Consider the following 144,179-nt stretch of genomic DNA (forward strand, 5'->3'; position numbering starts at 1 on the left):
TCAGGATATGCCCATCTTGGGCAAGGCCAAGGAGCTGTAAGAGTTTCTCCACGGATGTAAAGCGAGGGTGTCTACCCAGATGCAATCGCATACGTTCTACGTTGTTTTCAGTTGATGCAAAGAGAGGGCATCTTCCATGATGCATTGTTTTCTCAAGGGGCAATAGAATTTACAATGAAAATGTTAGACTATACTTCTCATTCCTGATTGCGGAATTGAGAGAGAGAGAGAGGGGCGGTCCCCCCCTCCATGCACGCTTCCAAATAAATGCAGAGTTTCTTTCTTAGTGTGGATCTGTGATGATGGTGGCGACCGGCGAGATAGTGTAGAGCTAATGTTCTAATTTCTTTGTGCCCTCTCTCTCTCTCTCTCTCTCTCTCTCTCTCTCTCGCTCTCTTTCATCGTTCGTCAGATATCCCACCTATCTTGCCAATCACTGACCGCCCACCACTTTCCCAAGTCACAACGTCGACCTGAAAGGTTGGAGCAGTGCTCGGATTGAGTATTCAGTAGCATGCATTTGAGGGAGATGCCCGATGGAGAGGTAAGGCATACAACAACAACAACTTCTGTCACAATAGACAAAGAATATTTGGGCTCGACCACATACAGGCAAATGGAACATGGCGGCCAACAGCACATGATATGCAGTCGAGGGCGAGTGTGGCGTTGCATGACAGTGGAAGAGATCCATGCATCAATCTCAGACTCAATCCGGCAATTCACGCCAACAGTTGAAGCGCTAGAAGCTGAGGAACCTTTCGCCTCCTCACCTTGCAAGGAAACATTAGGTTCGTGGACAGAAGAGTTGATCATGATTTGGGGTCGTATGTTCACCTCACCTTGAAAGTAAGCTTCCTATAACCCTTGATGCAATCGCATTAACTCTAGGTTGTTTTTAGCTGATGCAAAGAGAGGGTATCTGCCATGATATAATGTTTTCTCAAGGGGCAATATAATTTACAATGATATTATTAGTCAGTGGTTGTTGAAACAAAACGTCGTGCTTGACGCTACCTTGGTCGACATATATGCCGATTGTGGTGCATTTCATAAAGCACAAAAAGTACTTTAGGAGATTTCTGTCCACTCAAGATGTCGTCTCTTGATATGCAGTGATTGCAGAATATGTCCAACTTGGGCAGGACGAAGGAGCTTTGGGCTATTTTTCATAGCTACATGGGATAACGGGTCAGGGTCGAGGTCGCGAACGGGGACGGGGTCGGAACGGCAAAAAAAAAAAGTTTTTTGTCATTTTTTGACCTACACACATGCCACAGACATAGAGCATCACTTTGACCACAAATTTACACTAAATAGACCAAAGAGCATGAGTCATATAGGCACAAATGTGTTAATAAAACATCAATGGATACAAAATGAAAAGTGCATGTCTCAGGGGCTCAAAAAGGACAAGTCTCAAGGATAACAAGTACAAAGGGCTAGGTAGACTCTAGATTCTAGAGTGATCAATGATCATCAAACTCCGGAAGTGCTCGCCTGCTGAATCTCCTCATCATCGTCGTAGTCGAGGTCGTCAGTGATATATGAGGCCTCCCGAGGCTTGGAGTCCTCCTCTAGCTCCTCCAAAAGTGTCTCGGCTATAGATGGATTCTCTTGTGCCATCTCCCACTCAGTGCAGGGATCTGCCTTGTGTGTGACGCTCTTGGCAAGTTAGCACTCACAAACACCAAATCATTGGCCCTGTGGACCCCAAGGCGATTCCACTTCTTAAAGGCGATGTGGTTGTACACACTCCATAGTTGCTCCAAGTAACTAGTGGTACATGCTTGGCTAAGGACACAAACAGCCAAGTGTTGTAAATGTGGGCCATCTCCTCCATAGTCCTTCCACCATAAAATTGAGTCAATCTTGCTGCGATCAACCTGTGCATCTACACATCCATAGAAGCCCTTCTTTTGCATGTAGTTTGAGTAGCTCATCTCTAACCTTGCACCTAATTTCACTGCTAGGCTCAAGGTGCTCCAATGCAAGCCTCCATCCATTGCTCGCCTCCTTGTTGGCTTCTTGATGCCTTCTCTGAAACTCGGGGTCAAGCACATAAGCTACCGCATGAAGTGAAGAGTAGTATCCATTACACCTAGACTCACACAAGCCATGAATCTCCACATATTGAATAGGGTCAGGCACAAGCTTCTCAAGTGTCTCTATCATCTGATCCATGGCTTCGTAGAGTTTGCCGATGCATGGTTGCAAGCTATCCACAACTCAAAGTAGGTGTAGAATAGGCTTGACCATGGCGTCAAGAGTCTTCACCTTCTTCCACCAAGCGACGTCGTCGGTCCATTCTCGGCATTTCAACCGTGTTGTTGCTGATGTAGACTTTGGCATGACCTAGAACTCATCACTGAGAAAGAGGCCCCTTAAGGCTCCACCACATGTAGACAAGCTGCCTAGCATAAGCCAATTGAATACAAATCTTGTCTCTGAATATTTAAGCAAGGACAAGTGACTCCTCTTTGAGAAACTCATGGCGCACTTTTTTATGGTTGAGCACAAAGGACACAATTTGATTGGCGTCACTAATGGTGGGTGAAATCCATGACAAGATCCCTATGTCCTTGAGGAGGTTTTTGAGGCAATGCACCATGCAGAATGTGACATGGATAGTGGGATACATGCCCTCAATGATAGCCCTGGATGCCCTATTTGACGCCTCTCCATCTCCAACCATGCAAATGACATTCTTCGGGCCGATGATCTCTAGCATAAGCCAATTGAATACAAATCTTGTCTCTGAATATTTAAGCAAGGACAAGTGACTCTTCTTTGAGAAACTCATGGCGCACTTTTTTATGGTTGAGCACAAAGGACACAATTTGATTGGCGTCACTAATGGTGGGTGAAATCCATGACAAGATCCCTATGTCCTTGAGGAGGTTTTTGAGGCAATGCACCATGCAAAATGTGACATGGATAGTGGGATACATGCCCTCAATGATAGCCCTGGCTGCCCTATTTGACGCCTCTCCATCTCCAACCATGCAAATGACATTCTTCGGGCCGATGATCTCTATGGTGCTTGTCCACTCCGTAGCAAGCATCTTTGTGGCCTTGCCACTGTCGGATGCATCATGTGACTTCACAAAGTACACCTCCTCTCGAGAGTAGGCCACCAATCCGTGGATGGACCGCTTGCGGGTGTTGCTCCATCCATCTACAAGGAGAGAGACGCCATTGGTCTCCCACAAATCCTTTGTTGCTTGGGCCGCTTGCTCCACGGCAAGCTTCTCTTTGTCAAGGAGGGTGTTGCAACTTGCAAAGCCTCTCCAATGAAGGTGGCACATAAGAGGGGCCATATTCTCCTATTTTCATAACCATGGTTTGAAAGTATGGAGACCTATCCACACAAAAAAGAGCATGTTGTGCTAGTATAGAGAGTCCAGACCACATCATGAAATACAAAGTGAGAGATTGCAATGTGCATATGCCATAAGTCACAATGGAAACGCACCACGAAGCATGGAAGGCAATGTGGTCATGGAAGAAGAATCAGGCAACCGACCTATCCACCTCTTTCTTCAATTTAGGATCCCAATTTTCATTGAGGGTGCTTTGGTGATGTGCAATGGAAGCCCCTGATGTGGATGCATTTGTCTTGAACGCTTGAGAGGTGGAGCCAAGGTTGGCTTGCCTTTGCTCTCGTGGTGTCGCCGTGGCGGAGGGATGAACGGCAAAAAAAGGGTCCCTCTCGGCCGCTTCCACGACCTCATACACCGCGAGCTTCTCAAGAAGCTCCAACCTCTTCTCAGGAATAATGCGTGGGCAAAACTTCACCTCGTGACTGGGTTCATGAAGAAGATGGGCTCGCACTTGTTTGCACCACCCGTTCTCTTGTACGGGCATAGCTTGCATGTCCATGGTCTTGCACCGCCACCTTGACCATGCGTGGTAGAGTCAACTTCATCCCATCATGACCATGTTTGCACGGCGGGCCTCCTTCGAGAAGAGCCGGCTTGAGAAGTGGAGTTTGCTTGAGATGATGTCACAAAGTGAGGCTACGGACAGCAGAAACCCTAATTTCTGCCAAAAACCCTAAAATTCCTATAAACCCTAATTTTTGCCAGAAACCCTAATTTCCGAAAATCGCGAAGGTGGGAATTTTTTTTTTGGGTGTGTTTTTTTGAGCGACGCAAATTTGTTGGCTTTTTGCTATGCAAGAATTTGGAGATAGAGAGAGTTGAATTGCTTTAATTTGCCCTCTCTTGAGATAGAGAGAGAGAATCTGCTTTTGCTTTTAAGCTTTTGGGGTTCTTCTTTTGGGCATCCCTTGTAACCTTTAAATTGGTGGTGAGGGCCTCACTTCTCAGAGCATCTGGACGCAGAGTCTGAGAGTGAAACCCGAGCCACTCTTTTGTACTTTGAACTGATTAATACAAAAAGAAATACCGAAAGGAGTGCTAGTCTTTGGGGCCAATATCTCTAGGCACGGAACTCCGCCGGGCCAGTGCAAATCTATTGTGATCTGTGAATTGTTTTGAAGTGGTTATTTGGTGCTGTCGCGATTGATTCTTGACTTGGAGTGTCCAAGTTTGTTACAGTGGTATCAGAGCACGACCGATTTCTCTTCCACGGGAAATCCCATCCCCAAATTTTTTTTTCCGCGACACCTATGGCTTCACGCAAGGATTAGTCGACTCCCTCTGCATCTGGAGATGTGGGCAGGGATCACAACGAAGATTTTGACAGAGTAGGGCCTGCCTTGGCCTACTGAGGCGGAGCAAAGAGAGATGAAGCGTCGTCAATTGATCGGCTATGCAACAAAGATGATGCTCAGTTTTGCGAAGGATCTGAAATTGGCAAAATATATGAGCGAGACTTCTTTTTAGGAATTGTATGAATAGTGGCAGAAAACCACTACACCACCACTGAAACCCGCTCTCAAGAAACTTTCTGATCACAAACAGTATTCAGAGAAGGAATTACAAGAGGTGGTTGATGCACGGATTGCTCAGCTTTGTGACGCACAAAAGAAAGCCAAAAAGCACGACAAAAAGCAGAAGAAAAGCACTGACTTCCCGGGGTATTTGGGTCGTTAGTCGACATTTGAAAAAGGCAAAGAAACAGAAGAAGCGTGTTCGATTTGAAGGAGTACCCAGTTCTTCTTCTTCTTCTTCTGACACTTCTTCTAGCTCTTCAGATTCGAGCGAAGAAGACAGAAAAGGTAAAAAGCGAAGCAAGAAACAAAGCTTCGGAAAGGGCAAGAAAAAGGCAAAGAAGGCTAAAGCTCGCCCAGAGCTTGACAGTTCTACTGAGGACTCGTCTACAGACAGCTCAGATTTTGATGATGGGAACTTCTATGCGAACAAGAAGAACTTTTATAAAGCCAACCAGTATGACTTTCTCGAAGATAAAAGCATGAAAGTCCGAGAGTTTAAGGAAGGTGGCCACTCGATCAAGTTTGATACCTTTTCATGATACTCAGATGCTTCGAAGGCTTTGTCGTTTATACAGCAGTTTGACATTGCTTTCATGGGAGGACGCTATTCAGAGCACTTCAAGATTCGGAGAGCTACCTCTTACCTTAAGAGGAATGATCGTACTTGGTGGTCCACGCTTCTTTTAAACAAGACTGCGCAAGTTAAATGACTGAAATTTAAAAAGCTTTTTATTTCTTCTTGGTTGACGCAAGAATATGAACGAGATATACGAGCTGCTTGGAACCATCTTCGGATGATCAAGAAAGATACAATCAATGCTTAGTGTAAAAGATTCTGGAGCTCTTTTCTACCCGCCTCTTCATTCAAGAAGATCTTGTTCAGAGAATAGATTGAGCCGTTCACCTTGGGTCTACCTACAGAGATCCGAGATCACTGCTTGGAACAGAAGTCAGCTTCTATTCAGGAGTTGATGAGTCATGCGAAGCGGGGCTTTTCCATTCACTATGGCAGTCTGACCTACCCCACAGATGAGGCCATGACACAACGAGCCGAATAGACTTCTGGAAATGAAAGTAGAAAGAAAAAGAGCAACCCAGAGAAAAAGGATGCACGACCCAAGCTTACTCCTGAGAAGAGAGCTCACTTCATCAGAGAGGGGAGGTGCTTTGGATGCGGGGAACAGGGACATATCTCCACGAAGTGCCCTAAAAAGGCACAGAAAGAACAAAATGATAAAGACGACGACAGGCCTGAGAGTTCGAGAGCAGCTGAGGAACGTGGTAGAAAAGGCAGATAGAAAAGCAGAACTGGTACCACATGGCGTGAGAGCTGCACCGAATCTAATGAATGAAAGTACAAACTTTGCCGCTTTTGGGGCAAGGTGAAGGATCAGGAAGCTCTTTTCAGGGCACGTGAGTGACGTTCTACTCAGGATCCCTTGGTACCACAAGAACTACGCCGTGGTTGACTACCGAGCTGAGAAAGCGACTTTGATAAATGAAGGGCTTAGAGATTGTACTTGATGAACTTCAGTTTCTTACTTATTCTTTTGGGAGAGAACTGAATGATGGATAAAGGTTGAATATTTTTGACTTGATCAAAAGAACGCCAAGATTTTTCTCCACACTCATGCCGATTGCTTTTCAGAGGGCCTGAAGACACTACAACATAAAAAGCTGTCATCGACGCATATATCGACGTACCACGTTGATATCTGCGTCGATATAGGCGTCCCTGTGAACCTGTCGCTATTTACGTCGATATCTGCGTAGAAAGGCTTTATTTGCGACGCAGATATCGACGTATATAGCGATGCAGATATCGACGACCATAACAGAAAAAAAATTTCTTAGGCAGAGGGAAGGTAGTCTGGCCTGTGCCCAGTGAAAAGATGAACACAGCCACCACAGCCAGACTTCCTGCCCTCTGTCCAAGAAAGCGAGCAGCATCAAAATCAACCGTGCTTCCGCAGAAATTTCAGCAGAGTTCCCTTCGTTTTTACATAAACTTTTCAAAAAAAAAAAATCATGCATACGCCTCCTACATGCTATCCATGTAGGATCTCACATGAGATTTAAGGCCAATGACCATAACGAACCATAACCATAACTTAAAAGCATAACCATAACGAACCATAACCATAACTTAAAAGCATAACCATAACTTAAAACCATAACCGACCAATATAACCACTTTGATCATAACCAGAAACAAAATTAACAATAACCATAAGCATAACCAGAAAGTTAAACATAACCATAAACAAAACCTGAACCATAACTATATATGTCTATACAAGAATAGGAGAAATAACCATGTCTATACAATGACAATGACAATAACCATGAGGATCAGGAAAACAATAACTGTCTGAACAATAATCATAACCATATATATATGTCTATACAAAAGGAGACACAAAAGCGTGTCTGTGTCTCACAAAGCATATATATGAAATCTGGTCCACTGATGACTAGACGTCACAACCTGCACATAGGACAACTCACAAAATTAGTATTGATATTACTTCACATATGCTTAATTAAATCAACTCCCACATATTAACGTCTCACCTCAAGCGATCAACGAGACTGTAAGGCCGTCCAGTCTACGGGCTCTCTTGAAGCATCAAGATCATTCAATACTTCATAGATACCTCTGCGATATCCATCTGACTCCTCCTAACGTGTCGGGGCTCGATGCATCGCAAGATTCTGCGTTTATACAAAAATCAGAGTAATAAGAATACATGATTCATCGCGTTTTAAAAATCGCCATAGTTAAGATTGGATTAGAAACTCACAAACTCATAGCGAATGGTATCGAAGCCTCCGCTGCCAAGATGAGATGTCTCCCTGATCGTCTGTCGTATCTACGCGGCCTCACGCTGTTGTCTGAACCGCGTGGCGCTGTCCGCTCATCCTCCCTGATCTGTAGCCACGTCCCGTGTGGGATGCCCGAAGGCTTCGGCGAGCCGGTCCTGAAAGCCTTCCGAGTTGCATCTCGTCGACTCTATCCATGTCCCGACTCTATCCATGTCAACAGAACCATCTGGCCGTACAGTATAGAGCTTGGAGGCACTAGGATCATGTGCCCCCCAAGGTGTCCGAGGTGTGCCAAGAGGTGTGTCGAGAGGTGTGCCTGGGTAGGACGGGGGTCGTGAGCGAGGAGGGGTCGAAGCATCTGTGGACCCTCCTCCACAGCAACCACCACCTCCACCTGACGATCGTCGAGTGCGCTTGTGTTACGGAGATGAGGACGTACCCGCCTCTGCCCCACCCCAAGGTGTCGAAGCGGCCGTGATGGGAGAAGCAGGCGTCGTACCCATAGGCGTCTCCTCCCATAGGTGTCCCTCCCTTAGGCGTCAGGACTCAGACCCTCGGGTGTGAAGCTCGGAGGCGTAGTACCCGTGCCTCTGGCTACCTAGTACTGAGAAGCCTCTGCCATCTGAGCAGGCGTCATCCGTGTAATGAAGCCCATGAATGCATCTGCACTCGTAGAAGCGGGATTTGGAAACTGGTATGCCATACTAGTACTAAAGTCCTGCACAAAGAAAGTAAAATAAAGCGTCAGAACACAGTTGTTTAAATTAACTTTAAGCTTAATTTTAAATCAACGTCTTCTCCCAAACACTTACAGGCCCGAGTCTCGACGAGTGAGGCATCATCGATAAGATCTTGCACCGTTTCATCGTCTATCTCTAATTGCAAACATAACTCTGTCCCAACTCGTTCTGGCAGATTGTCTTCTTCATTGCATCTTCATCTACAAGTGTCAATTCTGGCTCGTCTGCGTCATCCCTCGTATATCTGTCATCTTCCTCTGCCATACCTTCGTCCATCTCATCTAATGGCACAGTAGTATGGACGTTGTCTGACTGACTTTCCTCCAGGAGATCTTGTCCTTCAAATACTTGTTTATTTCTTGGAGCAACCTGAACCACAAACCACCACTGTCGCTCTCAAGGGTCCGGTACAAAGACCACTTGCTCGCAATGTTCGGGGAGAGCAAATGTGTCGCTCGCATCTGTCCAAACCTTTGTAGAATCTATTTGCACAAGTTTGTTTCCATCTCTGCGTACCGTTGCATTGCGACCAGAAGTAATCACCTTGAACCACTTCACATCCAACAAAAACATCTGAAACCGCCTGAAGCTTACTTTCAAGATATCTGACACCAGACCACAGTAATCTACTCATTCGTGTCTCTGGCACTAGCCCTGCTCTTTTTCATGAAACTAACCATTACCCCACTGTCAAACGTGTTTCTTCTGCTGTCAATTTGTTGTGTTCTGAAATGCTTTCCATGCGACCACAGTGCCATGTATGTATGATACTTCCAGTCACATCCAATAGCCAGCTCTTCCTCTTCTGTAGATATGGGTTCTCCGATCTGTCGAGCTGCTCTCACTGTCTTGTCCAACCATGCCATTGTAGGGAATTCAGGTAGAGGAGCGAGATAGTCTGGCAAGGGTAAACCTCTAGTCGTTCGGCTTCGCCTGAAATCCTGTCGCTCCCTATTGTGTCTCTCTTTCTCTTCTTCGTACCTTTTAAGCCATTTTTGCATCGGCGCTGAATTTAGTATACAGAACTTCATGATCTTTTCTCGCATGGCGTCGTTCATTTTCTTCGGCACCCCTTGTCCTTGCGGCTCCTCTCCCACCAGTTTTGCATCCTCCTCATCGCTCCACAATCGAGTCATTTCTGGGTCAGAAACAGATAGAAATTCGGTCGTCAATACAAGAGACTCTTGCACCAGCCATCCTTCTGTCATGCTCCCCTCTGGACGCGCTTTTTGGCGAACAAAACCCTTAAGTGTTTTCATGAACCGCTCTAGAAAGAACATCCAACGGCTGCGGACTGTACCTGCTACTGCAACCTCATCTACTACATGGACGAGCAAGTGCATTTGGATAGTTAGGCAGCTCGTGGATAGATACTTCTCAATCATGCAAACTGCCTCAATGGAGTTAGCCCTTGCGACTGCAATAGATTCCTCCTGTATCTCCTTGGAAGAGATCCACCACACTAGCTCTGAAATCTTGTATATGCAGGTCCGCACTTCCTCCGTTAAGCACTCCTTGATCGCAATTGGAAGAATGAATTGCAAGAACTTATGCCAGCCGTGCGATTTCAGTCCTGACAGTTGGTCGTCACAGGTGAATGCTGTCTTGAGACATCGCATATATCCTGTTGGCGTCCTAAACTCTGAAATCACTCTTTTAACTTGTCGCTCTTCGTTTTTTAGCAATACCCATGGCGCTCTTGGAAGTTTTGTTTGGCCAGTTGCATTGGTGAAAGGCCATAGCTCTGGCATCTTTCCAACTGACTGCAAATTATCTCGTGAAGCTCGATTGTCTTTCATTCCCATGATTGTCTTCTAGAGGAGTTCTCCCACATTCTTGATTATATATGCATTGGATCCAGCAAATGGTTAATTAGTAGATCACCCCAGTACGGCAACGAATGGAGAATGGACAAACGTTTCATTCTTGGAACAGGTTGCCCCTCATGTTGCTCCCATCGGCGAAGCCACTCTTGTACATGCATAGGACGACATTCGATGCGACCAAGCTGACCTTCGCGCAAGTGATGGCCATCTGGAAGATAACGGTGGTGGCCTTGATAAATTGTCTTTCGAAGAGAGACAGAATAGCGCACATCCAAAGACTGCCCGCAAATTGGACATGCATTGTATCCCGAAGTTGTTAGCTTTGCATATATTAAAGCATGAATCAAGCCAAGGCAAAGTGCTGAATAGCGAGAATTTTGTAAATCAAGAACCATTACCAGAAGCTTCTCCGTATCCTGGCCAATCATGCATAGTCCACATAAGAAGTCCATGGATCCTTGCATGTTGTTGTCCTACTGGGTCAACCGCATCTGCTATGTCGATCCCATGCCATAACTCCTGGAGCTCGTCAACTAGTGGAGCCTTGAACTTACCAGGTACAATCAAGCTTAATATCAAATCATCCTTCTTGATGGCAAGCCACGGCGGAGGTTGTAATTGATGAGTCACACAGGCCAAGTGCTCCATGACGAGCTTCTCAAGCCAAATGGATTGACTCCATCCATTGCCATGCCCAAACGCAAATTGCGTGGTTCACTCTTAAAATGTGGCCAGGTATCTTCAATGTGCCTCCAGGCCTTTGAATCAGCAGGCACCCTAAATGTTGCGTCAGTGGATCTATTCGTAGAATGCCACCGCATCAACTTTGCAATGGAACCACAACGAAATATTCTTTTTATCCTAGGAATAATAGGGAAATGCCGCAACACTTTAGCTGGCACTGTCTCGCCAACTGCATCTTGTTTGTAGCGCATTGCTCCGCACTTAGGACACGATAGACAATCTGCGAATTCATTGTGAAAAAGAATGCAATCATTTGGACATGCATGAATCTTGTTGTAGTCCAAGCCAACTGAGGTCAATAGTTGCTTTGCGTCTGGCCTGGAGGGGGGCATTTCATTGCCAGCCGGGAGAAGTTGCTCCCGCAACAACCTGTTTAAGCCACATTAAATTAAAAAGCTCTCTAAGCACGTCACCGTTGCAATCGAAAAATCTCTTTTGTAAATTACGTACCTAAACAAAGCAGTGACTTACATCTGACCACCTGTACACTGACTGAAGATTCAAAAACGCCAGACAAGTACGAAGCGTTGATATTTTGGCGCCTTTATAAATTGGTTGACGTGCCAACTTCCTCAACATGTCTTCAGGAGATAAGCGCACGGCTTCTGGTGCTGCTTCGTTAGCGTTCTCCTCGCTTGTCTGGAAGAAGGCATCCAGCATTTCCTCCATGCCGTCGTCTTCTGTCTGTAAGTCCTTTTTTGCTTCCATCCTTGGATCTATATTGGTCGGACCTTCACGCATAATTCTTTTTCTCTCTCTCAGATATAGGTGCTATGTCGCGAAAATCAATGCCCGTTCCGTAGGAGTCGTATCGTAGATTCTGTACGGTTTCTTTAGCAAACTCTCCGTACTTGAGCACATGCTCATTACATATCCTACGCTTGCGCAGGATTTGATACTTGCAGAGCGTGCACGAGCATGCAATCTTTTCCTCCATGTTAGTTGATGACGTTGCCATCTACAATGATTATGAATGTTGTTTTAATATATATACTCCTCTCAATGTAAACTACCTCGCATTCTCTAGTCTTGCCCAATCTCCGTACACCTCGGTCTAGAGGTGTACGGAGATCTGGACCACCGGGTCAAAATCTCGTCTTTATTGGTCAAATCCTATATGGGTAGACACATACGTGCACTCCCAGGTGTACATGGCAATGCATGTAGCGAGCAAAACCCCTTTGCCTCTTTTAGTTCCATAGTTTCTTCAACATTCAACGGCTATCCGTTTGACCTACGGCTTGTCATACGCGCTCTTGACATTGCTTTAAGACTACCAAATGGACTACGGATAGTTTCGGCAGGCGTAGAATCAGTTTCCGAAGTCCGTCTGCGTTTTTACGTAGAAAAACGCAATCGGATTTGACCTACGGCTTGTGTATTTGGCGTTTCTTCTATCCGTTTGACCTACGGCTTGCCATATGTAACTAAGTTAGACTTTGTAAATAATTAATTTATTTACGAGAACAGAATCATCTAATTAGTTGTGTGTACACCAGAATAGACCTAGCAGTTCTAAGGCCTCAGGTGAGTCTAAATGCGTGCCACAACACCTCAGAGGGACCTTAGCAGAAATTACCCTGAAGCCCTAGTGATTGGGAAATCGGGTCTTCAGAAAGGGGTAAGCAGTAGCCTCAGATTTTAGGCTCATGAAAAATACGCGCGTCAGTACAAGCACATGAATGAGATGGGGTACTTAGAACAGTGACCCTAAGGCTAATAAAGCTAATAAAGCCTTAGGGTAAGTTTCGTTAAATTAAATTTAACGGTCCGTGCCCGAGCAGGCGGCCGGACAAGTGTGAACAGGTAAAGGCGGTGCAGTGCCAGTGCGGCATTGCGCCGGCAGACCTTTGGTGTTCTCATAAAAGAATCATTGGTAGCATTTGTTAGTTAGTTGCATATTTTTTATTAATGAGCTACAAGTTTTTAAAGTCAAAAGTTGAATGGTTTTTAAGTTTTTAAAGTAAGTGTGCCAAGTGGCACACTTACCAATGCAAACTAACTCTCTCTCTCACTCTCACTCTCACCCTCTCTCTCTTCCTAGCGCCCCCTCTCCCTGATGGCTATTTAGGAGCCCCCCCTCCCCCATTTTCAGGGCTGGCAATGCACCTACCTCCCCAAATGTGAGTGTGCTCTACGCGGTGGAGCCCTCCATTGAAGCTTGAGAGCAGCCCCTTGCGACATATGTGGTAGCCTTGTGCTCCCATTGTCAAGAACAAGGGATCTCACAGTCATAGACACCTTCTGGTGAAGTTTCATCGCGAGAAGCTGTCGTAGACGCTCTCTTAGCAGAGTGCGGCTGCTGTAATTCTCTGTTTTCAGCCCCTAATCACCTCGATTAGGGTTGTTTTCAGCAGATCAGCCATAGAAATTCTCTTCTCTCTCCTTATCCTAAGTCTACATCAAGTTTGGTGCGATTCCATCGCGAAGAAGACCTCTATTTCGGCGTAGGGGTGTGCACAGGTAAGAATTTCAGGTTATGTGCAGAAAATTACAGCAAGCATGTGCGTGTGCATTTTGCTTGTTTCTCTTTTGTGTTCGATGCATGAATGAATGAGCATGAAGGCAACACATAACGGAAGATGGACTCTCCTCTGTGAGAGCTTCCGATGAGCTGTTTTGGAAGATAGACTCTCTTTTCGAGAGCTTCCAACCAGTCTCGCAGAAGAGGGGAAATCCCCTAAGCAGAAAGAAAGTGGAAACACTTTCTCAGTCAGTAGTCAGAATAGAACAGAAGAAAGAATAGAGGACGGACGTATGCCCCGTTCCTGTGCTTGTAAAGATTCTCCCTTAGTAATAAAGATATTCTCTTTATGGGGGGGGACCAGCCCATCTTCTGGTCCCCAATGGAGTGTCAAGTTTTCTCTCTCCCTCTAATTCTCTTGAGTATTTGAAGTGCAATTAAACGTCAGTTTACGCTTCCGTATTTTTTTTGTGACACCATACGCGCTCTTGACATTGCCTAAAGACTACCTAATCGTCTACGGATGGTTTCAGTAGACATAGAAGCCATTTCCGAAGTCCGTTTGCGTTTTTTCGTAGAAAAACGCAACCGGATTTGACTTACGGCTTGTGTATTTGGCGTTTCTTCTATCCGTGTGACCTACGGCTTGCCATACGCGCTCTTGACATTGCCTAAAGACTACCTAATCGTCTACGGATGGTTTCAGTAGGCATAGGAGCCATTTTTGAAGTCCGTTTGCGTTTTTTCGTAGAAAAACGCAACCGGATTTGACCTATGGCTTGTGTATTTGGCGTTTCTTTTATCCGTTTGACCTACGGCTTGCCATACGTGCTCTTGACATTGCTTTAAGACTACATAATGGACTACGGATGGTTTCGGTAGGCGTAGAATCAGTTTCCGAAGTCTGTCTGTGTTTTTCCGTAGAAAAACGCAACCGGATTTGACCTATGGCTTGTGTATTCGGCGTTTCTTCTATTGGTTTGACCTACGGCTTTCCATACGCACTCTTGACATTGCCTAAAGACTACCTAATTATCTACGGATGGTTTCGGTAGGCATAGAAGCCATTTCCGAAGTCCGTTTGCGTTTTTTCGTAGAAAAACGCAACCGGATTTGACCTACGGCTTGTGTATTTGACATTTCTTCTGTCCGTTTCACCTACGGCTTGCCATACACGGTCTTGACATTGCCTTAAAACTACTTAATGGACTACGGATGGTTTTGGTAGGCATAGAATCAATTTCCGAAGTCCGTCCGCGTTTTTTCGTAGAAAAACGCAATCGGATTTGACTTACGGCTTGTGTATTTGGCGTTTCTTCTATCCGTTTGACCTACGGCTTGCCATACGCGCTCTTGACATTGCTCTAAGACTACCTAATGAACTACGGATGGTTTCGATAGGCGTAGAATTAGTTTTCGAAGTCCGTCTACGTTTTTCCGTAGAAAAACACAATCGGATTTGACCTACGACTTGTGTATTTGGCGTTAGTTCAAACCCATTGATCTACGGCTTGCCATACACGCTCTTGACATTGCTTTAAGATTACTAAATGAACTACGGATGGTTTCGGTAGGCATAGAAGCCAGTTTCGAAGTCCGTTTGCGTTTTTCTGTAGAAAAACGCAACCGGATTTGACCTACGGCTTGTGTATTTGGCGTTTCTTCTATCCGTTTGACCTACGGCTTGCCATATGCGCTCCTGACATTGCGTTAAGACTACTAAATGAACTACGGATGGTTTTGGTAGGCATAGAAGCCATTTCCGAAGTCCATTTGCGTTTTTCCGTAGAAAAACGCAACCGGATTTGACCTACGGCTTGTGTATTTGGCGTTTCTTCTATCCGTTTGACCTACGGCTTGCCATACGCACTCTCGACATTGCTTTAAGACTACTTAATGAACTACGGATGGTTTCGGTAGACATAGAAGCCATTTCCGAAGTCCGTTTGCGTTTTTCTGTAGAAAAACGCAACTGGATTTTACCTACGGCTTGTGTATTTGGCGTTTCTTCTATCCGTGTGACCTACGGCTTGCCATACGCGCTCTTGACATTGCCTAAAGAGTACCTAATCATCTATGGATGGTTTCAGTAGGCATAGAAGCCATTTTCGAAGTCCGTTTGCGTTTTTTCGTAGAAAAACGCACGGATTTGACCTACGGGTTGTGTATTTGACGTTTATTCTGTTCGTTTAACCTACGGCTTGCCATACACGGTCTTGAAATTGCCTTAAAACTACTTAATGGACTACGGATGGTTTTGGTAGGCATAGAATCAGTTTCCGAAGTCCGTTTGCGTTTTTCCGTAGAAAAACGCAATCGGATTTGACTTACGGCTTGTGTATTTGGCGTTTCTTCTATCCGTTTGACCTACGGCTTGCCATACGCGCTCTTGACATTGCCTAAAGACTACCTAATGGACTACGGATGGTTTCGGTAGGCATAGAATCAATTTTCGAAGACCGTTTGAGCTTTTCCGTAGAAAAACGCAACCGGATTTGACCTACAGCTTTTGTATTTGACGTTTCTTCTGTCCGTTTGACCTATGGCTTGCCATACATGCTCTTGACATTGTCTTAAGACTACCTAATGGACTACGGATGGTTTCGGTAGGCATAGAGCAACCGGATTTGACCTACGACGTAGAAGCCGCTGATGAAGTCCATTTGCGTTTTTCCGTAGAAAAACCCAATCGGACTTAAAAAACGGCTTTTATTTTGGGCGTTTCTTCTATCCGTTTGACCTACGGCTTGTTATATGCCCCCGCCCAACCTTTTTTGAGGAGGAAGCTTGTCTCTAAGAGCAAGGACGACGCTGTTGTTACTCCCTAGAGGACTTTCATGTGTAAAGGTGAGAGTTGAGCTTCGAATGTATTTTGAGCTGGTCAAATGAAGTCATAGGCTGCATCAGACGATCCAGGTCACTTTGGCTCGATTGATGAGATCCGCGAACGACAGATGTTGGATCTCCTATGATCTACCTTTCCCAGCTAGCTGTTTTAGCCGTTTAGTCCACACCAAGCAGTTTAGGATTCCATAATATTTTATTTTGTCATTTTGTCATCTTTTTACTCTGACTTTGTATCAGATCCACCACATTGTAACTTTCTTGTCTCATAGGTCACTTTGGCCTTTCGAAGACGTTAATATAACATTTCATTTCATTTATCTCTTTAATTTTTCTTTCTTTAATTTTAATTTCCTACGCACATACATTAATTCTCTCTCTCTCTCTCCCTCTCTCTCTCTTTGATTACCTACACACACATTTCTCTCTCTCTCTCTCTCTCTCTCTCTCTCTCTTTCCTACAAACACACACACCTCTCTCTCTCTCTTTCTTTATTTCCTACACACACACACCTCTCTCTCTCTCTCTCTCTCTCTCTCTCTCTCTCTCTTTCCTACACACACACACCGCTCTCTTTCTCTCTTTCCTACACACATGCACACACACACGATGGAGAGAGAGAGAGAGAGAGAGAGAGAGAGAGAGAGAGAGAGAGAGAGAGAGAGGTTGGGGGGGGGGGGGTAGAGTGACATAATATCTGCGCAGCAGGTTTCGGCCACGATTTGAGCATGCGAAAATTGCCTCTGCGCGCGCGGGTTTTCCTTTTTTCCCCCAAATTTTTTGGCGTCGCAATGAGCGTCGATATAACCGTAGGTGAGTGCGTCGATATAAGCGTGGCAAATAAAGCCTTCTCACGCGTATAGCGACGTTCATTGCGACGCGGATATCGACGCGTATATCAACGTCCTCTAATTCCGTCGATATATGCGTGGAAAGGCATGGCCGTCGATATATGATGCGTCGATATCTTCATGTTATGTTGTAGTGAGATCAAACCATTGATCTGATACCTAGAAGCAGGCCACCGAATCAGCCACCTTACCGTGTGAGCCGAGTACAGAATGAAAAGATTATGAACCCAGTGAAAGATCTCTTGGAAAAGGGTCTTGTCCAACATAATACTTCAACGTATTGCTCTTCACTGTTGTTGGTTTGAAGAAAGATGGATCTTGGAGAATGTGTATCGATTATAGCGCTCTCTACAAAATCACCATCAACAACAGATTTCCGATTCCTAGGATCGATGATATACTCGACAGGTTACAGGGATCCTCGTGCTTTAGCATGATTGACTTGAAGAGTGGATATCATTAGATCCGAATCACAATGGGAGACGTCTACAAGACAGCCTTTCGAATGACTTTTGGGTTATTTAAATTTTTGGTGATGCCTTTTGGCTTAATCAATGCTCCTGCGACATTTAACCGGATGATGGACAGGATTTTTCAAGAGTACAGGCTATTTGTTGGCACTTTCTTTGATGATATCATTGTTTTCTCCAAGAATGAAGTAGAACACAGAGATCATATGCTTCAAAGATACTTTTTTTTTTTGGGACACTTTGTCTCAGCAACAGGGGTGCAAATGGGTCCGGCCAAGGTAGACACTATCCGTGATTGGCCCGATTTGAAGAATGTCCATGAAGTTGAAAGCTTCTTGGAACTGTGTTCGTACTACAGACAGTTCATTCAGAAGTTTGCAGAGGTAGCTTCCCCTTTGCATATCTTGATACAGAAAGGAGTCCCTTTCTCGTGGGGATCCACAGAGGTGACTGCCTTTCAGACATTGAAAGAGAAATTGACTACAGGACCAGATTTGACTTTGCTGGACTTGCAAAAGTCATTTGAAGTATTTTGTGATGCTTATGGTCGTAGTCTGGGTGCAGTCTTGATGCAATAAGGCCATGTCATTGCTTAGGAGAGCCGATTGTTCTCTAGGCCGGAGATGACAGCACAGATTTATGAGAAAGAGCTTTTGGTGGTTATCCATGCTCTTACTCAGTGGCGGCATTACCTACTCGGAGGGGATTTTACTGTCTTTACAGACCATCAATTTTCTGCTACTTCTTGCCACAGAAGCAGCTTTCAGAAAAGCAGATGCGGTGGGCGTGCATCTTGTCACAGTTTCACTTCCAGATTGTCCATGTGCAAGGACAGAAGAATGTGGTGGCAGATGCTTTGTCTCGGAAGCCATTGGTTCTGGCTATTTCCGCGATACATCATAGGAGCTTTAAGGATATGGTCGATCGGTATTGCACAGATACAGACTTTGCAGATATTTTCACATGGATACGGGATGGGGAGACAGTAGCTAGATACTCCCTTCGGGAAGGCTACTTGATGAGAAAGACTATGTTGTGCATTACACAGCCGTTGCGGGAAAAGGTTATGACTGAATGCCACTGTCCACCTTTTACGGGTCATCGCGGCATTGCTACCACCATGAAGGGGTAGAGAGATACTTCTATTGGCCGAGACTCAAAAAGGATGTGGAAGAGTTTGTGCGTAGTATGCCAGAAGGTCAAGTTTGACAGGCATAAGGCACAGGCATTGTTACAGCCTTTACCCATACCCACCCGCCCCTGAGAAAATATTGAAATGGATTTCATTTTTGATCTCCCGAGAACATAGAATGATCACGAATGATTTTCCGATTACATGGCACGTCTGAGACGATTGTCTCTGACAGAGACCCCAGATTTATGAGTTTATTTTGGAAGGCAATTTGGGAGAACATTGGCACGCGGTTGCAGTTCTCGTCATCGTTCCACTTGCAGACTGACGGGCAATCTGAGATTGCCAATTCAGTGGTTTTAGATTTATTGAAGTCTTGTATCTCGGATCAGAAGACTCAATGGGAAAAGAACTTACCTTTGGTGGAATTTGCCTACAATAACAAGATACACTCTTCGACGGGGAAGACGCCATTGTTGAAAGTGCTGTGAAGGTTCTATCCTTCCTAAGCAAGAAAGATTAGATATTTGAAACGAATGAATATTCGCGAGATTTGGATACGGAATTTTCCAAGGTTCGCGAGACTTTGCAGAAGTCTCAAGAACGACAAAAAAAGGCAGCGGAGCGCCATCGTTGCGACGTGAAATTGAAGGAGGATGATTGGGTGCTCTCATGTTTTGAGAAGGCACGCCTACGAAAGAAAAAGGGAAAGGAGAGGCTTTTTCCAAAGCTTAGTATGAGATACTATGGACCTTTCCAGATTACTGAAAAGATAAATGATGTCTCCTTCCGATTGAAACTGCCAGATACTTGGAGGATTCACAATGCATTCCATGTGAGTCTCTTGAAACCTTTTAAAGGTGATGTGTCTGATGATGGGGAGCCTGATGAGCAACCCGAAGTGGAAGAAAACGAGGAGATCCTTGTTCTTGAACAGATTTTGGCACATAAGGATACGTAGACTAAAGGTAAAGTCCGAAGGCGGTTCTTGGTTAAGTTCAAGAACTTTCTTGCATTTGATGCGAAGTGGATGGAGGAGGAGGACCTAGCAGATACTCCTCAGATCGTGAAACTTTACCTCGATGTTTTGGTTTAGCATAGTCTACTCCAAACGGAACTCAGAAATTCAGCTTGGCCGAAGATCTGGTGCAGTGGGATGCAGAAGAGGAGAGTTACTCCGCTCCTTTGTCAACATATGCCTTGATTTTGATACTAAAGTCACTGATGTCTCCTTGAGCTTCAAGGATACTGACTATTTTTTAGTGCAGGAACTGATAGACGAAATGACTGCAGCATTTTGGTCTGATTGATCTCGAATATTAGACATGGTTGCAATAGGGGTTAGTCAATCGGACATTGATGAGGTCCTGATTGGACCTAGATGTGATTGCTAGCTACATTGCCGATAAATCATGGTCTAAGATCCGAATGAATGTTGAATGTCATGTGATGTCTTGTGATGTGACTGTCGATTTTGTACATGTGCTAGATGTGCGTTCCTATTACGTAGGTACTAACATTCAGTGTCTGCTAAGACGGTTTATGGCTTTTGTCAGTTTTGTAGGCGTAATCGCGGTCGATTACAATGCTTTCAAGAGGGGGGTATGTCACAAAGTGATGACGTGGCTATGGATAGCAGAAACCCTAATTTCTGCCAAAAACCCTAAAATTCCTGCAAACCCTAATTTTTGCCAAAAACCCTAATTTTCAAAAATCGCGGAGGTGGGATTTTTTGTTTTGTTTTGTGTTTTTTTTGAGCGACGCAAATTTGCTGGCTTTTTGCTACGCAAGGATTTGGAGATAGAGAGAGAATCTGCTTTTGCTTTTAAAGCTTTTTGGGCTCTACTTTGGGCATGCCTTGTAACCTTTAAATTGGTGGTGAGGGTCTCACTTCTCAGAGCATTTGGACGCAGAGTCTGAGAGTGAAACCCGAGCCACTCTTTTGTACTTTGAACTGATTAATACAAAAAGAAATACCGAAAGGAGTGCCAGTCTTTGGGGCCAATATCTGTAGGCACGGAACTCCGCCGGGCCAGTGCAAATCTCTTGTGATCTGTGAATTGTTTTGAAGTGGTTATTTGGTGCTGTCGCAACTGATTCTTGACTTGGAGTGTCCAAGTTTGTTACAGATGACATGATGGTGGAGAGAGAGTAGAGGAGAGCTTGTGTGAAGAGAGAGTAGAGGAGATCTTCAAAGTTGAGAGGGTAGAGGAGGGAGAGAGTGCCAAGTGGGTAGAGAGGATACTCAAAGGTAGAGCTCCGAGCCTTGAGGAGAGGGTAGATTGTAGAGGCGAAGTTGCGAAGCGCCGAAGGTTAGACCGTAGAGAGGAGAGGCTTGAGCAATGAGAGCTTGAGCCTTGAGAGACCCAAAGGGTGGCTTTTATAGCCACCTCCGAAATAGAGTTGTTGGGTTGCCAGCTGACCATTTGAAACGGCTCAAAATTTGATTTTTAAAACGGTTGACTACAAGCCGTTTTCCGTCCGTCCCCGGCCGTCCCCGGGACGCCTGTGTGCATTCCGAGCTGGCATGAACCGCTTCATGTGTTCCCAAACATCCCAACCCTTCCCCGTCCCGGTTTCAACCGTCCCCCGTCCCTAGGGTCCGTCCCCTTCGTCCCCTGTAACTATGCTATTTTAAGCAGATCCAAGGCCAATAAACTATGGAGTTCTCACTGCTACATTTCAACGTTTTTTGTTGTCCCTTTCAAATTTGGTGGTTGCACTTGAGGATCTCTGCTTCTCATGCCTGATTGCGGGATATGCCCACCTTGGGCATGACCAAGGAGATCTGGGTGTTTTTCAGCAGATGCGAAGCAAGTATGTCTATCCAAATGCAATTGCATATGCTCTAGGCTATTTTGAGCTGATGCAAAGAAAGGGCATGTCTCATGATGCAACGTTGTCTCAAGGAGTGCATTAATTGCAAGATATGCCCAACTTGGGCAAGGCCAAGGAGCTCTGGACATTTTTCAGCGGATGCGAAGCGAGGGTGTCTACCCAGATACAGTCGCATATGCTCTAGGCTGTTTTCAGCTGATGCAAAGAGAGGGCATTTGCCATGATGCAATGTTTTCTCAAGGGGAAATAGAATTTACAATGATATTGTTAGTGTGTGTTTCTCATGCCTGATTGTGGTATATGCCCAACTTGAGCAGGGCCAAGGAGCTTTGGGCATTTTTTAGCGGATGCTAAGCGAGGGTGTCTACCTAGATACAATTGCATATGCTCTAGGCTATTTTCAGCTGATGCAAAGAGAGGGCATCTGCCATGATGGAATGATTCCTCAAGGGGCAATAGAATTTACAATGATATTGTTAGTTTCTGCTTCTCATGCCTGATTGCGGGATATGCCCAACTAGAGCAGGGCCAAGGAGCTTTGGGCATTTTTCAGCAGATGCGAAGCAAGGGTGTCCATCCAAATGCAATCGCATATGCTCTAGGCTGTTTTCAACTGATGCAAAGAGAGGGCATCTCTCATGATGAAATGTTGACTCAAGGAGTGCATTGATTGAAGGATATGCCCAACTTGGGCAAGGCCAAGGAGCTCTAAGCGTTTCTCAACGAATGCAAAGGGAGGGTGTCTACCCAAATGAAATTGCATACGCTCTAGGCTGTTTTCAGCTGATGCAAAGAGATGGCATCTTGCATGATGCATTGTTTTCTCAAGGGGCAATGGAATTTACAATGATAGTGCTAGTCTCTACTTCTCATTCTCGATTGCGGAATTGAGAGAGAGAGAGAGAGAGAGAGAGAGAGAGAGAGAGAGAGAGAGAGAGAGAGAGAGAGAGAGAGAGAGAGAATTTTAACGTCGTAGAAATTATCCCAAGAGACCTTAAAGATTTATCGACGAGGAGAGTTAAACTCAAGACCTATTATGAGAGAGAGAGAGAGAGAGAGAGAGAGAGAGAGAGAGAGAGAGAGAGAGAGAGAGAGAGAGAGAGAGAGAGAGAGAGAGAGAGCTGTTGCCCCCTCCATGTGTGCTTCTAAAAACTTGCAGAATTTCTTTCTGATGTGTGGATCCATAATGATCGTGGTGACCGGCAAGATAGTGTAGAGCTAATGTTCTCTGTCCCCTCCCTCTCTCTCATCGTTCGTCTGATACACCACCTATCTTGCACTATCTTGCCAACCACCGACCACCCACCACTCTCCCAAGTCACAACGTCAACCTGAACGGTTGGAGCAGTGCCTTGACTGAGTATTCAGTAGCATGCAATTGTGGGAGATGCTCGATGGAGAGGTCAGGCCTGCAACAACAACTTCTGCCACAACAGATAGAGATTATTTGGGCTCGAACCACATACAGGAAAATGGAGCATGGCGCCCAACAGCACAGGATATGTTGTCGAGGGCGATTGTTGTGTTGCATGACAATGGAAGCGATCCATGCGTCAACCTCAGACTCAATCCGGCAATTCATGGAAGCCCCTCACCTTGCGAGGAAACATCAGGTTCGTGGATTGAAGAGTTTATCATGATTTGGGGTCGTACCTTCACCTCACCTTGAAAGAAAGCTTCCTATAACCCTTAATGCACCTCATACACTCTAGGGTGTTTTTAGGTGATGCAAAGAGAGGGCATCCCCATGATACAATGTTTTCTCAAGGGGCAATAGAATTTACAATGATATTGTTAGTAAGTGGTTGTTGAAACAAAACGTCGTGCTTGACACTACCTTGGTCGACATGTATGCCTAATGTGGTGCATTTCATAAAGCACAAAAAGTACTTCAGGAGATTTCTCTCCGGGATGTCGTCTCTTGATATGCACTGATTGCGGGATATGCCCAACGTGGGCAAGGCGAAGGAGCTCTAGGCTATTTTTAGCAGATCCAAGACCAATAAACTTTGGAGTTCCCACTGCTACATTTTAGTGTCTTTTGTTGTCCCATTTGAATTTAGTGATTGCATTTGAGGATCTTTGCTTCTCATGCCTGATTGCGAGATATGCCCAACTTGAGCAAGGCCAAGGAGATTTGGGCGTTTTTCAGTGAATGCAAAGCAAGGGTGTCCATCCAAATGCAATTGCATACGCTCTAGGCTGTTTTGAGTTGATGCAAAGAAAGGGCATCTCTCATGATGCGATGTCTTCTCAAGGAGTGCATTGATTGCAGGATATGCCCAACTTGTGCAAATCCAAGGAGCTCTAGGCGTTTTTCAGTGGATGCGAAGCGAGGGTGTCTACCCAGATATAATCGCATACGCTCTAGGCTGTTTTCAACTGATGCAAAGAGAGGGCATCTGCCATGATACAATGCTTTCTCAAGGGGCAATATAATTTACAATGATATTGTTAGTCTCTGTTTCTGTAACAAACTTGGACACTCCAAGTCAAGATTCTACTGCAACACAACAGAGATTCACTTCAAAACAGTTCACAGTTCACAATTGATTCAACACGGCTTGGCGGAGTTCCGTGCCTAGAGATATTGGCCCCAAGGACTGGCGCCTCTTTCGGTATTTCTTTTTGTATTAGATCTGCGTTGAAAGTACAAGGGAGTCAGCACATAAGCGCGTTTCTGGGACTGCTTGCCAGAGACGGTGTGTGTGTATCTGCTGGCTGCCACGTCACTGATTTGTGACATACCCCCCTCTTGAAAGCATTGTAATCTCCCTTGATTACGCCTACAAAACAAATAGAGGCCATGAACTTGTCTTAGCAGACACTTACTGTTAGTACCGACGCACTAGGAACACACATCTAGCACATGTACCAATCGACAGGACATCACTTGACATCACATTCAAAAATTCATTTGGATCTCAGACCATGATTAATTGGCAACATATTTAGCAATTGCATCTAGATCTAGTCGGGACCTAATAGATGCTTGATTAACTAATCCTTATTGCAATCACATCTATCGAGATCTTTTAGATTGAAATGTTGCAATCATTTTGTCTATCAGTTCCTGCACTTAGACAAGTCAAGAACAAATAAATATCATATTATTGGGAATTCTAGTTCATAAGGTCATGCAGCAGAAGACTGTCAAGCTCACAGTATCCCTAAAACTCAAAAGAGACATCAGTGACTTTAATATCAAAATCGGGGCAATTTGTTGACAAAGGAGTGGAGCGACTCCCCTTTTGTGGATACCCACTGCACCAAATTCCGCCCAGCTCAATTCGGGATTCAATTTTGGAATAGACTATGCTAAACTAAATGCTTCAAGGTAAAGTGTCACAATCTGAGGAGTATCTGCCAGGTCCTCCTGCTCCATCCACTTCACATCCAATGCGGGATAGTTCTTAAATTTAACCAAGAACCGTCTTATCATTTTACCTTTTACCTTTCTTTCTTTATGTGCCAAAACCTATTTTGGAACGAGTATCTCCTCATTTTCTTCCACTTCGGGTTGCTCATCAGGCTCCCCATCATCGGGCACATCGCCTTTAAAAGGCTTCAGGAGACTCACATAAAAAGCATTGTGAATCCTCCAAGTATCGGGCAGCTTCAGTCTAAAGGAGACATCATTTATCTTTTCGGGAATCTAGTAAGGTCCATAGTATCTCATGCTGAGCTTTGGAAAAAGCCGTTTCTTTCCCTTTTTCTTTCTCAGGCGTGCCTTCTCAAAACTAAGAGCACCCAATCGTTCTCCTTTAATTTCAAATCGTGATGATATCGATCTGCTGCCGGTTTGTGGCTTTCTTGAGATTTCTGCAAAGCCTCCCGGACTTTGGCAAAAGCCGTGTCCAAGTCCCGTGTGTACTCGTCGGCTTCAAAATCTTTTCTTTTGTGCTTAGGAAGGGTGGAACCTTCGTAGCACCTTCAATAATCTCAAATGGTGCCTTCCCCGTCGAAGAGTGAATCGTGTTATTGTAGGAAAATTCTACCAAAGGTAAATACTTTTTCCATTGAGTCTTCTGATCCGAGATATAAGACTTCAATAAATCCAATGTCACTGAATTAGCAATCTCTGATTGCCAGTCAGTCTGCGGGTGGAATGATGACGAGAACTGCAATCGCGTGCCGTTCTCCTAAATAGCCTACCAAAACAAATTCGTGAATCTGGGGTCTCTGTCAAAGACAATCGTCTCAGGCATGCCATGTAATCTGAAAATCTGGGCCACAAACAGCCTCGCTAAGTGATCCGGCTTGACTGCTTTCTTCATTGGAATGAAATGAGATTGCTTGCTAAATCTGTCAATAACAGTCCAGATACCATCGTGCCCACTGTGTGTTCTCGAGAGATCAAAAATTAAATCCATTGCAATACTTTCCCAGGGGCGGGTGGTATGGGTAAAGGCTGTAACAATCCCTGTGCTTTATGCCTGTCAAACTTGACCTTCTAGCATACCAAGCAACTGCGTACAAAATCTTCCACGTCTTTCTTGAGTCTCGGCCAAAAGAAGTCTCTCTCCACACCTTTCAAGGTGGTAGCAATGCCGCGGTGACTCGTAAAAGGTGGACAGTGACATTCGATTAGAACCTTTTTTCTTAACGGCTGTGTAATGCACAACATGGTTTTCTTCATCAAGTAGCCATCCCGAATGGAATATCCCGCTACTACCTCCCCATTCCGTATTCGAGTGAGAATATCTGCAAAATCTGTATCTGTGGCATACTGATCGACCATATCCTCGAAGCTCCTATGATGTATCGCAAAAACAGCCAGAACCAACGGCTTCCGAGACAAAGCATCTGCCACCAAGTTCTTCTGTCCCTGCACAATCTGGAAGTGAAACTGTGACAAGATGTTCGCCCACGGCATCTGCTTTTCTGATAGTTGCTTCTGTGACAAGTAGCATAAACGCTGGTGATTTGTGAAGAACGTAAAATCCGCTCCGAGTAGGTAATGTCGCCACTGAGTAAGAGCATGGATAACTGCCAAAAGCTCTTTCTCATATATCTGTGCTATCAATTTTGGCCTTGAGAACAATCGGCTCTCGCAGGCAATAACCTGGCCTTCTTGCATTAAGACTGCACCCAGACTATGATCACAAGCATCACAATGTACTTCAAATGACTTTTGCAAATCCGGCAAAGTCAAAACTGGTCTTGTAGTCAATTTCTCTTTCAATGTCCAAAAGGCAGTCACCTGTGTGGGTCCCCACGAGAAAGGGACTCCTTTCTGAGTCAAGATATGGGGAAGCAACTCTGCAAACTTTCTAATGAACCGTCGTAGTAAGAACATAAGCCTTTAAATCGAGCCAATCACGGATAGTCTCTATCTTGGCCGGGTCCATGTGCACTGTTACTGCTGAGACAATGTGTCCCAAAAAGTGTATCTTGGGTAGGAAAAATTCACTTTTCTTTGCATTAATTACCAACTTGTGATCTTGCAATGCTTGAAAGACTTGTAATAGATGTTCTCTATGTTCTACCTCATCCTTGGAGAAAACAATGATGTCGTCAAAGAAAGTGCCAACAAATAGTCTGTACTCTCAAGAAATCTTGTCCATCATACGGTTAAATGTCACTGGAGCATTGGTTAGGCCAAAAGGCATCACCAAAAACTCAAATAACCCAAAAAAATCGTCCGACAAGCTATCTTGTAGATATCTCCCGGCGCGATTCAGATCTGATGATATCTGCCCTTCAAATCGATCCTGCTGACATGAGGATCCATGTAGTCGGTCAATAATATCAAAATCTAGGAATCAAAAATCTGTTCTTGATGGTGATTTTGTTGAGAGCTGTATAATCTATGCACATTCTCAAAGATCCGTCTTTCTTTAGAACCAACAACACTGGAGAGTAGTACGGTGAAGTACTCGGCTGGACAAGACCCTTTCCCAAGAGGTCTTTCACTTGGTTCATAATCTCTTCATTCGGGTCTCGGCTCACACGGTAAGGTGGCCAGTTCGGTGGTGTTCTTCCAAGTATCAAATCAATGGTATGATCCTCAGGATGAGCTGGTGGCAACTCGCCTGGCAGGCCCTCAAAAAAGAAATCGGCATGAGTGTGGAGAAAATCTTGGCATTTTTTTTCTAGATCTGACATATTTGAATTGACATACTGGTGGCTTTGGTATTATATTGTACACGAATCTTTTGAGATCCTTCATTTCTTGGCTTGGCGCACACAGAGCAACAAAATTCAGAGTTGGTTTCCAGAATTGAACTTTGACGGGCCGTCCAGCAAATCGCGAAGCTAACTAGCTCAGCCAGCCGCTTTCGGTGATACCAAAATACACCTTTTATTTTCTAAAAAATGTATTTCAACCTCTTCCTAGACCCTCGTCCACTTGCGCCTGCTGCTCCACTTCATGCCATGTGTGTTGACCTCTCTCCCTCCCTCTTGCGCTTCCATTTCCTTTGCCTAGCTTGCTGGTGTTGATGATTGCGCCATCCCCGCTGTTACCCACGCGTCGATAGTAGCACTTTCAATTAATAGGGCATCCTCTCAGATTCGATATAATAACGATTTTTTTTACATCGTAGGGACATACTTGTCCTGTGATCATCATTCAGCTCTTTCAAAAAATATCGAGTAAACAAACAGACTGGGTTTCATTAATTTTGAATCGGCCGAAGCCGATATAATAGGGACAGACTCACCCTTAAGTTTGAGTTCAAGGTATTTTTACCCATTGGAAGTCTGTAATCCTCAAGAAAGCTTCTTTGAAATTAGCATCTTGCTCTCGGAACGTTTCTTCAAGAAGGAACAACTTTTCTTCTTCTGATCGTGATGCTCTTAGGAAATTTCATCGTGATTTTGTAATCTCTTATGTAGATAAGTGCTCTAATAACTTTGTTGTTACGTGCAAAAAGTTCTATTTAGAATGCTTGTTAGGTGAAGTGAATTCTCAGACTTACAGTGATTGTGATCTTTCAATGCAAGAGGTTATCTTGAAACATCAAGACTTTTGTAAGTCTTTTGGGTTCAAGTGTCAGCCTAAATTACCTTTTTTATATACCGTTTGGAAGTTCCACAAGAACCCTATAAAGCCTAGATTTATAGCTGCTTCTTGTAACACCTCTTTGACCGAGGTTTCCAAATGGCTTAGTTATTGTTTCAAAGCCATTTTACCTAGCGTAAATGAATTGTGGAATAATATGCTAAAGGAAGCAGACGTACCTACCGATTCAAGTTGGATTTTAAATGATTCAGTAGGTGTGATTCTTGTTTTAAAGTTTTTGAACTCTTCAAGAAGCCTTAAGGAGAAATCTTCTCCTTTATGTCTCCAAACTTTTGACTTTACAACGCTATACACGAAGCTAAATTTGGAGGACCTTAAATTTAGAGTCAAGTCTCTTATTTCAAAAGTTTTTACGTACAAGCTTGAGAAGGATAGGTACAAGGCATTGCTAGTAGAAAAGTCAGCCTTGAACTTTGACTTCTTATGGCTGAAAAATAAGAATGTAGATGTAGACAAAGGAAGAAAGAGATTCACCAGGATTGTAGATGACATTGACATCATATCTTGGTTAGATTTTCTTTTGGACAATTTATATATAACCATCGGCGACTCTCTTTTCAAGCAAACAATTGGTATCCCTATGGGTACCAATTGTGCTGTTTTTCTTGCCAATTTCTATCTTTTTACTTATGAGTTTGATTTTATGGAGCGTATTGTCCTTGCTAACACTTGCCCAATATTTTTGCACAAGTTATGCAATGTAAGACGCTTTGTAGATGATCTTTTTGTCCCTGACGTTCCTTCTTTTCAAGATTTTATGTACTTGAATTCGAGTTCTGTAGGCGGAGGGATTTATCCCAAGGAGTTTTGTGAACTTAACTGTACCACAAATAGTGATTGTTGTGCCTTTTTAGACCTTAAGATTTTTCAGACTCCTTTGGGATTAGAAGTAGATATCTATGATAAGCGCCTTGAACCAGAATATGCCAATCTAAAAATCATCCGCATGCCTCACATTTCTTCGAACATTTCTCTTTTAGCTAAGTACGGTGTCATTTGCTCTCAACTATTTAGATTTTCTCGTCTTTGTTCTAGTAAATCTACTTTTGTTGTTCAATCTTGCCATCTTATTTCTTTACTAGTTGAAAAAGGATACTCATTCAAAAGAATCATGAAAAAAGTTCGTTCATTTTTGCATCGTAGTAAGTTCATTTTTAGTGTTTCTTCCTTTGGAATGTTCAAGATAATCAGTAGTAAATTCAATAGAAGTGGGGAGCTAAAAAGCCCACTTATTGTTTGACTTAATAACACCTTATGTTGTTGTTTTGATCTTTAGCGCTTCTAGTATTTTCACTATAGCTTGACAATTGCTAGCCTTTATCATGGCTGAGTATGCCCATCACCTCTGGAGGGTGATAGAAACTCAGCTCGTTGGTTTTGTAGAGTACGTTCAAAGCATGAATGACCTCTATATAAACCTGCACCTACTCTTGAGCACTGACGATGTGAGTAGGGATGTCATAGCTGTTGTCCAAGCTATGCATGATAAAGGTGATAATCTTATTCTTCCTGTTTGGACAAGCAGTGAAGTTGAGATCACATATTGTCAAGTTTGGTTCTTTGCTCTTCGTAGGTTTGTAGTAGTATTCATTTTTCGATTTCATATTTAGCTTACCTGAGGACTTAAGAATGTGTTCCGTTATTGGTTGTTGTGTGAAGTTTGATTTCTAGGATTAAGTTTTTAAGATGTCTTATCTTTTTTTTTTTTTTTTGCTTAAAGTTGAGTACTTGTTTTAAGCCAAGTAAGTTGCGTCAACTTATTTTACACATGCCTTTTCTGAAAACATTTTTAAGTTAATAATGTTTTGTTTTATCTAGTTTTGTTTCGAAGCAATCAAAGTGATTTAGTTACTTAGTTTGTTTGTTTTTGTTTTTCTTTTCTTTTCGTGTGTCCCTTGCTTTTATAGTTTTATGAGTGCTTTATTCCCTCTTATAATTCGTGAGTTCAGACTATTCTGAACCTATGAAGGTATATCAAGTACAATGGTTCGGCCCTTTTCTGTAGTCAAAGTCGCTTTTCTCGCGCGATAGCTCTATGGTACCCTGGAATTCTGAGGAGGACATCACAACCTTCCAAGGGCATTATGTAGAAGTCCTCGTGCCCCAAATACCCCTGACAATGCAACCAAAGTTTGCCAATGACAGGTGTAATTGCTACGTCCCTACCGGGTGCCGCTAGAACTGCCTCTGCTACTGGTCCCATCTGATTGGGTGTAATCTTGAGCCGCGCCGCCAATTCACGTGAAATGAAGTTGGCCTTGGCTCCTCCATCAAAGAAAATCAAGGCTTCTTGATCCTTCACTTTTCCCCAAGCTCGGCAAAGTTATGTACTCTCATCAATCGTGCTTGGGTCAGTACCCATGCAATATGGAATCAGTTGTGCTTTCATCTTGCCTTTTCGTCCACGTTCCTCAGATGCTCTTGAATTCTTTGGCCTTTCTTCATCTTGTTCTTTTTTTGCCTTTTTATGGCACCTCGCGGAGATGTGTCCTTGCTCCCCGCACCCAAAACACTTCCCCTCTTTGATGTAGTTGGCTCTCGCCCGAGGAGTGAGCCGGGGTCGTGCATCCTTATCTTTCTGATCTTGGGGGCTCTTCCACTTTCTACTTTCATTTTTAGAAGTCTGTTATGTTTTCTACATCGTGATCTCATTTCTGAGTCAAATTGCCTGAGTGTATGGCAAAGCCCCGTTTTGCATGACTCATCAGTTTTTGAATAGAATCTGACGTTTTCTCTAAGCAATGATCTCGGATCTCCGTAGGAAATCCCAAGGTAAACTGCTCAATCTGTTCTTTAAAAAGGATCTTCTTAAATGAAGAAGCAGGTAGAAAAGAGCTCCAAAATCTCTCGCAATATGCGTCCAAGGTATCTTTCTTGGTCATCCGAAGATGGTTCCAAGCAGTTCATATGTCGTGTTCGTACTCCCAATTCAACCAAGAAGAACTAAAAAGCCTTTTAAATTACAGCCATTTAACTGGCACTTTCTTGTTCAATAGAAGAGTGAACCACCATGTTCGAGCATTTTTCTTAAAGTAAGAGATAGCCCTCCGAATCTTGGAGTGCTCTGAGTAATGTCCTATAGAGAAAGCTATGTCAAACTGCTGTATGAAGGCCAAAGCCCTCGAAGCATCTCGCAATTCAATTTAATGGACTGTCCATCTTCTTTAAATTCTCGAACTTTCTTGCTTTTATCCTCTAGAAAGTCATACTGGTTGGTTTATAGAAAATTTTCTTCTTTGCATAAATTTCTATGATCTTTGGAGTCCGAACTATCTAAAGAGGATTCCTCTGTAGGACTGTCAGTAACTGGGCAAGACTTAGACTTCTTTGCCTTTTTCTTGCCCTTTCCGAAGCTTTGATTTTTGCTTCGCTTTTTCCCTTTCCTGTCTTCTTTGCTCGAGTCAAAAGAGCTAGAAGAACTGTCAAAAGAAGAAGAAGAAGAAGAAGAAGAATTGGATACTCCTTCAAATGTGACATGCTTTTTATGCTTTCTAGCCGAGGCAAAAGTAGATTGACGACCCAAATAGCCTGAGAAGTGAGTTCCTTTCTTTTGCTTTTTGCCATGCTTTTTGGCTTTGTTGTTCGCGTCAAAAAGATGGGTAATTCGTGTATCAACCACCTCTTCCAATTCTTGCTCTGTAAACATCCTCGGAGTAAGAGGGTGTTTGGGTGCTGGTTTGAGGGGTGGCTCCGTGGTTTGCCGCCACTGTGAGTGCACCTCGTTGAAGGAGGTCTTGGTCAAAAATTTGCAAATTTCGGGTCCTTCGCAAAATTTGTCATCATCTTTGTTGCATCGTCAACCAATTGTCGACGCTCCATCTCTTCAATCTCCGCCTGAGTAGGCCGATGCGAGCCGTACTCCTCATGAGAATCTTCTTCGTGATCTGTTCTTGCATCCCCAGATGCATAGGAAGTTGACTGATCTCTGTTTGAATCCATAAGTGTTGCGAGAAAAGGATCGGATTTCCGAGTAGAAGAGAAATCGGCTGCGCTTTGATACCACTGTAGCAAACTTGGACACTCCAAGTCAAGACTCTACCGCAACACAACAGAGATTCACTTCAAAACAGTTCACACCGGCCCGACAGAGTTCTGTGCCTAGAGATATTGGCCCCAAAGACTGGCACCCCTTTTGGTATTTCTTTTTGTATTAAATCTATGATCAAGGTACAAGGGAGTGGGAGGGTCTCACTCTCAGACTTTGCGTTTAGATGCTCTGCAGAGTGGGAGCCCTACCCACTAATTTATAAGTTTTCAAGGGATGCTAAAAGAAGAGCCCCAAAAGCTGCCATACTTTAAAAGCTTTGAAAATAAAGCAGATATTCAAAAGCTCTATCTCTCTCAAGCTTTGCGTAGCCAAAAAGCCAAAATTTTGTATGCTGCTGCCACGTCAGCAATTTCCGTACAGCCTGTCGTAATCTGCACCGCGATTTGCGGAGACTGCCGTACAGCATGCCACGTCAGCACTGCATCGCATTTCCCAGAAGTGCTTGCCAGAGAGAGGGTGTGTGTGTGTATCTGCTGGCTGCCACGTCACTGGTTTGTGACAGTTTCTCATACCTGATTGTGGGATATGCCCAACTTGAGCAGGGCCAAGGAGCTTTGGGCAATATTTTTCAGCAGATGCGAAGCAAGCGTGTCCATCCAAACGCAATCGCATACGCTCTAGCTTGTTTTCAACTAATGCAAAGAGAAGGCATGTGTCATGATGAATTGTTGTCTCAAGGAGTGCATCGATTGCGGGATATGCCCAACTTGGCCAAGGCCAAGGAGCTATAAGCGTTTCTCAGCAAATGCAAAGCGAGGGTGTCTACCCAGATGCAATCGCATAGGGTGTCTACCCATATGCAATCGCATACGCCAAGGCTGTTTCAGCTGATGCAAAGAGAGCACATCTTCTATGATGCATTGTTTTTTCAAGGGAAAATAGAATTTACAATGATAGTGTTAGTATATGCTTCTCATTTCCGATTGCAGCCTGCAGGATATGCCCAACTTGAGCAGGGCCAAGGAGGTTTGGGCGTTTTTCAGCGGATGCGAAGGGTATCCATCCTATTGCAATAGCATACGCTCTAGGCTGTTTTCAGCTGATGCAAAGAGAGGACATCTCTCATTATGCAATGTTGTCTTAAGGAGTGCATTGATAGTAGGATATGCCCAACTTCGGCAAGGCCAAGGAGCTTTGGGCGTATTTCAGCGGATGCAAAGCGAGGGTGTCTACCTAGATGCAATCGCATACGCTCTAGGCTGTTTTCAACTAATGCAAAGAGAGGGAATCTTCCTTGATTCAATGTTTTCTCAAGGGGCAATAGAATTTACAATGATATTGTTAGTATCTGCTTATGATGTGTGATTGCGTGATATGCCCAACTTGGGCACGGCCAAGGAGCTTTGGGTGTTTTTCAGCGGCGGATGCGAAGCAAGGGTGTCCATCAAATGCAATCGCATACGCTCTAGGCTGTTTTTAACTGATGCAAAGAGAGGGTATCTCTCATGATGAAATGTTGTCTCAAGGAATGCATTGATTGCAGAATATGCCCAACTTGGGCAAGGCCAAGAAGCTCTAAGCATTTCTCAGCGGATGCGAAGCGAGGGTGTCTACCCAGATGCAATCGCATACACTCTAGGCTGTTTTCAGCTGATGCAAAGAGAGGGCATCTTCCATGATGCGTTTTTTTCTCAAGGGGCAATAGAAATTACAATGATAGTGTTAGTCTATGCTTCTCTCTTGATTGCGGGATTGAGAGAGAGAGAGAGAGAGAGAGAGAGAGAGAGAGAGAGAGAGAGAGAGAGAGAGAGAGAGAAGAAGAAGAAGAAGAAGAGGAAGAAGAGAATTTTAACGTCGTAGAAAACTATCCCAAGAGGCCTTACAGATCTATCGACGAGGAGAGTTAAGCTCAAGACCTGTTATGAAGAGAGAGAGAGAGAGAGAGAGAGAGAGAGAGAGAGAGAGAGAGAGAGAGAGAGAGAGAGAGAGAGAGAGAGAGAGCTGTTGCCCCCACCATGCGCGCTTCTAAAAAATTACAGAGTTTGTTTCTTACGTATGGATCAGTGATGATGGCGGCGACTGGCGAGATATTGTAGAGCTAATGTTCTAATTTCTCTGTGCCCTCTCTCTCTCTTCCTCTCTCTCATCGTTCGTTTGATACACCACCTATCTTGCACCATCTCGCCAACCATCGACTTCCCACCACTCTCCCAAGTCACAATGTCGACCTCAAAGGTTGGAGCAGTGCTTGGACCGAGTATTCAGTGGCATGCAATTGAGGGAGATGCTCGATGGAGAGGTAAAGCCTACAACAGCAACAACTTCTCCCATAGGAGACAGAGAGTATTTGGCCTCAAACCACATTTAGGCAAATGGAGCATGGCGGTCAATAGCACAGGATATGCGGTCGAGGGTGATTGTGGCATTGCATGAGAGTGGAAGCGATCCATGCGTCAACCTCAGACTCAATGCGGCAATTCACGCCAACAATTACAGTGCTAGAAACCGAGGAACCCTTCACCTCCTCACCTTGCAAGGAAACATCCGGTTTGTGGACTGAAGAGTTGGTCATGATTTGGGATCGTACCTTCACCTCACCTTGAAAGAAAGCTTCCTATAACCCTTGATGCAATCGCATACACTCTAGGCTGTTTTCAGTTGATGCAAAGAGAGGGCATCTGCCATGATACAATGTTTATTCAAGGGGCGATAGAATTTACAATGATATTGTTAGTCAGTGGTTGTTGAAACAAAACGTCGTGCTTGGCACTACCTTGGTTGACATGTATGCCTAATTTGGTGCATTTGATAAAGCACAAAAAGTACTTTAGGAGATTTCTGTCCAAGATGTCGTCTCTTGATATGCATTGATTGCAGCAACTTGGGCAAGGCGAAGGAGCTCTGGGCTATTTTTAGCAGATCCATGGCCAATAAACCTTGGAGTTCTCACTGCTACATTTCAGCGTTTTTTGTTGTCTCTTTCAAATTTGGTGGTTTCATTTGAGGATCTTTGCTTCTCATGCCTCATTGTGGGATATGCCCAACTTGGGCAGGGCCAAGGAGATTTGGGGTTTTTCAGCGGATGCAAAGCACGCGTGTCTATCCAAAAGCAATCGCATACGCTCTACGCTGTTTTGAGCTGATGCAAAGAAAGCAATGTTTTCTCAAGGTGTCATTGATTGCCGGATATGCCCAACTTGGGCAAGGCCAATGGGCTCTGGGCGTTTTCAGCAGATACGAAGCGAGTGTGTCTAGATAGATACAATCGCATATGCTCTAGGCTGTTTTCAGCTGATGCAAAGAGAGGGCATCTGCCATGATGCAATGTTTTCTCAAGGGGCAATAGAATTTACAATGATATTGTTAGTCTCTGCCTCTCATGCCTGATTGCGGGATATGCCCAACTTGAGCAGGGCCAAGGAGCTTTGGGCATTTTTCAGCAGATGCAAAGCAAGGGTGTCCATCCAAATGCAATCGCATACGCTCTAGGCTGTTTTCAATTGATGCAAAGAGAGGAGTGCATTGATTGCAGGATATGCCCAACTTGCGCAAGGCCAAGGAGCTCTAAACGTTTCTCAGCGGATGCAAAGCGAGGGTGTCTACCCAGATGCAATCGCATACACTCTAGGCTGTTTTCAGCTGATGCAAAGAGAGGGCATCTTCCATGATGCATTGTTTTCTTAAGGGGCAATAGAATTTACAATGATAGTGTTAGTCTATGCTTCTCATTCTCGATTGCAGGATTGAGAGAGAGAGAGAGAGAGAGAGAGAGAGAGAGAGAGAGAGAGAGAGAGAGAGAGAGAGAGAGAGAGAGAGAGAGAGAGAGAAGAAGAAGAAGAAGGAGGAGCAGAGAATTTTAACGTCGTAGGAAATTTTCCCAAGAGACCTTAAAGATCTATCAACGAGGAGAGTAAAACTCAAGACCTGTTATGAGAGAGAGAGAGAGAGAGAGAGAGAGAGAGAGAGAGGTGTTGCCCCTCCATGCGCGCTTATAAAAAATTGCACAGTTTCTTTCTTATGTGTGGATCCGTGATGATGGTGGCGACCGGCGAGATAGTGTAGAGCTAGTGTTCTAATTTCTTTGTACCCTCTCTCTCTCTCTCTCTCATCGTTCGTTCGATACACCACCTATCTTGCACCATGCATTGTTTTCTCAAGGGGCAATAGAATTTACAATGATAGTGTTAGTCTATGCTTCTCATCCTCAATTGAGAGAGAGAGAGAGAGAGACAGAGTGATGAAAACGCTGCTGTTCAGCGATTTTCAGCGTGCTCGTATGTTCCCGCAGGGTCCAGAGCGGTGCAGAGGGTGTAGGGAAGATAGTGAATCACTGTCACCGCCACAGATGGGCTGAAAACAGAGAAAACGGCAAAGGGTAATGGCTGGCTTTTGTAGATTTGAAGAGGAACTTCGCCGACAAGGCACCGGATATAACCGGCCCGTACAACGTAGAGGGCGGTACTATTTCAATTACCTGTTAACTTTACACAGAGCACTGAGAAGGGAAGAGAACACAGTTGCGTCCAGCGACTAGAATGTCACTGCGCACACGAGACCGACACCCTGTAGGCCCCAAAGACTGGCGCCCCTTTCGGTATTTCTTTATTCAAATTAAGGTAGACGATCCGACCACTTAGCACAAGCTTTCACAAAGCTGTCCAAACCTGGCGAGGGCTGAAAAGGCAGGTTTTCGACCGGATTTCGACAGCATAACGGCGCAAAAACCCTTGTAGGTCAAAAACACCTGTCTAGGATGGATTCCCTCGATATCTGGAAGCTTTTTGGTGAGCTGTCACAGGAATTCAGCGGGCTGTGATTCTCTGTTTTTCACTGCCGGGAGCCCAAAAGCCTGTACACGCATCCCAAGGCTCTCACGAGGCTCCCCCGATGTTCCCTTACAGTTTAGGTGCGAAACCCTAAACCTGCAGAAAAATACAGCAGGCTGTAATTCCCTGTTTCGGATCGTTTTTAGCGGAGCAAACACGCCTACGCGTGTCCCAAGGGCTCCCGCACGCAATGGGACAGTTCCCGTGTGAATTGGACGAGTTTTCACGCGAGAAAACTCTCCAAACTCGCAATCTTTCGTGATGGAATTGTGCGTACCTGTGGGGGATTAGCAATTAGCTAATCCGGTTCCTGTTCAGAAGGCTCTTGCCTTGGCAAAGGCGCATAAACCCCCAGAATTGTACATAGGTCAAATGAGAAGCCCACTAGTGGGGCATAACATACTGTACGTAGGGGAGAAAGAGAGCAGTATGTAGCGTGCGGGGCATCACTCCCGTCACCATATTGTGCATAGAGGGCAAGGTAAGCATTCCATAGCTTCTGCACCTGCTACAATCCACCTGAGGCTGAAAATGGCGCCCCCTTTGTTGATATGCAGCTCGTTTTTGCCTCCCAGAGTGGCAGAATCGCTCACAGGCTGACACGTCGCCCAGTTTCCGAGTTTGGGCTTTCCCTGCTAAAAATATCTCAACTTATGCGTCAGTTGACTTGGCAGCAGAGCAATAAAATGTTCCCCTTGTCATTCTAGAGCTAATGACGCGAACACATTTTCTGGTCAAAAATAGCAGTTCCCTAAATTTTAGGAGATGCTTCCATGGCGTCCCTATCGGTCTCCTGACCATCATTGAAGACTACCATTTGACCACCATCTACAATGTGGGTTAATTTACTGGCCCCTTTCAACTTATAAAGTTGCAGTGACTTGACGAGTGGCCCAAATTCCAGTTTGGCGCACACGAGCTTCCATACTCATCAGAATTCAGTGCTAACTGGCCCGGGCAGTCCCTGTCTGACCGACCTAGATCCCCGATGTGAGAAACCCATTTGGCTGCAGCCGTTTCACACTGGCCATGCAATGTTCACTTGCACCTTTTCAAGGGTTCCGAGGAAAACAAGTAAAAATAAAAATATCTAATACTTATTTACGGAAGGCAATAGGAAAAATACACCTCCTGGTGACACTGGATGCCAAGGCCGGGTAGGTGGTGGCAAGATCCGGGGTTCAGAAGCTCAGCGTTGCCCTTCTGCTGCAAAAACGCAGGTCAATTTGCAGTCCACTTTTGTTGCACTTTTTGGCACCAAAAACCTTTTGTTTGCTGAAAAAACAAAGGCTTGATGGGTACCCTAGGTGCACACCAACTTGTGGAAGGTGTCAACGACACAAAATGACCAATAAAAAGGCCGAAAATGCTGAAAACAAAAAAATGCAGCTGAAGGTAATAAACGCAAATGGATCTGGAGGCGTTTTCTACGCCAAAGATGTTCAGAAATAGTAGGGCTAGCAGGGAAATCAGCAGATCTGATGTTTCTTGCAAAAACGCAGGTAGCAAAGCATTCCTCGCGATGGAAGCTCTCCAAATGTTGGTGCCACCCCCTCTTGCAGGCAGATTTGCAAAAACGTTGATGCTTTCAAAAAACGCTGGCTGTTGTGATCCCTTGGGCGCAGAACCTTTGCAGGGGATGAAGTAATGGTCCCATGGAGAGCCTGAAGCTCCTGATACCATGTGAGAGTGCGCATGTGCGGAAGCATGAGAGAGGAGAGGGAGAGAGAGAGTAGACCACAAATGCAAGATATGGTGAAGAGGGGGCAATCAGCCCCCATGACTACCATGAGCAAGAGACCCAATACAATTAGATGTGTGATCTCTGTGAGATGAGAGATGTGGAAGTGGGTACCCCTAGGCCCTATAAATAGGTGCCCAAGGGGAGGTAGGGCAAGGCCTGATAAAAATCCCCATGACCCACCAGAAAAATGATATATGGAAATATATGTGGACGCCCTGACAAAAGTGGACAGTCGGCCCCAAACTGCCCCAAACTCGGGCGGCCGACGGACCAGGTACAACCTAGACTATGGGTGGCTAGCCCGGAGACATACTAGTCGTACAAGTATGCCCTAGACCTGTGAAGTAGCAGAGTGGTGTAAGTCTAACAGGAGGTCCATCCAAATGCAATCGCATACGCTCTAGGCCTGATGCAAAGAGAGGGAATCTCTCATGATGCAATGTTGTCTCGAGGAGTGCATTGATTGCAGGATATGCCCAACTTGGGCAAGGCCAAGTAGCCCTGGGCGTTTTTCAGCGGACGCAAAGCGAGGGCGTCTACCTAGATGCAATTGTATACGCTCTAGGCTATTTTCAGCTGATGCAAAGAGAGGGCATTTGCCATGATGCATTTTTTTATCAAGGGGCACTATAATTTACAATGATATGGTTAGTTTGTGGTTGTTGAAACAAAACCTCGTGCTTGGCACTACCTTGGTTGACATGTATACCTAATGTGGTGCATTTCATAAAGCACAAAAAGTACTTTAGGAGACTTCTGTCCAAGATGTAGTCTCTTGCTATGCCGCTTGATTGCGGTATATATTATCTAACTTGGGCAGGGCAAAGGAGCTCTGGGATGTTTTCAGCGGATGTGATGTTGTGCTTGGCACTGCCTTGGTCGACATGTATGCCAAATGTGGTGCAATTTATAAAGTCTAAAAAGTGCTTGAGGAGGTTCTATCAGGGAGATTGAAGAATATACCCAACTTGGGTAGGGCCAAGGAGCTATGTAACCCCTCAATCCGTCAGACATTTGGCACTCAAAAATTATGCTGAATTCTGTCGCGCAACAACCTTCAAAATAAGTAAGATGGTGCCAATTGTAGAGATCACAAGATTAACGTAAGAAACTCACCATCTGGTCTACCGACCCAGCTTTAATAGCTCTAACCATCAAACCCTTTTGCTCGCAAGCAGAGCGTAGACTTCACATGTGATGAAAAATCCAACCTACAGCAACAAACCCCTTTAACATCGAAAGATCCATGGCCAATAAACTCTGGAGTTCCCACTACTACATTTCTGCTTTCCCTTTCAAATGTGGTGGTTGCATTTGAGGATCTCTACTTCTCATGCCTGATTGCGGGATATGCCCAACTTGGGCAAGGCCAAGGAGGTCTGGGCTGTTTTTAGCAGATGCGGTTCCAGCCCCCCCTCCCTGCCAGGCGTCGGTAGCTGCTCTGTCCCCGGCGAGTGCACTTTGCAACTCGCGACACAAGGACAAAGAGAGAGAGAGAGAGAGAGAGAGAGAGAGAGAGAGAGAGAGAGAGAGAGAGAGAGAGAGAGAATCTTTTTGCGCTACACGAACCGTGTTGAGAGAGAGGCTGTTTGCTGGCGACGAATGTTTGCATGTCCACTAAAATTAGAGGCGTCGCTTGCACACAAGTAATGTGAGTGAGAGAGAGAAAGAGAGTGAGTAAGAGAGACTCTTTGCTGGTGCCAATTGTCCACATGTCCACTAAAATTTGAGGCGCCGCTTGCCCACAAGTAATGTGTGAGAGAGAGTGAGTGAGAGAGACAACAACATCTTTGCAACTCTATTGGAGGAGTCCCTCCGTATCAGCTTTCACAGGCTCGCCCCTCCGCAAAGTTGATGCCACATACGGGATGGCAAAGAGATGCAAGGGTTATTTAAAGAAAACGGAGTGCTTGGGCAACTCCTTGGTGGACATGTATGCCAAATGTTGTCTCAAGGAGTGCATGATTGGAGGAGATGCCCAACTTGGGCAGGACCAAGAAGCTCTAGGCCGTTTTTAGCTAATGCAGAGAGGGCATCTCTGTAACAAACTTGAACACTGTAACAAACTTGGACACTCCAAGTCAAGAATCAACCGCGACAGCACCAAATAACCACTTCAAAACAATTCACAGATCACAATAGATTTGCACTGGCCCGGCGGAGTTCCGTGCCTAGAGATATTGGCCCTAGAGACTGGCGCCCCTTTCGGTATTTCTTTTTGTATTAATCAATCATCAAAGTACAAGAGAGCGGTTAGGGTTTCACTCTCAGACTCTGCGTCCAGATGCTCTGAGAAGTGAGGCCCTCACCACTAATTTAAAGGTTACAAGGGATGCCCAAAAGCAGAGCCCCAAAAGCTTTTAAAATCAAAAGCATCAGTTCTCTCTCTCTCTTAGAGAGTCTTTTTTTTTTTTTAATAAAAAAAAAGCAAAAGCAAAATTTGCGTCGCTCATCATTTTCCAAATTTTTTTTTTCTAATAATCCGCCTCCGCGATTTCCGGAATTTAGGGTTTTTGGCAAAAATTAGGGTTTGCAGGAATTTTAGGGTTTCTGGCAGAAATTAGGGTTTCTGCTGTCCGCCACGTCATCACTTTGTGACAATCTCTCATGATGTAATGTTGTCTCAAGGAGTGCATGGATTGCAGGATATGCCCAACTTGGGCAAGGCCAAGGAGCTTTGGGCGTTTTTGAGCGGATGTGAAGCAAGGTTGTCTACCCAGATGCAATCGTATACGCTCTAGGTTGTTTTCATTGATGCAAAGAGAGGGCATCTGCCATGATGCAATGTTTTCAACCATTCCCATCTTGCCTACCCACCATTCCAACATTGACCTCCTCTGAGAGGTATGGAAGAGTTTGAAAAGCAGTTTGAAGGGCATGTTTGTAAATTCATGGCCTAACAAATGTAATCTGTGTGTATATGAAAGGCATTTTATTCTCTCCATGCACTTTTGAGCTTTTGAAACTTTTGCATATCACAAGAAAAGATTTCTTTCTAGGACATCTGACTATTGAATACTTGGAAGCTAGAAAGCGAGATCACCTGCTTACAATTTGAGCGGAATAGTCGGATTTTCAAGGCTAAAGTTATGTCATTGGTCACACTTAATGTAGAGTATGCCAATATGATTACCTGGGCCTAGACAAATTTTTGGAGTATTTTTAGCCTTCTTTTTGGAAAGATGTGATGATTGTGTCAAATCGTTTTCCAACTTCAAACGTGCCTTTGCATGGTGAGACTCCCAAGTAAAGGTGTATGTCGACAAATATTCAAGTAAAAGAGGTAACATTTGCTTGAGTTTTTTGGTTAGATCTTGACATATATTTAACTTTCTTGCTTGCATTCAGCACTGAAAGAACTTAGAGTAACTTAAGCTAAAAATTGTAAGACAAAGGTCCACATTGGGGGGGAGAGAGAGAGATGAAACAAAATGAACTAAAATGATGTATCCATGCCTCCAAAAGTCCATTGTTGATCTAGAGAGAGAGAGAGAGAGAGAGAGAGAGAGAGAGAGAGAGAGAGAGAGAGAGAGAGAGAGAATACTTTTCTTGATTTGCTTTATGAAATTTGCGAGGAGCAAGGGGCTTGAGGGTAACAGGGGCCATGCAGCCACCGCCGCCGTTTTACTAGTGATAATAAGAGGGAGCGACATGTAGGCATGACGTTAAAATACTCTTCTTCTTCTCTATCACATAGGGACTCGCGCACCTATTTGTATCAGGATCAGTCAATGTGATCTGGAATCTCCCGCTGGAATTGTTTGTCTTTCTTGCTTGCATGCACGAATATTGGACACTACTGGTTGTGCAACATGCATTGTCTAGTGCTAGCTTTGTTTACACTTGTCGTACGTCCGAGTGATATAGATGAACTTCTTAGCTTCTGAGTGAGAGAGAGAGAGAGAGAGAGAGAGAGAGAGAGAGAGAGAGAGAGAGAGAGAGCACATTGACCTCACCAAAAATTGTTCAAAGTCAGTACCTTGTTATCCATCTTCATCCGACCTCATCAACAACTAATCCCTTGCAGGAACTCGTGACCAAAAAGCTGCATCAAGAACTAATCTTCTGTATGAACAGGTAACTTTGTGAAATTGTGTTAATTTTGATGGATTCCTTGCTTTCGGTTTTCATGTTGTTCCCTTTCGTAGTTGACACATTCATTTGCATGTACCTCATTATCCATTTAAAACATCATCTGCATTAAAATTTGTTGATGGACTGTGAGGTTCAACAAAGTCATTTCCAGATTCACAATCGTGTAGATCGTAGTTTCTTTCAGTGTACACTTTTCGTCAAGTCATTCCGTAGAATACTGTTAGCCTGTCAGTATCTCTAAAATCTCATCGAGAAATTAATGACTTTTATTATGTTCTAAGAAATTGGTAACAAAGGAGTGGAGAGGGGCTTCTCTCTTGTGTAGACAACATAGGCACATTTAAATCTATAGTTTTTTCCACACGTCAATCACACATCTGATTCAGACGGGTACAAAAGTATGGACTAATTACGGAGCAGACGCCCTCCATACGACACACTAAAAACAATACAAAGGAGCACAAAAAGATAGATTATAGTAAAACACCCTAGAAACTTCAAAATCTAGCTCAATAGAAGATCATTTATTAATTTACATACCAATAACAATGATGACTAGGTCTCATAGTAAATAGTGGTCTTTTGTTCTTGCTAGGAAAACATGAAAAACCTAATTGTATTTCAATCGGACTCGGACGGGTACGAACGTACGATTCTCCAATCAGATAGGTATGGGAAAAGCTATGGCTAAATCTGTCCCCCCAGAGTTGGTCTAATGGTGAGGATTTGGCCTCTCAACCTATGGATTGTGAGCTCAAATCCCATGTTGGGTCACCTCTAGAGCGATACCTTGTGCCTACCTAGTGTTCATGCTACTAGGGAGTGCATCCTCCTCGTGGGGTGGGTCACCCGAGGAGGAGGTTCCCAGCTAGTTGCTACAAGTTCTCTTCGTTGTTCCGAGCACATGGTGCATCAATTAGGTGTCCATGGTGATGCATGTGCGTGGCTCTTGCCCAATGGTATGTTGCCCTTGGCCGACCATGTTTCATGGCTAATATTTGGAAGGGATAAGCACCTTCCCCTGTGGGCCTTCTAGTGCATCGAAAAACAAAACTATGGCTAAATCCAAAAGCCTCATGGTAAAGCTCTATCATTTGAGGAGTATTTGCAAAGTACTACTACTCCATCCAAAGAGCTAGATAGTTCTTGAATCTGACCATAAATCGGCGGACCAATTTCTCCTTTATCTTTCTTTCTTTGTTTTTGAGAACCTCTTTTGGTGTAAGAGTTTCTTCAATTTCTTCAGCTTCTTTGTCCTTTGACACCTCATCTTTGAATAGACTTACATAAAGAACATTGTGAATCTTCCAAAATAAGATCTTTTTTTGAATTAATCTCGAAAGATTCTTGCAATACCGCAATCTTTCACACACAATCCTTTCCGAAAAGACATCCACACATGTGATGCCAACTTGAAAGGTACATGCCAGGCCGTTGGTATCACTGTTTGTATATCTATATACATAGGGGTTCCTCCTCTTATGATGATCAATCTATCCGATTGAAAATTCTGAGAGAGATCAAAAAACTGTACCCAGTCTCCAAGCTCTGAGTTGGACCCTCAACCATGGGGCCCATGCTACATGTGGCTTGCTTCCCTTTGTGAAAATCAATCTAGTCTCATGTCTCCACGGGCCACCAGCTAAGGGAGCTCAAGCATGTATCTCTCAAGCAAGGTCCTCTAAGGCTTAGCACTTGGAATTCGTCCTTGAGTGACAAGCTTCCCTAGCAAGGCCCTACTTTGTGTACTAGAATCAATGAAGCCCAACCCACCTTGTGAGGTAGAGAGGGTGATGACTTTCCAAGACACCTTGGACGGAGTGGAATGTCACTCTCTTTTGGATTATAGGAATTCTTTGATGAGCTTGCCAAATCTATTGAATGCATGCACTTCAAAAAATCCAGCACAAGGTAATGTACCACATCACAAACAAAAGCACTTGGTTAGACACCACAATGCATCTTGCTAAAGATAACTGCGCTGAGCTCCAATGAACAAGCTTTCTCTTGATACTTAGAAGTAGCAGAGAAATCCGCTGCTCAAGCGTCAAATCAGCACTTGCACAACCTTAGATCTCCAAAAGTGAAGCCCAGATCTCATCCAACTTCACAATGAAAATCAGAAACACTCCTCCGTTGATTACTGCCTGAAAATGCCCAGGAGGAGTGGATTGACTGGATTTGATTCTTGCAAGATACTCACTGCTATCTTGCTTTGTCTTTGTTGCAAGTTCGGACTTCACCTCCATGAGCTCCTTTCTCACTTCATTCTTTTCTTCCTTTAGAGTTGTGAGATCCCTCCGTATGTTGTCCATCTCGGACTAGATGGTGCACAAAGCTTCTGCCGGGGGGATGATAAATTTCAAGCGTTGTTGCTGATGTGGCAGCAATGATAGCCATTAAAAAATTCAAAGTGTTTGAAATCAACGACGCTTGAAGGGCTCGAAATTTATTCGCAGATGAAGGAGATTGAACGCCAGCTATAGTGCACAAGGGAAGAGCTAACACAACAAAGAACAAGAAAGCAAAGTTTCTGGTAACCTAGTCATACTGCATTTGCGCGGCCATGCCCGATCAGAAACCAAAATTTTATTTACAATCACCTATTATAATTAGATTTTGACTAATTGGACTGCCAATGTCATCTAAATAACTACTGTTGCAATAATTGGTGATGCTACATAAAATTTGAACGTTAACGTTATGCATGCAGACTGCTAAATTTATTAACGACATAGAATAATATTGTTGCGCAAAAGAATATGATCGCAGCTTTCATGAATATGGATTGAAGCATAAAATTGTTCAATTGAGTACTCATGACCTCTTTTGGTATTTCTAAAATTTAATTATCAGTGATTGCCGCTCTGCACATGCAGCGGTTCTTGTGCGTTTCAGCTACCTGAGCAATTAACTTTCGGTTCCTACTAGCTTGTGATTGGGTTTAGTTGCATGCGACATCCTAATTGGAGTAGCTTTCCACATTGTTCTGCTTGCTCACAACTTAATTCTGCTCTTATTTACGTAACATTAAAGAAGCACCCTGTTTGCACATTTAATGAAATGGTGTGTTTAGTATGCTAATCAAACCCTTCCCGTAGGACTGTGGTTCGATCATTAGAGGCTTGTGAGTAATTACGCGTGCAAGTTGCACCTCATCAACTTAGTATGTAGCAGAAACTTTGGTCACTTCTTATCCTACTGTAGAAAGGAAGATGCCAGTTCATCAATGGGTTGCCGTCTCAGATGGCGGATCGGACTTTGAGATGGCCATGTCTCCTCCAACACTGTAAACACACACAAATACATCACTATAGGTCTCCGCTGATTTTCCTGATCTGTGTCTTCTTATAATGACTTACTTCATGCTTTGTAGTATCGACGGCTAAATAACTCCTATCCCTCTTTTGGTATTTCTTAAACGTAAACTTAAAATTACACTGGTGATGTAGCGCAAAAGAGAGTACTATTAAGGTATCAAATACTCTCTAGCTGGTAATTAGGACCTTTGCACAGCATGAGGATTTGTCCAAACGGCTTTCTTTGTTTCACCGAGATAAAGCAGTTTGAAGCCATACATGACTGAAAGCCAACTCAAAATGTTATGTTAATGCTACTTCAACAGAATGAGATCCTCTAATATATAGCATATATTGTGAGGGTCAACGTATTCTCGGTTTTCCAGAGCTAGAAAAGGACTGCCTTAGCGTAGTTATAGGGGTTGTTCCACGTCTCGAGTTACAGGGAATTGAGCCACCAAAGTAGTGCATATAAAAGGGAGGACCATAATAACTGGGAAAGGGGCAGCCAAAAGGAGGAGAAGGATGGGATAGCTACTTGCAGAAAGAGAAAGCTGTGAGCAGTGGGGGTGAAGGCCGTAAGGGCAAGAAGATCGGCTGCCTATAGAGTCAGAGAAAGTACGTGAAGAAGAGTGCTACAGGCCATGATATTACAAGGAAGATAGCACTAGAAGGTGCTAGTAGAAGCAAAAGTGCTCCGAGGCTGCACGTTCATTACCGATGCCATCATTAATTTTACTGAATGTTTTTGTGATGCACAGTTTTATCTATAGTTGCTTTGAATGGTTTAAGTTATGTATTCTTCTCCTTGGGTAGAAATTCTGAGGTGCTGCTCTAGGTGAAATGGTGCGTTTAGGGTGCTGATCAAACCCTTCCCGGAGGACTCTGTTGTTCGATCATTAGAGGCTTGTGAGCAATTAGGCGTGCAAGTTGGGCCTTATCAATGTAATATGTAGCAGAAACTTTGGTCAATTCTTATCCTACTGTAGAAAGGAAGATGCCAGTTCATCAATGGGTTGCAGTCTTGGATGGATCGGATATGAAGACGGCCATGTCTCCTCCAACACTGTAAGCACACACATGAACATCACTACAGATCCCCGCTGATTTTCAGATCTGTGCACCCAGTAGTAGGTATGCCCAATTTTAGAAACAAAGTGATTAAGGAGAATCTTGGCAAGATGCTTTGGAATGTTGAGGAAATAGACGAAGGCCATGTGAAATCTTTGAAAATGTGTTGAAAATGTGTTTAGATGCTGGCGTGGGTTTTGCGATGAAAAAAGGGCATGTGGGTGGAGAGACAGAGAGAGAGAGTTTTTGCGCATCTGCCAAGCCAATGTTTTTCTCTCTATGCGTCGTTGTCCGCACCCTGTGTCTCTTGCATGTGAGGGTAGTCCACAAGTTCGAGCAACTGTTAGCAGCATATCATTGCTGTTGTGTGTAACTCATGTATTTTTACCTTCTCACGTAAGCTTCCATTATATGCTCGGGTGCAATTTTAAAGATCAAGAGCATATGATGCGATAGCGAGGTTGGGAGCAGATCTAATCTTTGGAGGTGGTTTGGGCAGTGAGTCATAGCTGGGGGAGCAGATTTTGTAGATTAAAGGGAATCACAGGAGATTACTTGCAAAGGAAAGTTGTTGGGATGTGGCAGAGAATGAGGCGAAGCATGGGGTGCAACTTGACACTTGGCTTGTTGGGTCAGGTGCGGCCATAGAAGACGAGCGCAGTTTGTGTTGTCTCTTACTCCCTCTCTGGCTTCTTTTTCTTCCTTGTTGAGCCTCGCTTTCGGTGCAAGATAGGCAAAGAACAACAAACTCTATGATGAGCCTTGCCTTTGGTGTAGTGTAGGCACATAAGAACAATGGAAGGGATAGGGTTTTAGGGTTGTGTAGAGCTCGTAGTGATGGCGGGAGGGATGATGGGGATAGGAGGCATAGTTTCCTTTCTAATTCAAAGATTCCTTTGGGATCTCAAGCTCTAATTAATTTAGATTTTGAAAATAGATGAAGGTAGGAGCAATTTTGGTTTTGCTTGAAGCTAGTGTGGGTACACGGGGGCGCTCAGAGATGCTGGAGGTAGAGAGACTTGGAAGCGTTAGTAGGGGTTGACACTCAATTGACAATGGTGTAGGAGGGGGGTTGGCAAGGAGATCGCAAGAGGGGACTCTCAAATAGGGTGGTGAATATTGACGGCCGTCTAGGTGGGTTTATCTTGAGGTTGGCGGTGATAGGAGGTTTTTGGAGCAAGGGATTGCGCATATGTACATACACATGCATGGTGCATCAAATAAAGGATTGCCCATTTCCAGAGCCAGGTGGTTACGTGGGGCCTACATGTGTACAGGTAGGTAGGAAATCATGTACATAGTGCATTGATTTTCACTATCACCAGTACCAGTGTGTTTTTTCTATAATAATGAGGAGTTGGTAGCGCGTAAAACTTTTCGAGGAAGCTATCCGCGGGCCGACGACATGAGGTAAGCAAATGCGTTAGATGGCATCTAGTGATGTCAAGAGGTCGAATGGGGTCAATATTTGCACGTGGATAAGTACGGACACAAAGTGGGTGCTTTCTTGTGATAATTATGCAAAAAAGTCATCATGAGGATCATCATTTGGGGGCCACTTCACGTGATTGTGGGATGCATTATTGGAAAAAGTTGAGTGCCAGGTGTGCGGATGGATGCAGGAGGGTGATATCTATGCACTGCGAGGCAACTTTTGGTCTGTTCGGGGTCCGTTTGAGGTCAACTAAAAGGCCAAAGATGCCCAAGTGATAAAGTGAAATATGGGAACTGAAAAACCTGAGAAAAGACCAGAAAAAACGTGGAGAGAAGAGGAGGAACAGCCGTAACTGGGTTTTTGCTGTTTTTGGAGCTTGTTTTTTATCATAAACTGCTCATTTGAGGTCGGATTTGAGCACTTTGACATTGTAGACTTAGGTTTTGGGCCGAGTGGTGCCCGATAGTGTGTGTGTATCATCCCAAGAGTGTGTGTCGGATCATTATAGAGACGTGTGTGTTTCTATCCCACTCACATTCTTTTGGTGCCCCCACTGAGGATCTTCTTCGAGTACCTTCAGCTTTGGGATTACAGGTTGCAGATTACAGGTTACAAGTTACAGGGACATGTACAGGTGCAGGTGATTCACAGAGGTACAGGTAGCTGGAGTAGAGTGATATACTGGCAGTGGAGTCACTTGCAGTTGTCGTGGGTATGCATCATTTGGCGCCTGTTTGAGCGCATTGTCTGTTGGTATTGTACATTACTTGTGGAAATTGCCATTTTACGCCCATACTTGGTTTATTTGGTAGTCGCAACCATTTCTGAGACTTGGTCTGGAAGATAGTCATTTCTGAGACTTGACTATACGAGGTTTGCATAAGCTTTCGTGAGAGGGTCGATAGCGTGAGGTTTTATTGAGCTGGGGGATTCTCAAATGTGAGATCCTTTCGGTGATATAGGTGACTGGAGCACCCTTTTTGTGACCTCACTATAGGCTATGTACTAGTGATTCCTACTTGATGCTCGAGTTCTATTGTTGGCAGGCTATGCATACATATTCGGTCTATATTTTGGGTTCTTACTGCTCTACTTCTTGGGAAACTCTACCAAAATTTTTCCAAGTTGTGATGGCTGGTTTTTTGGTCTTTTGAGTCATTTATGTTGTTATGCTACTGAAATTCTGGCAAAATCATAGGATAAGTCAGGTGTGCCTTCTTGGGAGCTGCATGGTTGGCTTTAATGGATGATCAAAATGGACCTCAATTTACTCCTTTTCACTTAACACAAAGAATCCAGATAAATGTTCATGCGTCCAGGAAGATTTTTTTCCAACAGCGCAGTCTTTACGTTCGGCCAAGAAGATTAAGAGAGATACTGGAATGCCCTTTGCATGTTGTAATTCCGATGATTAACTATGAAAACTCATTTGATGTGCATGTGTTTGTCCTTATCTAAAGACAAGCTCCATTGAAGTTTCTAGGGATTGAGTGAGTCAAAAGTTTTGGGTTCTTGCACGTGTGTTCGAAGGGGTTCTCAAAGCATCGTAACTTGGGTAGTCATGGCTTTCTCTTATCCGGAGTTTCACGAAAGAAGTGATGAAGATGTGGAAGATTTTTTGGAAAAGATGGAGGTTGCCTTCATTAGCAACCAGATTCATGATCCGGCACAGATGTTACATCTTCTCTAGATTTGTTTGAAGAGTGATGCACAAGTTTGGTCCAAAGCATTTGAAGAGGAGTTGCATGCAACGGATCCACCTGCAAGATTGAGTTCGGACAATCTAAGGCATGGATTGGAAGTGGAGTTTGTGAAGACAGAAGATCCTGACAAAGTGTGGCAAGAAGTACAAGGTTTGGTGCAAAAGGAAGGTGAGCCAGTAGATGCGTACATACGTAAGTTTTCATTGGCATGAGAGCGGATGTGCAAGGCCTTAACACCATAGGTACCTCCACCTGACATGATGAAGAAGGACAGGTTCTTGGCTGGTCTTTGGGAGAATATACGTTGGAGAGTGGAGCTAAAGAAGCCTAGAACATATGAAGATGCATTGGAGGTGGCAAGGAACAAAGAGTGGAAGCTGAGGAAAATGAGCCAGCTAGGAGTGGAGTCTTCGTCCAGGAGACCTGAGTTTCAATCTATGGACTCTTTACAAGGTTGCATGTCAGGGGTTCATCATGAACCAGTGGTTCCTGTTACTTCTCAGGTTATGCGAGCAATGGTCACTACAACAATGCAAGATGATGGCCTAAGGCAGGACATGAGGCAAGTGGTAGATTTAATGAAGAATCTCAGCTTAAACATGTTAGGTAATGTGGGAAATAATCGAGGTCGAGGGAGGTTTGCAAATCAGCCAGGAGGTGAAGAAAGGTCCAAGAATGGTGTTGGACAAAGCAATGGTAGGTTCTAGAGGCAGACACCCACATGTTATAATTGCAGAGAGCTGGGCCACATCAGCCCGCAATGTGATAAGCCACCAAGGATGAGGGGAGACATGTTTCCATTGCCAAGACAGGTGCTAACTATGTCAAATGATTATGGCATCGAAATTAAGGGAGAAGAAGGAACCAGTGGGTTAACCCAAGAGGAAAAGGGAAAGACAAAAGTGATAAGTGTAGTCAGGCATCAAAGCTAGAGGATACATTAGTGATGCCTATTGGGAAGAGGGCTACAAAGAACAAGGAAGGAAGAAGTGCCCTAGGTCCTAGTAAGAAGAAGGGAAAGAGCCATAAAGGTGAGGATGTCAAGGCCAAGAGGAAAAGGAGGGCTCGTCGTAAGTTTCATGTTTCAGATTTTCCACTAGGGGATGGGCAATTAAGCTATGACTTGAAGGAGGATTTGACAAGCAGGAAGGCAGATGTTACTTTTGGGCAGCTTATAGAGATGGTGCGTAAGCTAAAGCGACAGTGAAAGAGGATGGTTAACCCAATGGAGAAAGAACCGGAGAGAGGTTCAAAGAAGGTGTTGGCGATGAATGAGCTACCAAACATTTTCCCAATAGTAGATTTGTGGCACAAAAGAAAAAATCTGGGACAAAGTTATGTTGATGGCGGAGCCCAAATATGTCTCATAACACACTCATGCGTTGAGAAGATGGGTCTTACAGTGACTGGGCTGTCAGGCTTTCAGATCAGATTGACAAACTATCAAAAAGTAAAATGTTTGGGTGTTGTAAAGATCTTAGAAGTGGAGGCATATGATGCAAAGGCAGTGGTTGATTTTCATGTGATGCTAGCGGGGTTGGGAGTATATCCTATTACACTGGGCAGACCATGGCAGTGGCAGGTTATGAGAGGTACAGTGTGTGTGATGGTTTTTCAGGCTATTTTCAATTGAAGATTGCTCTTAAAGACCGAACAAAGATAACTTTCATTACGCTGTCACGTGACACATCCCAACCTCATGTGTCCGTGGACAAGCTACACCACAACAGGGTTCAATCAGTTTAGTCAAGTCTAGATTAGCAGTGATCTCACACTTTTGTGAGTCTATTCGTAGACTGTGTATGCCTAGTCACTTAGCATAGATGCATATCCTCCAGTTGCACACAGCATGATCATCGGAATTCCCATCAGAATCCATTAGCATCAGTTAGGGGAATTTTCCAGTGCATTTAGTCTATTTTTCTATTTATTGGTATTTTCACTTATTATTTTTAAGTAACTTTTCAACAAAAGTAGGTAGGGTTGTCACAAAGTGATGACATGGCTACGGATAGCAGAAACCCTAATTTCTGCCAGAAATCCTAAAATTCCTGCAAACCCTAATTTTTGCCAAAAACCCTAATTTTTGGAAATCGCGGAGGCTATTAAATTTTTTTATTTTTTTATTTTGGGAAAATGATGAGCGACGCAAATTTTGCTTTTTCTCTACAATATGAGAAAGACAGAGAGAATGCTTTTGCTTTCAAGTTTTGACTCTCTGTGAGAGAGAGAGAGAGCAATTGCTTTTGATTTGAAGCTTTTGGGGCTCTTCATTTGGGCATCCCTTGTAACCTTTAAATTAGTGGTGAGGGTCTCACTTCTCAGAGCATCTGGACGCAGAGTCTGAGAGTGAGTCCCGACCCACTCTCTTATACTTTGAATTGATTAATACAAAAAGAAATACCGAAAGGGGCGCCAGTCTTTGGGCCAATATCTCTAGGCACGGAACTCCGCCGGGCCTGTGCAAATCTATTGTGATCTGTGAATTGTTTTGAAGTGGTTATTTGGTGCTGTCGCGGTTGATTCTTGACTTGGAGTGTCCAAGTCTGTTACAATGGTATCAGAGCACGGCCGATTTCTCTTCTACGGGAAATCCGATCCCCAAATTTTTTTTTCCGCGGCACCTATGGCTTCAGGCAATGATCATTCGACTCCCTCTGCATCTGGAGATGCAGGCAGGGATCACAACGAAGATTCCGACAGAGAGTATGGCCCGCCTTGGCCTACTCAGGCGGAGCAGCGAGAGATGGAGCGTCGCCAGTTGATCGGCGATGCAACGAAGATGATACTCAATTTTGTGAAGGACCCAAAATTTGCAAAATATATGAGCAAGACTTCTTTTAAGGAAGTGCATGAGCAGTGGCAGAAAACCACTCCACCCACTCTCAAGAAACCTTTTGCTCACAAGAAATATTCAGAGAAGGAATTAGAAGAGGTGGTTGATGCACGGATTGCTCAGCCTTTTGACGCGCAAAAGAAAGCCAAAAAGCACGGCAAAAAGCAGCAGAAAAGCACTGACTTCCGGGGATATTTGGGTCATCGGTCGACTTTTGACAAGGCAAAGAAACAAAAGAAGCGTGTTCGATTTGAAGGAGTACCCAGTTCTTCTTCTTCTTCTTCTTCCGACAATTCTTCTAGCTCTTCAGATTCGAGCCAAGCAGACAGAAAAGGTAAAAAGCGAAGCAAGAAGGAACGCTTCGGAAAGGGCAAGAGAAAGACAAAGAAGGCTAAATCTCGCCCAGAGACTGACAGTTCTAATGAGGACTCGTCTACAGACAGCTAAGATTCCGATGACGGAAACTTTTATGCGAACAAGAAGAATTTTTACAAAGCCAACCAGTATGACTTTCTCGAAGATAAAAGCAAGAAAGTCCGAGAGTTTAAGGCAGGTGGCCACTCGATCAAGTTTGATTCTTTTTCAGGATACTCAGATGCTTCGAAGGCTTTGTCTTTTATACAGCAGTTTGACATCGCTTTCGCGGGAGGACGCTATTCAGAGCTCTCCAAGATTCGGAGAGCTACCTCTTACTTCAAGGGGAATGCTCGTACTTGGTGGTCCACGCTTCTTTTAAACAAGACTGCGCAAGTTAAATGGCTGAAATTTAAGAAGCTTTTTATTTCTTCTTGGTTGCCGCAAGAATATGAACGAGATATACGAGCTGCTTGGAACCATCTTCGGATGACTAAGAAAGATACAATCAATGCTTACTGTGAAAGATTCTGGAGCTCTTTTCTACCCGCCTCTTCATTCAAGAAGATCTCGTTCAAAGAACAGATTGAGCGGTTTACCTTGGGTCTACCTACAGAGATCCGAGATCACTGCTTGGAATAGAAGTCAGCTTCTATTTAGGAGTTGATGAGTCATACAAAGCGGGGCTTTGCCATTCACTCTGGCAGTTTGACTGACCCCACAGATAAGTCCATGACACAACGAGCCGAACAATCTTTTGGGAATGAAAGTAGAAAGAAAAAGAGCAACCCAGAGAAAAAGGATGCACGACCCAAGTTTACTCCTGAGGAGAGAGCTAGCTGGAAGTGCTTTGGATGCGGGGAACATGGACATATCTTCACGAAGTGCCCTAAAAAGGCACAGAAAGAACACAATGATAAAGACGACGACAGGCCTGAGAGTTCGAGAGCAGCTGAGGAATGTGGCAGAAAAGACAGATAGAAAAGCAGAACTGGTACCACATGGCGTGGCACCTGCACCGAATCTAATGAATGAAAGTACAAACTTTGCCGCTTTTGGGGCAAAGTGAACGATCAGGAAGCTCTTTTGAAGGAGCCAAGGCCAACTTTTTTTCACTTGGAATTGGCGGCTCGATTTGGAATTACGCCCGACTGACTGACGCCACAGGCGGAGGTAGTTCGACTGGCACCCGGATGGGATGTTGCCATTACACCGAGCATTGGCAAACTTCGTTTGGAATGACAGGGGTGTTCAGGGCACGCGAGTGACGTTCTACTCAGGATCTCGAACTACGCCGTGGTTGACTACCGGGCCGAGAAAGCGACTTTGATAAATGAAGGGCTTAGAGATTGTACTTGATGAACTTCAGTTTCTTACTCATTCTTTTGGGAGAGAACTGAACACTGGATAGAGGTTGAATATGTTTTGACCTGATCAAAAGAACGCCAAGATTTTTCTTCACACTCATGCCGATTGCTTTTCAGAGGACCTGAAGATCAAACCATTGATCTGATACCTGGAAGCACGCCACCGAATCGGCCACCTTATCGTGTGAGCCGAGTACAGAATGAAAAGATTATGAACTCAGTGAAAGACCTCTTGGAAAAGGGTTTTGTCCAGCCTAGTACTTCACCGTATTGCTCTTCAGTGTTGTTGGTTTTGAAGAAAGAAGGATCTTGGAGAATGTGCATCGATTATAGCGCTCTCAACAAAATCACCATCAAGAACAGATTTCCGATTCCTAGGATCGATGATATACTTGACAGGTTACAGGGATCCTCGTGCTTTAGTAAGATTGACTTGAAGAGTGGATATCATCAGATCAGGATAGCGCCAGGAGATGTCTACAAGACAGCTTTTCGGACGACTTTTGGGTTATTTGAGCTTTTGGTGATGCCTTTTGGCTTAACCAATGCTCCTTCGACATTTAATCGGATGATGGACATGATTTTTCGAGAGTACAGGCTATTTGTTGGCACTTTCTGTGACGACATCATTGTTTTCTCCAAGAATGAGGCAGAACACAGAGATCATCTGCTTCAAGTCTTTCAGGCATTACGAGATCACACGTTAGTGATTAATGCAAAGAAAAGCAATTTTTTCCTACCAGAGATACACTTTTTGGGACACATTGTGTCAGCAGCAAGCACGAGTGCAAATGGACCCGACCAAGATAGAGACTATCCGTGATTGACCTAATTTGAGGAATGTCCATGAAGTTAGAAGCTTCTTGGGACTGTGTTCGTACTACAGGCGGCTCATACGAAAGTTTGCAGAGGTTGCTTCCCCTTTGCATACCTTGACACAAAAAGGAGTACCTTTTTCGTGGGGACCCACAGAGGTGATTGCCTTTCGGACATTAAAAGAGAAATTGACTACGGGACCTATTTTGACTTTGCCAGACTTGCAGAAGTCATTTGAAGTATATTGTGATGCTTGTGGTCATAGTCTGGGTGCGGTCTTGATGCAAGAAGGCCATGTCATAGCTTACGAGAGCCGTTTGTTCTCTAGGCCGGAGATGACAACATAGATCTATGAGAAAGAGCTTTTGGCGGTTATCCATGCTCTTACTCAGTGGCGGCATTACCTACTCGGAGCAGATTTTACCTTCTTTACAGACCATCAGAGTTTGCGCTACTTCTTGTCACAGAAGCAGCTTTTGGAAAAACAGATGCGGTGGGCGAACATCTTGTCACAGTTCCACTTCCAGATTGTCCATGTGCAGGGACAGAAGAATGTGGTGGCAGATGCTTCGTCTCGGAAACCGTTGGTTCTGTCGATTTTTGCGATACATCATAGGAGCTTCAAGGATATGGTCGATCAATATGCCACAGATACAGACTTTGCAGATATTTTTCACACGGATACGAGATGGGGAGACAGTAGCTCGATACTCCCTTCGGGAAGGCTACTTGATGAGAAAGACTATGCTGTGCATTACACAACCGTTGAGGGAAAAGGTTATGACTGAATGCCACTGTCAACCTTTTACAAGTCATCGCGGCATTGCTATCACCATGAAGGGGGTAGAGCGATACTTTTTTTTTGGCCGAGACTCAAGAAGGATGTGGAAGAGTTTGTGCGCAGTTGCTTGGTATGCCAAAAGGTCAAGTTTGACAGGCATAAGGCACAGGGATTGTTACAGCCTTTACCCATACCCACCCACCCCTGGGAAAGTATTGCAATGGATTTCATTTTTGATCTCCCAAGAACACAGAAGGATCACGATGATTTTCCGATTACATGGCACGTCTGAGACGATTGTCTCCGACAGAGGCAATCGTCTCTATCGGAGACGATCGTTAGAGACAGAGACCCCAGATTTATGAGTTTGTTTTGGAAGGCAATTTGGGAGAACATTGGCACGCGGTTGCAGTTCTCGTCATCGTTCCACTTGCAGACTGACGGGCAATTTGAGATTGCCAATTTAGTGATTTTAGATTTATTGAAGTCTTGTATCTTGGATCAGAAGACTCAATGGGAAAAGAACTTACCTTTGGTGGAATTTTCCTACAATAACACGATACACTCTTCGATGGGGAAGACGCCATGTGAGATTGTTGAAAGTGCTGCGAAGGTTCCATCCTTCCGGAGCACGAAAGATTTGAAGCGGATGAATATTCGCGAGCTTTTGCCAAGGTTCGCGAGACTTTGCAGGAGTCTTAAGAACGACAGAAAAAGGCAGTGGATCGCCATCGTCGCGACTTGAAATTGAAGGAGGATGATTGGGTGCTCTTACATTTTGAGAAGACACTCCTACGAAAGAAAAAAGGGAAAGGAGAGGCTTTTTCCAAAGCTTAGTATGCGATACTATGGACCTTTTTAGATTACTGAAAAGATAAATGATGTCTCCTTCCGATTGAAACTGCCAGATGCTTGGAGGATTCACAATGCATTGCATGTGAGTCTCTTGAAACCTGTTAAGGGTGATGTGCCTGATGATGGGGAGCCTGATGAGCAACCCGAAGTGGAAGAAAATGAGGAGATCCTTGTTCCTGAACAGATCTTGGCACATAACGATACGAAGAAAGGTAAAGTCCGAAGGCGGTTCTTGGTTAAGTTCAAGAACTCTCGTGCATTTGATGCGAAGTGGATGGAGGAGGACGACCTAGTAGATACTTCTCGGATTGTGAAACTTTACCTCGATGTTTTGGTTTAGCATAGTCTACTCCAAACGGAACCCAGAAATTCAGCTTGGCCGGAGATCTGGTGCAGTGGGATACACAAGAGGGGAGTTACTCCCCTCCTTTGTCAACAGATGCCTTGATTTTGATAGTAAAGTCACTGATGTCTCTTTGAGCTTCAGGGATACTGAGAGCCGACAGTATTCTGTTGGATGACTTTATGAAATGGAATTCCTGATAATGATACTGATTTGTTCTTGACTTCTTTTGAGTTCAGGAACTGATAGCCGAAATGACTGTAGCATTTTGGTCTGATTGATCTCGAATAGACATGGTTGCAATAGGGGTTAGTCAATCGGACATCGTTGAGGTCCCGATTGGACCTAGATGTGATTGCTAGCTACATTGCCGATAAATCATGGTCTAAGATCCGAATGAATGTTGAATGCCATGTGATGTCCTGTGATGTCTGGTGATGTCCTGTGATGTCGTGTGATGTGACTGTTGATTTTGTACATGTGCTAGATGTGTGTTCCTAGTACGTAGGTACTAACAATCAGTGTCTGCTAAGACGGTTTATGGCTTTTGTCGGTTTTGCAGGCGTAATCGCGGTCGATTACAATGCTTTCAAGAGGGGGGTATGTCACAAAGTGATGACGTGGCGGAAAGCAGAAACCCTAATTTTTGCCCGAAACCCTAAAATTCCCGCAAACCCTAATTTCTGCCAGAAATCCTAATTTCCGGAAATCGCGAAGGTTCATTTTTTTTTTGGGAAAATGATGAGCGATGCGAATTTTGCTTTTAAAAAAAAAGAAAAAGAAAAGACTCTCTAAGAGAGAGAACTGATGCTTTTTATTTTAAAAGCTTTTGGGCTCTGCTTTTGGGCATCCCTTGTATCTTTAAATAAGTGGTGAGGGCTTCACTTCTCAGAGCATCTGGACGCAGAGTCTAAGAGTGAAACCCTAGCCACTCTCTTGTACTTTGATGATTGATTAATATAAAAAGAAATACCGAAAGGGGCGCCAGTCTTTGGGGCTAATATCTCTAGGCACGGAACTCCGCCACGCCAGTGCAAATCTATTGTGATCTGTGAATCGTTTTGAAGTGGTTATTTCGTGCTGTCGCGATTGATTCTTGACTTGGAGTGTCCAAGTCTGTTATAGTGGTATCATGGTCTAAGATCCGAATGAATGTTGAATGTCATGTGATGTCCTGTGATGTCTGGTGATGTCCTGTGATGTCGTGTGATGTGACTGTCGATTTTGTACATGTGCTAGATGTGTGTTCCTAGTACGTAGGTACTAACAGTCAGTGTCTGCTAAGACGGTTTATGGCTTTTGTCGGTTTTGCAAGCGTAATCGTGGTCGATTACAATGCTTTCAAGAGGGGGGTATGTCACAAAGTGATGACGTGGCTACGGCCAGCAGAAATCCTAATTTCTGCTAGAAACCCTAATTTTTGCCAAAAACCCTAATTTCCGAAAATCGCGGAGGCTTTTTTTTTTTTTGAGAAAATGATGAGCGACGCAAATTTTGCTTTTTCTCTACAATATGAGAAAGACAGAGAGAATGCTTTATGCTTTTGCTTTCAAGTTTTGACTCTCTGTGAGAGAGAGAGAGAAAGAGCAATTGCTTTTGATTTGAAGCTTTTGGGGCTCTGCTTTTGGGCATCCCTTGTAACCTTTAAATTAGTGGTGAGGGCCTCACTTCTCAGAGCATCTGGACGCAGAGTCTGAGAGTGAATCCCGACCCACTCTCTTGTACTTTGAATTGATTAATACAAAAAGAAAGACCGAAAGGGGCGCCAGTCTTTGGGGCCAATATCTCTAGGCACGGAACTCCGCCGGGCCAGTGAAAATCTATTGTGATCTGTGAATTGTTTTGAAGTGGTTATTTGGTGCTGTCGCGGTTGATTCTTGACTTGGAGTGTCTAAGTATGTTACAAGGGCAATTTTGCTAAGATAATATATAAGCAAACCCAAGTTAGCACTTTCTGGCAGAAGAGGCAACAGGAGCTTCTCGCTCAACAGGCAACTCCTCAGCAATACCCCTCAAAGACCTCTTGCGTTTTCTGTTTCCAGCAATAAAACTCCATCCCTGGCGTTTTCCTCACTGGCAATCCTCGCCCTCACTCTCAACACCCTAGCGTTAACAGATTGTGGATCCATTGCCAGAATTCATCAGCATTAGCGTTTTGCTAATTCAGCCCATTAGCGTTTTTGTCCCCAACAGGCGAGCGTTTTTGGCAAGAGGCAGAACCAGCCAACGTTTTTTGTTTTCAGCCTTCAAATACATCAGATCCACGCAGATTTCAGCCTATGACACAGTAGCAGATCAGCCCCAAGTTGGTTGCATATATTCGCCATTTTCAGCCATAAAAACGCAGCCAAAACAGTCATTTTCAGCCACCGAAACAGTCCCAGAATTCAACGATTAGAAGATCTCAGATTTCAGCCATCAAGTCGTCGTCGTCATCGACATAGTCCCATTGCATCTGTCCACAGCGTAACCACAAAACGTTTCAGACCTAAAACGTTTCACCCCGAAACGGGGGCGTTTCACCCGAAACGTTTCACCCAAGAGAGGAGCCTCGGTGAAACGTATGACTGAAACACCTTTTTAGGGTGTATATAGTATTATATATATATACAGAATAGGTGTGCACATGTTAAAAACCCCCAAAAAATTTTAGGCATTTCAGCAGAGGCGTTTCACCTGCATGCTGAAACGTTTCAGGCGTTTCACGTTTCACCCTTGCCGAAACGCGTTTCGCGGTTTCGCTGTCTGTCCATTGCATTCGCATTGTACACCTTTGTGCAATCAAAGTAGACCACTCTTGTCGACGAGAGTGGGGCCTTCGGAGGAGGGTTTTACAAACTCTCGGGTGTCGTATCTCTTCTCTCTCTTTCTCTCAGTCTCATTCACTTGCACGCACAATGTCCCCCCACTTTGTCGTGATCACAGCACTCTACAAGACGGAAGGCTCTCTCCTTCCCTCAGAACTAAAAGGAACCTTGAGCAATAAAGATCACTAATCTTGAGAAAAATACAACATTCATTCCGCTGCACCTTACATACGCCATGGAGCTGCTATTGCTACACGGTATTGCCATTCGGGTTGTCAAATGGACCATCTTTCTATCAAGAGAGAGAAAATTGGGTATTGGCACCATTCATTGGTAGTTGTGTTAAAGCTTTTATGGACGACTTCTGTGTCTACAGCAGTAGGATTGAACACCATGAGAAGCTGTAGATGGTATTGGCTCGATATGATGAATGTGGAGGACAACTAAATCCAAACAAATGTCATTTAGCACAACCAAGGGTGAAGTTATTGGGCCATATGGTGTCAGAAAATGGCATTGAGGCTGATCCAGACAAGGTTAAGTCTATTAATCTTCTTCCATTACCTACGAGTACAAAGCAATTGGCAACCTTTATACACAAAGTGATGTACATGGCGCGGTTTATTCCATTGTCTTCACAGCTTCTTTATCCATTACAACAAGTGGCAAAGCATGATCCATTGCAATGGGATGACAAGTGTGAGGAAGTGTTTCAAGAGGTGTTAGGGGGGTTGTCAGCCATGCAGGCTCCTTATTGGGAGCAAGCGTTCTATGTAAATGCATTAGTAGGGGATGATGCCATTGGAGCCATGCTATTGCAAAAGGGGAAGGACAGCCATTATATGAGGCCAGTGTATTGTGCAAGCTGAGTGAAGCTGGTAGCAGAGAGAAAATTCTCGGAAGTAGAGCTAGTAATGGTCAGTGTAATATTTTCTTGTCGACGATTTCGTCATTACTTGCTACCACGACCTTTTGTTTTCTTGACAAGTTATGCTTTTTTGCCACAGTTAATTAACGGCACTAATATGTCAAATGTGGTGAAGAAATGGGTAATTGAGCTGCAAGAGTTTGAGCTACCTTAGCTGATTTGTTGACTTACAAGGAGAATCCCCTTCTTGTTAAGGAAGAGGTGGTGAGAAGGGTAGTTGAAGAAATGCTACATATCAGCAATGCACATGTGTTGTTCTTTGATGGCTCATACAGAAAGAGCCATGATGCAGCTTTAGGGGGTATAGCACTTTATGATTCAGAGGGGAAGCTAGTATGCAAGAGAAGGTTCAAATTGGATGCTCATAGTAACAATGAAGCTGAATATGCTACGTTGGAAGCCGGATTACACATTTGTTTGAAGCATGGGATTAGAAGGTTGAGCATAAAAGGTGATGCGTTGTTAGTTTGAAGCAAGTGTTGGGTGTGTGGAAGAGCAAGAACACCTCATTGATAGAAATGTGTTTCAGAATTAAAGGCCTGTTAGAAAAGTTCGAAGCATGGAGCATCAGACACATTGAGCGTGCTCTAAATGGAGAGGCACATGAAGCAGCTCAAAGCATGATTAGGGAGCTATTTGTGTTGAGGACCAATTTACCTCTTTATCATGGCCGGGAAAGTTTGGCTCAAGAAGAGGAGTTTTTGCTAACAAGAATCATTCCGAAGGACATTCAAAAGTCTAAGAAGTATGGTTTTGTGCGTAGAGCATCCATGTACAAATTGATTGGTGATGTTCTTATACATGAAAGGGGCTTATCTCGTGTTGAGACGTGTATCTTGGCAGGAGGAGCTTTATAGGGTGTTGGAAGAGAGTCATGAAGGTGCATGTGGCGGACATTTTGCTCTAAAGATCACCTTGCATAAGATCTTGCAAGAGGGGTATGTATGGCCTAGTTTGCACAAGGATGTTCACCATTGGTGTAGGTCTTGTAATAGGTGTCAAGCATTTGAGAAAAGAGTGTTCAAGCCAGAGCTACAAAAAACCATTATGGCGTTTGATGTGTTTGAAAAGTGGGGAATTGATGCAATATCTTTTTTACACATACCTTTTTTGAAAACATTTTTAAGTTAATAATGTTTTGTTTTATCTAGTTTTGTTTCGAAGCAATCAAAGTGATTTAGTTAGTTAGTTTGTTTGTTTTTGTTTTTCTTTTCTTTTCATGTGTCCCTTGCTTTTATAGTTTTATGAGTGCTTTATTCCCTCTTATAATTCGTGAGTTCAGACTATTCTGAACTTATGAAGGTATATAAATTGATGCAATAGGCCCGTTACCTATCACAAGCAGGGGCAAAAGCTATATTTTGACTGCAGTGGACTATCTCTCTAGATGGGCAGAGGCTATAGCAGTAAAGCAAATCACTACAAAGGATGTGGAAAAATTTGTATACGATGAAATATGTTGCAAGTTTGGGGTGCCACTAGAGCTACTTTCGGATAAGGGGCCAGGCTTTAGAGCTAAACTACTAGATTTCTTATGCGCGAAGATGAAGATTAGACACCAGCATACCACTCCTTATTACCCGCAGTGTAATGGCTTAAATGAAAGATTCAATGGTGAGTTGGTATAAATTCTTTCAAAAGTGACAGAGCACCAAGAAAAGAATTGGGATTTGGAATTGCCTAGTGCATTATGGGCTTACCGTACTTCGGTGAAGACATGTACAGGGTTTACTCCATTTTATTTGGTATATGGAAAGGAAGCATTATTGCCTGTGGAAGTAGAGTTGCCTGTGGTCAAGATGTTAGACAAGTTGCTTGGGCCGCCTAGTGATGCATTCAAAGAGAAGCTCTTACAGTTACAAGAGGTTCAGCTGTATAGGATGAGTGCATTGGAACATTATGGGCAGATGCAGGATAAGGCTTATGCAAAGATAAATGAAAAGGTCAAAAGTAAGGGTATCAAGAAGCATGACTTGGTTTTACGCTACAACAGTAATCTGGACAACACCTTCCAAAAGAAGTTTCAAATTAAGTGGGAAGGCCCTTTCAAGGTAGTGGAGTGTTTTCCGAATGGTACATATCAGCTGGCTAACCTGGATGGGATTCTACATGAGTCAAGGGTAAATGGATTGCGTCTTAAATTGTATCATGCTAGATTGATGATGGTGGAGCAAGATGAGTTGTCTACAGAACAAGGATTGTATGTGAGGGATAAGGAGACATGTGACGCGGCGAGTCTTATATCTCTTTTTGCTGCTGCTGATCATGAATGATCTAGCAGGCTAGGAGATGGGCAAATTTTGTTAGGAGGTTTTTGGAGCAAGGGATTGCACATATGTACATATACATGCATGGTGTATCAAATAAAGGATTTCCCATTTTCTAGAGCCAGGTGGTTACGTGGGGCCCACATGTGTACAGGTAGGACAGCATGTACATAGTGCATTGATTTTCACTATCACCAGTATCAATGTGTTTTTTCTATAACAATGAGGAGTTGGTAGCGCGTAAAACTTCTCGAGAAAGCTATCCCCGGGCCGACGACATGAGATAAGCAGGTGCGTCAGATGGCATCTAGTGGCGTCAGGAGGTCGAATGGGGTCAATATTTGCACATAGATAAGTGCGGACACAACGTGGGTGTTTTCTTGTGATAATTATGCAAAAAGGTCATCATGAGGACCATCATTTGGGGGCCACTTCACGTGATCACGGATGCATTATTGGAAAAAGTTGAGTGCCAGGTGTACGGATGGATGTATCAGGGTGATAACTATGCGTTGCGAGGCCACTTTTGGTCTGTTCGGGGTCTGTTTCAGGTCAACTAAAAGGCCAAAGGTACCCAAGTGATAAAGTGAAGTGTGGGAACTGAAAAAATTGAGAAAACGTGGAGAGAAGAGGAGGAATAGCCGCAATTGAGTTTTTGCTGTTTTTGGAGCTTGTTTTGGTCATAAACTGCTCATCCGAGGTCGGATTTGAGCATTTTGACATTGTAGACTGGGGTTTTGGGCCGTTCCGGACGCGATGACGCTGTCTATTTTGCCAAATTCCTCACTTTTTTTCTGCTGTTTTGGCTGTGTAAGTTTCTCCTATGAGCGAAGCTTGTGCTCAAATTTGTGATTGTATCTGGCATATTCTACCCATATTGTGTGAGCTATTTGCCCCATTGGTGTTGGCCCAAGCTCAATTGTATCTAAACATAAGAAATTATTCTCTTTTGAGCTCAGTTTTTTGGGTGTGTGTGTCTCTCTCTCTCTATATGGAGTGGGCAAATGGATAGTCTCTCTCCTCTCACTCCATCGGTGTGTTCCCTGTCTCGGCCAGGTGGGTTGTGTAAGCCGAGTGGTGCCCCATATTGTGTGTGTGTGTATCATCCCAAGAGTGTCTGTCGGGTCATTATAGAGGCGTTGTGTGTGTCTCCATCCCGCTCACAGCGGTAGTGCATCTTGTTGGGGTCTTTGTCTATCTGCACTGACGGCCAATCGAAGAGGTGGGAGTGGCCTTGAGGGGTCGAAGGTTCATGGGCTAGTCTTGGGGAGGGAGACTCCCGGATATAGAGAGAGACATGCGAGTTGCCGGGTGTGTATCCCCTTCCGCTTTCCAATGTAGGATATCAATCTAAGAATTTTTGCACTGTACCTTTGACAATTTTTTATTCTATCCCCTTGGAGTAAGACCTTGGTGCCTCAAGAATAGATATTTGGTAAAGCTTCCTCTAAGGGAGAAAAGAGAAAAGGTATAGTTGCTAATGTAAAGCAAGCTAATGATTTGCCAACATATGCGAGAGCATTGAGGGCTAGGATCCCCTTAAATCTTAGGCCGTTGTTCAAGCCCAACAGTGGAGACACAACAGTGGGAACACAACTGTATCTTCATCTATTAGCCCAAAACCGGGAAAGAGTGGTAGATGAAAAGGTTTCATTGCACCAAAAAAGAGCCGGGTCGCATTGTTTGTTAGTGGGGGTAAGATAGAAATTTGATTGCATAGGGTCGCACCTAAAGTTGAAATGTAAGAAGTGGAGAATATCTTTCTTTAAGGAAAACATGGGGAGGGTTTAAATGGAGAGGAAAGGCCTAGAAAGAAGGAGAACGCCTCACTTTCTAAAACATAGCTTAAACCCTTCCATTTTCAAAGTAATAGTGGGGTTAAAATAAAGCGTAGATATTTAAGTAATAGTGGGTTTTTTTTTTAGTAAATGCTAACCCTCCTAGCCCATGGTGGGACTCATGTCTATAACCTAGTTGCCCGCTTGTGGGGCCTAAAAAGCCTAATTCAAGCAGGTGGTGGCAATCATTTTTCCTCACTTGCCGCAAAGAGTCATTTGAAATTTTGCAATAGGCAATGGCCCGCATTCTTCGAACATTTAAGTCACACAGTTAGTTCATCGGAGCGATGGTTGTGTCCTCCACATCTTCATTCACAAAACGTTACTGTCCAGTCCGAGATGAATAGCATACGGAGGGATCTCACAACTTTAAAGGAAGAAAATGATGAAGTGAGAAAGGAGCTCATGGAGGTGAAGGCCAAACTTGCAGCAAAGACAAAGCAATAGTTATTTATCCAACATTGGTAGTCCAATTAGTCAAAATTTGATTACAATAGGTAATTGTTAAATTTTTTTTTGGTATCTGATCGGCCATGGCCGCGTAGATACAACACGACGAGATTCCCAAAAACTTTGTTTTCTTGTTCTCTATTGTGTTAGCTCTTCTCTTATGCACTGTAGCTCAAGTTTAGTCTCCTTCACATGTGGATAAATTTTGAGCGCTTCGAGCGTCGTTGATTTCAAACACTTTGAGCCTTTTGATGGCTACGACTGCTGCCACATTAGCAACAACGCTCAAAATTTATCATCGCCTCGCAAAAGGTTACTGCACCGTGCAGACCGAGATGAACAACATACAAAGGGATCTCACGACTCAAAAGGAAGAAAAGGATGAAGTGAGAAAGGAGCTCATAGAGGTAAACTTTCTCACTTCATGCTTTTTTTCCTTTAGAGTTGTGAGATCCCTCCGTATGCTGTTCATCTTGGTATGAACGGTGCACTAACCTTTTGTGGGGGGATGATGAATTTTGAGCGATGTTGCTGATGTGGCAACAATGGTAGCCATTAAAAAGTCAAAGTGTTTGAAATCAATGACGCTTGAAGGGCTCGAAATTTATTCAGAGACGAAGAAGACTAAACGCTAGCTACAGTGCACAAGGGAAGAGCTAACACAACGAAGAACAAGAAAGAAAAGTTTCTGGTAACATAGTCATACTGGATCTTCGCGGCCATGGCCGATCAAAAACCAATTTTTTTTTTACAATTACCTACTATAATCAGATTTTGACTAATTGGACTGCCAATGTCATCTAAATAATTACGTTGCAATAATTGGTGATGCTACATAAAATTTAAACGTTAACGTTATGCATGCAAAGTGCTAAATTTATTAATGACAGAATAATATTGTTGCAGCTTTCATGAATATGGATTGAAGCATAAAATTATTCAATTGAGTACTCATGACCTATTCCTCTTTTGGTATTTCTTAAATTTAATTATCAGTAATTACCGCTTCGCACATGCAGCGGTTCTTGTGCGTTTCAGCTACTTGAGCAATTACCTTTGGGTTCCTTTCTAGCTTGTGATTGGGTTTAGCTGCATGCGACATCCTAATTGGAGTAGCTTTCCACCTTGTTCGTCCTGCTCACAACTTAATTCTGCTCTTATTTAGGTAACATTAAAGAAGCACCATGTTTGCACATTTAATGAAATGGTGTGTTTAGGATGCTAATCAAACCCTTCCCGTAGAACTCTGTTGTTCGATCATTAGAGGCTTGTGAGTAATTAGGCGTGCAAGTTGCACCTCATCAACTTAGTATGTAGCAGAAACTTTGGTCACTTCTTATCCTACTGTAGAAAGGAAGATGCTAGTTCATCAATGGGTTGCAGTCTCGGACGGTGGATCGGATCTTGAGATGGCCATGTCTCCTCCAACACTATAAACACACACAACAACATCTCTATAGGTCCCCGCTGATTTTCCTGATATGTGTCTTCTTGTAATGACTTACTTCATGCTTTGTAGTACCGACGGCTAAATAACTCCTATCCCTCTTTAGGTATTTCTTAAACTTAAACTTAAAATTACACTGGTGATGTAGCGCAAAAGAGAGTACTATTAAGGTATCAAATACTCTCTAGCTGGTAATTAGGACCTTTGCATAGCATGAGGATTTGTCCAAACGGCTTTCTTTGTTTCACCGAGATAAAGCACTTTGAAGCCATGCATGATTGAAAGCCAACCCAAAATGTTATGTTAATGCTACTTCAAATATATGAGATCCTCTAATATATAGCATATATTGTGAGGGTCAACGTATTCTCGGTTTTCCAGAGCTAGAAAAGGACTGCCTTAGCGTAGTTATAGGGGTTGTTCCACGTCTCGAGTTACAGGGAATTGAGCCGCCAAAGTAGTGCATATAAAAGGGAGGACCATAATAACTGGGAAAGGGGCAGCCAAAAGGAGGAGAAGGATGGGATAGCTACTTGCAGAAAGAGAAGGCCGTGAGTAGTGGGGGTGAATGCCATAAGGGCAAGAAGATCGGCTGCCTATAGAGTCAGAGAAAGTACGTGAAGAAGAGTGCTACAAGCCATGATATTACAAGGAAGACAACACTAGAAGGTGCTCTTCATAGGGCTTGAAGGGGAGTAGAAACAAAAGTGCTCCGAGGTTGCACGTTCATTACCGACACCATCATTAATTGTACTGAATGTTTTTGTGATGCACAGTTTTATCTATAGTTGCTTTGAATGGTTTTAGTTATGTATTCTTCTCCTTGGGTAGAAATTCTGAGGTGCTGCTCTAGATGAAATGGTGCGTTTAGGATGCTGATCAAGCCCTTCTCGGAGGACTCCGTTGTTCGATCATTAGAGGCTTGTGAGCAATTAGGCGTGCAAGTTGGGCCTCATCAACTTAATATGTAGCAGAAACTTTGGTCACTTCTTATCCTACTTTAGAAAAGAAGATGCGAGTTCATCAATGGGTTGCAGTCTTGGAGGGATCGGATATGGAGACGGCCATTTCTCCTCCAACACTGTAAGCACCCACAGGAACATCACTACAGGTCCCCACTGATTTTCAGATCTGTGCACGCAGTAGTAGGTATGGCCAATTTTAGAAACAAAGTGATTAAGGAGAATCTTGGCAAGATGCTTTGGAATGTTGAGGAATGAAATAAATAGACGAAGGCCATGTGAAATCTTTGAAAATGTTTTAGATGCTGGCGTGGGTTTTGCAATGAAAAATGGGCATGTGGGTGGAGAGACAGACAGAGAGAGAGTTTGCGCATTTGCCAAGCCAATGTTTCTCTCTCTATGCGTCGTTGTCCGCACCCTGTGTCTCTTGCATGTGAGAGTAGTCCACAAGTCGAGCAATGGTTAGCAGCATATCATTGTTGTTGTGTGCAACTCATGTATTTTTACCTTCTCACGCGAGCTTCCATTATATGCTCGGGTGCAATTTTAAAGATCAAGGGCATCTGATGCGATAGCGAGGTTGGGAGAAGATCTAATCTTTGGAGGTGGTTTGCGCAGTGAGTCAAAGCTGGGGAAGCAAATTTTGTAGATTAAAGGGAATCACAGGAGATTACTTGCAAAGGAAAGTTGTTGGGATGTGGCAGAGAATGAGGGGAAGCATGGGGTGCAACTCGACACTTGGCTTGGGTTAGGTGCAGCCATAGAAGACGAGATTAGGTTGTGTTGTCTCTTACTCCCTCTTTGGCTTCTTTTTGTCTCCTCGTTGAGCCTCGCTTTCGGTGCAAGATAGGCAAAGAACAACAAACTCTAATGATGAGCCTTGACTTTGGTGCAGTGTAGGCACAGAAGAACGATGGAAGGGATATGGTGCCTGGGTTGTGTAGAGCTAGCAGTGATGGCGGGAGGGATGATGGGGATAGGAGGCATAGTTTCCTTTCTAATTCAAAGATTCCTTTGGGATCTCAAGATCTAATTAATTTAGATTTTGAAAATAGATGCAAGTAGGAGCACTTTTACTTTTGCTTGAAGCTAGTGTGGGTACAGGGAGGCGCTCGGAGATGCTAGAGGTAGAGAGGCTTGGAAGCGTTAGGAGGGGTTGACACTCAGTTGACAATGGTGTAGGAAGGGGGTTGGCAAGGAGAGCGCAAGAGGGGACTCTCAAATAGGGTGGTCAATATTGACGGCCCTCTGGGTGGGTTTGTTTGGGGGTTGGCAGTAGTGCATCTTGTTGGGGTCTTTGTCTATGTGCACTAACGGCCAGTCGAAGAGGTGGGAGTGGCCTTGAAGGGTCGAAGGTTCAGGGGCTAGCCTTGGGGAAGGAGACTCCTGGCTATAGGGAGACACATGCGAGTTGTCGGGTGTGTATCCCCTTTCCCTTTCCAATGTAGGACATCAATCTAAGAAATCTGGCACCATAACTTTGGCAATTGTGTATTCCATCCCCTTGGAGTAAGACCGTGGTGCCTTAAGAATAGATATCTGGTAAAGCTTCCTCCAAGGGAGAAAAGAGAAAAGGTATAGTTGCTAATGTAAAGCAAGCTAATGATTTTCCAACATACGCGAGAGCACTGAGGGCTAGTATCTCCTCAAATCCTAGGCCGTTGTTCAAGGCCAACAGTGGAGACACAACTGTGGGAACACAACGGTATCTTCATCTATTAGCCCAAAACCGGGAAAGAGTGGTAGATGAAAAGGTTTCATTGCACCAAAAAAGAGACAGGTCGCATTGTGTGTTAGTGGGGGTAAGATGGAAATTTGATTGCATAGGGTCGCACCCAAAGTTGAAATGGAAGAAGTGGAGAATACCTTTCTTTAAGGAAAACATGGGGAGGGTTTGAATGGAGAGGAAAGGCCTAGAAAGAAGGAGAACGCCTTACCTCCTAAAACATAGCTTAACACTAGTTTTGTAATCGGACACTCAAATGTTCTGAGATACGAAAATGTCCTGTTTTTCTAGCAACTTGTCATAATTATTTGGTGAATCTAGAAAAACAATTCATAGGTCACGTTCATATCTTAGGTCAGCTATGAGGTGAAGAACATAGCCAAATTTTACTTTTGCCAAAATTAATGTCAGATTAGGATTATAATGATAAGTTTTAAGATGAAAAAATCATAGAAATTTAGTGCAGTTTTAACAATATTTTTATAAATTGAATATAACTTCTCATCAAAAATAATTTTACATAGATTTCAAGGTGTATGGATAGGAAAAAACTTATTATAGCAAGAAATTGAGCTTCATAACTTAGTTATGGAACTAGATTTTTGTTATAATCAAAAGACCAAAATCTTGAAAATGCTGACAGAGGAAAATTTTGGTCTTTCAAGGCCTTTTTCATTAGGATGATGAGGTTATGGAACAAAACCTAAGGTGTATAATGTATCTATAGGTCAATACCCAACAACTAAGCATTTTTCAAGGGTTCAAACTCATAGGCATCTTGTAATTTAACCTCATTTTTAAAAAAATTGTAGTGGGTAATTTCTTGAAAATGTGTATATAAATCTCCCAATTGTGTCCATATGAGGCATTTGTATACAAATAAGTGAGATGAACGAAAAAATCTAAAAGTGGACTTTATTTTAAGGCTTATCTTTTATAAATAAAAAATCATAATTACAACATGCACAGTTTTTGGGTATGCCATAAATCACCAAATGTGGTTTGCATAACCATTACAAATTATCACCTTATGTAATGGAGTCATAGATCTAGTATATATGCATCATAAGGAATTGTAAATTTAGATGAACTAAATGTTTTTTGTGATCGTTAATTGAATTTGTGAACGCTGCATATTTGACCCACAGGACTTTCTAAATTTAATTCTAGTCACAAAGGATTTTTATTCTCACATGACAATTGCAAAAATATCAAACACATATATAAGTAGTTACCACGGATCATTGCATGTATCTTGCTCATTTTTTTCTTATACTAGAGTACAAGTTTTAATGAAACATTCAATGTTGTTTTGTGTAGGTTTTTTTTATGAGTGTAGTTACTATTAAGGTTATGATCGAAAGTAAGGGATTAATTTCTATGAGTACTTTAAATAACATTTTATAAGTTTGCAAAAGCATTTCTTGAGATGTGTTCTAGGTTTCATGTACCATTTTACTTAAATTCACGAAAAAAGGTTGGTATCAAACTAGTATTAAACCCTCCATTTTCAAGGTACTAGTGGGGTTAAAATAAAGCTTAGATATTTAAGGAGAAAAAAATGGACTTGTTATTTTTTAGTAAATGCTAACCCTGCTAGCCCATGGTGGAATCTAGCTCTATAACCTAGTTGCCCGCCTGTGAGGCCTATAAAGCCTGATTCAAACAGACGGTGGCAATCATTTTTCCTCACTTGCCGCGAAGAGCATTTGAAATTTTGCAATAGGCAATGGCCCGCATTCTTCGAACGTTTAAGTCACACAGTTAGTCAATCGGATCGCACAGTTAGTCGATCGGAGCGATGGTTGTGTCCTCTACATCTTTATTCACAAAAGGTTATTGCACCGTTACGAAGGGATCTCACAACTCTAAAGGAAGAAAATGATGAAGTAAGAAAGGAGCTCATCGAGGAGAAGGCCGAACCTACAGCAAAGACAAAGCAATAGTTATTTAGCCAACATTGGCAGTCCAACTAGTCAAAATTTGATTACAGTAGGTAATTGTTAATAAATTTTTTGGTATCTAATCGGCCATGGCCGTGTAGATACCACACGACTAGGTTACCATAAACTTTGTTTTCTTGTTATCTATTGTGTTAGCTCTTCTCTTATGCACTGTAGCTCGGGTTTAGTCTCCTTCGCCTGCGGATAAATTTTGAGCGCTTCCAGCGTCATTGATTTCAAACACTTTGAGCCTTTTGATGGCTACGGCTGCTACTACATTAGCGACAACGTTCAAATTTATCATCGCTCCGCAAAAGGTTACTGCACCGTCTAGACGGAGATGGACATCATACAGAGGGATCACACAACTCTAAAGGAAGAAAAGGATGAAGTGAGAAAGTTCACCTCTATGAGCTCCTTTCTCACTTCATCCTTTTCTTCCTTTAGAGTTGTGAGATCCCTTTGTATGTTGTTCATCTTGGTCTGGACGGTGCACTAACCTTTTGCGGGGGGATGATAAATTTCAAGCACTGTTGTTGATGTGGCAGCAACGATAGCCATTAAAAAGTTCAAAGTGTTTGAAATCAACGACGCTTGAAGGGCTCTAAATTTTTTCGCAGATGAAGGAGACTAAACGCCAGCTACAGTGCACAAGGGAAGAGCTAACACAACAAAGAACAAGAAAGCAAAGTTTTTGGTAACCTAGTCATACTGGATATGCGCGGCCATGGCCGATCAGAAACCAAAAATTTTATTTACAATTACCTACTATAATCAGAGTTTGACTAATTGGACTGGCAATGTCATCTAAATAACTATTGTTGCAATAATTGGTGATGCTACATAAAATTGGAACGTTAACTGTATGCATGCAGACTGTTAAATTTATTAATGACATAGAATAATATTGTTGCAGAATCTTATATTGTTGCATAAAAGAATATGATTGCAGCTTTCATGAATATGGATTGAAGCATAAAATTGTTCAATTGAGTAATTATGACTTTTTCCTCTTGTGGTATTTCTTCAATTTAATTATCAGTAATTGCCGCTCCGCACATACACCGGTTCTTGTGCATTTCAGCTACCTGAGAAATTACCTTTCGGCTTCTTTCTAGCTTGTGATTAGGTTTAGCTGCATTTGACATCCTAATTGGAGTAGCTTTCCACCTTGTTCTTCTTGCTCACAACTTAATTCTGCTCTTATTTACGTAACATTAAAGTAGCACCCTGTTGCACATTTAATGAAATGGTGCGTTTAGGATGCTAATCAAACCCTTCCCATAGGACTTTGTTGTTGATCATTAGAGGCTTGTGAGCAATTAGGCGTGCAAGTTGCACCTCATCAACTTAGTATGTAGCAGAAACTTTGGTCACTTCTTATCCTACTATAGAAAGGAAGATGCCAGTTCATCAATGGGTTTCAACCTTGGATGGATCGGATATGGAGACGACCATGTCTCCTCCAACACTGTAAGCACACATAGGAACATCACTACAAGTCCCCTTTGATTTTCAAATGTGTGCACCCAGTAGTAGGTATGCCCAATTTTAGAAACAAAGTGATCAAGGAGAATCTTGGCAAGATGCTTTGGAATGTTGAGAAATAGACGAAGGCCATGTGAGATCTTTGAAAATGTGTTTAGATGATGGCGTGGGTTTTGCGATGAAAAAAGGGCATGTGGGTGGAGAGACAAACAGAGAGAGAGTTTGCGCATCTGCCAAGCCAATGTTTTTCTCTACGCGCCGTTGTCCGCACCCTGTGTCTCTTGCATTGAGGGTAGTCCACAAGTCGAGCAACGATTAGCAGCATATCATTGCTGTTGTGTGCAACTCATGTATTTTTACCTTCTCACGCGAGCTTCCATTATATGCTCGGTTGTAATTTTAAAGATCAAGAGCATCTGATGCGATAGCGAGGTTGGGAGCAGATCTAATCTTTGGAGGTGGTATGCACAGTGAGTCAAAGCTGGGGGAGCAGATTTTGTAGATTAAAGGGAATTACATGAGATTACTTGCAAAGCAAAGTTCTTGGCATGTGGCAGAGAATGAGGCGAAGCATGGGGTGCAACTCGACACTTGGCTTGGGTCAGGTGCAGCCATAGAAGACGAGCTTAGTTTGTGTTGTCTCTTGCTCCCTCTCTGGTTGCTTTTTCTCTCCTCGTTGAGACTCGCTTTCGATGCAAGATAGGCAAAGAACAAGAAACTCTAATGATGAGCCTTGCCTTTGGTGTAGTGTAGGCATAGAAGAACGATGGAGGGCAAAAGTTTGAAATCTTGGTTAAATTTACCTAACATTCACATATCTGATGTCAAATATACACAATTTTTAGTAAAAGTGGTTATGAGTTGTGATTGCAAATTAAATACACACTGAAGTATTGTATATAATTTTGTCTCGGATATTAGAATTTATTTTGAAATTATGCTTTCTCACCTATATATGAAAGTTGCATTTAACATCGCAAGTGAACTTGTTTTTTTTTGGACAGGTGTGGGGGTTAGGGTTGGGGGGGGGGGGACTCACAATAGTGAGTGTGTCATATTAAGCGAACCAAAAAAGAATTACAAGATACACCCGCTCACAAATTGAACCAAGGTCGCAAAAACAATTTTCGGAGTTACAAAATAGACCATGGACTCACAAAGGGGCCTCATAAGGAGTTTGACTTCCTTTCTCATGTCCAAAACGAGCGTGTTGTAAATTTTTTGCAAATCAACTATAAACTTGGCGGAGATTTGACAGTTAGAATCTACTCTTCAAGCTCTTTCTATTGATATATAGCACGCCACAAGACTCCTCATATTTTAAAAGATTTTATTTTTTATTCTCTAGATTCTAGACGGAGTTGTTACATCACAAGAGAATCAAAATTGAAATTTTTCAAAATATGAGGAATCTCATGGCGTGCTATATATCAATAGAAAGAGCTTGGAGAGTAGATTCTAACTGTCAAATCTCCACCAAGTTTAGAGTTGATTTGCAAAAATATTACCACATGCCCGTTTTGGACATGAGAGAGGAAGTCAAACTCCTTATAAGGCCCCTTTGTGAGTCCAAATTTTCCCTAATGCTAGTTGACAGAGGAGCCACCTCACTACAATATAAAAGCACAACCACAACTGACAAGGGAGCCACCCTACGTACAAAACCGTATATGAACCCGACAACGGATGCCATAGAAGGAGCCCCACTTGCCACATGGTGAACCTTCCCCCTATGAAGATCGCCATAAGTAAGTCGATAGAGACAAGTTGAGGGCCTTAAGAAGCCACAATATACGGATATAGCTGAAGTGGGATGGGGTCCACAGTCCCATCACCTAAGTAGAGCATCAAGGCAGCCACCCAATGGTAATTGCCCAACCACTACTATTTCACATAAGGCTGTTGAGAAACAAGTCAAAAAAGTCCACAACATGCAAACAAACCCGGAACATGATTTTAAGGATAGAGCCACACACCCTTGACCAACGATGTATGGCCAGTCATAAAGGCCACCAAGAGGAAGGGAGTTGCCACCGCCTCCCCTCTGCTTCACGGGCACCACAAAACTGCAACCAAGTATCAACCCTTGACCAACGCTGCAACCAAGAAGGCCTAAGAGGGGTGGTCTCCACTTGATCCAAAAGTAAAGGGGGAGGACACATATAGGTTTGTGCATGTCTTGTCAAAGTTTCCTATAACATTTAATGGTCTAGTAACTTGTGTGTAGCGGAAAATAACATAGACATAGTGAGTATTTCATTAATAATAAATTCCTAATGATCATTGCAAGAGTGCTTGGATGGAGAGAGCAACAAAAGCGTAACACCTAGTTAGATAGGCATGAACAATACTTCAAAAAGAGAGAGAAATTAAGCTATTGACAATTGTTGAGGACCGGATTTACATGGAGCTGGGGTCCCCCCTCCAAAAGGCTTTATATTATAGGTTTTGCCCATCAAGGGAGACATTTTAAAATACAATACTTTGTGTTCCTTCAATAACCTTCTGGTGCAATGAATATGGAAGCTTCAGGCACCAAGCTTACACTTGAAAAACACAACATCAATTCCCTCACGGTCTCAGACTCAAGACCTCACACACCTTCAAAGATGGTGAGAGATAGCGGGGTATGAGAGTAGATCTAGAGGAAGAAGAAGTATTCTTACGAGAAAGTAGTATTTCTCCTCACATAATCACCCTTAATAGCTTAACATAGCTTAGTAATTAGCATGGTAGAGGAGATGAGCATGCATTGGAGCTTGGCTCTTGGTTGGATTTGCATCACAAAGCCAAGAGTTGTTGGTGTAGGCCTCCCTTCTCACAAGCTTAGAGTAGATGTTGAGCTTTCCATTAAAGCTTGAGAAGGAGATAGTCTTCTTTTCTTCACACAAGAGTTTGTGTGAGTGTGTGTGCAATAAAGCCTTGCAAAAATCCCCCCCCCCCCCCCCCCCCCCCCCCCCCCTCTCTCTCTCTCTCTCTCTCGGTCGACCCCTCTTGCTATTTCCTCTTGCTGGTCCCTCACTGGCTCATGCCAAGCTTAGCCAATAGAAAAATAGAGGTCAAATGGAGAGCCTTGTGTCAAGTGTCCCTCTTTTTCCTGTAGTGAGAGCTTTAGGTAATTAAATAATTCAATTAAACTCTTATTGGACCTCTTAGTCTTCTGGCCAATAGAAATCAGGCAAGCCATTGGGTTGTTGAATGCTCATTGGACCCCTTGGTAGACTGTCCAATAGTCTTTTAGGGAGCTTAATTTTCATTAGTACTTTTATCAAGCATTTTTGAATGAATCAAGCTAAATTTACTCTAGCCTAAATCTCATTGGTCCACCTCTATGGCCATCCAATAGGATTTGAATGCACTTTGGGGGCAACTGGTCTAGGAACCTGACATGTGTCCATTATGCCCTTTGTGTAAAGGGAGCTTGGAAGAGTGTGTGGGTGTGTTTCTCTCTCATCCCTACAAAAATGGCTTGCCTCCTCCTTAATAAGGATGTGGGAAGACTTTTGAGTCTTCCCACAAGCATCCAAATTTCCTAAGGCTTGACCATTGAGCATTTCATTTAATTTTGGAACTTAAGCTTTTTGGAAGTCTTAATATGTTGAACCCTAGAGTCTTTGAAGTCCATTGATGCACATTGCTCTTTTGCAAATGGTCCCTCTTTGGATCCCTATTTTCCCTCCTTTGAATCCCTATTGAGACCGGTCTGCTAGCCTTACCAATATTCTAGCCTCTTCTCCCCTAGTACTTTCCCATATTAAATGATCAGTTTAACATGAGAATATCATTAATTTTGAAGAATTAGATATTAGTTATTATGACATTTTCATATTCTCATCCTCGAGGGAAACCAAATGGAGTACTTGATAGCTCATAAGCAATCTATTAAAAAACCACATCATCTTTGAATATGCTCAAAATCAGATCCACACTCAAGTATGCACAAAATTAATGCAAACAGGGAGCTGTCCCAACATGACTACACAGAGAGGGACAACACAATTCTATTTTTGTACAATCTCGATCAAGGTAGTTTAATAAATTATGGCACATGCCATTAGTACTAAAAGATAAACAAGTTAATTCCTTCTCATATATGTGATATATCCAATATCTTGATTTTTCAAACAATTGTGCTAAGGTTAATTTAATACAAACACATGAACAACATGAGTTTATCTTATAAGAAGACATTAGTCTTTATATAAAATAATCCTATAAAGTACTTAAATTAAAAGAACTATCCCTCCTTTAAAAAAACCTAGGTTTAGTGTAAATACACTCTACAAATTTTGAGATTTAAAGTAAATTTTAAATTTAAAGGTGAGAAAATCTATAAACGTTTTAGAAATTTAGTGTAAAACCCTTCAAAATAGTCAATTTATCTCTAATATTTCTCATTTGTAGGTTTGCAAGGTTTTGACTCCGTCAAAAAAAATTAAGCAATACGAACTACATGAAAATCTGATTAAGTACTATAAAAGGTTGAAGTTATCAACGTTTTATTTATGTAGTGATAGTCATTTTTCGGCTATTCAGAATTTCCATAGTGAGCTACTTCATTCTATCAAAATCACTCAAACATTGTGGCTATCTTCACATTTTCACTATACATATACATGTGTGAGGAGACTTCTTCCATATCTTCTTAAAAACCGTCAATTAACTAGTCATTGGGCTAGTTGAGCAAAAAAAAAAGAGGTATATTATAGCCTTTTGTGTATAAATATTTATGGCTTAAATATATAGATTTTTATTATAATTATTTTAGTATTTTATTTAAATATTTATACATAAGTGTGTTTTATTAGACTTATGTATGCCTTCTTTCATCCTCTTACACTATAGGTACATTTTTGTTGCCAATGTGTACATCTTCTAATCTCATAAATAATTTTTTATTTGATACAAATCACCTTCACATTTTCACCCTCACCATTGTGAAAATTAAAAAATCGGTTTCTACTTTGTTAGTCACTTTTATTATATAACTTTTATCTACTTGCATACTTTTTCGTCTTTCATTCAAAATACTACAAAAGAGAGATCATATCATATGATTCCAATATCTTCTTACATATCCATAATTCTTTTATATATTGTTTATTTTGTACTCATAATTCAAATACCATGTGCTCTTTAAGCTAAAGTCAATGAATAGTCCATCAAATCCTCTGTCATACAATGTGTAAAAATAACTTGGATGTTTTATATCATGATATGACTCATGGAAAGGCTCACTCTTGAATGCATTGTGTAAATTTAACAAAGAAGAGGGAGTACTAGAAAACTTTTGCAATCATAAAAAACAAGCTTTTTGGTGAGATTTTTGACGCCGATTTTCACTCCGAATTCAAATAAATGACTAACAAACAAAATGTAGCCCACGAGATGTATAATCTCCTCATTTTTTTCATAATTTTTGGAGCTACCATCTGTGAAATATGAGTTTTATGGTGGTCTCTAGTCTGCCTACTTTTTTCACAAGTCACCTTATTCTTCTCTTGCCTTCTTTCACACTTCTACACACATATACCCTCATTCCTCTCTATCTCTCACTCAAACCTGTAGCTTCCATAGTTTCTTTCACCCTCTTCACCCACTAACCTCCCCTCTCACCTCCATCAACTCTCATATGAACTCTACATGTATATACACTATATCTATCTATCTCTCTCTCTATTATCTCTAAATCATAATTTCATCTTACCTCTTCTCTACGTATATAAAATTCAGCATGTAGGCCATACTAAACTCTGTAAAATTGAAAAATCTCATTACCAAATCGTCATTTCATAACTGGTGAGCGACATTGGCAACAAAGGCGTAAAGAAGTGAAGAAGAAGATTGACAGTCATTCTTGACAATCTACAACAACTAAGTCCAAGCTTCTTCAATGCTTCACCAACTCAAGGATTTTCACTTCATTCACCGTCTCCTTTAACCATCCAACTCATTCTATCCATTGTAAATTGTACCACTAACTTTTTAGTGATTACTAACACTAACCACTAACCTTGTTGTAAAAAATGCACCCTCTACTATCCGCTGAAGTAGGCACTTCCAAGTTATTCACTCAAACCTCTCTTCTTTCAACATCAATAATTGTGTCTTCTTGAGCTCACATTCATGTGATTCAAAGGATCAGAGAGACCAACTCTCATTTGAAATTAAAAAAAAATCCATAATACATGTTTTTCTTAATAAATTTGATTAGGCTTAATTCTAATTAAGGCTTCCAAAAACCTATAAATATAGTCATTTTTTTCTTTGTAAAAAAGGTCCATTGCACACATAACATAGCACTCTCTAACCCTAGCTGTGTGAGGAGATTGTAAGCTTTGAGGGCTCTCTATCACATCATATTCATATGTGCATATAGATGCTTTGAGGTCATTGAGAGGAATTGAGTGATGCCCTACTCTCCATCACATTTGTAGCTTCCACTTGCTCATATAAATAAGATTGATAGTTTGGGGTGCAATTGTGTACAACGGCTACGTCTCTCTTCTCTATAATCAACTCAAAAAGTTGGCTCAATGGCTTGTAAAAAGTGAAGTTTTTTTCAACATTATTTGTCTCCTTTCATGCTTTGTGGTTTTAAAGGGCTTGTTGAATTGTTTGCTTATGACTAATTGTAACAGGGTGATATGGTGAGAGGGCTCCCGTAACTCAAGACAATGGTGTATTGACAATAAGATCAAGCTTTGTGTTGTCTCTCTAATTTTTCTAAGCTTGGAAGTATCTAATCTTTTAGGCCAAGATCTAATTGTTCAAGTTGATTTGTACTCTCTACCTTACTCTCTTTCAAATACCTATGGTTGTGAAAGACTATGTTTAGTGTGTGTTTGTGTGACAATTTTGCATTTCTCTCTTTGCATGTTTGGCTCCATACTATTTGCATCTTAGTTCACATCCATAACTAGGTGGTACCTCTTTCTTTTGTGTTTGGCCGTGAGTTTGTTGTTGTCCTGTGTGCTTGTAGTCATCCCTGCCACAATTGAGTAGAGCCTTAAGGAGTGTTTAGAGATCGATTCTTTTATTGTCCATTCCGGACTGCCTCAATTTTGGTGCCCTCAGTGAGGATTCGTAGAATTTTAGGTCCTCTTAAGTTTGCAAAGATAAACGCTTCGGTAAATCTTTTTATTTTGCCTTTCATTAGGTACGACTTTAGTTTGGACGTATATATTTTTGTTTTGTTTTAAAAATTAAGTCATGCATAGACCATGGATAATGGTCCAAAAGTAGAGGTTTTTCTCTTCCATTGTACTCCACACATTAGAATAAATGTTGCACTTGGTAAAAAGGTTTAGTTTCAACAACCTATGGTGTTTATGTTTGGTGCTCAAAGAGTAGAAGAAATTATGGCATCACCAATCCTGTCATCCTACCTCTTGTGTCTTGATCTTGTTCTAGTGCAACTTAGCAAACTATTTTGAGTGCATCGTTAATTTCAAGACAACTAAAATTGATCTAGAATAATGGTATGGGTTGACACAACATAACATGGTATGGGTTGACATAACATAAAAAAGAAAAAAGATTTTCACACAAAAATCTAGAATTTATGTTGGAGGGTCTTTCAAGACTTAACACTAGTTTGGTACCAAAACACGACACTTTAAGTGTCATTTTTTAACAAAGTTAGATTAAATGCTACTTGCATTAGATGGTTTATTTAAGAAAATCCTATTGATATGATTAAATTTGTTACCTAGAGGGTCTTTTAAAAATATAATCTTACATTTTAGAATCTACCATGATCAAAAACTATATTCATTAAGTTGACCCTCGTAAGACTGCGATTGATGCTTTGAAGAAATCGCCTTATAAAGCTCAAGAAATAAATGCAGCAACCTTATATAAAATTTTAGGTGACTCTTCCACAATTTTGCTATAAATAATTGAAAGTTTCATGTGCAAAAAAATTGACTTTGGAGTATATAAAATAATGGAAAGTTCTATGTGTTTGATATAGTCATTTCAAGCATATCGTTGTATACAAAGAAAAGTATGTTTTTGATATATTTGTGAGTTTTAGAAAGTGATACATTGCTTGCCCTTTTCATTGAGCAGTTAAGGTGGCAAGTAGAAGGGCTTTTGTATGCAACAATTATTGGATCATTTTAAATATTCAAAACTGCATGTAGATCAACTAATTGTATTAAAGAACGTGGTACATACACAATTGGGGTGCCTAAAGCTTCGGTTTCAATGTTATTATGGAGAACTTAAGATTTTCAAGAGTTTTTGCACGATAAAAAATTCAAAATAGAGTTCAAGCAACGAGATTTCATTAAGTTAGGGAGTCCAAAAAATACATAGTTTCTTGGTTTAAATATATAAAGTCATTTGTAGTTGTCAAATTGCACTAGAATAATACCAATTTCATGAGGGGACCTTTGAAATACCATAATTATGCTTTTATTTAGCACGTGCTCAAGTATGAAATTATGTCTATAACTTGCATGTGACTTGAAAACTTATCTTTGAGGTGCATTCCATTTTTTTGTAGCACTAAGTGCTAACATTTGTCTATTATAAACATAAAAAAGGTCATCTCTACAAAAAGATATAATAATTTTATGATTTTTTCGGTAAAACAGTTTGAAATTCTACTAAAATTTATGTCTTAGAGCTTACCAAATTTTCTCTATACAGATTGTATTCTGATATGGAGAAAAATCAAGCATTTTCTTTTCCTCATAACCAATCTATGGTAGAAGCAAGGTGTAAAAGACTTATTTCTAGATTGACAAATAAATTGCCAAAACTTGGTAGAAAAACAGGACACTTTAGTGTCTCAGGATACTTAAGTGTCCAATTACAGAAGTAGTGCTAAGTATGGCTAACTGCACGTCACGAACTTTTGTGTGGTTCTAGCATTGAGAGACTATGTTGGAAGAACCTTTCATCTAGAAAGTGTTCCAATCAAGGAATCATCTCTTTTACCATATTTCTTTTCTTCTACTCCAACAAATATTGAAGATGATTTCTATATGCTAATTGATGATTCAAGTGCTAAAGTGTGTGATAGAGATTGATATCTACCTTCATCAAAACAATCGAAACAAGATATCTCATATGGCATTGAAGACGATTCAGTAATGGATACATTCAACCTTTTGATGAAGACTAAACTCCAGTCACAGCAGATGAAGCTTTTGTGCAATGCCACTCTATGGAGAGTAAGACCTTAAAGGTAACGCTGATCTTAAGGAAAGTTCTCATGAGAGTGTAAAAGAAGAGAGTGAAGAAGAAGAGAAAATCATAGGTGGGGAGATTATGGAATACATTGATCATAGGGAAAAGACTGTGGACATGGACAACCTACAAAACATAGTGGAAGAGTGTAAAGCGCATTCATGTGAGGATTATCTTCAAGAAGTGTGTGAGGACGTCAAAAAGCTTTGGTATGAACCATGTATGCGGACCATGGAAGACTCTACCATACAAGAAGCCAAGGATTTCACAAGTTTAGAAAGTAGTCCATTAACTTTTAAGTCAGTAGAATGTGAGAAGTTTCAACCTTTTCAAGTATGGGGCTTAGAAGTGGATGGAGAATATGGAAGAGTAGAAAAAAATAGGATCTTAAAGGAAACTATCAAAAGGGTATTATTCTCTCTAGTGGTGTATTAGTGGACGGCTTTGCATCCATGGAACAGTCTTCTAGCAAGAAAACCTAATCTTTTGAAGCTCCAACTAACTTAATATTGGTGTTCATCTCTTCATAGTGAATCTCTCCTTTCTTTAAATATGTCTTTCATCCTACATATCATACCCTCTTAAGTTTTGGAGAACATGAACACTTGGCAGATGTTTCCAAACCTTCCACATTTGGTTCTTTGGTGTATGGAGATCTCACATTGTGATGATTTTGGTCTTCTTCATAGATTAAAAACTTGCAGATTGCTACAGGTGGATCTTGTGTACGTCCTTACCAAAATCTATTCCTTTCCAAGGTATTGGTAGCGATAGAAACCTTGGTCTAGACTGTATTGTCTACTTACGTGATAAACTTTTTGCAACACCTTCAGATTACAACAAAGAGACATAGCTCAAGCTCTTCTAAATTATGAGGGTCATGGAGTTTCTGACTTGATGAGCCTATCCAGGTTGAATGACTTTTATGAGCTAGAATTTAGAGATATGGTCTTGAAGATCGTAGCAGATACATCAACTTTACCCAGGAGGAAGAGCGACCCATCTTTTTATGTCACATTTGTAATGATGGAAGCAATGATGGACAACAATATGAGCTACAAGTTTCTTCAACCGAATTCAGTAAGTGATTCCATAGCGTACATCTTTCTCTGGGAAACAAACTTCAAGATCTTTGATCCTGGGGGGTGCTTATGAAAATTTTAATGGAGGTTGTTTTCTCAATCATGCTATTGGTTTTGGAGACAATCTTTCATAATCCACAAGGTTTTCTAACGATATAGCTAAGGTACTTCAAGAAAGATAAAAGTAGACTACATACGTTACAAGCCTTACAAGATACGTGACTTAATTAATTGGATAAATGATACATAAATGTACCATTATCTTGGGGGGCTAATGATAGCTTTTTTGGCTATCCAAAATTTTTATAGTGAGTTACCTCACCCTATATAAATCACTCAAACACTGTGGTTATCCTCACACTTTCACTGTACATAGGAGTGTGTGAGTTAGTGGACTTTTCTCATATCTAAAAACCCTCAATTAACTAAAAATAAAAAAATAAAAAATTATCATAGCCTTTTTGTGTGTAAATATTACAATATAGATAGCATCTAAATGTATAGATTTTTTATTATAATTATTTTGATATTTTATTTAGATATTTATACCTAGGTGTGTGTCTTATTAGACATATGTATGCATTCTTTCAGCCTCTTGTACCATAAGTATTTTTTTGTTGCTAATGTGTACATCCTCTAATCTTATAAATATTTTCTTCTTTTATGCAAATCACCCCCACATTTCCATCCTCATCCTTGTGAAAACAAAATATTGGTTTCTACTTCGTTAGTCAGTTTTATTATAGAATTTTTATGTACTTCCATACTTTCCTCTTTCACCCAAAATAATACAAAAGACGGACCGTATCATACGATTCCAATATCTTTTCTCATATCCATAATTCTTCCATATTTTTCTTATTTTGTATTCATAATTCAAACACCATGTGCTCTTTAAGGTAAAGTCCATGAATAGTTCATATACACTACAAGAGGTCACTTGAATTCTGGTGCCATATTACCGGCGTCACTGACGGGCGTCGGTATATGTGTGTATTTATGGAGGGAGCTAAGTTTTTTTTAAAAAATTGATTTTTAAATTTTCGACACTTCTTTCGACATGTATTCCGATGACAGTGCGAATGCGCATAGCGACGCCTCTTCCGATGGCTGTACCGATGGCACCTGCAAAAATAGAACCGCGGACTTTCTCTGCGCATTTCTATTAGTTCTTGCATGTTTTCTCAAGCTCTCCTCTTCCTCATCTCTCACAGATCTATTGCGATACACGCCATCCGAAGTGCTAATCTTACTTGTGGATTAGCGCATAACACTAAGGTAAGATTGTTTTCATGTTTACTTGTAGATTTAGGGTTTAGGGTTTAACTTTGTGTTTGTGTGTGTTTTTGCAGGTTCCAGGACTTTTACAACAACTTTCATTGCTCAAATAAGACGAATGTGAGTGCTCAAACCTTTAAATGCGTATTAAGTTTATTTAAATTACTTTGTATATTAAGAAAAAAAGATTTCATGCTTTAAACTTTAAATGCTTTAAAAGAAATTAGGATTTGCTATGTGAAATTTCATTTTAAATTATGAAAAAAAATTGTTTTGAAATTTTTATATATTAAATGATCGTTTTTCAAATTATATAGTTGATGGGATTTATGTTTTAAGGTAAGTTTAGGTTATAAGTGAAGTTAAATTAAGTTAGGTTGCGTTAAGTTAAGTTATGATGTTATGTTAAGTTATGTTAGGTTATTTTATACGTTAAGTTAAATTAAGTTAAGCTACGTTAGGTTAAGTTATATTAGGTTAAGCTACATTAGGTTAGGTTAGGTTATGTTAAGTTAATTTACGTTAGGTTTAGTTACGTTAGGTTATGTTAGGTAAAGCTACATTAGGTTAAGTTAAGTTAAGCTACGTTCGACAATACGGCAAGCCATAGAGTTTATCCATAGTGCATATTAAAAACAACACAATGGCGATCGTTCATCAATACGGCAAGCCATAAAGCTTACCCACAACACATATGCATTGTGGGTAAGCTCTATGGATTTCCGTATTATCAACGGCTCGCCATTGTGTTGTTAATATGTCCGCGAGCGGTTTTCAAGTCCTAAAATAGCACCGTGACGAGTTGTTTGACAATATGACAACCCATAGATCTTGCTTACAATGCATATGCATTGTGGGAAAGCTTTATGGCTTGTCGTATTGCCAAACGGCTTGCCATGGTGTTGTATATATGTTTGCAAACGATTTTCAAGCGCTAAAATTATGTCGTGCCCCTAAAAACAACACAACGGCGATCCGTTCCGTTTGGCAATATGGCTTGACATATTGCCAACGGCGGTTGGCCATTGTGTTGTCTATATGTCTGCGAGCGATTTTTAGGCCATAAAATCGTTTCGCAACTCTAAAAACAACACAATGGTAAGCCGTTTGCCAAATTGGCAAGCCATACAGCTTGCCCACATCGCATATGCATTGTGGACAAGCTGTATGGCTTGTCGTTTTGCTAAACGCCTCACCATTGTATTGTTTTTATGTTAGGTTATGTTAGGTTAGGTTTAAGTTATAGGTTAAGTGAGATTAGAGGTTAGGTTAGAGCTGTCGATGGCATAATAGTCGAAAAAATACAAACGGACTTCGAATATGACCGTGTACTTCTAAAAACGCAAATGGACTTCGGTTAGGTTAGGTTATAGATTAGGTAGATGTTATAAGTTAAGTTGCATTAAGTTAAGTTAGGTATATGTTTAATGCTAGGTTAGATTATAGGTTAGGCATAACGAATATAGGTTAGGTTAGAGCTAGCATCAAATTAATAGTAGAAAAAACGCAATCGAACTTGGGAGATGACTCGTGTACTTCTAAAAACGTAAACGGACTTTGATTAGGTTAGGTGATAGGTTAGGTAGATGTTATAAGTTAGGTTAGGTATATGTTTTACATTAGGTTAGATTATAGGTTACGCATAACGATTATAGGTTAGGTTAGAGCTAGCGTAAAAAAAACGCAATCGGACTTCGAAGATGACTCGTGTACTTCTAAAAACGCAAATTGACCTCGGTTAGGTTAGGTTATAGGTTATTTAGATGTTATAAGTTAGGTTACATTAAGTTAGGCTAGGTATAGGTTTTATGTTATGTTAGATTATAGATTAGGCATCACGATTATAGGTTAGGTTAGAGGTAGCATCAAATTAATAGTAGAAAAAAAGCAATTGGACTTCGAAAATGACTCGTGTACTTCTAAAAATGCAAACGGGCTTCGGTTAGGTTAGGTTATACGTTAGGATGAAGTTATAAGTTAGGGTACATTAAGTTAAGTTAGGGTTATGTTATAGGTTAGGTTAGATTATAGGTTACGCTAGAGCTAGTGTCAAATTAATAATAGAAAAAACGCAATCAGACTTCAAAAGTGCACACAGATTTCAAGAACCTTAATATATAGTCATTGACCAATAAAGACGAGGTTATTACCCTGTGGTCCTAATCTCCGTGCACCTCTAGACCGAGGTGTGCGGGGATCGGGCCTGGCTAGAGAATGTAAGGTTGGTAGAGCTAGCAGAAAATAGTTGAAAAAATGAAATCGGACTTCAAAAGTGCACACAAACTTCAAGAAATTTAATATATAGTTATTGACCAATAAAGACAAGATTATTACCCTGTGGTCCTAATCTCCGTGCACCTCTAGACTGAGGTGTGTAGGGATCGAGCCTGGCTAGAGAACGTGAGGTTGTTAAAGCTTGTCATGTACTTAGTAGTGTGTAGTTATAACAACTAGAGTGTTTTAATTATTTGTTACATAATTGGTAGATAAAGTATGGACGATAGGATGGCGTGTCCTTGTACGCATTGCAAGCATCAGATCTTTCGAAAACAAAAAATCTGCGATTAACACATACGCAATCACGGTCTCTTTCCAATACAGCAATTACAAGACCTGCGTTATCAATCTCATGGTCTAGAGATTGAAGGTCAAAGTCCGCAAGTAGATATTGCTTCAGCTTCATCCCAGAGAAGACGATTTTCAAACGAGTAGCCATCGACTGAGTCCTCTCAATTAATACTTGAAGCGGCATTTCAAGAAGTAGAGATGGAGCAGATGTTGGACGCGTTCTTTGACATGGATTCCAACATAGAAGGTGACAACATTGAACGCAGTACTGTGGACCAACCTCAGCCATCCCATTCATATCGACGGCATGATAGCAATGATGAGGAGGGCAAGATGATGCAAAGTCTTGCACGCATGCCTCTCTACACTGGTGCAAAAATTTCAGTTCTTCGTACCGCATTGACAATGCTTAATTTGCAATCTGTCTACGGTTGGTCTGACGCCTCAGTCCAGAGCTTTTCAGGTAATTATATTTATCCTAGGCATGGTAAAGTGCAAACTACAGTGTATATAAAGTGATCAAAGGGCTGACTTGTTCATGTAACGCCAGGTTGCTGAATGAGAAAATCTTGCCAGAAGGGAATCACATGTCCCCTACCCATCCAACTGCTAAAAAGCTTCTTACTAATTTGGGCTTGGATTATCAGAAAATACATGCATGTCCTAATGATTGTATACTTTTTCGCAATGAGTATGCAAACTTGGAACAATGTCCCAATTGTGGATTAAACAGGTACAGGGAGGACATACAAGGAAAATTTATCCCTGCAAAGATCCTTCGATACTTTCCTATCATTCCAAGAATAAAGAGCATGTTCAGGTGCAAGTCCATAGCCGCTTTGATGACATGGCACTCGAATACTAGATCGACAGATTATGTTATGCGGGTACCTGTTGACTCTCGTGCATGGAAGCACATAGAGGAAAGTTGGCCTACATTTAACAACGAGCCTTGATGTATCCTCTTTGGTCTGGCAATGGACAGAGTAAACCCATTCGGATTACGGAGTTCGTCATGGAGCACGTGGCCTATTTGTTTGGTTAATTATAATCTTCATTCAAGACTCCCACAGGGTGCATGCGATGTTTGAAAATGGATTTTACGAGAAATGACAATCTCAGTGGTCTTAAGTCCCACGATTGGCACAAATTTTTACAGTTCATCTTACCAATTTCCATAAAGGGCTGTTTGACAGATGACATTAGAAGAACAATCTACAAAATCAGTGAGCTGGTATGCTGGATCAGTTTAAAAGAGATAAGAGAAGACAACATCAATGCAGCACGCTTAAATGCTATTGAAGAAGTGTGCATGGTGGAGAAGTAATTTCCGACAAACATTCTTACCATCTAAATGCATGTACTTGTGCATGTGGTCGATGAAGTTGCAGTTGCTGGGGTGGTCCATAGCAGGTGGATGTTCTTCTTCGAGAGATTTATGAAGACTTTAAAGGGGTTTGTTCATCAAAGGGCTCGCCTCGAGGGTAGCATGGCCGAAGCATGGCTTGTACAACAGTCTCTTGTCCTCATCAATGAATTTTTTATCTCAATTGATCCAGAAATGCTCCGAATGTGGACTATTGAGATCAACGTCAAGGTGACAGGGGACGAGCCGCAAGGACAAGGCATCGTTAGGAAGATGGACATCACAATGCGAGAAAAGGTTATGAGATTTTTCCTTCTCAACTCAGACATCAGGCAAAATTGGCTAGAGAGGTACGAAGGGGAAAAGTAACAACGTTTGACAAATCGCCTTCAATTCAAGCGCAACCATGCAATTAGAAACCTTCCTTTTCCAGATCATCCTTAAAAATTGCCTGACTTTCCAGCTGGGTGCTGGTTAGATGCGACACTCTTAGAGGCAAAGAGGAGTGGAGTGTTGATTATTGAAGAGGAAGAGGAGTGGATTGTTGATTACTGAAGAGGAAGAGGAGATGCCAAGGGGTTGCGATTGGCATGTACATTTCACAACTTCCTTTTCGAGCTCCACATGAAAATTAGTTTGCTTTAATAACTTTTAGTCTGTTTCAATTTTGTGACGGCAGTATCACAAATATGGAGCTTTGTGGTCGCATGGAAAGCACTTCAGAGTGCAACGGATCGACGAACAAAGGGTCACTTTCGACAGTGGTGTTAGGGAAAGCTTCATCCAAGAAAGTAGGAGCAGTGCCAGGGATGAGAATACAGAGACTATCCAGCTTGAATACTTTGGCTACATCCAAGACATCTTGAAGATTGTCTTTAGAAAGTTTGATATGTTTATCTTTGATGTCAAGTGGCTGAAAGTTATTACCAGTGGCCCTAATGCAACTGTGCGCAAAGACAAGAGTGGATTGATTCAAGTAAACTCTAGGCGGGTGTGGACAGATGTGCGGGATACATTCATACTTCCGCAGCATTGTGAAAAAGTTGTGTTCATACACGATCCACTATGGACAAAAAATGACGAGAATGGTCTGTCTAAACCCTGCTTGCTCTATGCCGTTCAAGTTGCTCCACGTAGCAAGCAAGTGTGTGAAGGATTGGATGTTGAGCTCGAAGAGGTGATTCATGAATAAAGCGTAGGACCGACTCCAACTTTAAGTTTAGATTTTGAGGTGGATGTCAGCATTGAGCAATTGTCTGAACCTAGAGATGAGGTGTCAAATAGTGAAGCTGATGCGGAGAGCGACAAAGAAGCAGAGTTCAATGACAAAGATATAGAAGTACAGATTGAGACATACATCTTTGGTGCATCAGATCTCAGAGAGGATGAGAGATTAACTAATGACTTTTGCTAGGAAACCTTTTGTAAAGCTCTTTTTATAAGTGTACAATACACTTTAGATGTTGTCATTTGTGTAACAATTTCGTTGATTTGTTATTTGTATTGATTAATCATTTCTTACATAAACTAACATATTTTGTGGGTGTTGTTTGTGTATGATTAGCCATGGCCGTCATACTCTTCTAGTTTTAGTTTTCTTGTCACTTCGGTCGGCATGTCACCCGAGCAGATGGGCTCGTTTTTGTTTCAATTCACACTAGAGCAGATCGCGATGGCACAACACCTTTGGGGTGCAGGTCCCTCTAGACCTACTACGGTCAACTCTGTGCCTAAGTGTAGTGTGGTCCCTACACCGAGCGGTCCCACACCTCTGTCTAGTGTGCCCCCTGCGCCTAGGACTCGTGTGTCCCCTACACTGACGGGTGGTTCATCCTCGAGACGACGTAGCTGCTGTTCTGGAGGCAGTGGTTGCTGTGGTAGCGGTTCTACCGATGCGTTTACACCACCGAGTGAGCGTCCACCACTCTCTTCAGTAGATAGTTCACCAATGGGCACACCACGTACACCTTGGGGGTCACACGAGCATGATCCTAGCAAGGTGTACAAGAGCAGGGATGGGTCTGTTGTGGCAGATAGGGTCGGAAAGGAAATGCGACAGAGGATTCGACTGCTCTGTACGAGTCAGTTTGGTCACTCTGTGATGGAGATTTGGGAAAACCTCGATGCTGAGAGAAAGAATTATATCGTCGACACCATTTAGAGAGAGTACAGGCCGGAAGAGGGCTACGATCAAGTCTTGACCAACTAGATTTTGAGCGTGGCGAGGTCCACAATGTCACACCAGAGACGAGAGACAAGTACAATGACGATAGTCCCAAGCTGGCATGGTTGGACGCAGAGGAGTGGATGGGGATTGCACGAGAGACATAAGACAATCCCGATAGATTTCACCAGCAGAGAGATGCAACTAGAGCACGTTTGGAGTCTGCTGGAGCGTCACATCTTGGGAGTGGAGGCTACGATACGCTTTGACACGAGTTTGTAATTATTATATGTATGCTTTAAATTATTGATAATATATATGTTATTTGAAGATTTATTTAATGATTAAACCATAATTTTGTAGAAAGTTGCCGTAAAGCGCCTTCCGATACGATAAGAGGAGAAGTATGGGTACAAGCATGGATTTGTGGCCCTTTTTTGACCCAGCTGCAGGAGAAGGGAGAAGACGTCGATTGGGAGGCATTACCATGAGGGTCTTCTCACTCAATGATTGTTTGCATATGTACAGTTTTGTAGGGCTTATATTTATGGTTTATGGTTATGTTTATGGTACGGCACAGATATTATGGTTAAGGTTTGACAGTCAACTTAAGATTATGGTTTTGCTATGATGGTATGACAATCATCTGATGGTTATGATTATGGTTATGGTTCTGCAATGATGGTATAGCAATCAGGTGATGGTTATGGTTTTGCTATGATGGTATAGCAATCATGTGATGGTTATGGTTATGGTTATAGTTGTGCAATGATGGTATGGCTGTTCTGGTTATGGTATGACAAGCAAGTTATGGTAATAGTTATGGTATGGCAAACAAGTTATGTTTATGATTTTACAATTTTCGACGCATGTTTTAATTATGTTAACAAGTTATATTATTCTTACAATTTTGCTAATTGCCATATACTCGCTCTTTACCGTCCGCTTGTAGGTGGAGTGCGGTTGCTTGTACACTCTTCCTTTGGGCAGAGAGGGTTGTTTTCTTTTGCTACAGTACATGCAGCATTAGTTCCCAGCTCTCTCTGCCCAAAAAAAATTTGCAAGTTTTGGTCGTCGGTACAGGTAACGGTATCACCGTCGGTAGGAGCAACGGTATGAGCGTCGGAATTTAGTATATAAATACCGGTGCTTACAACGTTGAATATTCCGACGCCTATTTAAAGGTGTATTCCGACGCCCTCTATATCGATGGTCATATCGACGTTACGATACCGGTGTCTCTTTTGAAGCTTATTTCAACGCTTTTTAGTTTAAAAATTAATGTTATTTCGTCGGTACCTGCGTCGATTTTTGCGTGACGTTTTGTAGTGATACTAGTCCCACCATGTATGTATATATATATATATATATATATATATATATATATATATATATATATATATATATATATATATATATCTTTATTCACCAATGATTCTCCTCCATGCATGTGTAAAGATAACTTAGATGTTTTGATCATGATATGACTCATGGAGGGGTTCACTCTTGGATGCATTGTGCAAATTCAACAAAGAAGGGGGCCACTGGAAGACTTTTGCAAGCATAAAAAACAAGCTTTTTGGTGATATTTTTGGTGTCAATCTCCACTTTGAATTTGAAAAAGTGACCAGCAAATAAAATGTAGCCCATGAGTTGAATGATCACCTCATTTTTCTCATAATTTTTAGAGCTACCATCGATGAGATATGAGTTTTATGGTGGATGCCAATCTATCCACTTATTCTCACAAGTCACCCTAGTCTTCTCTTACCTCCCTTCACACTTCTATACACACACACCCTCATTCTTCTCTATCTCTCATTGAAACCTGCAACTTCCATGGTTTCTTTCACCCTCTTTTCTACTAACCTCCCCTCTCACCTCCATTAGCTCTCATATGGACTCTACATGTATATACACCATATCTATATCTCTCTCTATTACCTCTAAATCATAATATCATCTTGTCTTTTCTCTATGTACATAAAATTTAGCATGTAGGCTATGCCTAAATTTTACAAAATTGAAAAATCTCATTACCAAATCGTTATTTTCATAATTTGTGATCAACATCGACAACGAAGACGTAAAGAGGAGAAGAAGAAGAAGAAGAAGAAGAAGATTGACAATCATTTTTTACAATTTACACCAGGTAAATCCAAGGTTCTTCAAGGCTTCACCATCTTAAGGATTCCCACTTCATTCACCATCTCCTTTGACCATTCAGCTACCACTAACGTTTTAGTGATTACTAATACTAACCACTAACCTTGTTGTAAAAAATGCACCCTCTACTATCCACTAAAGTAGGCACTTTAAAGTTATTCACTCAAATCTCTCTTCTTTCAACATGAATAATTCTCTCTCCTTGAGCTCACATTCATGTGACCCAAAGGATAAGAGAGACCCACTCTCATTTGAATTTAAAAAGAAAAATCCATGTTTCTCTTAATAAAATTGATTAGGTTTAATCCTAATCAGGGCTTCCAAAAACCTATAAATAGAGCCCTTCTCTTCTTTGTAAAAAAGATCCATTGCACACATAATATAGCACTCTCCAACCCTAGTTGTGTGAGAAAATTGTAAGCTTTGAGGGCACTCTATCACATCATATTTAGATGTGCATAGAGAGGCTTTGAGGCCATTGAGAGGAATTGAGTGATGTTTTACTCTCCATCACATTTGTAGCTTCCACTTTCTCATAAATAAGATTGATAGTTTGGGGTGCAATTGTGTACAACGGCTATGCCTCTTCTCTCAAAATCAACACGGCAAGTTGGCTCAATGGCTTGTATAAGGTGAAGTTGTCCTCAAGATTATTTGTGTCCTTTCATGCTTTGTAGTATTAAGGGGCTTGTTGAGTTGTTTGCCTAAGACTAATTGTAAGAGGGTGATACGGTGAGAATGCTCCCGTAATCCTAAGACAATGATGTAATGGAAATAAGATCAAGCCTTGTGTTGTCTCTCTAATTTTTATAAGCTTGGAAGCATCTAATCTTTTAGGCTAGGATCTAGTTGTTCAAGTTGAGTTGTACTCTCTACCTTACTCTCTTCCAAATCCCTATGGTTGTGAAGGACTATGTTTGGTGTGTGTTTGTGTGGAAATTTTGCATTCCTCTCTTGCATGTTTGGCTACATACTATTTGCATCATAGTTCGCATCCATGACTAGGTGACACCCCTTTCTTTTGTTGGGTTTAGATGTGGTTTTTTTGTTTTTTTGTGTGCTTGTAGTCACCGTAGCCCCAATTGAGCAGCACGGGAGTCTTGAGGAGTGTTTTGAGGTCGCTTATCTTGTTGCGCGCCCCGAACCGCTTCAATACAAAAGCTCATTAAGCCACATCACTAATGCGATCCTTCCAAATTTGAAACTTAAATCCAAATTATAAACTTGATCATAGTGGTGTGGATTGGTTGCAGCAACAAACCATGGAGCTGGCTGCAAACCCTTCAGGGAGTTGGCCCCTGCAGAGTAGCAGCTGACAGCCTCCCCTTATCCTTCTCAGCCAATGGCCTCCGCTCAAAAAGTCCTCGCCTCTCTTGGCGATGGCGATCGCTTAACTCTCTTGGTCTGCTGCTCCCCTATCCCCTTGCAAGTTGTGTGTCCGTCTCTCCTTCCGTCAGCTCCTTCGACCTGCTTCCTCCTCTCCACTACTAGCCTCTCCAGCGGAACTTTTTTCCTTGCGTTCATCATCACCGACCTGATACTCTTCTACCGATTCAAGCTCCTTGCCTTCCTTTTTCAAAGGACTCCAATTGTCGAATTGCTTGTAGCTCCTACTTGCAAATGCCTGCGAGTTTCCACACCTCAGATTTCACCTTGAAATAGCGATGCCTGTATGTCAATTGTTGATTGGTCTCCCAAGCCTCGATTGCGTGGGTTGTAGTGGCGTGTGTTGCTTGATGTTCTTCCCTCCTGTCCCACATTGATTGAGACACTCCGTCGTGCAGCTGCTCTCGATAGCAGAAGAAGGTCTTGTTTCTCTCACTTCACATAGACACACACTTCACTCGTTTCTAGTGGACATACTGGTGGCTTTGGTATTATATTGTACACGAATCTTTTGAGATCCTTCATTTCTTGGCTTGGCGCACACAGAGAAGCAAAATTCAGAGTCGGTTCCCAGAATTGAACTTTGACGGGTCGACCAGCAAATCGCGAAGCTAACCAGCTCAGCCAGCCGCTTTCGGTGATACCAAAATTCACCTTTTAATGTATTTCAACCCCTTCCCAGGCCCTCATCCCTGCTGCTCCACTTCATGCCATGTGTGTTGACCTCTCTCCCTCCCTCTTGTGCTTCCATTTCCTTTGCCTGGCTTGCTGGTGTTGATGACTGCGCAATCCCCGTTGTTACCCATGCGTCGACAGTAGCACTTTCAATTAATAGGGCATCCTCTCAGATTCGATATAATAATGATTTTTTTAACATCGTAGGGACATACTCTTCTAGTATTAATTTCCTGAAGGAGCAGCTTTTCATTGTTTGGATAGTTCATTCTGTAATGTATTGCAAACTCTGACACCACCTAACTCCTTTTTATTTTTTATTGTTTTTGCATGGGGTTATGTTTAGTTGTGGGGATAAGCTCCTCATGCTCAGTTGATCGTAATGCACACAAATGCCAGCAGTGTGAAGAAGTGGCTTTAAATGCTCGTCTCTCTAGTTGTTTGTCTTTAGAGAGAGAGAGAGAGAGAGAGAGAGAGAGAGAGAGAGAGAGAGAGAGAGAGAGAGAGATGGTTCTGTGGTTTTCAACAGCAAGCATGTATTTTGGTGAGAGATGTCGGCACTTTCAGCTTCACGCTGGATGTAGGGCTCAATGGCGCGATCCAGATCACAGGCTCTTGAGAGGTACATCGTGCATGCGCCTGCCAAACGAATGCCCTCCCTCTTTCTTTCTCACCAATCGTGGCACGTCTCCTTGGTGACCTCGGCTATCCGAGGAGCGCATGCTCTAGCCTTTAAGGAGGGTTCCCACCCCATCCAACTGCTGCAGGTGGGCGGCCTCTTAGGGAGTGAAGCGGCCGGCGAAGCCTTGCAAGGTGGAGGAGTGGTAGTAAGTGGGGGGCCTTCATGGGTGCCAACTATTGTACGTAGCAAGTGTGAGTGCGCAAAGGTGGTGCATGTGCAGAGAGTGAGAAGGGGAGAGAGAGAGTACACAGTGTTTGGGGTGGAGCTCCCAAATCTCACTATATGAGCACAATGTGAGAATGAGTGAGAGCTCCTTATTCTTTGTATGTATAAAGAATAAGAAGATGAATGTGGGCGGTCGCGGACACTAGCTGATGGACACAAGCAAAACACGGTGAGGCACACCGCCTTTACCTAACATTGTCCCACTAAAGGCTGTGTGCCGACAAGTGGCGAGAAGACTAGCCTACATCTAGTGTATACAAGAGGTGAGAGAATATGGCTCTCAACCTATGCCCACTGGTTCACTCCAAACATGCTCTAGTGTAGATACAACATGCAGGTATCGAGTGACAACTTGCATGGCTCCACAATGCACAATGCCAATGTTAGTCATCGCATGGCTGACAACTCCCACTGCAAATGCACCAACCACATAAGCAAGATCAGGTCTCAAGACCAAAAGGTCAGACATGAGAGACCCGAAAACCAACGAAACGTGCACTATGTGTGCCAACCTATCCCTGTCAGCAACCTTAGTGCCATATGCATCCTCATCAGGAACCACTTGACTATGCATCACCATGTTAGCATTGTCTGGCAAAGGCATATCTATTGAGAATGACTGCAAAACCAAAAAATCGGCACCACTGCAACTACACACAGTTGTCTAAAGGACACTGTCATCTTCAAATGTATCAAATGCATCATAGAACAATGCATCAGTCTCTGGCTCAACTAATGTCACCTCAATTGATGACTAACCAAGCTGTGCATCCCCAAAAATACCATTGTCTGTGTAAACGTCACCACAAGACAAATGCACAACCTGCTCTCCATGCAACACATCTGCAAAAGAGACACACCTCATCCCTCGCTCCAAATATGGTTGTAAATACATAGAGACTACACCGCCTCGTGTGTCAGAAATATACAAAGGGTATACCAAACCACTCCTAGCACCTCTGGCTATCACCAGGGATCCCCTATGCATGTGAAATGACCACTTTCCAAGAAATACACAATGTCCACTACTCTGCAACAACTGACGCACTGAAATGAGACTCTGATTGAGTCCTGGCACATAACGTACATCTCGTAGCGTAAGCAATGCACCACTAGGTAAAGACATGCATACATCTCCAACACTTTCTATGTCATATACTGAACCATCAGCAAACTGCACACAACCAAGTCTTCCACTAGAGAGAGAGAAAAACAAATCCCGATGTGGCGTCGCGTGAAAAAGTGCATGCTCGTCTAGTAGAAAACGCGTAGACAATGTGCTATCCTAAGACACAAAGTAGTATGAAGGCAAGCTAAACTCAAAAGTGACATGCCCGTCACTTGCAAACTCTCTAGCATATGTCCTCATAGTAGCACCATGCATCTGCCTCTTTCGTTGCCTCATATGCCTGATGCAACGATGCCTAATATGTCCATCGTGGCCACAGTGCCAACATGTCAGTCACGATCGTGAATGAGAACCACCTCTAACCTGAAGTGTCTCCATATCCATGCCAAAATTATGGCAAACAATGCTCGAGATCACAAGACTCTCCCACCCAAGAGGAAACCACTGTCTCAAGCAAAGAAGAATACACAACACCTCACTTCTACGAGAGTGGATACAAGAACACTAAACTGTGTCCAAATTGACAAAACCTGTCACCTGTCAAAGTGGGAATATATCGACTACTATACGATTAGAGAGAAAAATGCGAATACGCATAAACCATGGCGAGAATCTGGGAAAAATCCGATAGATTTTCCTCTGAAAACTGAACAAAAACTCAAAAAATCTCACCAAATACGCATGACAATAGACACTATCTCAGTAGCAAGATCCACAAATGGTTTACATGCAATGCCAAAAGCCTGGCAAACTGGCTCACTCCTGATTGAGTAGCTCTATGGACGTATACCTCTCCAAAAACACTGCAAAACTATAAACCTGCTACCTGTAATCTATGGCTAGCTCAAACTGTATCCGCATAATGCATGCATAGCTTGAAACTGCACAAAACCGTACTAGAAAAGCTCTCTGAAATGCCCACACAATCAAACTGTATCCGCATAATGCATGCATAACTATAAACCTGCTACCTGTAATCTATGGCTAGCTCAAACTGTATCCGCATAATGCATGCATAGCTTGAAACTGCACAAAACCGTACTAGAAAAGCTCTCTGAAATGCGCATGAAACCGCATCCGAATGAAAGTCACATCCCAAAGTATCACTTGCATACGCAAAAACAAGGTGAATTCTATCTCAAATAGCACCATAGTGTGCCATACATAGCCAAAGATGCAAACCGCATCACTCTCTACACTGTAGGAATCAAACTACAAAACCTCGATATGTCAAGATTGTTGACAGGTTGCTGCAAAAAATTCAGCACTCAGAATTTCAAAATTCTGATACAACTAGCACGCCCGGAAAATGCCAAAACCCCAGGGTAGACGCCTGGATCACATGTATCCGAGTCCGAGTGTGAGAGATATGCCAAAAACCTTCGTTTTCGATCCAAAAATGCAGCATAAACTTGTTGTTGTTGCCCTTGATATAATTTGGAGCAGAATTTCAGAAAATGGACATCACCATTGCGTCCGGAATGTGCCAAAATCCCAACCCAAACTCCAGGATCATATCCATCCAACTCCGTGTGTGTGATGGAGATATGCAAAAAAACATTTTTTCGGGAGCCAAAAACATAAAAAACGAGCTGCAACACTTCTTGTCCCTGCTCTTTCTCTGTAAAATTCAGCAATGTCTTGCTACACAAGCTCTACACAAGTTGAATATACATGCTTAGCTGAAATCTGACACCGTTGAGCTGTATCTACCTTCCCCCCGAGCTCGAACCTCCATAGCTGAGCTCCGTCACTTCCATCTCGTCGAGAAGCCCCGAGCTCGAACCTCCATAGCTGAGCTCCATCACTTCCATCTCGTCGGGAAGCCGTCGCACGTGCATCGCCAAAGCTCTGATACCAATTATGAGTGCGCAAATGCAGCGCGTGTGCGGAGAGTGAGAAGGGGGGAGAGAGAGAGTACACAGTCTGTGGGGTGGAGCTCCTAAATCTCACTGTATGAGTACAATGTGAGAATGAGTGAGAGCTCCTTATTCTTTATACATACAAAGAATAAGGAGATGAATGTGGGCGGTCGGACACTAGCCAACGGACACGGGCAAAGCACGTTGAGGCACACCGCCTTTACCTAACAACAAGAGCGAGATGGGAGGCTCTTGATAGCAGTTTTTTTCTAACACTGCTTAGGGCCTTGGTTGGGGTTGATCACTTATTACTCTGAGACACCATTTTACACTTCGATAAATGGCTACCTATAGGACAGTGAATGCTAGAGCCCTATGCTAATGGTACAAACGATTTTAGAACATTACATGATATGCACTCGGGCGTCATGTTTGATAGGTTGAAAAAGTACGCTTTGAAGAATTCCGAAGACTATAGATGTAAATGTATTCCAAGTGGATAATAGAGGTGGAAAGTGCTAGAACAGCATATGCGAGGTTCCCTTAGCTTGTCACAAGCACCAATGTGGAATGGTTTCATCGACACTTGCGACAAGCTGGGGGCATTGTTTTTGTTTCATGATTGAAATTGGCTCAAAGTTCGGTTCCATGCAATTAGTCATCAGGGGATTTGAGTTTGGTTGTGGGGTTAGTTTGCAACAATGAAAAACCCTCTTGTACTTCTGCAATTTTCTCTTAGTAATAAGGAATGTCTAAAGGGACTTGCTCGATTATTTCATTGCTCAGGAATACTCGCTCGCCAATTTGTATAACCCGTTGCAACAAATGAAACATATATAATTTCTAATGATTACAATTTTGAAAGAAGATTTTATTTTCAATAATTGAGTAAATTTACATTCAATTTAGAAAAAAGATGACTAAAAGTTAATGTTATAAAAAAGTAGTCCAACTGTGTGAGTTAAAGACTCTAACACAAGTGTGGACACTAAACACAGAACACTAGATGTTTATGCCACACAAAAGTAGTCTATTAGACTATGAAAAGTGTATGTTACGCACTAATAGCCGAATTGTGTGAGCTAATATCTCTAACACAAGAGTGGTCACTATTATTTAATTGATTAAAAAAAAAAATAATCAATATGTTCACTGTTGAAGTGTGAGAAAATCTCTAACACAACGCAATAGTCAAACCATTAACCATCACATCTTGTAAAAAGCCTTATGTAATAGTTACAAAGAATAAGTAGAGAGTATATCTTTACTCACCTATTGCAAGTACCAGACAATGATGAAAAGAGAAGCAAAGCTTCAACTTAGCACTCACTATTTGGTAGTATTGTTTAGGTGATTTGGATACGTAGAACGTTAAGCGTAAACAATATTGCAAACAAAATATCAACATTGATACATTTGTAGATGACAAGAAAGTTTAACTCAATTCTTCACTCTTCAAATGTGGCAATGTGTATACTTTATTTATACTATAGTTTAGCTTTGTCTTTAGCGTGTAAAGTAAAGTATATCGAATAGCAACATTCTAGATATGTTTGTTTATTTTACCTGCTTTTGAAGTGTGAATATTCTCATACACAACATGAAGTGACAAACTCCTCGCCGTTTTTGAAGTGGGAGAAACAAACCTCTACACATGATGAGTGGGATTGTACACTCCCTATCTCTCTAGAGTGTGGTTGATTGTTCTACAAAATCACAAGACAAAGCTCTAATGTCCTATCTTTTCTAAGAGTGTGACTATGTCAACAAAACCTCGGATAGTTCTACGTACCTACAAACTAATTTTGTGTGCGAGGTGAATCTCTAGCACAACAGGAATTAGCAAAAAAAAGTCAAAAATAAAACTTTTAAAAAAATATTATACCTACTTGCTCTCCCTCTGATGTGATGACAAGCTGACAAGGACTGCATTGTGCCCTTTTGATCAAAGAGGTGTATGTATTGCGGTTCTTCCATCAAAGATTTCTTTGATTGAAGATTTCCTTCGATTATATGTTTTACTGTGTATTTAAAAAAACATTGTATAATCCAACTAATACATATAACTTTTATTATATGCTCATATAAATGCAACCTAGACTAAGAGCCACTCAAAATTTTGTACAAACTCCCAAGAAGAAAGCTCTAGATAAGAAGGAACCGGTCCATTAGCTGACAATATTTGACTGGTACATTGGCTGACAATATTTGACTGGTCGATGCTTATTGATAATTTTGGTATACACCAAAATTCAGGAAAAGGGGAAAGAAATGTAGATGGTGGGAACAATTGCTTATGATGTGGATGTAGTGGTAACTTCTAGAGGTAGTTATTGTGGACAATTACTATGGTAATTGGTACAATGTATAAGCCGTCAAAAGTCCAATCAAGAAGCTATAAATAGGGCTCACTACTTCATTTTAGGACCCAAACATCCCTAGGACTACATCCAGATATTCCTAGAATCCCTAGAGATTTGTATCTTACTTTGGAGCTCTTTATGCTCTTCTAATCCCACCTAAGTTTAGAGTATACTTCACTTCCTAATTGTACTTGTATTTGCTGATCTGAATATACTTTCAAATTTAAACCTCTAGTTCTAGTGTCTATTCTCATTTCCATATCCAGTGTTTACTGTCATTTCTAGTTCCAATCTTGTATTTCATTTCCAATCTTGACTGATCTCAAGTGCTAATTGACCTAGAATAACTCTAACTACCAAACCTACAATAGCTATCTAAAAATGTCCAGCTCATTCCATATGCTGATACATAGAGCACTTCTCCCAAGCATACCAATTTCTATCCGCTTTATTGTGGGTAGAAATTATTTTCTAAACACAGTCTCAAAGGCTGTCCAAGGTTTTGGTATGATGCACTTCTCCTTGAGAATCCACAATTTGTAGGCCTTGCCTTTGTAGTGTCAGAGTTGTTTGTAGTTCCTTGAGTCTTGACTGCATTTGGAGTGTGTCTAAGATTGTGAATCCCATCCCATTTTCTCAGGAATGTATTCATAGTATTTTTGTTATGCTCCCTTTCCTCTCCCCTAAAAATCAATGGCTTGCTATTTTTTAACAAGTCATCCACCTCTTTATGAGAGAGAAGATGCAATCCCTCTAGGTTGGAGCCTTGCTCCTATAAACCAAGTGTGCCCTTGCCAGGATCAAGGGATGCAAAAACAAAATTCTTCTCATTAACTTGGCCCTTGATTGATTGTTGCATAAATTGCACAAAAATCAAAAGTTTTGGTGACATTCTCTTTCAGCTTTGCAAAATTAGACTCTAAAACAGTCAAGCATGTTTGTAGTGCTCTAAACTCTTGGATGTCAAGTAATTCATAGCTATCATTTGACCCCAATTCCATGCCAGTATCCTCCGTGTGAGAGTAGTTGACCGCAAGGTAGCAATAGGTGGAGCTTGTGTAGGATTTTCAAAATCAAATATATGCTACATGTCAATATCCAAATCCATAGCTATTTGTGCTATGCTAGAAAGAGAAAAGGTGTACCTTAGAAAAAATCACACTAGAAATAGCCTAGGATTTTAATCATGGCTGTCAAAGACCACCAACAACCAAGCCATTCTAGATAAGTAGAAGAGTTCATTCAAAATAGCAAGACAAATTCAATTTGAAAAAAGATTTGCACTCTAAGGGTGTTTCTTGGCTTTGAAAAATCTTTCAAAAATCTTTAAAAGTAACTTTCCAAAAGTGCTTCAATTTTTGTGGAACCGTGTCTTTAATGTTTGGAAGAAAGTTTTGATAGATCCACCAAAAAATCCTTGAAATCAAGTTGTCGAACCCATGCAAGCCTTGCTAGAGAATCTACAAAATTTTCAAAACGTGCAAGAAAGCGTACCACCTTGCTGATTAATACCCATATAGATGAAGAAGTCCCAAAAGGTTTCTTAAGCTTCAGATTGGAAACTTGGACTCACGGGGTGTGGGACATGCACTCCTAAGAAATTGAAATTGGCTAAGACTATGTACCTTAGAGAGATTGTGTGAAAAAATCTCACCAATTTGGCCATGGCATCATGAGTAAGAGAAAAAGACTTGCGATCTTTGGCAAGCAAGGCCTCCCTCTTGTTACAAGAAGTGGCTAGCAAGCTGCAAAAAACCTATAGAGAGAGAAATCACACAATTTGGTGCAAATCTTCTACATCCTCATCCACAGCCCAAGAGGAGGTGTTTCCCATGATGCATGTTCGAGAGGGCCTTCCTCTTTGTCTCCATGATGTGCATGAGCATGCAAGTCTAGAGAGATACCACACCTGCCTTAGTAAAATTAGCACTATCTCTAATACCACAATGAGTCTAAATTCTCCACTATCCACCTAGCCTTAGACTCATATAGGCACCCTCAAGTCACGTTTAGACTATTTTCAAACTAGCTCATGGCATGTGGCCCTTGCCTTGACATGTATGCATATGCAGATACAAAGTGGGCTAGTAACAACTTGTAGGTGGCACATAATGCATTTATAAGTTTACAAGGATTTTGGAGATATTCACATAAAGACACTTGCTCAAGATAGATAATTTGCAAGGCTTTTGGAAATTTATGTACACCATATGTGGATTTGTCTATTTGTGGTGTTTTTTTATGAGATGTTTAAGATTTTACTCAAATTTCAAGGAATTTTTTTTTATTTCTTGCATGATTCTTGCCATGCTTTGTGTGTATCTATAGATTACTTTCTGATGGTTTAGTAATCAAGTATAATGTATGAAACCTCATGGATAAATGTGGATGTCTCATGTACATGTGTTTGATTGCTTTCCACCTTTCTAGGTCAAAACTAGCTCTATGTGCTAGAGGGGTGAAGTGCATATATGGTGCATCACTTATGTATGATTGGATATTGTCAAAATTGGATTTTGATATCATGTTTAATTTTTTATTGTACTTATTTTATGCATAAATGATTCAAGTCTTAAGCGCCATGTGTGCAGGCTCAATTTGATTGAAGTGGATATATCAAACTACTTAGTGTGAATATGGTTTATGGTCAAGGGCTCAGATCCCTCATGGATTATGGTTGTGGTTTTGATTGTGGAAGCTGGTGTCTCTCTTGGATATATTTTTTTGGATATGGTTATGCTGTTGAAATTTTTACAATCATGTTATGTACTAAAGTGGTTCCTACAGGGACGGTTGTGCATCACCTTGAGTTGGGTGGAATCTTCACCATGTGATGTGACTGGATTATAGTTTTGGATTGGATCATGAAGTGATTTTGATGGTTTACGGCAGATGTATAAGGGTAGAGACCCTCTACATTTTGATTGCTTGGAAAAGATTGTTTGTGTATATGAAAGATTCTATTGTGTTTGGACTCATGTGCTATGTTTCTAATGGAAGCATTGCTACAAGACTAGGATCACCTACATCGCTTAGCGTAAGGGTACAGACCCTTTGCAGTCTGACTACTTGGAAAAGATTGGTTGTGTATATGGAAGATGCTATTGTGATTTGTTAGAAGCTGGACACACCCCACGTCATCTAACTACTCGGCGGACTATTATTTTTGTAATTATTCATTCATTGAGGAAAACCCGATTTTTCACATTGTACATATTGGGACTTACAGAAGTTTCCAGATTGTATCCCAGTTTTGATAGTTAGATTGAGTAGATGGTTGATTTTGGAACTTTAGGGTTTGAGAAGTTGTAAGGTATATATACCACTTTTTGACCTTAATGAAAAACCTTTTGTCATTTTAAAAACAAGTTTGAAGTCTGTGAGTGAGCGTACTGTGTACGTGAGAGAGAGTGTGAGCTTCGTCTTGACGCTACGTGTGATACGGTGGTCGGAATTGAGTGCGGAGAAGTGCAGCGTGTTGCCCCCGACTAGAGCTACGAGCCGATACCAACATTGCGCACGTACGGTCCGGCTTTGGGAGCTCCTTCTACGAGCTTCATCGGTTGTTTAGGTGGGCATACGTTATCTGATTTCACATTGCAACATATACACGCGTTCACATTGAATAGAGCTACCCATTCGGCACTTCAGATCTCGGAAACAAAGACTTGCAGATTTCGGCCAGACATTCTACGTGTTTCTACACCGGGTGTTTTGGGTCGTGATTTTGGTTTATAGACCTTAGGGAGAGCGGCCTATAGGTATTAGTAGGGTCTCCTTCAAGTTCTATGGTGTTTCGAAAGTGTTTGATGGGTGTTCGGCTCTAACAAGCGTTGTAGGAAGATTCCTCTTTTGCACTTTTGAAGACTGTGACTTAGACAATTGGTAGGGACCTCTGTAGGAATTAGTTAGGAGTCGATCGAGTGTAGGTTGATACCTTATGCTTGCTTCCACGTGCCTGCGGGTCGAGATTCGTCTTTAGCTGACATTACTTGTTAGGTGAGTTCTCGCTGTGCTGATGTCCGTCGCGGTGTATCCGTCCAACATTGGCGCCGCTGCCGAGGACAAAAACCTTAGGTAGGTGACCGAGACTAATCCTTGCGGATTGGGATTTTTGGCTTGCCAAGAGTCTCGCTTTACATTTAGACAGGATCAGAGGGTGGAGGACTCTCTAGGTCTTAGAGGGAGTCTAGGAAGCGTGTGTCTGGCCTAGATCCTTCGACTTAGGTATATGAGGTAGACTTAGGTAGTTTCAGGTAAGAGTCGAGTTCTAGAGTAGGAGTTGGAGTGGTAGAAGCGGTGAGAGGAGAGCTTGAGAGTCCAGAGAGGCCAAAAAGCAACCAAAAACACCATTATCACCATTTCTTCATGATAAGGAGTAGAGTAAGTAGGACATTATGATTCAGATCTAGAGCATTTCATGCATGTACACTTGCTTGATAGAATCATTACAAGTTTGTAAAAGACGCAAAAGTGTGGTCGAAAGCCTAATTGAAGTCCAAAAGTTACTGTGAGTGTTTCTGATAGGTCTACAGAGCATCAGGGGCATACCTGTCAGAAAAAATTTTAATTTATCTTACGCGTAGGATGTCTACAGGCCAATCTGGAAGGAATTTTGGGATTTTGAGTTGACCAATGTGTTTAGAAGGTAGGATTTACCCTAATTTCAACTGGAAAGTGGAAATTTGGCCATATCTTGACAGGATAAGGCCAGATAAACTGAAATTGCAAGACATCCTACCCAAATAGTGCCAAAACATTAACTTGAGACCAAAACCATAAGATGGCTGCATGAGTGTGTCTTGCATGATATATTGAGTGATTGAAAGGGGTTTCACCTCATTTAGACAAGAAAATTGGGTTCAAAATGGACTTTAGCACTTTTGACTGACAAAGCAAAAAACAGCTGAAGTTTGGGACTTTTGACATCCAAATCAAAATCTAAGCATACCACTGGGATACTGACATCAAGGGGAAGCTGTGGAACAAATCTGGGGTCAAACATGCCAAAAAGACATCCTACGCGTAGGATGTCTTCTGAGTGATTTGGGACTCCAAAATGAAATCTGAGTATACCAAGGTGATCAGCAACTCAAGGGGAGCTTGAGCCTTTAGTTTGAAGCCATTCTGAAGAAAAAGACATCCTACGCATAGGATGTCTAATGCAAGCAAATAAAGCCAGAATTGGACTTTGAGCATTGTAAGGTGTTATATGGCCTAAGGCAAGCCTGCTAGTCAATTTTGGTCCAATTTGGACTTGATTAGACTGAACAATACCATCAACAGACCGTTGGAATAGATTTCTGACTCATTGACCAGCTTATAGAAGTCCAAATCAAAAAGTAAAAGCAGCTGTAAGCTTAGCACAACAAAGGGAAACAATTGTGCAAAAATCCAAGCAAAATACAGCAAGAGACATCCTACGCGTAGGATGTCTATCGGGGCATACTGCAGAGAAAAATTGACCTGGCCTAAACAGTGAGGTTCCATTTGGCTTAAGGGTTACACAACTTCTTTCAGAAGTGAATTTGGACCTTGGTTGCCCATTTGACAAAGCATAGACTGAATTCAGACTTTTTCGTGTAAATTGGCCAACATCATAGAGATGTACCATTTCAGATTAGCGACCTAATCAAAAACATCTGCAGTGTATAAAATACAGTAGTGGTTGAGATTAGCTCTCCAGTTATACCAATCATTACTAAGATAACCTCTAGCAGATAAATGCTTTGATTCAATTGCCGAAATTAAAACTCTTGTGTACAGGTATATTCAGCAACAAGGCAAGAAGTTTTGCAGGAACTGACCCGTTGCCATGTGAGTGGTTGAATTTGTGCTAAATTGCATTGATAAGTTTGATGAATTTAAGATCAGGCAGATACATTGTTAGAGACCAGAAGGTGGCAGGTGACCAAGGTAGCTTAGTGTCCACCGAAGAGAGTGTAACTCAGGCAAGGCTAGATCCGCTAGCACCGATTATTGAGGAAGGTAGTGATACTGACACTTCGTCAGACAAATCTTTCTTCATGATGGGTAGTCAACAGCCAGGAGGTTTCACCTATGATGGACCTATGCGAGGAGGAAGCACCTCCCAAAATCCTTTGAATGATTCCAGGCTTACGGTGATCTTCTTAGAGGGAACTAACTCAAGAGGAGCCCTAGTCTATTCTGACTATCGAGGCCGCAAGTGCATTTGTATCGAAGAGAGGCCAGCACAAAGATTGGAGATAATCAGCGTGTATGATGATGGAGATAGATTCTGAGATGAAAAGGAGAACCACTATTTAATAGTTAGCAACCCTGAAGATTACAACAGATATGGAGATAACATGGCTAAAGGGAAAATGGTTTTAGAAACTCAAGAGCCGCCACCAAACATTGATCGGCACGGAGCTATTTTTATATACGATAAGAAAACAATCAGGATTCCAACTTATGACGAGAATGTGGAGATCTACAAACACGAGAGCGAGGGTATTGTCTCTTACTTTCACAGCAAAGAACCATACGTAAATGAACTAAGCAAAGACAAGCTTCTTTACTTATTCTCTTATGAAACTGCTACGGGGAAGGGCATAGTTTTTGTTGATAGATACGGGTGAGAATACCAACGTATTCTCCCAGAGGAAGTAGAAAGAGCAACAGGTCCAAGAGCATCAGCATATGCCCCTGAGGAAAAGTCGAGAGCCGTCCACACCCCAAGCAAGTCGACAAATCCATTTTCAGATGAGTATGACACTACCTCACATTCCACCAGACAGCAAGCATTCAACAACCAAGACCAACCAGCAAACCAGCCATCATTGCAGGCATGGCTTCGACAGAGTGCAACACTGGAACTAGACCGAAACCGAGATGGTTATCAAGCCGCACGAGGGCTCAGGGATTTTCAAGAACCCCCACACTATTCAAGGTATCAAGCAGAGAGTCATCCAAAGACACAAGGGTCGACCGAGCTTGGAGGACCACCCATCGAACGAGTTCAAAGAGAAGAACCACCTCCAGCGAGAACCGTTAGAAATTATGGCTTAGGAGCACCGTTGGAAAAGGAACCAGCCTATTACAGAAGGCTTGAGGAGGTGTATAGACTTGGACGGGGTGATCCAATGATGAGGTTTGTAGACCATCGCAGAATTAGACCTTCTCAAGTGCAAAAATGGGTAAACAAGAAATACACAGGAAACAGAGACCCAAGAGATCATGTAGCAGCCTTTGTGCGTGTAATTAGAGCAGAAGAGGTGTTAGACTTTCCTACCCAATTTGCAGGGTTTGGACTAACCCTAGAGGATGATGCTGCAACTTGGTTTGACTCTGTGGAGCGTAGAGACTTTGAGTCGATGGAGGAAGGGTTTGACGAGTTTATTGAGGAAATCTCTGAAAGGGGAATAGCTCATAATACCGTCTCACAAATCCATAAGTTCAAACAAAAAGATGGAGAATCTGTACGGAAGGCAGCCCTAAGACTAAAAAGATATGTTAAGTTCTGTCTTGTTGAAGAACTGCCAACTCAGTCCAGACTTATGCTGATATTCATCCAAGGACTAAGGAATGCAGATCTCCAGAAAGACTTACATATGAAGAGGAGCACGACGTTGAATGAGTTGACCAAGGAGGCTCTTTACCTTGTAGACAATTGTGCGGTCTACAAAGAAGGGGAGTTCAAGGACCTTGATGACGAGTCATCTTCACAGCAAAGTGGGAGCAAGTCTTCCAAAACAACACTGAAAGGAGAAATAGCGGTAAACCAGGAGGAGCACGTAGATGAAGTGCTAAAAAAGATCAACTTGTACGTCAAACCCCAGGCTAAACAGCCCAAGTGGTGTGCTATTGAACAAAAATGGACAAACCATGGGACCGAGGAATGTTACTATAACAAGGGATATGTGAGGGAGAGGCCTTATGCTCCCCAAGCTCCTGTAGCTTCCCCTCAACTTGTACGCCAAACCCCAGGCTAAACAGCCCAAGTGGTGTGCTATTGAACAAAAATGGACAAACCATGGGACCAAGGAATGTTACTATAACAAGGGATATGTGAGGGAGAGGCCTTATGCTCCCCAAGCTCCTGTAGCTTCCCCTCAAGTTCCACCGATGCCTAGATATCAAGCAGGAAACTTACCAGGACCTGTAGGTGTAGAAAGACCACAACCACTTTTGGGGCAACAACCACCCCTACTAGGTTTACGACCAGTTGGTATAAGATACACAACAACGGTAACTGAATCAGAAGAAAAGGCTTTGGTGCCTATGCATGCATATTATGAAGATCCCAATGGATATGCAGCAAACACTGTCTATTATCCATCGGAAGAACCCTCGACACCAGAACCATGGAGCATGATAGGAAATCAGGGACCTCCAACTGCTGCACAGGCCGTAGGAGAAGGAAGATATAGCTTAGATGAACGAACATTGTTGTTCATAGCCAATGGAGGCATGGGCGGACAGAGACAGGCTTACCAGCAACGAGGGACTCAAGAAGCACCTCAACAACCCAAGGGACCCTATAACAAGTGTGGCGGAGACCATTGGCTGAGAGATTGTCCTCATGATTAAATCATTAGAGTCAATGCGTATTGCCCAGAATGTGGAATTACTCATTTGATTCCCGATTGCCCTAAAAACCCGAGCAAAGGAGCAAAAACCACCTTGAACCTGTTGGAAACAGTACCTTCCAGTGGAGGATCGGAAAATGAAACAATCATACCTATTCATGCGGTAACACGAGCACAAGCCCAAAGAAGGACGAACGAACCCATAATAGAAGAACCAAAAACAGATGCCCAAGGTTCAAAAACGAAAAATCAGAGAAGCACTTGGAAAGCGAGAAAGGCGCGTCGGAAAGCCAGGAAAGAACTAGAGCAAACAGCCCTATCCGATGAGTTGAAACATACAAAGAACAGATTGGAGCAGTTAGAAGATCTAGCTAGCTTAAGCTCACACACCACAGCAGCCATAGCACCTAGGGAAATAGCTGAGCCCAAAAGTGCAGGATCAGGAGGATCTGTATTGGCAGACAAGGTAAACGAGGAGCTGGATACGCTTTTAAAAGCTTATGAAGCTTGACTTAAAAAAAACCAAACCCAGGAGCAAAGGTGGATGACTTATCCATATGCAGAAATAGAAAAACAAAGGATGGATATGTGTAAAAAGATGATCGAGACGGCTCAATCATTGATGGAAAACCCATTGGGTAAACCGGCAAATTGTCATGACGCACCAGCTCCAACCCCTATCCAACCAACGTTAGAGAAAAATGAAGAAAAAAAGGAAAGACTCACTAATGATTATGAGTCCAGAGGAGATCCTATCATAGTGCGAAATACCACCGATGAGGCAAATGACGGGGTCCATCCTAAAATATTGGCAAAAATGGGAAAGGACGATAACTGTCTAGATGATCTGTGGAAGCAAATCAGGGAGGCCAACGAGGCTAATAGGATGAGTAACCACATGAATAGCACGAAAAAAGAAAAGAACTTGATCTTACCTCCTATTGAAGAATTCGAGGCAAGATCACAAGTGAACTTTGAGATACATTCACAAGGGGGAGACTAAGGATCTATTAGTTCGGGGCATAGCCAAACAGAATCTTTGAGAACTTTACCCTCTTACCTGGGAGAATATGAAGCTAAGTCGGAAGTGAGAGCAATCCCATCTCAAAGACTTTCTTCTAACAAGGTGATGGATTCACAAGGATTGATTGAGTTGTTATCCACCCCGGTGGCATGCACAATCACGTTAGCAGAACTCCTAAGGTTAAGGCCAAACATGTGGACCACAGTAGGAAAATGCCTAGAAAAATTTGGAGTGAAAGACCCCACCTTGAAGCTACAAGAAGGAATCAAGGAGTTGGACAAGCCTAACCTAAACACGCGGTACCATTGAATAAGGTTGGAGAATATTGCGAGGGAGAAGACGAAAACACGATGCTACCGGTAGAATTCCAAGGAGTAGTTTCCAAAGCTATTCTTGACAGTGGAGCAGGAGTTGCTATCGCCACCAAGGAAATCTGGAAAAAATGGGGAAAACCAGCTTTGAGGGCTACCAAAATGAAGCTGCAGTTGGCAGATGGGTTCATGGAGAAGCCTCTAGGACTCTTAGAAAAAGTAATTGTCACTTCGTGCGGGATCGAGTATGAGCATACATTTGCAATAGTCGATTTCGACAAAAAGAACAATTATGAGATAATCTTGGGACGACCATTCATGCGACAACTGAAGATGGTCCAAGATTGGGGTTATGACCACATATACCTCAGATATGGCGAGACGACAACTAAAATACACCTAAAAGACCATAGTTACAAAGATGTAAACCAAACACCAGTGGAAGAGTTTGATTCGGCTACAATAGCAGGATCAGAACTACCAGCATGGTTAGGGCAACCAAAAGAGCTATGGATGTGCGGAGCTTCACATTGTGGAAGCTTGATAAAAGAGGAATGCGTCTTAGAAAGAGCAATTGAGGACAAGGAGTATATTCCGGAACCTTTCCCTGAAGATGCCTTGGAACCTCTAGAATGGGAACACATACTGGCAACATTAGATGTCTCTACCATTACCGACAGTCCAACAACAAAATTTTGCGATAAGGATGGCTACGACATGCTACCCTATTACATGGTAAGTGTTATACCAGAGAAAGAGACGGTAGAACCTCCAGAACAAGAAGAGTTTTACAACTCCTCTGAACAATTGGAAGTAAATGATGAGGCAAATAATGAGTGTTCAAACACCTCAAGTGAGCGTGAGAATGAAGCCGAGAATATCAAGTTTTATGATTTTGCTAATCAATACCCTAGACGCCAAGAACGCTATAGGAGGAAAAGAGTAGGAAGAAAAGCGACAGAGAACCTGATGCCCAGGATAAAAAGTAAAACTCACTATTTGATGCTTGTAAAAGCAGAGGATTGTGTGAAGGATCAAATATCAGGGAAATTCTCAGAAAATCGAAAAGAACAAACGCGAGAAGAAATAAAACAGGTAAGAAAAGTTAAAACCGAAACAAAATCACAAAAATCTGAAAAATAAAAAAAAGAAACAACAAAAGACCAAGAGTGGACCAAACTAGAGCATAAACAGAAATACCAAGAATTGAAAAGGTCTTTGAGAGAGATATGGACTACTGAAGAAGATAGTGAGAGTAAAGGGGAGTCAGAAAAGGGCAACATGAACGTACCAGCACACTACCAGAAATTTACTATCCAAGATAGAAAAATCATCATGACACCACCAATCCAGGAGAGGAACAACCAAGAATCTTACGATGGGCCTGAAAATACAAAGAGAATAGACCTTGTAGAACCAGGTGAAAAGCCTCAGCCGGTCTATATAGCTAACGATTTAGAACCTGAGGAGGAAGCACAGCTAACACAACTTCTGACGAAGTATAAAGATGTGTTCGCTTGGTCCTATAAAGACCTCAAAGGAGTTGATCCATTGATATACCAACATACAATTCCTTGAAATCGGATGCAAAACCTAGCAAACAACGTCCTTATACATATAATGACACATTTTCCAAACAAATCAAAGAAGAGATTGATAAACTGATGGAAGCAGAGTTCATCTATGAAATTGAACATACAGATTGGGTGTCACCCATTGTGGTAGTTCCCAAGAAGAATGGAAAACTGCGGGTGTGTGTAAACCTCAAAAAGGTGAATGCAGCAACCATAAGGGATAATTATCCCTTGCCAATTACAGAACATGTCCTTGAGCGAGTGGCCGGGAAACGGGCTTATTCCTTTCTGGATGGGTTTTTAGGATACAACCAACTGGAAATAGCAAGGGAGGATCAACACAGAATAGCGTTTGCCACAGAAATGCACCAGCCATTTGGCTTAACAAATGCACCAGCCACTTTCCAGAGGTTAATGACTCACGCTTTCAAGGAATACCTAAGATTATTCTTAGAAATTTACATGGATGATCTGTGTGTATACTCTCTTCTGCGAGAGGAGCATATTGACCATTTGCACAAGGTCTTTAAAAAGTGGAGAACATATCGAATCTGTATGAACCCGGAAAAGTGTGTATTTATGGTTAAGCAAGGACGAATCTTAGGGCACATTGTCTCAAGAAACGGCATAACCACAGACCTAGACAAAGTCAAAGTCATTGTAGACCTTCCCAGACCTACTAATGCGAAACAAGTTCAATCCTTCATGGGGCACTGCGGATATTATCGAAGATTCATATACATGTATGTGGTTATCGCACAACCTCTGTATCGTTTGCTAGTCAATTTCGAATGGACCCAGGAGTGTGAAACCTCATTCCAAAGGTTGAAGGAAAACCTTATATCAGCACCTGTACTAAAGGCACCAGATTGGGAAAAGATATTCCATGTGCACATTGATGATTGAGCATATGCAATTGGAAGTATTCTAGCTCAACCTAGAGACGGAACAATGGATTTTCCGGTTTGCTATGTGAGCCGACAGTTAAATAGTGCAGAAAAGAACTACACAACCACCGAGAGGGAAGGGTTAGGAATGATTTATGCTGTGAAAAATTTTCGGCATTATTTGCTTGCAAACAAATTTGTGTTCTTCACAGATCATCAAGCTCTTTTATACCTAGTAAATAAACCTTGCAATCCAGGGAGAATCGTACGCTGGTTTATTCTATTGCTAGAATTTGACTTCACAGTGGTGGTGAAAAGGGATAAAACCCATCTGCGAGCTGAACATCTTTCAAGAATACACAACGGGGAAGCTCCTCAAGGGGTAGATGATGACATACCAGATGCTTATCTTTTTAATATTGAAATGGTACCCAAATGGTCTCAGGAAATAGTTAGCATTCTCTCCTTCGAAAGTGAGTTTGATAATACAGGATACAGATCCAAACAACAAACAATTCGACAAACAAAAAACTTCCAGTTGATAGCAGGACGGCTGTATCATCTTGAGTCTGACCTAATCCTACGATTATGTATAAATCCGAAAGAATTCGAGTTCTACCTTGAAGAGGCACATGTCTAGGGTTGTGCATTTCATTGTTCGACAATGAAAACACACCAGAGACTGAAACAGTTAGGGGTTTATTGGCCAACTATGTATGCGGATACACATTCTTATGTCACCAATTGTACAGTATGTAGTGCCAAACGACCAGTGGATCACGCAACTTTGTTTCGGGTGAACATAGCACCTGCATAGAGTCAATATATCATTGACTTCATAACCACTAGAACGTTCCCTGAGAACATTACAAGAGCACGGAAAAAAGCTATAGAGCTGGAAGCTCGTGACTTTCAGTTAATTGGAAATCAACTCTATAAGCGGAGAAAGGACAATCAACTTAGAATCTGTGCAAGTGAAAGTGAATACCTGCTGATTCTAGAACATGCACATAGCGGAGTAAGTGGAGGCTATTTTTCGGGCGATAAGACGACAAAAATTGTTTTAACCGCAGGAATTTGGTGGCCTACATTGCACATGGATGCCGATGAGTTTGTAAAGCGTTGTGATGCATGTCAACGCACCAAGATACCAATAAAAAGAGATGAGATGCCATTACGACCAATGATGGGGGCAAGAGCATTTGCAAAATGGGGCATTGATTTTGTGGGACCTATATCACCCCCTGCATATCGTACCCATACCCAATATATCATTGTGGCTATGGACTATCTCACAAAATGGGTCGAAGCCAAAGCAACACAAAAAGCTGATGCACGCACCACGGCTCAATTTTTGTATGAGAATTTTTTTGTACGTTACGGGTTACCAATAGAAATTGTCAGTGACCGTGGAACACACTTCCTCAATGAAGTCATTGAATATCTACTAGAGGAATTCATGGTCATACATAGGAAATCAGCACCATACCATCCACAAGCCAATGGGCAAGCTGAGGCCACAAATAAAACACTATGCACGGTTCTCACTAAAATAGTGTTAGAATCAAGAACCGATTGGGATCAGCAACTACACTCAACACTATGGGCATACAGGGTAGCTTATAAAACATCAATAGGAACAACACCATACAACATGGTGTTTGGGCTAAATGCTATACTACCCATAGAGTTTTTAATCCCAACTCTACGAGTAGCAACAAGTTTGGAATGGACAGGGCATGAACTCTCTTCAAGAATTAATGATCTTGAAAAGCTGGATGAACTCCGCTTACGAGCTGTCGCTTCAATCTATGCTAAAAAGAGAAGACAAAAGGAATTTTTTGACAAACATGTGCATACCAAAGAGTTCAAAACAGGTGATTGCGTACTTGTTTATACCTTGAAGCACCATGCCAAGAAACTTAAAAAGCGAGGGATGGGACCATTTGTGATTCATGATCTATCACAAAGTGGAGCTGTCAAGATTGCTACATTAGCAGGTGAAGAAATGCCAAACTGGATTAGTGGGTGTCGACTGAGGAGATATCTTCTACCCCTCACACAAGAGATGCTCCAACAGATTCATCAAGGAAAGCAAAGAATGAAGGAAAAAGAGAGAGTACGGGAGGAAGCTCAAGCCGAAGCACAAGAACGCATTGCAAAAAGACGGCTTCTGCGACAACAACAACAGAGTAAACCACCACTGAGAGTCAATGCCATTCGAATGATGAACTTGGAGGAGGAAACAATAGAGCCAATAATTACAGTCAAAGTGGGCAAGAATCAAGTTGAATCAACAGCCTTGCTTGATTTGGGTGCTCAAGCAAATTTGATCTCTTACGGATTATACCAACAGCTCAAAGTCACAGCTCAACTTCATCCTACTCCCCAAGTGCTGGAAAGTAGCACATCAAACCCATTGAAAACATTAGGATGGACTATATTGCATGTACAACTACATCAATATATTTACCCACACTAATTCTATGTGGTGACAGATGAAAGCACACAACACCCAATGATGCTAGGGCAACCTTGGCAAAAAGCATACAATGTCCAGATAGACTGGAACGCAAAGGCGGTCAAAATTCAGCACGAACATGAACAACAGGTGATAGCTTTTTCTCAGCAATACCATCATGATGAACGGCAAGCCATGCAATCACTGGCAACAGAGACAAAAGAAAAAATACCATCAAAGACCACCATGAAACCTGATAGCAACAACCCGGTGAAAGCCAACCATGCTAATCACAGATAGCTGAAGTCACTGGCCACAATGCAAAAATCTAGGCTACCAAAACAAGGTAAACAAGTATGGATACGGAAGGATAGAAATGCCATGGCGGGAATGTAACAACCGGATTCCAACAAAGCAGACGGTGCAACCCAAAACCAAGGTCATAAAACAGATATGGATCCCAAAGCACAAGCCAAAGGAAATCCCTACGGTACAAGCAACAATGGAAAGTAGACATCTGCAGGTCAACAAGGAGAACAGATATATGTGGATGCCGATGACAGACAAACCAGTGGCAAACAAGAAAGTGCCAAACCATCTACAAAAGTTGGCAGCACCAAAGTACCAATGGAAAGCCAAGGCCATAAGGCCCATAGCTATCACATCCCAGCCAATTCTATCCTCAGAAACAGCTACGACTCCATCAACCGTGTCGGCAAAGCAATTGCCTCTTGCCAAAAAGACAATTAAACAGAGAGCAGTAGAATTACAGCTGCTACTTGAAAAGAAAGCAGGAAGCCTCGACGGCGAATGCCAATAAGCATCTTGCTTATTCCCTTCTCTTGCACAACATTAATTTTTCCATGCATTAACCGAGAAAAAGGGCATGATTTTCGACTATTTTAAGGGTTGACGTTTGATTGCGGAATTTTCTGGAGTAACCCAAGTATATATGCCCTTGTACAGAATGAAGCTACAGGTATAGGGGGCCAAACACCAAATCAAGCCCCTAGATGTGTGTATATAAGTAGAAATAGCCATTTTTCAGGCAAAATATTGATAAAACAGAGAAATCCGGCCATAAAAATTGCATGTGAGTGTATATAATGTGTTGTGGTGATGTTTGTGATCCATTATGAATTTTGGGGATTTTCTGGGTTTGATTTGCTATTTTCCTTTTAATTTTGCTAATTTTCGGCAAAAAAACTTCAAAAATACAAAAAGCAGGTGAAAAACAGTCGTAATGAAAAACAAAAAAATATGGGGATGACCAGTGACTAAAGGACAACCTATGGTACAGTGGGGATGCAATTATGAGACTGGAGCGGAAAGCGTGTTTTGGCCAGGTTTGGACTGAAATGACAAATTTCTGGTAAACAGAGCAAATGGAGTCCAAATCAAGAAATTTTTGAGCCTGAACTGCATCTCGCAGGAAGATAGGAGCACATGTCAAATTTCATGAAAAGTGGTTCGGGGACCTCCATTATAAGAAATTTCCACCCCATTTTTAGCTCATTCTCACTATTGACTTTGTGGAGAGAGCTTCTGCCACCTAGAGCGGATCGACCTTCCAGCAGCTTCTACGACGCACATGTCTACCCGACCACTCCAGACATGAGAGGTAGGCTCACCACCTTGAGCTTTTCGCGCATGTTTGTCATTATGTCGCGAAAGCTAGCGTAGAGGTCACACACAAAGCGAGCGGTAGAGACCTGCAAGTAGAGACGGCGGCCTAACAGCTAACCCGAAAGCAACAAGACTTCATCGGCAGCTTACCCTAGTCTAGGAGACCAGTCCTGGATAGCCAAAGGCAGTGGGAGACTATCGGAAAAAACCCTAATTTCCAGAAACCCGCAAGAGGCCACCAAATGGGAAATCGGCAAAACGGCGACCAAATGCTACCAAAAATTATGGGTAGGAGCATCTCGACAAGTCCATATGATCCGCATGACCAAAAAGTGACCCGAAGCGGCACTAAACCTCAGAAACGGCATCAGACACACAAAGCGTCAAAATGCACTTGCGGCCAAACCACAAGTCCGTTTGCCACCAAACTTCACGAGCGGCTTTCCTAGACCATCAACAACCAATTCCTATGGTGGTAGACCACCAAAAATCATCAAAGGCATGTAAACGCAACCACGGGTGCTTCTAGAGCGACAAATTGACAAATGGAGCTCCGGTGAAGCCAAAGTCAACAAAAACCATACGGCAAGGATCCCCAAGGGATTGGGAAGCTATGGAGACTAACATCGAGAAATTTCATCGCCAAAAAGCACTCCAAAAGTCAAAAAACGGCTCGGAGGCTCTGAAGTCCACACAGGGAGTTATACTCTATCCATTTGACTTTTTTGTTGAAATTAGGCTCAAAAGGGACTTAAGGGGACAAAGGGCAAGCATTGGGAACACTAACACTGCAAAAATCATCAGAAGACATCCTACGCGTAGGATGTCTCAAGGGAACTTTTTGACACAAAACCCAACAATTTTTGTCATGCACATGTTCTGAATGACATTTGCAAGCCCTACACCAAGTTTCATCACATTTGGATCAGATTTGACCTCATATGCATGGAAAAACGCAAAGTTAAGGCATAGAGGCAATAATGGGCCATTGACCTACCAAATCTTGTCCAAATCTCATGGAACTTGCACAACACATTCACATACACATCAGCAAACCATCTGTGTGGTCAGGGAGTAAAAATGATGAATTAGACATCCTACGCGTAGGATGTCTAATCGACCTTTTTGGCATGGAAGGGAAGCTTTGTCATTCCAGGTGTGATTACCTCATCAGCAAGAGCCCATATGTCAAGTTTGAATCCATTCTAATGACTTTTGACCCCCAACACCTTCAAGATACATTTTTTGGGCCCAAAAACACCTCACAGAGTCCTACAGGCATCAAATCTTATCCAAATTCAAATCCAAGAACAGGGCCATGTTCCATAGGCCAAGGACAACCCACAGAACAAGTTTCATGCAATTCTGATGAAAAAGACATCCTACGCGTAGGATGTCCTCAGCATAAATTTATCCTTCTGTGCAAGAAATGACATCATAGGAGCCAATACCATGATGCATTGAGCCCATATACCAATTTTCAACCCATCTGGACATCAATTGCTACCCATGATAGACAATCTACCCAAATTGTGACCTAAAGCCTAAATCAGCCAAAAATCCACTTTTTGTCATCCAAATTCAAATCCAAGCTTATAACCATGTTCCATGAGCCTTACACTACCTGCATGTCAAGTATGAACCAATTCTCAAGAAAAAGACATCCTACGCGTAGGATGTCTAGTGGAATTTTTTGGCCAGATTTACACTGTGAGCACATGCACAGCTTCACAAGTTTCTTTTAAGCTATAATTTCAATTTTCAAGTCATTTGGATAAGTAAAACTCAGTTTAGCAGCTGATATGGAAAAAAATGCTAACTTTGGACTGCTGAGTGCAACAGGATCTATGGCAGCCTCGAAGTCACCGGCAAAGAAGAAGAGAATGACAATCAAAGATTATCTGGACGAGGTGGACCCTTTTGTCATTCCAGAGGGAACACTAAAGCCCACCAGGACCTGGATACAGGAAGATCTGTTAGAGTCAAACGACCTAAAGATCTACCAGGGGGTGTTCAAAGACAATGAAGGCAATGTAATAGAGCTGCCAATGCTGCCAAGAGTGCTCAACGAATTTGTCCAAAGCAAAATGGCTGGCTACTTGGAGAAAATTGACCTCCATAACTATTTTGAAGCAATACCAGCAGGGGTGGACGTCAAAAGAGTATGGGAGTTTGTAACAAGCATAAAAGAGGATGGAGTGGCCAAGGTGACAGATTTGCACGGCAGACCCGATACAGAGATCATTATCACGGAGCGGGTTGTAGCCCATGCACTAGATCTCTCCAATCAAGGAGACAGTGTGACAAAAAGAAGGGATGAAGTCAAGGTGTACAAAGAGAAAAAGGCCAATTACACCTTTGAAGACATCGCCAACCCAAAGGTGGCGATCATGAGCCAATTGTACAACCAGTACTTCCACATGTGCACGAAGAGGCCATAGAAGTACAGGATGCCGCCAGGTGCAATTGCCACAACGTTTACTTGGGCAGTGACAAAAGGCACCCCAAAGATAATCAACTATGCGGCATACATACATGACAGCTTGGTAAAAATGGGCAACAAAAGCCCAACCTACATGGTGCCAGGAGAAATGATAACCAAGGTAATTTATGCAGCACTACACGCCAAGGGAAGGTGGCCTGACCCCCCATCTCAGAATGATTGGCTAAGGGTAAAGGAAGACACAGAAGACGAGCCACAATGAGCACCAAGGGTGGCTACAAGGTTGAAGAGACGGCTAGAGCCAGTTGCAGAGGAGCAACCTGAGCAGAAGAAAGGAAAAAAGGAGTCTTCTCAAGTGCCGGCCAAAGAGACAAGATCACAAAAAGCGGCTAGACTCGAGAGGCTGATTCAAGGGTGATTTAAACGAATTAAGGAAGCCATCTCTCGAGTCTATGACCGGATCATCCAAAAGAGTGCAGAGGGACCGCTTTGAAGACTATATCAAGAATTTCGAGATCCTTGATGCTGCAGCGGAAAACATTCCCCATGTCCCTTCCACCGAGGAAGAAGTGGAGCAGATAAGGTAGACATTGCTAGATGAACAAGAGAGCCAAGAAAGGGAAAGAAAAACGAAAGCAGACAGAGACTTAAAGGGCAAAACTGCAGCTTTACCAGATAACTAAACCCAGCCCACAGCCATCACCACCACCATCACCACCTCCTAGTAGCCCTCCCCCAGAAGATAAGGAGGCTGAGGACAAACAAGAAGAACACCAAGCTGAGGAGCAAGAGCAAAGGCAAGAACCTGAGCCCAAAGAAAAGGCCAAGCCTGCGTCTGAGCAAAAAGAACTAGAGGAGGAATATTATGCATTTTTGGACCTGCTAGCTGCAGGCTATACACGGGAAGAAGCCGCCATAGTCGCATTCGACTTGGCGAGGACACAGCATAAAGAACAGATGCCAGGCATCCGGCTAGTTGAGCTAAAGGAAATTGCTACCGACACGGTAGACCTGCACCCGCCCTCTAATGATTGGGACGTGGTGATGACAATGCTAGCTAGAATAAGAGCACAATCTGTGGCATCTGACGAAGAATTGATAACTTTAAAGGCCACCGAAGCAAAGACCAAGATGGAAAGGGATACTCTGCAGGCACAAAGCCAAGGACAAAAAGAGAGAGAAGCTGACCTCCAGGCCAGCTTGGAAATGGCTCTACAAAACTGCCAAGCAAAGGAAGAAGCAAATGAGGCAGCAGCAAAAAGATTACAAGCAGTTGAAGAAGAGTGTCTGCAACTCAGCAAGTCATTGCGAGATGCCAAAAAAGAATGGGATAATCTGACACTCCAGCTAGCAGAAGAAACTAAAGAAGTAGAGGCCATGAGGAATGCCAAGGAAAAGGCGGAGATAGAACAAGAAGCAAGCCTGGATGAAGTCCTTGAGCTCAAGGACCAATTAAAAGTCAAAGATCAAACCATCCAGAGGCTACGAGCATCACCCGCTAGAGTTAGAGCTACGAGCTCGACTCAAATCATTTTCGAGAGTCAAATATATAAAGAACAGATGCAAGAACTCTAGAAGGAGCTGACTCTCGAGAAGAAGCAGAGGTTGATGATGGTTGAAGGTCCTATCGCAATGCAAACCAGAATGGAGGACATGCAAAAAGCCCTACAAGAAGAATTGGAGAGCATAAAGATAAAGCTCGAGGAAGCTGAAAAAGTAAACGCTGAACTCACTGACCTCCTCGTGACTATGGGCGGAGAAGCTGAAGCGGAAAAGCAGACACTCCTCAAGAAAATTGAGGAGTTGAAAGGCCGACAACAAGTAGAAGCAGAAAGCTCAGGGCCAGCTGCCAATGAGGGCATCGACCTCGACAATGTGGCAGATCTTGTGGACCACCCATGCCAGAGGAAAGCATAGCAGGATCCTCTCAAGAGCCACAGGATATAACACAAGAAGAGGAGGAAAAATTGCGTAAAGCAATAGAGGCAGAGCTTAGAGAAAGCACAAAGGAAGCCTTGGAATGGGAACAGAGGGTTTTCAAATCTATGACAATTCAAAAAATTGACGCCAGCAATCTCAGGCGTGAATGGCTTCAACCCTCTCTCCCATATCCATTGTTGAAATATGAGGCGGCAACAATAAACAGGCGAATCAGAGAAGAGCCAACGGTCCCTCTCTACAATGCAGACACCTCGAGGCCAGAAGGAGTAAAGCTCATGGTGGATTCTCACCCAAAGTGGAGGAAGACTTGGCTTACCAAGTACTCGCAATACCTAATACACTTGGTAGAGGCACCTAAACTCATCAGAGACAACGTCAGCTTCTGTCCTCTACCAAGGATTAGGACGTGGAAAGCACAAGAAATCTTACAAACAAGCCAACCCACTTGGCTGAACTACCCAAAGCTGCTAGGTGTGAAGACAGGTGAGAGAATAAGTGTACAATACATGGTGAAAACCCTAACGGGCGCCATAAAGTTGTTCGCTGGCTCACCTGACCTTACATGCATTATGATGAGAAAGATCTGCAGAACCATCCTAGCAGTGTTCGAGACCTTCAAGCCAGGCCAGGTGACTGACATCATATTCTTCTTCCAGGATACATACAGATGTGCTTATGATATGTCAGGTCAGCCTTCCAAGGAGGTAATACATGCGTTGTATCAAAGAATTATGTTTCTACCATCCTATCACCTCCAAGCTTTTGAAGAAGCATTCTACACGGGGTTCTTCACCATGCATACATATATCTTTGGCCCAACAATGCTAAATCTACATGCACGGTACGAATCACTGCTAAAGATGCGGGAGACCATAAGATGAAGCAAAGGATCAAGGCCATGTCGGGGACGACATGAACAAGGAGGGGGGGATGTTAGAAGCTGGACACACCCCACGGCATCTAACTACTCGGCGGACTATTATTTTTGTACTTATTCATTCATTGAGGAAAACCCGATTTTTCACATTGTACATATTGGGACTTACAGAAGTTTCCAGATTGTATCCAAGTTTTGATAGTTAGATTGAGTAGATGGTTGATTTTGGAACTTTAGGGTTTGAGAAGTTGTAAGATATATATACCACTTTTTGACCTTAATGAAAAACCTTTTGTCATTTTAAAAACAAGTTTGAAGTCTGTGAGTGAGCGTACTGTGTACGTGAGAGAGAGTGTGAGCTTCGTCTTGACGCTACGTGTGATACGGTGGTCGGAATCGAGTGCGGAGAATTGCAGCGTGTTGCCCCCGACTAGAGCTACGAGCCGATACCAACATTGCGCACGTACGGTCCGGCTTTGGGAGCTCCTTCTACGAGCTTCATCGGTTGTTTAGGTGAGCATATGTTATCTGATTTCACATTGCAGCATATACACGCGTTCACATTGAATAGAGCTACCCATTCGGCACTTCAGATCTCAGAAACAAAGACTTGCAGATTTCGGCCAGACATCCTACGTGTTTCTACACCAGGTGTTTTGGGTCGTGATTTTGGTTTATAGACCTTAGGGAGAGCGGCCTATAGGTATTAGTAGGGTCTCCTTCAAGTTCTATGGTGTTTCGAAAGTGTTTGATGGGTGTTCGGCTCTAACAAGCGTTGTAGGAAGATTCCTCTTTTGCACTTTTGAAGACTGTGACTTAGACAATTGGTAGGGACCTCTGTAGGAATTAGTTAGGAGTCGGTCGAGTGTAGGTTGACACCTTATGCTTGCTTCCACGTGTCTGCGGGTCGAGCTTCGTCCTTAGCTGACATTACTTGTTAGGTGAGTTCTCGCTGTGCTGACGTCCGTCGCGGCGTATCTGTCCAACATGATTGGACTCATGTGCTATGTTTCTCATGGCAGCATTGCTACAAGACTATGATCACCTACATCTCTTAGCCTTAGAAAAAATGATCGATAACATGGGGCTTTGTTGGGGTGTTGCCTATGTTTTTTTTTTTGCTAGGATCATTTACATGGTTAGTACGTCGAGGGTTGAACTATCTACACAGCTAACGTATCAGGTATCTTGCTTTGGCTTTGCCTAAACACCGAAATCTTGGCATCAAAGACGCATGGCACCTAAACTAGTATGGTTGGTATTGATACCCTACCACCTAGTGGTAATTGGAATCCTTTTAGAGCTCACATTCATGGAGGAAAATGAAGCAGCCTCAGTCTATGTCCATCTCAGGTAGGTTGAAGGTGTCCTGGCTTGCTCCCAACGAAGTGAAATTCTCTTTGTCCAAGTAGAGAAAAAGTGGATGGGTGGAAAGATTGATCCCTACACAGGGTCTGGGGCTCTACTAGTCATTTTTTAATATTTTTTATGTTCTGGTATATCCAAGTTTTGTTATTGCATTAATACATGGTTTCTTGTTTCATTTCAATGGGGCATTTAAAGATTCTCTTGTGTCATTCTCCTGTGCTTCTGTGCACTCTATTTAATCCTCCAGTATTCTCTCTCTATGTCTCTATTCCCGCAATGCGATATACACTTATAGTCACCCTCCACAATGTTATTCTTTTCTTGAGAACGCTTTCGTTCATATCATCCATTCATGTTGGAATTAGGGCTGCAAGAAAACACACACAGTTTGGAGAACACGAAGGAAGCTCAAGGCACACAATAGAGAGTGTATTACTTAGTGTGCAATGGAATGATAAGTTAGCCCTAGAGTGATGGAAAAAAAACCTCCGTGAGGGAAAAAATGTCCCAGTGGTCCTAAGTGTGTTCACACACATCACTACCACATGTATATGCTAACAAATAGAGCTGGCACATAGAGTAAAGGGAAGTTCCATGCCATGAGGACAATGATCAATCCACAAAGGGGAGTAAGCCCAAAGCTTTGCTGAAAGCTTCAAACTTCTCATTAGACAATGCCTTTGTGAAAACATCTGCAAGGTTGTCCTATGTTGGCACATAAGCCAAAGCTGGTCTCTCCTCTATCGAGAGTATCTCTCTGACATAGTGGTAATGCACATCAATGTACTTTGTGTGAGCATGAAAAATTGGGTTCCTTACAATTGCCAATGCACTCTGACTATCTGTGTAGATAGTGTTGGCAGTGTCTTGTCTAACACCAAAATCAGCCATAAGGCATTTGAGCCATACACACTCAATCATAGCTATGAAGACAACCCTGTACTCAGCAACTAGAAGTGGCCATAGTAGGTTGCTTCTTACTCAACCATGATATACATGAACTTCCAACCATGGAACAAAAACCACTTGTGGACACTCGCGTGTCAAAACAACTAGCCCAATTTGAGTTCGAAAAAGCATGTAAGTCTAGCAGCAATGATCTCCCCTTGGGATAAAAAAGACAAGATGTAAAGTGCCACTCAAGTAGTGAAAAATCCTCTTGATAGCCTGCCAATGCTCAGACCCTGGGCTATGTATAAATACGTTGATGTGTGAGACTGCAAATTGAATATCCGGCCTTATGTTGCATACATAAATGAAGCATACAATAGCAATTTGGTAAGAGTGACATACTCAAGATCACCAGCATCATGAAGACTCAATTTCAAACATGTTTCCATGGGAGTGGCAATAGGTTTACAATCCTCAAGTCCAAACTTACATAGCAATGTCTCTATGTAACTTTTTCTGACACAAGAAAATACCACCATCTCAGTGCTTAAACTGTATAGCCAAGTAATGATGCAACAACCCCAAATATTTCATCTTGAAAGTAGCATTCAAATCAGTCTTAAATTCATCAATATGTCTCTCATTTGGTCCAGTGATCAGCAAATCATCCACGTAGAGAACTGCAATTATAAGTACACCACCCTCATGCTTTACATACAATGTTCTTTTTGTTGGACTGTCACAAAAGCCTCGTTCAACAAAATGAGTGTCATCCTTCTCATACCAAGCACGAGGAGATTTCTTCAATCCATACAAAGCTTTGTTACATTTGCACACTTTATTCTCTTGTCCTTTTTTGAAAATATCGTGAGGCTGCGTTACATAAACTTCCTCAAATATGTTACCATTCAAGAAAGCAGTAACAATGTTTGATTGATGTACATCCCAACCCAAATTAGTTGTCAATGCACATAGAAACTGCATAGTAATCATACGAAAATTGGGAGTAAAAGTCTCTTCATAATCTTTGCCTTTTTGTTGTGCATAACTCTTTGCAACAAGTTGATCCTTATAGCAATCAATCTCACCATCCGGCTTGCATTTCAACTTGTAAACCCACTTCGTACCAATGGCCTTTTTTCCAGGAGGCAAATCACATAAAGTCCATGTGTCATTTTCTAAAAGTGCATCATATTCTGATTGCATGGCAATCATCCAATTTTTTGAATTATGTTCTTCATCAAAAGAGAGAGGTTCATCAACATCGTGTAAGCTAGACACAGCCAAAGCATAACAATCTATTGCATAAGATGCATGGCGAGAGCCTGAACGAGTATGACTAGACAAAGGTGCATCCAATTTACTGTCATGCAATGTATGCACGGCCATTTTGGCATACCTCTAGCCTGCTCATTTTCAATCCTTTCCTTGTCATGTACATCTGCATCAGTAATAGGCTGATCTGTAACATTTTCAAAAACTCCAATAGGTGTACATTTGCCTCATTGGAATTTACATTCAAACTTCCACCACTGAAAAGAGGCAATTGTGTCATAAATGTTCTGTGAGATTACATTACTGTCTCTAGTACATGACAACAAGGGTTGAATAGAATCTCCCACAAACACAACATCCTGTGAAACCTCAATACGCTTTGTTTATGGTTGATACAGCCTATAACCTTTGCTTTCAGCACTATAACCAACAAAAATACATTTGACAACCTTCACGTCCAATTTTTTGCGTTGTATTTGTGGCATCAAAGCATATGCAAAAACATCCAAAAATATGCATGTGCTCAATAGAAGGCTTTCTATCATGGCATGCTTCATATGGATTCATAGACTACAAATATTTTGTGGGACACCTGTTAAGTACATAAGTGGCACACATGATGGCCTCAAGCCAAAACGAATGCCCATACATCGTGTCATTTCCATAAGTGACCTATTTTTCCATAAGTGCAGATACAGGCAAAAGATTCATCTTGATCCCAGGTACATAAAGCGCATCAACAAGTGTGAAAGAACTGCCATTTGTAGTAGTAAGCACAATCTTTCCAACTCCCTAAATCGGATAAGAGGCATTGTTGGGACAAGTAACTAAATTCCCATGAGCGACAGACTCAAGAGAGGTAAACAAATCACGATGTGAACTAATGTGCTTTGTAGCACCATTGTCAAAATACCACACTTGTGAATCTACAATAATTGGCATTCATGCATCATGTAAGTGCACTCTGTACTAAAATCCCATTCTACATCAACGTCAGCATCACACTCTCCTTTCATGGTGTTAATGTGCAAACGAGAAGGAAAATGAATGCCCCTATACCTTTGCACGAGCTGCACAGTCGGAACAAAGAACTATTGCATGACCAAAAACACTTGTAGTAAACACCTATAGAGATTTATGAAAAACCCTCCAAGATGGAACACACTCAAAATCAGGAGAAACAAAGGACATCATGATAAATCTCGTCTTGTGGAGATTTTCATAGAGTATCCATAGGCAAAAAACAGAGAAGAAACAAAGAAGTTATGGCCGCTCGAACATGGAGGTGTCCTTTTTCTTGCTCAAAAATGAGCTCTCTGGAAGTTTTTGCAGGTCTGCAGAGAATTGCAGCTATTAAAAAGGGGGATTTTTTGGTTCTTATCCCAAGGGATTTTCTCTCTCCTCTTAGCCGACATGGTTCTCTCCTTAGGAACCTTTTAATTGGTCCAATTTTGGCCCTTTTTTGGGTGAAAATGAGTTGTCGGTGACCATTTGACCAAGAAATGGGATGGGGGTAAGTGTTCGGGGACCAAAAAAGTGTCGAGGCACCTATCCAGGTAGTGGGAACTCAAAAATTGCACCATCTCCTTCCCCATGAGCCCACGAGCCCCCATAGCCAAGCCTTGAGAGAGCTCCTCTCACCTTTGATACACCATAATGGGCACCCAAAGTGCCCTATATACCCCCCACTTTCCCTTTTCCTCTTCTCATGTGGGATTAATCCCATGCCACATGGCAACTCTTCCCAAACTTCCCAACTTTTCCAAAAATTCCCACCTTCTCCCAAAGCATGAGAGGACTTCTTGGATAATTTTCCTAGAGGCATACCTTGTTGCTCCAGTCACCGAATGATACGTCGTAACACACGGCTCAAAGCCCATCACCTCGGATATCTCCAAAATGTAAAACTTCACCATTTCTAATATTAGACCCCCGAGTTGGCCCAGTTTCCCTTGTCGCATGCACCCACAATCACCTTCTAAGTTGAGACCGCCCGTTTCGAATGCTCATAACTCATGATGTACAAGTCTGATTCACAAGCTATAAAGCATGGCTAAAAATACTTATTAAAAACCATGTTTGGGAGTCTTGAAGAACCCAAAACATCAGCATTAAATCTTGGAAAAATCACACCTTTGTACATGGATTTTTACAAGGCCACTTCCAAAACTTGCAAGGCTATGTACACATATATACATGAGGCTAGTGGGCAAGCTTTTTGGCATGACTTAGTGACTTCATGCTTATCCAAAAAGGTTCTGACATAGCTTGACAACCACCCCTTGCCTGCTTGATCATTCATGAAAAGCAGAGGTTCCTAGGGTGAACAACTGTTACTGCTGTTAAAATGTAAGCATTTCTTTTGCTAGTCATAGGTAAGGGTCCAATAGCATCAAGACCCCATTTTTCAAACACATCAAAAGCTAGAATTGTTTGTCGCAATTCGGGCTTTAAAATTCTCTTTCCCATCTTCTGGCAAGGCAAACACGACTTGCACCAATGATTAACATCCCACTGAATGATAGGCCATACATAGCCTTCTCGCAAAATTTTATACAACATGGTTTTCATGGTAAAATGGCCTCCACAAAACCCCTCATGATTTTCTTTGATTTTGTAAATTTACTCTTTCCAAGGCACACAACAAAAAACCAAATCACCTCCTTTCATGTAAAGCACATCATCAAGCATTTTATATTTCCTTGCTTTCCTTGTAAACGCATACTTTTTAGAAGACGAGAAACCTTCAGGTAGGACACCTGTTAATAGAAATTCCACTTCCTTTGATAACATTTTCCTTCCATGATATAAAGGAGCGTCTGCCTTTAGCACAAACACACAAGTGATTATTTCTTGGGCAGCATCATGATCTTCTTCATTTTGAGACCGCTCAATATGCTGCAAACTCCATGATTCAAGCCTTTTGAGTAACTCTTTCACTTTGACGCATAGATTCAATTTAGGATTCTTATTCTTCCACACTCCCAATACTTGCTTTACGACCAACAAGGCATCTTCTTTGATCTGCAAGCGTCTAATCCCCCAACTGTAAGCAAATGTGCAAACCACCTTCAAGAGCCATGTATTCTGCTTCATTGTTGCTCTTAACCCTTGTTTTCTTACAAGCTTCCCTTGTGCATCATATATGACAATGCCTCCTAAATCAGCATCATGACTTCTTCGGTAAGAACCTTCAAAGTGTAACAGTGAAGCATCAGAGATGGCAAGAGTCTTGACTTTATTCTTCTGCACCACCTCTTCTTTAATCAAAATAGGAATGTCTTTATAAGTGAGTAAATCTATCAAGGTAGCGCAAGTACTCTTCTCCACCAAAGAGGTGAACTGAAACTCCTCTGTTTTCGATATATTTGAATTATTGAACAGTTGGGGAAGCAATGAATAACTGGTAAGAAAGGTGAATGACTTTTGAAGCAAGTGGTGTCTAAATTGCTTGCAAGCATAAATTATATTGGTCATTCACCAATTCAATTTCAGAAAAATCTCTTTCATGAGGAGTCTTCACTCTGCTAGCATAATGAACAGGCTTCATATATTGAGACTCTTTCCATTTTTTCAACAACATGGCCCCAATGGCATCATCTCCCACTAATGGGTTAACATAAAACTCCTTTTCCCAGTCAGGAGCTTGCGTAGTGTACTCAAGATTTCTTTGATTTTGTCGAAGACATTGTCACAGTCATGAGACCACTCCAAGGGATCATTCTTAAATGTTTGTTGCAATGGATATAATAGTGGCAATGCCAAAGGTATAAAACAAGACGGATATTTAACTTTTTGTATGAAAATGGCCAATTGTTTGGTATCTTTTGGAGATGATAGCAACAACAAAGCCTCCACTTTCTTTGGATCTGCTTCGATTCCATTTTTTGAAATCAAATGTTAGTATTCCCTGATAATTGCAGCACTTCACTAACTTCTCTCTGTTCCTCATCCAACAACAAAAATGACACTTCACCCTCATCATTGGAACTCGAAGGAATGCTACTTTATGAGTCTTCAGAACTATCATCCCTGGTAGTTTCGGATTCATCATTCTCACTCACATCTTCAAGTGCCATAGGTTGTTTGGTAGTCATATCAAACAGTCTCTTTTCACCCTTCTTGCTATGTACACCAGTTGTGCCCTTGTCCCAATCTTGCACGGCACCAACAGCTCTCAACCAAGGTCATCCTAGAATGAGAGGAAAGGCTCCCAGACCATCTGGCATAACATGAAAATTTACCATAACCTTCACGTTAAAGACTTCGACTTCCAAATTCTTGATCATTCCCAAGCATTTCACTTTGACATGGTTTGCTAGTCAAATTCGAAACCCAGAGCTTCCGCATGTAATGAGACCTAGTCTCTTGACACATGACTGTGTGGTCACACAAATTGGAGCACCTCCATCGATGTAGGCTTCTCCCATCCACACCTTGTGCCAAGAGTTCACCACAGGACAGATGTTGGGTAACTCTTCCACAGACAACACTCTGCTGACTTGTCCATGCTTTGGCTCTTTCTCTGGATTCACTAATGACTTCCATGACCCTTTTAAGTTTGGGCACCATATTCATCAACTGCTCAAAAGTACAATCTACTTTCCTCTCAATCAGGTCTTCCTTTAAACTGTAAGTTGTTTGGCCTTCTCCCAAACGCAAATCTGCCACTTCAAATTGTGTATAAGGTTTTCTTTTCCTCTTGGCTTCCGCATCTTCACCCTCCTTCTCCTTCCCTTCCTTCTTGCTAGGCCCTGCACGGCATAGACTTCCCTCTCTCTTTTTCCTACTAGCAACACATCTGTGTCTTCCTTTTCTATCTGCACAATACCCACATGACCACCAGAGATTGAGGCTTGATTTTCCTGTTCAATACCTTGATCTCCTCGTATATCCAACACATAATCATTAGCCCTGTTAGGAATCTGTTGAGGAAGTGGAAATGTATCCCCTCCCATCCTTGTTGGCTTTGAACAATAAGTGCTAATATGACCAAGTTCACCGCAATTATAGCAAGTGGGGATGAACCTCCTCTGCGGCTCAAACCACCTTGTCCATGATCGGCATTCGCATTAGGCTGAGCTTCACACGCCTGAGTCATTTCTCTACCACGTCCACGACCACGACCACCTCCTCCAAGAACACTAAGTCACAATTCTTGCATCATGATCATCATGTCTTGCATATTTCATTGTAACTGGTCATTATTAGCAGCCCTTTGAATAGGTTGGCCTCCAACTTTTGCCTGATTCTCCTCCTTCTAGCCACCATTATTTTGTACAGGGACCACTTTTCCATGTTCATTAAGTCTTTGAGCCTTCCATTCTTTCTCTCTGGCGATAGCGACAAGGTGACGTGTCTTTTTAGCTCAACTTTGAACTTCAAGCTTTCTTTTAGGTTTGCCACAAAATGGTCCTTCTTTAACATGGATGGAGGGATCTCATTTCCCAAAACCCGAGCCCATTTATCCCATAAACCGGTGAACTGCATGACAAAATCATCAACACTTTGATTAGCCCTCTGAGTGTACCCCAGAATTTCATGCCAAACTTCATCAGGTACTTTGATGGATTGGTATTGTGCCAACAAAGCTTGCTTCACACGATTGTAGTCCAGAACTACCCCTGGATTTTGTGCCTGCATCAACTCCTCATAATTGTGTAACCAAACTTTTGCCTCATCTTGTAAACTATATTGCGGCAGCCGCAACAATATAGTTTGGTCTAGTATATTTTGCAGTTAGCAATTGACTTCCAAATTTTCAATAAAATTTTGTGCATTCTCATTAGGCAATCCAGAAACTGTGGGAATTTGTCTGCCATGTTTGATTGCCACAAAAACACTTACATGTGACGTCGAAAACTCAAGGGATGTCGATGGATCGCTCCAGTACCTAAATTACCTCACACTCGGTAACCCAGCCCCCAATGCTTGGCTTCACAAAACCTCACGACCCTCCAAAGGCTGCAATCCAATTATATGACCGCCTTAACTACTGTCCACAATTTTCACATACATAGGCAGTTGTCCGTAAGGACCCACATCTCTTTTACATTCATTGCCTGCAGAATAAACATATTTCATAGAAATTGGATCATAAGAGCGCTTGGTCCTTAGTGGGGGCACCAAAACAATGTTAGCATGCAAACAAGAAGGAAAATGAATGTCCCTATAGCCTTGCACGAGCAAAACACCGTCGGAACGAAGAACTATTGAACGACCAAAAACACTTGTAGTAAACACCTATAGAGATTTATGAAAAACCCTCCAAGTATGAAACACACTCAATGTCAGGAGAAACAAACGACATCATGATGAAGTACGTCTTGTGGAGAGGTCCATAGAGTATCCATAGGCAAAAAACAAAGAAGAAACGAAGAAGTTATGGCCGCTTGAACATTGAGGTGTCCTTTTTCTTGCTCAAAAATGAGCTCTCTGGAAGTTTTTGCAGATCTGCAGAGAATTGCTGTAACATTTAATGGTCTAAAAACTTATGTGTAGCAGAAATTATCATGAACATAGTGGGCATTTCATTAGAATAGATTCCTAATGAGAATTACAAGAGTGCTTGGGTGGAGAGAGCAACAAAAAGCATAACACCTAGTTAGATAGCATCAACAATACTTTCAAAAGAGAGAGAAATTAAGCTATTGACGACAGTTGAGGACTGGATTTGCATGGAGCCGGTCCCCCCTCCAAAAGTCTTTGTATTATGGTTTCTCCCATCAAGAGAGACATTGTACAATATAATTCTTTGTGTTCCTTCAAGACTAGCTAGTGCAATGAAGATGAAATCTTCATGCACTAAGCAAAATACTTAGCAAACACAACTTTAATTATCCCCGTTCTCAGACCCAAGACCTCACACACCTTCGAAGATGGTGAGAGCTAGCAGGGTATGAGAGTAGATTGAGTGGAAGAAGGAGTATCTTACGAGAAAGATGTACATCTCCTCACATAATCACTCATATTATCATAGCTTAGCTTAGTAAATAGCATGGTAGAGGAGATGAGCATGCATTGAAGCTTGGCTCTTGGTTGGATTTGCATCCACATGCCAAGAGTGTGTCGATGTAGGCTTCTATCTCACAAGCTTGGAGTAGGTGATGAGCTCTCCATTAAAGCTTGAAAAGAGATAGTCTTCTCTTTCTTCACACGGGAGATTGTGTGAGTGTGTGTGTGATAATGCCTTGCAACAATCAGCCCCCTCTCTCTCTTGGGCGAGCCCTCTTGCTATTTGCTCTTGCTTTTCCCCCATTGGACCTCCCCAAGTCAATCCAATGGCGATTAAGTAGCATAAGTGATAGCCTTCTGACATGTGTCCCCCTTTCCCCTTTTGTGAGAGCTTAATCAATTAAACTTAATTGATTTAAATGAATTAAATCCCCATTGGACCTTTCCCCATTCTGACCAATAGGAATTAAGTAGCCCATTGGGCTACTCAATTCCTATTGGACCCCTTCACGGGCTGTCCAATAATCATCCAGGAGACTTAATTTTCATTGGTTCTTTTTATTAAGTGTTTTAAAATTAATTAGGCTAAATTTACTCTAGCCTAATTCTCATCGGTCCACTTCAAGGGTCATCCAATAGGAATTGAGCACACTTTGGGAGCAACTAGCTTAGGCATCTGACATGTGTCCTTCATTCCCTTTGTGTAAAAGGGGCTTGTGTGTGTGTGTGTGTGTGTGGCTTTCTCTCTCATCCCCTACTTGCTAGGCTCTCCACCTCCTATGTAGGGATATGCAAGACTTTTTTGGTCACACACAAAGCATCCAATTCCTGAAGGTTGACCTTTGGACATAACCTTTGAATTTTGGAACCTTAGCATTTTGGAAGTCTTAATGGGCTGAACCTTAGGGTCTTTTTAGCCCATTGTTTCACATGGCTCTTTTGCAGATGGCCCCTCCGGATCCCTATTTTCCCTCCTTTGGATCCCTACTGTGGCCGGTGTGCTAGCTTAACCAATATTCTAGCTTTTTCTCCCCTGGCACTTCCCCATATTAAATGATCAGTTTAACATGAGAAAATAATTTAGGAGAATTAGATATTGATTATTATGACATTACCTCTCTCTTGAAATCATAGTCGTCCTCGAATATGGTGTAGAGAAGATAAAGCATATTCATGAGTCCTTTTCTTAGCGGGTAGAGGATCCCTATGTTACCCTACGACATCATTCCACAATGGATGACTAGTCCATTTGGCGCTTGAGAGCCTGAGACTGCCGCAAGCATGTCTGCACATTAGTCCTATCAATCTTCCATAGTAGAGTGACAAGCTCTACTTGGTGTTTGGGAGACGTCGTCTCCGCAAACTTGATCTAAGCATGCATACTACTTCATTTTTGTGCACAATAAAGAAAAAGTGAGTCTTATAAAACAAAAACTTTGTTCATTTTTAACATTTTGTACATTTGCTTACTCTTGGAAAGCATTGTAAGCATTGACAAGGTTTAGGTTATCCTTTAATTGTATGCCTTGCATCCATCTAGCATCTTCAAAAGGATAATTCTTAAACTTAATAAGATATCGTCGGATAATCTTACCTCCTCTTAATACCTTGTCTTCATGTCGAAGAATGGACTCGGGCTGCAGCACCTCCTCTTGGTCCTCGATCTCCGGTGGGTCTTCAATAGTTGGTTCTTGAGGTGGCTCTCCTTCGTAAGGATTTAATAGGCTCACATGGAAAGCATTGTGTATGAGCCAATGATTGGGCAACTTGAGTTGATAGGCCATCCCATTGATTGGCCTAAGAATCTGGAAGGGACCATAGTACCTTTTTGTTAGCTTAGCATAGTACTTTTGGTGTCCCGTAGGATTCTTGCCTGTCGTGTGCCTTAATCGAGCCTTGGGAAACTTTAATAAGACTCAATCATTTTCTTTAAAGGCTTGGGATATTCTGTGCTTGTCAGCAGCAGCCTTTTGCCTTTGCTGTGAGATAGAGATAGCATCCTTAATCTTTTGAAAAGATTCTTGTAGGTCTCGGCTATACTCATTTGCAGCGAAGATCTTCCCATGTACCTTAAGTAGCCAGGGACTTTTTTATCTCCCCTCAATTACCTCGAAAGGTGATTTTCCCGTGGAAGTATGTACAGTGTTATTGTAAGCATACTCCACTAAGGGTAAGTACTTCTCCCATTGGGATCTTTGATCTACTTCCGTTACATAGGCTTTTAGTAGATCGAGAATGGTTAGGTTAGCTATTTCACTTTGGCCATCCGTTTGTGGATGATAGGCCGAAGAGAAGTTTAGCCTTGTCCCTAAATTCTCAAAGAGACCCTTCCAGAAATTACTGGTCATTCTAGGATCTCTATCCGACACTATGGACATTGGCAAGCCATGGTACTTGAAAATTTGTGAAATGAAGAGGGTTGCCATTTGATGGGCTTTGATAGTCTTTTTGACAGGTATAAAATGATCTTGTTTATTGAACCTGTCTATCGTCCATATTCCCGTATTCCCATGGATAGACTTAGGCAATCCAAAGATAAAATCCATGGATATGCTCTCCCATGGTGAATTAGGGATTGGCAAGGGTTGAAGCAATCCAAGTTGCTTCCCTCTATCAATTTTGTCTTTTGGCATACCACACATTTAGAAACATACTCTTGTATGTTCACTTTCATGGTAGGCCAATAGAAATATGTTTCAATTCCCTTTAAGGTAGACTGAATCCCTCTATGCCCCGCATAAGGTGGAGCATGAGATTCATACATTACTTTCTCACGTAATGAGTTAGTAACGCATAGTCTATTTCCATAGAGAAGATAACCATCTTGTAAAGTAAATGGTTCTTCTTTCTTCCCTAATGCAAGGTCTGAAATCACATCTCTAAAATCGGGATCAATAGCATACTCATCTATCATTGAAGATAGTTCATTTGAGTTGCTATGGAAACCGCATTCACTCTCGGCCGTCTTGAGAGTGTATCAGCTACTTGATTATGCTTGCCAGCAATGTGAGCAATATGAAAATGAAATTGAGAAAGGAAATTTGCCCACCTCATTTGTTTGTCGGAGAGCTTGGTCTGCGTCATGAAGTACTTAAGACTTTGGTGATCCGTTCGCAGAATGAAAGGAGTCCCCAATAAATAGTGCTTCCATGAGTCTAAGTCATGTAGAACTGCAAGGAGTTCCTTTTCATATAAGCCTAGAGCTTGCTCAACAGGGTCGAGCCTTCGACTCTCATAGCCTATGGCGTGCCCTTCTTGGAGCAAAATAGCTCCAAGGCAATCACCACAAGCATCACATTGGACCTCAAATGGTTTTGAGAGATCAGGTAGTGTAAGCACAAGTTGAGAGATAAGCTTTTCTTTTAAGCTTTTCGAAAGCATTGTTCTCCTTAGCAGACCATGTGTACCTAACGCATTTCTTTGTTAGGTCATGTAATGGCCCCGCAATTTGTGAGAACTTTTTTATGAAGCGTCTATAGTATGCACACATACCTATAAAGCTTCTTAGTTCATGAAGATTCCTTGGTTTAGGCCATCCTTTTATTACCTCTAACTTTGATGGATCCATTTGGATGCCATCTTGAGAGATAATGTGACCTAAATACTGAATCTCTTGCAAGAAAAAATCACTTTTCTTTCGATTAACATAAAGTTTATTCTCTCTTAAAACTTGAAATATTACCTGGAGGTGTTGCATGTGTTCGTCTAATGAATTAGAGTAGATGATAATATCATCAAAGAACACTCCAATGAAGGTTCGATGAGGCCTGAACAGCTTCTCCATCAAGCGGTTGAATGTGGCTGGTGCATTAGTCAAGACAAAAGGCATGACAATATATTCGTAAAGACCAAATGTGGTGCGAAATGCGGTCTTTACAATGTCTTGATCAACTATCCTTATTTGATGATAGCCACTTTTTAGGTCAATCCTACTAAAGTAGGTCGATCCTTGTAGCTTATCAAATAGGTCTTCTACCCGTGGAACGGGAAACCTATTCTTGATAGTGATCCTATTTAGTGCTCTATAGTCGACACACATACGATATGTGCCGTCTTTCTTTGCACTGATAGCACAGGTGAGCAAAATGGAGATGAGCTAGGCCTAACCATGCCCCTCTCAACTAACTCATGCACTTGCCGCATAATCTCCTCTTGTTGAGCTTGAGAAACTCTATAAGGAGGTTTGTTAGGCGGTGAACTTCTTGGAAGAAGTTCAATTGCATGGTCATCATTACCTCGTTTAGGAGGTAGCTCACAAGGGATGTCGTCAATAAAAACATATTGAAACCCCTTGAGAAAATTGGATAACTCTAATTCCTTTTGGTTGCTTTTATTTTCTTTTGCTAAAGCATTAGGTTCATTTTGAGAATCTTTAACAAAAATAATGTACACGAAAATAGAGCTCTTTATTGACTTGTTGAAAGCTGGTGTATGTACAATGGGGATAGTGTTACCCATTTCCTTAGCATCTATATACATGTCTTTTTCCCTGAACTTAAAGGAGATTCTCCTTTCAGGAAATTTAACATCAGCAGCCAGGCGGTCAAACCATGGTGCCCCTAGGATTACATTCTCATGCTTGAGAGGAGAGATAAAGAAGTCCTCTTTGTCCACATAGCCTTGGACATGAAGCCTCAATTTCCCGATTAAGGGAGTGACTGAAGCTTCTTGCCCCTTGAAGGCACTATCTGCGGGTAGGACATCTCCCATCTCGTAGAATTGTATGCCTAGCTTGGTGGCCAACTCTATAGATATAAAATTGTGATTAGAACTAGGGTCAAAGAGAATAAAAGCATCATGTTCTCTTACCTTTCCCCAAGCATGGCATAGAGGAGATCCTTTGTGATGAGTTTGGTGAGTCTCCTCCTCTTGGATTTCAACCAAGGAAGCATCTTGGCGGTTGTTCTTTTGGGGACAAGCGCGGTATGCATGCCCTTGTTCGTCGCACTTGAAACACCGGTTATCCTTGCGATAACGCTCAAGCTCTTCAGGAGAGAGTTTTTTCTTACCTTTGTAAACTCCCTTCTCTTTAGCTTTGTTGGAGTTGCCCTTAGGAGACTTTTGGACATTGTCCTTCCCCTTAGGCTCATTGGAACCCTTGTTTTCCGGGGGCTTATTATTTCTTTTAGCCCCCGTTTGGAAATTGATTCGAGAGGCCACCATAGTATGGTGTATTACCGCCGATATGCTACGTGGCCTTTGGGAGTTGACATACTCCGCCATTTCTTCGGTTAAGCCCACACAAAATTGTTGTTTTTACTCTCCAAAATCCAACTTTTTGAAGACAGTGGCTTTGAGTTGTAGGTCCCAAAACTTATCTACATATTTGTGGATGGATTCATAGGGAGAGAGCTTTAAGCTTCGCCATTCGGTGAGTACTTTGTCTTTGGCATGACGTGTCTATATTTGTAATTATATACAAAATAAAAACATTGTGTATATGTGCTACATAGACCCAAGGTATACTAGACGTGTCTTGGCAAGAAACTATAGCTCAAAGATAACACACCCGGTCAAGCCATATAACCATGTGGAAAATTGAGACTGTAGAATTTGTAACTACATGTAAAAGAAATTAACAATCTTAAAATATTTAATGCTATGATTTCACACATCTAGTTTGAGATTAAGTACATTCTTTATTGAGTTAATACAAGACTACCACCCAAAATTGTGAGTATCACTAACTTGCAAAATCTAAGCTAGATTTCGAGCTTGCCTTGAAAAAATTTGACGAAATGTGACAAGATTTAGTGTAACTACCGATAGATGCTTCAAACTATGATCTAAAAGCCGATTTAATGCATCAAACAAGTAACGAGAGGCTCAGGGAGTCAACAGCATTGGTGGCTGCAGTGGAAGAAGTTGGGACTCGGATGCAAGCTCCAACAGGTCGGGACATCAAGACTAAACGTCACTGATCAGCAGGTCAAGACTCGGCCGCCATAGCTAAAGTCTAAGGGCATTGAGCAGGGGAAAATGAGTCCACGACTAAAGTGAACTGAGAACTCACCCTGCGTCTGGCAATTGCTTCGCTTGCAAGGTGCTAGCCTTCCATCGTGAGCGTCAGCACAAACTCCTCCTCGCATCGTCATCATCCTTGCCGAAGAAGTCTAAAAGAGGAAGCTTAATAAGATGAGGCCCAAGGAAGCCGTTGAGAACGTGAACTTGCTGCGGGAGATAGAGCTCAAAACTACAAAACAACTACAAAACAAAGGCCTCAAAGCAGGCAGTCACAGATTTAACTGATCAGTAGAGAAAAGCTAGTTTTTTTATGAGATGTAGCTATAGTAGAAAGAAAAAACCGTTGTTCCAGGTATACAAGATACCATCAACCAGTTTGGTAGGATTAATGACACAATGCTGAATACATTGAAGCTTCTGCCACTACAAAAGCTTGCATCATAATGTATAGACAAACATCTCAAGCATAGAAACAATATACAGTTTACAGATCAACATTAATTGAAGAAAGAGTTTGTGGCAAAGCCTTGCTAACTTGAAACAAATTTGGAATCCGGCACTGGTTGGGAGTGGTGAGCGTAGATCTAAAGCCAATGTCTACCAAGTGAGGGGGGATACTAGGAAGCTAGAGAAGTTAGAACAACAGCAGCGGTGAAAATTTCACTTAAAGAAATCTGACAACCTTCACTGAGGACAGATCTAAACATTGTTTTCAAACCTCCACTGAGAAAGGATCTGAACATTATTTTCAAACAAGACGACTGCACAAGCTAGCTACATTGTCAAATATAAACAAAACTGACAAAAAAATTATACCAGACATAAATGGAACTGTGCCATCGGAGAAATGACAAAGAAGGCATGACAAAACAGTATTTCACAGAATAAAATAGAATAAAGAACGATAGAATGAGATCTTAAAGGCACTCACCTTGAAGGCAGTCATAGTTTTCAGCCTCTTTGCAGAAAACGTCAAGGACATAATCAATGAGCTCCACGACTTTGGTGTAGTGACCCTTGGGCCCAGTTGTTGCCAGCTCCGGACTGGCCAAAGACAAAGTTATCGGGGTGGAAGATCTGCCCATAGGGGCCAGTTGTTCGAACACTGTCCATAGTACCTGGCTCCAGATCCATGAGCACGGCGCGAGGCACATAACAAAACACTGATTGGTAGCTTCCCATCATCCACATACACCTTCACATTATCTTTTGCAATCCCTGGCATATCCATTCTAAATCTCACAGCATTTTCATCTTGTGTAGTAGCCCAAGCTCTCCTCTGAGTGGGCAGGGAGACGCGACATGGAACAACATAAACATCTGTTGTATCATCAACAGCTTGCACTGCATTGTCAAACTCTGCAAGACGCAAGAACAAGACAAATGTTTTAAAGTTGGTAAAAAAAGAGGACAAGAAGCAAACTCTAACGTAGATATTGTCAGCACTTAAAGAAAGAAAAATTTTACAAACTATATGTAAATGTCCTGCGATTCAGCCAAAACCAACCAAACTTACACCCAGAAATAGCCCTTAGACCTACTTCTAGTTGTCAAGTGCAACACGAGAGACAATGGGAGAGTGTGGTGGGGGCCAATAGGAACAAGAATTCTTGTTTCAAAGATCATGCCTGCCACTGGTCTCCCGACCATGGAGGTATGAAAACTTCCTCATATGTCCATACTAGGAGTATCAACACGCTTACAAATCCTGCAAGAGTTTATCATGCCTGCCACAGTGGTCTCCGCACCATGGAGGTATGAAACCTTCCTCATATGTCCATACTAGGAGGAGTATCAACGCGCTTACAAAACCTGCAAGCGTTTACAGCTTGAAATACACAGCCAGCTTGCCACAGACGCTCAAAAGATTTTTACTTCATCATAAAGGCCTACCTTGCATGCCTTCTCAGGGGAGAATTTTAATTCTTTACTTTCAAGATGATTTGAACTAGTACTGAACAGTTTTGAAGGTTTAAGACGTCAACACAACTAGAACCATTAAAAACAAGATCAAATCCTGCATCAGATTCACAAAGAAGCCCACAGTCCCCCCAAAAATCATCAACTTCAATCCATTAAACAAAAGCTTAAACACATTTGTGATTCTGAGTAGAGGGAAATTGATAGTAGACTCACGAACTTCTACATTGTCTTGAATGTCCTCATCTTCATCAGTAGTAGTAGTATCATCTTCAGCACTGACAACAACATCAGCAGCTCTATTTGCAAACCTATGAGTTGCGAAAGTGCAAGCCGCAATGTATGATTCCACACCAGAGCCTAGAGCCCTTGAAACAAGAAAGGGAAAAAAAGAGAGCCTTTTGACAAGTAATGCCATCGAGAAAATTGAAGAAGCATCAACAAAACCTCCTGCAAACAACTAACAAACACTATAGGTAGATGAATTCAAGAAGCACATGCATGAGCACCGCACGTAATACACCTACAGACTGACGTGCGCAGACATTGTACGAGTAGATTTCAGCAAGCGGACAACTTGTAGTAATATCCAACCAGACTTTCACAAGCTCCTGCACACAGAAAAAATTATCTTCAGGATAATCCAAGCTGTGAATTTCCGTTTTAGCAAGACAAAAGACTACATTTTTTTGCCAACCTCACAAGTAGTTTGGACCTTCAGAATGGTTGTTGCGTATAAAACTAAACATCGCTGCCCATATTAGACTACAAATATTCAGATAGTAGGCAGATGAACATCTTCGTACAGGGTGAAGGAAATCCCAAGCAAACTCTTAACCTTTCCTAACATGCACAAAGAAGAGAAGCACGAGAACGTTAACCTTTCACAGAGAAGGAAGAGAAGTGCACAAAGGAAACTCACAGGCGAGGATGGAAGAAGAGGGGGAGACAACGACGCAGGCAACCATACGGCAGTCTAAATGATCGTCACACAATCGAGGAAACGAAGCGAATGGAAGCTACCAAAATCTCAAGAATGATAGACAGAGAAACATTAAACCCAAAACCTACGTTTAACACCTCAGTCACACGCAAGAGCAGCCACGTGACTAGACAAAATGTGAGTCTTCTTGGCACTTCGTAATCTCTCAAGGAGTGCTCACATTAAAAAAAAATTGCAACTCATTAAGGAAGATATTCCCCTATTTGCAGGGGACATATGAAAGCCCGAGTAATGCAACTGAACAGTGGTGTCATTATTCATCAGATATCTCTCATGTACGTCTCGCGAACCCACTCTCTCTTTCACAAATTCACAACCTCACGGAGCTTCTAGCCCTATGCAGCTCGCTCAGCTAGAGTGTGGAAACCCTGAAAGACAAAGAAAGGATCGAAGGCTTGGGGCATCTCTTATCATGGGCGTCCCCAACACATACCTCTCTCTGTGTATATCAATGCTATTTATCCTCTTATCTCTCTCTCCCAATTATAAGCAAAGTGAGTTGTTGTTTAAGTACACATTCACTCTCTCCAGCTGCACGTCAGCGTCGCTGCTGTGTATGACCTCTGTGCGCGCGTGCACACACACACACACACATAACAAGTCTTCCGTTCAACTCTCCTCGTCGGCTAGATTTTTAAGGTATCTTGGGATAGTTTCCTACGACGTTAAACACTCTTCTTCTTCTTCTTCTTCTTCTTCTTCTTCTCTCTCTCTCTCTCTCTAGCCAATGTGTAGCAGGACAGACAGGAATTAGGATGTATTCTTGTTCTTCAATGATTGACATTTTGTTGATAACTACATTGATGTGTTATCTTTGTGGACATAATCGCCTGTTTTGTGAGGTAATATGTGACAAATTACATGCTAACCACTCAAAAATGCATCTCAATTGCCAAAAAGGAATAAAAATTAGAAAAGCTTGATCAATC

The 144,179-nt window shown here is 42.2% G+C and overlaps 1 protein-coding gene and 1 long non-coding RNA gene across 2 annotated transcripts; one reads left to right on the forward strand and one right to left on the reverse strand.

The window, feature by feature from the left end:
* The first annotated feature begins 43,242 nt into the window (after positions 1–43,242).
* On the forward strand, positions 43,243–105,532 carry LOC147452629 (uncharacterized). The gene is made up of 4 exons (XR_015188911.1): positions 43,243–43,298; positions 85,393–85,593; positions 85,668–85,713; positions 104,771–105,532. It is a non-coding gene; the product is annotated as an uncharacterized LOC147452629 (long non-coding RNA).
* A 27,865-nt stretch (positions 105,533–133,397) lies between these two features.
* LOC147452630 (uncharacterized) lies at positions 133,398–142,665 on the reverse strand. The gene is made up of 4 exons (XM_086519278.1): positions 142,464–142,665; positions 141,446–141,686; positions 141,259–141,404; positions 133,398–133,471 (listed from the first exon to the last, which is right to left on the reverse strand). Exons 1-4 carry the CDS (start codon positions 142,663–142,665, stop codon positions 133,398–133,400), a joined length of 663 nt encoding a protein of 220 aa, XP_086375404.1.
* Positions 142,666–144,179: the final 1,514 nt, after the last annotated feature.

Source organism: Adiantum capillus-veneris, chromosome 8 (assembly GCF_014529385.1).
Source record: "Adiantum capillus-veneris isolate H3 chromosome 8, ASM1452938v2, whole genome shotgun sequence".
In the NCBI taxonomy this organism is placed as follows: Eukaryota; Viridiplantae; Streptophyta; class Polypodiopsida; order Polypodiales; family Pteridaceae; genus Adiantum; species Adiantum capillus-veneris.

What these genes read in the sequence shown, in the direction of transcription:
- LOC147452630 (XM_086519278.1), bottom strand. Translation starts at nt 142,665, where the DNA reads ATGGCATTACTTGTCAAAAGGCTCTCTTTTTTTCCCTTTCTTGTTTCA. An exon ending in GCTCATGGATCTGGAGCCAG is followed by an intron (nt 141,405 to 141,445) that starts GTACTATGGACA and finishes CCCTATGGGCAG; the next exon opens with ATCTTCCACCCCGATAACTT. An exon ending in AAACTATGACTGCCTTCAAG is followed by an intron (nt 133,472 to 141,258) that starts GTGAGTGCCTTT and finishes TTTATTCTGCAG; the next exon opens with GCAATGAATGTAAAAGAGAT.